General features: G+C 44.0%; 1 protein-coding gene across 3 annotated transcripts; it reads right to left on the bottom strand.

The window, feature by feature from the left end:
- Positions 1–59,756: 59,756 nt before the first annotated feature.
- FAM120B (family with sequence similarity 120 member B) lies at positions 59,757–138,214 on the bottom strand. 3 transcript variants are annotated; one of them, XM_066596146.1, is made up of 12 exons: positions 138,096–138,213; positions 132,100–133,141; positions 128,980–129,160; positions 126,302–126,403; positions 124,770–124,942; positions 122,010–122,102; positions 90,794–91,000; positions 75,792–75,900; positions 69,013–69,129; positions 64,241–64,324; positions 63,335–63,418; positions 59,757–60,031 (listed from the first exon to the last, which is right to left on the bottom strand). In XM_066596146.1, the coding sequence occupies exons 1-12, from the start codon at positions 138,137–138,139 to the stop codon at positions 59,976–59,978; spliced, it is 2,292 nt and encodes a 763-aa protein (XP_066452243.1). In that variant the 5' UTR covers positions 138,140–138,213; the 3' UTR covers positions 59,757–59,975. The 3 variants fall into 3 exon arrangements, with proteins under 3 accessions (XP_066452243.1, XP_066452242.1, XP_066452244.1); XM_066596145.1 differs by having other exon boundaries at positions 75,792–75,903; positions 138,096–138,211; XM_066596147.1 differs by lacking the exon at positions 64,241–64,324 and having other exon boundaries at positions 75,792–75,903; positions 138,096–138,214.
- Positions 138,215–144,179: the final 5,965 nt, after the last annotated feature.

Below are 144,179 nucleotides of genomic sequence, written 5' to 3'. Positions count from 1 at the left end.
GGTTCTGCTGACAGAAATGCAGTAACAGTATCCTCCAAAGAGAGATTGAAGAAAGGAGGGAGGGGGTTGTTAATGATGTGCACACGTGACTTGTATACGCCATTGCATGTGATACATATGGTTTGATGCCTGTTTTACTAAATGTCTGACAGTCTGCAGTTCACAACAGACATTGTAACAAAGATTTGATGTCAATAAGTAATTGAAGTGTCCGAAGATTATTGAAAATGCCACAAATAAACCACCAAAACCAAATCCCTCTCGTGATCTCTGCTGTACAACATTGTTCACAACATATCCAAATACCAATGTTTGCAACTATGTCACTTGTGATATGTAGTAAACCTATAGTGATAAGCTTGTAATATAGCGTATATACATGATGTGGAATGAGCGTTGCAGCAGCATCTTTGTAAGCATTCTTTGTCTATAGTGTATAGTGCATGCAGCAGTGGAAATCTAATCTAAGTGCTATATTATCCTAGTCTGGGACTATTATCCGGGTGTGACTATTATCATAGTGTGGGAGCAGAGTACCCTTCTGTTAGTAGCACATTAAATATATGATGGAGAATATCACCTCAGGGCTCCCAATTACAATTTAAATACTCGGCTCATGCAGGTTGCACAAGCCCTGGAACAAGGACACGCTCTTGACAGATGTGTAAACGAGTAGCAGGTTGAGGGGAAGAGCTATTGTTTTGTGAAAGGGGCCCTCAAACAGTTTGATACACACTTTACAATTCAGTGCTGAGAGAAGACTCAATAATCAGCGCAGCCCTCCCCAGTCGCCTTTCATCTTAGTTTACCTCCCTCTACATCAAATTCAGCGTGACTCACTTCTTTCCCCACGTTGCAGTAGCAGGTCCTCAGTTTCACAATACTCATAATCTGCAACCTGTCCCTTTAAATAGATCCAATTCAATCGAAACATACGTTTCCGATGATTGTTACAGCAAAGCATTGAAAATACATGTAGTTTTTGTTTCTTAAGCTATTCTGTTATGTATTATTGCACTACGATATGGACAACTTCTATTGTTCTCTGTTTTTTATGCACATAACGGTATTTACAAATACAATGACTCTACGCTGATACATTCATATGTGGAGCTACAAGTATGTGATACAAATTAGACACCATATGCAGCTTCATCCATAGTAAATCCCTCTTGGTCTGCAGAGTGAAGAGGCTGATTAGGGTGTATGATCCATGCTCGTCTATTACTTAAAGTAGTACAGAATAAAAACAGACATATTATAAAAAGGGCATCAACAATGATTTCACAGTGGAAGCTATGCAATAATAGTACTGCCCGGCGCACACACTTGCATGCACTAGGCGGACTGTTATGAGAAACTGTGAACAAGACATCTTGATATATGAGAAGCAGTTATCCTGGGAACTCCTGTTTCTCTATGCAGAAGCTATAATAAATAGTTGCCATATGCTGTGCACAGATGCTGCCTTGAAAAGCGGGTCCTGTGCAGCGGCCCAGGGTTTCTCAGAGTCAGGTCCTTTATTAAATGATTGGCTCACTGCAATCTGAGCCACAGCCTCGGGTTAGGTAGACTGCTGTCACTCTTCTGAAAAGGACCTCACAATACTGAATGCATTTGAAAGAATGGGCTTACTATTTACTTTGTTTCTCCTTCTTTCTAGTAGTAGTATTTTTTTCCTGTGTGTTTGAAATGGTAAACCACATCATGTGCTCGGGTACAGTTATATAAAATGTCATGCGAAATGGTGTTTTTGAAGTTGAAAACTTCACAATGTTAACGAGAAGCAAAATGCACAAAATTACATTTTCTAGGCACTCTGTATTTCTTATATATGAAATAAACACCACAAACAACCACAAGGCATTACAGCAGGCAGGGTGCAGTATGGAGGCCGTAGGAGGCCACATTACAGTAATTCTAAAGTTATAAAAAGTTGTAGTTAATATATTGAATTACACGGTCTTGGGTTAGATGCACAGAACAATGATGCCCATATGCCACTGTGTCCAACTCTGTGATTTTAGATGGATTATATCAGCTATAGATGTTACAACCAAACCATGAACTCTTTGACATAAACAAGTTTAGTTCTTAGATTTTCATTCCATGATGACTTATTTTTCCATCTTACGTTAGGTGGAACTGTTTAATTCTTGTTTTTTAACTTACCAAAGCTCTTGTATTACTCATACATGATTTCAGCAGATGGCCTTCCCTTGAAGATATAAGGAATAAGTGTTATCGGACTACTGAAAGGTAAGACACCATGGTCCAACAAAGTTAGGTAAAATGACTTCAAGGTATCCTCTATTCACACGACTCACGGACAATAGGAAATTGAAAAACATGCAATGACCCCTGCCTGAAGCTAAGGGCCTTCTTATTTCTTATGGGAAAGTTCAAGATGTACGCACCCACAACTGAGGCCTGCCAGCATATTGACAAGGAAGCACATTAATCTTAATAAGCTTTTCAGTAGTCTTCCACGCCATTGTATAGATTCTAAAGTCAGTTGCACCTAACAGCTGTGGATAGCTGTTTCAGAAATACCTTAAGAGCAGATACTTGGAAATTCACTTGCCAAAATCAATCCAATTCATTAAGGGTGGTTTCACACATCACAAATTTTTTGTTTTGTTTTTTGAGCTGTAGTTTTTGCTGTCATTTTTTAAGTCTAAGGCAAAAGTAGGTTAAAAAGGAATGGGGAGTATTAAGGAAGGCCGTTTGCTGCTTCTTCCTGCTGGATCCACTTCTGCCTTTGGCTCAAAACACTGTGTGAAATCACCCTTGTTGTTTAAGTTATTCTACATTGAAGATCACTGCATTAGGGCTCATTCACACAGGCGTCGTTTTCACGCAAAATAGACAAGTGAAAGAATCGCAGGTAACTGCATGAAAAATCGCGTGAATGGGCGATTTCCAGCTATCAAGTCCCAAGCTTAATTAGTTGTGAAATTGCGGGAACTGCGTGATGCGTGTTATCCAGCTCCCATAGGAGTCTATGGAAACTCCTGCACATCACGCACCAAATATAGGTCAGGTCCTATCTTTTCACGCAGAACGGACCTTAGATGCGGGCATTGCACACGTATGTACAATCTTTTTAAGGTGCAACTGTTTTGTGCATCTAAAATTCCTTCATCTGAATGTTTCTATAGCAAACCATTGGTTTTACTAGACACAATTTTTCACATGTCTCTTCTGCGTGAAAACGTCACCCGTGTGAATGAGAGGTCTTAGGAACACTCACTCAATAATGGATTGATCCACCTTTTTGGGCAAACACAGCTTTCAGTCGTTGGCGAACAGATTCCATAAGGCGGTGAAAATCCTCTATACTCATCTCAAACCATAATTGCTGCAGCAGCTCCGAAATTTGGCAGATAAGTGGGAGCAGATCTCACAGCCCTTTCTAGCATAGACCAAACATGTTCAATGGAGTTACAGTTTGATGAGTTTAGGGGCCGGTCGTGTGGAGAATTTATTGCTGTGTTCCTCCAAGCACTACCTAGTGATCTGAGTTCACTGACATTGAGTGTTGTCCTATTGAAAGTCAGCCCCGTGTTTGGGGAAGACTTCCTGAAGATATGGGTTCAGATGGTCAGATAACAGGTCTCTGTAACATTCACCATTCTAGGATTGTGGTATCATGACCAACAGTCATAGGCCATGTCAGGAAAATGCTTATCAGACCACGACACTACAATCACTTGGTCTGCTGAACCCTAAGGGCTTTTACCCACTAGCGTTTTTTTAACGCTGCGATATCGCTGTGTTTTTTTTACTGCACATGTCAATGGGACATTCTAATGTTAAAATCGCTTTGCACCGATATCGCAGCATTAAAAAAAACGCTAGTGGGTAAAAGCCCTAAAGGTGGCTTCATGCTGTTTGCGCCAGATGTGGACCCAGCTATCTTTATGGTTCGTCATTCCAGCTGATTTTCCGCCATGTATCCTAAGTTTATTAACAACTTTCCTGGGCCCTTGTGAGACATTTTTGAAGACGACATGGGATAATTGGGGCACCCTTGTCAGTCTTCAGCTATTGAACCGCAGTTGACAAAAAGGTACACTGCATGGTCATTATGGAAATTTGTTTAACGCTGTTCTACTGCTGAGTCAGTTGGTCCACTGTGGCATGGCACTGCTGAAATATCAGACGTACCACCCAATGCTTGCCTCTAGGATCAACCACACGTGGCATGCAGCTGTGGGATCTTCTGTTGGATATCTGCCCATGGTTCAACCGGTCTTGGTACACTCTTGATATCATGGTTCAGGAGCAGCCAACAAGTACAACTGTTTCAAAAATACTTGCCCTACATCACCAGACATCAACAGTCTGCCCACCATCAAAGTTACTCAAGACACCACATTTACCCATGACTGCCAAATGTTGCATTCTGCTGCGCAGAGGAAAGGTCAGCAGATTATCTGCCCTTAGACATGTAAATTTTGGTGCAAATTTCCTCTGTGGCAGATTCAGTTGTGTTTAGTGATGCATCTTGCGGTAAATTCCCATGTGAGAGCACATGCGTTCCGAGGAACACGAAAAGATAGGATATGCAGGGATAGAAAGCACCATATGTGAGAAAAGAAGACCACAGAGTATAGCTTGTATCTTTGTGAGCTGTTCTTTTGGCTCAACGTAATTGAATTCCCCAAACCTCACTGCTAGCTGTGTAAGGTCTGCTGATAATTCAGAGTGGCCAGACTGCGGAATGACATCTGAACCCACAAACAGAGAACGGTAATATTCCTCACACCAAAGTGTAGTTTGTCTGTCTGATTTGCTGCTATATACGTTGACAGCAGCAGAAATATACAGACCATTCGTACAGGCATATAAATGTGATGCAGCAGCTTTCTCTATTCCCTCCAATGGAGCCCCGTTTAAGTTTCCTGCTTTTATACAAGGTTTCACACTAGCAATATCCTCTGTCTCTAACAACAGACCACGTGTTAAATAGGCATATAAATGTAATGTGGCGTCTTTCTCTGGTTCCTACAATATAACCCCAGTATACAAGTCTTCACGCGAGCAGCAATATATCCTTTGTAGAATATCTGTCCCTAACAACAGACCACGTGTTATACAGGCACATAAACATGATGCAGCTTTTCTGTCCTGTGCTCAACTGTAAAATAACTGCTGGTTACACTGTGCCTAAATTATATATGGCTAGATTATGTGATTCAGGCATCCAATGAAACTGCTACCCATATGCAAGATGTAGGACACATTTGGTGACATCATCAAAGCACTCTGACTCCTGATTGGCTGCTTGCAATCCTCTGTAGCAGGTATTATGGGAAAATAAATTTTCAAGCAATTTTTGCCAAAAATCGGTTTGGAGTTAACCATTTCAATTTTGCTAAAATTGGAATGATTTTATCGCCTGGCCAATCAAGGCAGGCCTGTACTGGAGTCCCGGATCCTGCTGCACTGAACTAGCAAGGTCGTCTACAAACATCAGAGCCGGGTTCCACATGCGGAGTCCCGCAGCTGAATCCGGCCCTGGTAGCGGCGTCTGTGAGTACCTCACTCTTGTCTTCTTCTTTTGTACTGCGGATGGTCTGCATGGCTCGCCGTCGGATATACACAGTACAGATTTTTTTTTTAACTTCTACGTACCCCTGTGCTGCCGCTGGGCGATGACCAGTAATTCTCAACCTGTCCGCAATGTTAATTGCAGATAGGCTGCAGGTTGGGCGGCTTCCACTGACTTTAGCGGAAGCCGTCCATGCAGAGCCCGCACAAAAATAGAGCATGCTGCAATTTTTCCTCTGCTCGCGGAAACTGCAATTGGTTTCTGCAAGTGTGCGGGAAAAAGCATTTTCCCATAGCATGCTATGGACAGTATCTGCTGCGGATCTGCGGTGCCCATCACAGGCTTCATCTGTATGGCAGCCCATGTTTGGCTAAGTGCCCACAGGCTCACATTTTAATATAATATAGTGGAAAATTGCCTCGGATAATATTGTATGCAGCATCTTCTGTGTGCGCATTCTACCTTCCCCACTAGATTCTGTTGCATCTCAATGTGAAGCATGAAAGTCTAAAGGTGACATATGTCTAGCTGGCTGAAAGGTAATATTGGCAGAGGCGCATCGCAGAGCGCTCTTCTCTTGTGAGGCCAGGGAGTGCAGCTGCTGGAGTGTTAAATCAGATAACAGCTGGGCTATTACCGGCCTCCGCCCGTAGCGCCGCCGCTGCTGCTGCTGTTCTGCTGCTATCACTGCTGTTGGGACTCACAATGCATTTCAATGCTCTCTGGTCATTGGCACTGCTATTGTGCATCCATGAAGCGTGCTCAGGGCTGACACATCAAAGACAGCTCAAGCCTCTGTGGAGGGTAGGCAGATCAGATGGCAGGATTACTTTAAATGCACCCTCTGTTTTTCTGGGGGGGTGTAGGGTGAATGTTAACCTCTGAACTGCCATATCAATTACAGTAGCTGGGAACATTCATGTAAACAATGACTTGATGCGTTTTCATAGAACTGCAGTTTGAGACTCTTGTTTGTACAAAAAATATATTATATTATAATATTCGTTTGTCCCGGTGTAGCAATATAATGTAACTTTATACAGTGCTTAGTCATTTCATAGCATCATGCTGCTGATAAATATGTTTCAATGTATGAGAGTGTGGGTGGTCAATACTTGCTACATTCTCAGTCAGGTCTCATATACAGCACATAGCAGATATGGAGCCGTATTATATTCGTGCGCATGACCCCTTGGATTAAAACATTAGTTTACAGATAAAAAATACTTCAAATCAATGTACGAGGTGAATCTAAAAGGATCTCCTCCATGTTTGTAACTTTATCTATTCGAGTGACTGTGAATGGCTATAAAGGATGTTATATAAGTGTCCTTACTCTACTAATGTGTGCTTTTCGCCTTCAGAATGAGTGATTAGATCCATGGATCTGAGGCTAAAACAAAGAACTGTCATTGAATTTCGTGCATAAGAGTTGTGTGCACCAAAGGATCAGCTGGAGAATGTTTATGGGGACGTGTGCAGGGCATCCTGGATGTGTTGCATCTGTTGCCGCGGATCAACTCATCAGCACATTGTCGGTTCTCATTGATGACTGATGTTGATAGATAGTTACTCCTCGGCTTATTTGGAATTTCGGTTTCCTCTGTTTGAAACTTCTTCACCTAATGCTGCACATTGCTAATGTATATTGCAGTGTCCCCATAAACATTCTTCAGCCGATGATGGACATCCTTAAGCGCACACCCATCTTTTGCAAGAAATTCAACGACAGCTCTTTGTTTTAGCCTCAGATCCACGGTTTTAGCGTTCTTGTACGCGAGATGATTGTCGAGCACCTAAGCGCCTGATAGTCCTCCCAACAGTTATCTCTCTTGTGCTTTCAGACATGCACTCAGTGTATGGAGACGGAGCGGGCCGGAGATCACTTCCACCTACCCACCTCAATTCACAGTACTTTCCTAATTCTGAAGCCAGAACCAGAAGATCACTGCAGACACTGAACCTTTAGGCTGGGTTCACACGGGGATTGCCGTGGATTTTCTGCAGAATTTCTGTGCAGCAAAACATCTGCAGCAAAACCGCTGACAAGTGTAGTTTGTTATTGTGTTTATTGTTGCGTATTATGTGTTTTTTCTGCACGGATTTTATGTAGGTTTTGAAATCCTCAGCGCTTTTACAGTATTTCCAGCGTCTTCAGCCATGGTTTTTGCTACTTACTTTGAGGCCTATGGACTAAAAAACGCAGCAGAAGTGTCCAAAGAATTGACATTCTGCGTCTTCAAAAACCGTGCCGCAACAACATTTCCGCACTGTGACAGAGTGGAAAAATTCTGCACTGTGAGAATAGCTTTTTGCCAAAACACATTGACTTTGGATTGCACTGTGAACGCAGTGGTTTGTCCGTCCTGTGGACTTGCAATGGCAAAACGCGTCAAATCCGGGGCAATTTCGTCCCGTGTGAACCCAGTCTTAGGCCTCATGTCCACTTGAAAAATACAATCTGCGCAGAATCTGCCGCGGATTTCCACTGTGGATTCCACGCGGATTTGCTTTAAGTGGTATTTTTTTTGCATGCAGATATCCGCACACATTGCTATCAATGTGATAGCAATGTTGCCGATCCGCAGTGAATCCGCGACATAATGGAGCATGCCACGTTTTTTCTCCCACACGTGAAAACCGCAATTCTTTTAAAATGCCATCCGCAGATGCAAAAATCAATTTAATGGACCGCGGTTGGCCAATGAATCCCTATGGGCAAAATCCGCTGCGGATTCCGCAATTCCATTTAGCTAGTGGACATGAGGCCTTAGATTCCTGTGGACCTTCCCAACATGTTACCCGGCCATTTGTTTAGGTCAGATCTCATTAGACAACCCATCTGTGTTTATCCTTTCCTCAAAGTACCATGATGGTGAAGGCTCCGGGGAATCCATGATGCCATCACACAGGATGTGTATGCATAAGGGCCAGGGGCATAACTATAGCGGATGCAGAGGATGCGGTTGCACCCGGGCCCAGGAGTCTTAGAGGCGCATATGGCCTCTCTTCTCCATATAGGGAGTCTACTACTATGAATAAAGCATTATAATTGGGGGCCCTGTTACAGATTTTGCATCAGGGCCCAGGAGCTTCAAGTTACGCCTCTGATAAGGGCTTAAACAGACAAGTGTGTTTCTGCTTGTTTTTGTGTGCGTGAAAATCCCGCGAGCATAACGCAAAGAATAGAACCCATTGATTTCAATGGGGTCCTTCTCACATCATTTTTTTTTCGCACAAAAAAATAGTACCTGCTCTATTATGTGCCCTTTCTTACACCAAAGAGCTCCACAGAGTTCTATGGGAGGTGCGCAAACACACACATCTGCCCGCGTGGGTATGTGCTAAACGCTGTGCATTCCTGGGATCACCGACACCACATTAGGCTAATTAGCCATTTAAATCAGGGCGGTGTAATTCCCTTGCCCTTGTGAACGAGTGGTGCCTGCGCAAATACCCTCAGTATTTCCACAGGCACGAGCACAAAATACACTCGTTCACTGCCCAAAAAAATTGCGCATGAGAGCATATTTCATAACACGCTCATCTGTCGAAGCCTTAACACATAGTACACCATTTCTCCTACACCATGCCTCCTAGCATGTATGAATTCCAACTTCCAGTTTTACACAGCATTAACCAGAGACCTTCAGTCTGTGAACAACATCAATCTAATCTGACTTGAACTACAAGCTTCTCATATTAAGGACTTATTCACACGAGCGCATATACAGCGCGTTTTTACATCCGACCGTATATATACGACTATCTGAGGCATTGGTTTCCAATGTATTCGTTCACAGGGCAATTATATGATGCGTAAAAATGGCGTCGTGCTGAGAATAGAACATACATGACTGAAATACGCGCCGACGCATATACGGTGGCCAAAAAGAGAGTTCTGAAAGTATGTACAGGCGAGAATACGCTAACTAGCTATGGCCGTGATCGCAGGAAAACGTCCTTCCTGGCGATTATATGCTGCGGATGTACAAACGTAAATACTCCTTCGCTCGTGTAAATCCAGCCTAATAATGTATTTCGTAAATGATCTTGTGCAGCGTACACTTAGGCCGGTTTCACATGGGCAATAATATCGTGCGAGATTTGTGCATTGCGAGACGCACAAATCTCACACAAATATGAACTCCATTCATTTAAATGGGTTCATACACATGAGCGATGTTTCCTGAATGGAATCGGAATACGAGAAGCACTCGCAGGATATTCTATCTTCCTGCGATGTTGCCCATTGCTGTCAATGGGGTCGGCGCTGCTGCCACCCCATTGAAAGCAATGGGATTAAGGGATTCCCCGCTGTGATGCGAGGCTGTATTCACATGAAAACGCCTCGCATCCACAGGGCCTTCACATGGTGGAAAGTGCAATATTCGGCTGTGAATCACGACCCAATATTCCCCTCACCCATGTGAAACTAGCCTTATAGCGTGCCTACTCTGTCCAACAAGGTTTCTTCAGTGGGTTTCTAGCATTTCTAGGGTTCTGTGCATTAATACATGATTCCCAATTCCAGATACATAGCTTAATAGATGAAAATAATGAATATTAGTTTTTCATCATGAAGAATGTGTAGTCACTAGGAAGAGCGCCTTCTGCTCCTAAGACTCTTTTCTAGTCTTTAAACCTATTGCAGTGCCCCTCCTGCAATACGTATGCTAAAGGGATTTCCATGACACTATAGGTGGCCATGCAGGGAAGAACCAGCTTTAAGCTAGATCGATATTACTAAGTGACAGCTGGAAAATTATCTCTAACAATGCTCCCCAATCCCAAATTCAAAGGCAATGTCTGCTCCCCTTTGTGTCTTCTAAACCTTTCACCTTTTAAGCACTGCCAAAGCAAGCCACACTAAAATAAAAGAGAATCCGACCAGAAGCAGCTTTACCAATCTGCTTGTTCAAGCATTTGGTTAAAATGGCTACAGTCATGTGTTCTACATATATGTCCAATGCAAGCGTGTGCGACGGCAAACATGTAGAAGGATGATGTGGAAAGCCCCAGTGAGAGGGGCTCAGACTCTCAGCGTTTGCTCAGATATGGCAGAAATACTGCAGATTTTCCATAATGGTATTAGCTGCCAGAAATCTGCAGCATTTTATAGCAATACGGATGAGGCTGCAGGGAATGTCGTCCACATGTTACAGGAATAATCTACAGCGTAATTGAACTGCGCTGCGGATTGTAAATCTGGAGAATGGCAACTTGTGCTGCAGCTTCTCGCATCAGATCTCACCCCTTCATAAGAGCGGGTAAAGTCCACGGCAAATCTGCATCATTTGGTGCGTATTCTGCGGCTGCAGATATTCCAAAGTGGATCAGAAACATCTGAACACATCCTAACACTTACCAACTTTTCCAACACACAAACTTCATGAAACGACTGATTACTTACTCTAGTTATATTCCTCCACTTCACAGCTGCCATTGTAGGAACATAAAATGGTATTCATGTAACCAGTCATTGGTTTTAAAGTTATGGTTGATCGGTGTATTTCTATTTAGGGTCCATTCCTGATTTGGGCTACAAAATTTCTTGAGCTAAAAAGCTCAACAAGAAAATGAGTCATAATTGTTAACACCCTAAGAAACAGGGTGCTGTGTCATAAAAGACCAGATACTTTTTAGGGATTTTACCCATGTGGTGGTTTTACTGCCTTATTGTATTTTTGCAGCGTTATTTTTTTTGTGTGTGTGACATATCAGACTATTTTTAAATATATTTTTTCACTGACTTTTTGCCCCGTTTTTAGTTATGGGTAAAAAGTAGAGATGAGCGAACACCAAAATGTTCGGGTGCTCGTTATTCGGAACGAACTTCCCGCGATGCTCGAGGGTTCGTTTCGAACAACGAACCCCATTGAAGTCAATGGGCGACCAGAACATTTTTGTATTTCGCCGATGCTCGCTAAGGTTTTCATGTGTGAAAATCTGGGCAATTCAAGAAAGTGATGGGAACAACACAGCAACGGATAGGGCAGGCAAGGGGCTACATGTTGGGCTGCATCTCAAGTTCACAGGTCCCACTATTAAGCCACAATAGCGGCAAGAGTGGGCCCCCCCCCCTCCCAACAACTTTTACTTCTGAAAAGCCCTCATTAGCATGGCATACCTTTGCTAAGCACCACACTAGCTACAACAAAGCACAATCACTGCCTGGATGACACTCCACTGCCACTTCTCCTGGGTTACATGCTGCCCAACCGCCCCCCCTCCCCCCCACAGCGCACACCAAAGTGTCCCTGCGCAGCCTTCAGCTGCCCTCATGCCACGCCACACTCATGTCTATTTAGAAGTGCGTCTGCCATGAGGAGGAACCGCAGGCACACACTGCAGAGGGTTGGCACGGCTAGGCAGCGACCCTCTTTAATAGGGGCGGGGCGATAGCCCACAATGCTGTACAGAAGCAATGAGAAATAGAATCCTGTGCCACCGCCATCAGGAGCTGCACACGTGGGCATAGCAATGGGGAAGCTATGTGCCACACACTATTCATTCTGTCAAGGTGTCTGCATGCCCCAGTCAGACTGGTAATATGCACCTTAACAGTAACCGCGTTGGTGGTAATGTGGTGGTGACTGCGGACCTAGTAGCACGGTTGAATTTTGTTGGTTTTCGGAATGCGGCCAGGATTAAGTGGGCCGTGGCGGGGGGATGGTGTGGGGGCTCTCTTGTTGTGTCGGTAAAGGTGAAATTCTTGGACTGCCACCAGACGAACCAATGCAAAGGCATTTGCCAAGAATGTTTTCCCTGTTGGAGGAGGAGGGGGATGTTTTTGAGGCACTACGTGTCCTCTCCACGTGTCCGTGGTTATATGCACCTTAACAGTAACCGCGTTGGTGGTAATGCGGTGGTGACTGCGGACCTAGTAGCACGGTTGTATTTTGTTGGTTTTCGGAATGTGGCCAGGATTAAGTGGGCCGTGGCGGGGGGATGGTGTGGGGGCTCTCTTGTTGTGTCGGTAAAGGTGAAATTCTTGGACTGCCACCAGACGAACCAATGCAAAGGCATTTGCCAACAATGTTTTCCCTGTTGGAGGAGGAGGGGGATGTTTTTGAGGCACTACGTGTCCTCTCCACGTGTCCGTGGTTATATGCACCTTAACAGTAACCGCGTTGGTGGTAATGTGGTGGTGACTGCGGACCTAGTAGCACGGTTGTATTTTGTTGGTTTTCGGAATGTGGCCAGGATTAAGTGGGCCGTGGCGGGGGGATGGTGTGGGGGCTCTCTTGTTGTGTCGGTAAAGGTGAAATTCTTGGACTGCCACCAGACGAACCAATGCAAAGGCATTTGCCAAGAATGTTTTCCCTGTTGGAGGAGGAGGGGGATGTTTTTGAGGCACTACGTGTCCTCTCCACGTGTCCGTGGTTATATGCACCTTAACAGTAACCGCGTTGGTGGTAATGTGGTGGTGACTGCGGACCTAGTAGCACGGTTGTATTTTGTTGGTTTTCGGAATGTGGCCAGGATTAAGTGGGCCGTGGCGGGGGGATGGTGTGGGGGCTCTCTTGTTGTGTCGGTAAAGGTGAAATTCTTGGACTGCCACCAGACGAACCAATGCAAAGGCATTTGCCAAGAATGTTTTCCCTGTTGGAGGAGGAGGGGGATGTTTTTGAGGCACTACGTGTCCTCTCCACGTGTCCGTTCCATGTCAGCAATAGTAGCACTCAAGACAGGCCCCAGTAACAATTCTGAAGCAGCAGTATAGCGGGAGCGCAGTCTTCGTTCCATGTAAGCAATAGTAGCACTCAGGACAGGCCCCATTAACAATTCTGAAGCAGCAGTATAGCGGGAGCGCAGTCTTCGTTCCATGTCAGCAATAGTAGCACTCAAGACAGGCCCCAGTAACAATTCCGAAGCAGCAGTATAGCGGGAGCACAGTCTTCGTTCCATGTCAGCAATAGTAGCACTCAAGACAGGCCCCAGTAACAATTCTGAAGCAGCAGTATAGTGGGAGCGCAGTCTTAGTTCCATTTCAGTAGCCTTAGTATAGCCAAGGCACAAGTTACATTTATGTAGCTAAACTGTAGGCCAACCCCACACACCTTTCTGTACCATGAGTGCAGGCAAAGAACATAGAAATTACTATGATTACACTGTAGGTGAGGGCCCCAAAAAATTGGTGTACCAACAGTACTAATGTACCTCAGTAAAAATTGGCCATGCCCAACCAAGATGGCAGGTGAATCGCTTTGGTTAATGTGGCTTAAGTGGTAACTAGGCCTGGAGGCAGCCCAGTGTAACGAAAAATTGGTTCAAGTTAAAGTTCCAACGCTTTTAAGCGCATTGAAACTTATAAAAATTGTTCAGAAAAATTATTTGAGTGAGCCTTGTGGCCCTAAGAAAAATTGCCCGTTCAGCGTGATTACGTGAGGTTTCAGGAGGAGGAGCAGGAGGAGGAGGAGGAATATTAGACACAGATTGATGAAGCAGAAATGTCCCCGTTTTGGATGGTGAGAGAGAACGTAGCTTCCATCCGCGGGTGCAGCCTACGTATTGCTTACGTATCGCTGCTGTCCGCTGGTGGAGAACAGAAGTCTGGGGAAATCCAGGCTTTGTTCATCTTGATGAGTGTTAGCCTGTCGGCACTGTCGGTTGACAAGCGGCTACGCTTATCTGTGATGATTCCCCCAGCCGCACTAAACACCCTCTCCGACAAGACGCTAGCCGCAGGACAAGCAAGCACCTCCAGGGCATACAGCGCTAGTTCAGGCCACGTGTCCAGCTTCGACACCCAGTAGTTGTAGGGGGCAGAGGCGTCACCAAGGATGGTCGTGCGATCCGCTACGTACTCCCTCACCATCCTTTTACAGTGCTCCCGCCGACTCAGCCGTGACTGGGGAGCGGTGACACAGTCTTGCTGGGGAGCCATAAAGCTGGCCAGGCCCTTAAAGACTGTTGCACTGCCTGGGATGTACATGCTGCTCGATCTACGCACATCCCCTGCTACCTTGCCCTCGGTACTGCGCCTTCTGCCACTAGCGCTGTCGGCTGGGAATTTTACCATCAGCTTGTCCGCAAGGGTCCTGTGGTATAGCAACACTCTCGAATCCCTTTCCTCTTCGGGAATGAGAGTGGGCAGGTTCTCCTTATAGCGTGGGTCGAGCAGTGTGTACACCCAGTAATCCGTCGTGGCCAGAATGCGTGCAAAGCGAGGGTCACGAGAAAGGCATCCTAACATGAAGTCAGCCATGTGTGCCAGGGTACCAGTACGCAACACATGGCTGTCCTCACTAGGAAGATCACTTTCAGGATCCTCCTCCTCCTCCTCAGGCCATACACGCTGAAAGGATGACAGGCAATCAGCCGGTGTACCGTCAGCAGCGGGCCAAGCTGTCTCTTCCCCCTCCTCCTCATCCTCTTCATGCTCCTCCTCCTCCTCCTGTACGCGCTGAGAAATAGACAGGAGGGTGCCCTGACTATCCAGCGGCATACTGTCTTCCCCCGCCCCCGTTTCCGAGCGCAAAGCAGCTACCTTTATGGTTTGCAGGGAATTTCTCAAGATGCATAGCAGAGGAATGGTGACGCTAATGATTGTAGCATCGCCGCTCACCACCTGGGTAGACTCCTCAAAATTACCAAGGACATGGCAGATGTCTGCCAACCAGGCCCACTCTTCTGAAAGGAATTGAGGAGGCTGACTCCCACTGCGCCGCCCATGTTGGAGTTGGTATTCGACTATAGCTCTCCGTTGTTCATAGAGCCTGGCCAACATGTGGAGCGTAGAGTTCCACCGTGTGGGCACGTCGCACAGCAGTCGGTGCACTGGCAGCTTAAAGTGATGTTGCAGGGTGCGCAGGGTGGCAGCGTCCGTGTGGGACTTGCGGAAATGTGCGCAGAGCCGGCGCGCCTTTACGAGCAGGTCTGACAAGCGTGGGTAGCTTTTCAGAAAGCGCTGAACCACCAAATTAAAGACGTGGGCCAGGCATGGCACGTGCGTGAGGCTGCCGAGCTGCAGAGCCGCCACCAGGTTACGGCCGTTGTCACACACGACCATGCCCGGTTGGAGGCTCAGCGGCGCAAGCCAGCGGTCGGTCTGCTGTGTCAGACCCTGCAGCAGTTCGTGGGCCGTGTGCCTCTTATCGCCTAAGCTGAGTAGTTTCAGCACGGCCTGCTGACGCTTGCCCACCGCTGTGCTGCCACACCGCGCGACACCGACTGCTGGCGACATGCTGCTGCTAACACATCTTGATTGCGAGACAGAGGAGGAGGAGGAGGAGGAGGGTGCTTTAGTGGAGGAAGCATACACCTCCGCAGATACCACCACCGAGCTGGGGCCCGCAATTCTGGGGGTGGGTAGGACGTGAGCGGTCCCAGGCTCTGACTCTGTCCCAGCCTCCACTAAATTCACCCAATGTGCCGTCAGGGAGATGTAGTGGCCCTGCCCGCCTGTGCTTGTCCACGTGTCCGTAGTTAAGTGGACCGTGGCAGTAACCGCGTTGGTGAGGGCGCGTACAATGTTGCGGGAGACGTGGTCGTGCAGGGCTGGGACGGCACATCGGGAAAAGTAGTGGCGACTGGGAACTGAGTAGCGCGGGGCCGCCGCCTCCATGATACTTTTAAAGGACTCCGTTTCCACAACCCTATACGGCAGCATCTCAAGGCTGATGAATTTTGCGATGCGGACGGTTAACGTTTGAGCGTGCGGGTGCGTGGCGGCGTACTTGCGCTTGCGCTCGAACACTTGCGCAAGCGACGGCTGGACGGTGCGCTGAACTACACTGCTGGATGGGGCCGAGGACAGCGGAGATGAGGGTGTGGGTGCAGGCCATGAGGCGGTAGTGCCTGTGTCCTGAGAGGGGGGTTGCATCTCAGTGGCAGGTTGGGGCACAGGGGGAGAGGCAGGGGTGCAAACCGGAGGCGCTGAACGGCCTTCGTCCCACCTTGTGGGGTGCTTGGCCATCATATGCCTGCGCATGGTGGTGGTGGTAAGGCTGTTGGTGTTGGCTCCCCGGCTGAGCTTTGCGCAACAAAGGTTGCACACCACTGTTCGTCGGTCGTCAGGCGTCTCTGTGAAAAACTGCCAGACCTTAGAGCACCTCGGCCTCTGCAGGGTGGCATGGCGCGAGGGGGCGCTTTGGGAAACACTTGGTGGATTATTCGGTCTGGCCCTGCCTCTACCCCTGGCCACCGCACTGCCTCTTGCAACCTGCCCTGCTGATGCCCTTGACTCCCCCTCTGAAGACCTGTCCTCCTGAGTAAGCGTTGCACACCAGGTGGGGTCAGTCACCTCATCGTCCTGCTGCTCTTCCTCCGAATCCTCTGTGCGCTGCTCCCTCGGACTTACTGCCCTTACTACTACCTCACTGCAAGACAACTGTGTCTGATCGTCATCGTCCTCCTCACCCACAGAAAGTTCTTGAGACAGTTGGCGGAAGTCCCCAGCCTCATCCCCCGGACCCCGGGAACTTTCGAATGGTTGGGCATCAGTGACGATAAACTCCTCTGGTGGGAGAGGAACCGCTGCTGCCCAATCTGAGCAGGGGCCCGAGAACAGTTCCTGGGAGTCTTCCCGCTCCTGAGCAGGTGTCATTGTAGTGGAGTGAGGAGGCTGGGAGGAAGGAGGAGCAGCAGACAGAGGATTCGGATTTGCAGCAGTGGACGGCGCAGAACTGCGTGTTGACGATAGGTTGCTCGAAGCACTTTCTGCCATCCAGGACAGGACCTGCTCACACTGCTCATTTTCTAATAACCGTCTCCCGCGTGGACCCATTAATTGGGCGATGAATGTGGGGACGCCAGAAACGTGCCTCTCTCCTAATCGCGCAGCAGTCGGCTGCGACACACCGGGATCAGGAGCTCGGCCTGTGCCCACACCCTGACTTGGCCCTCCGCGTCCTCGGCCGCGTCCACGTCCTCTAGGCCTACCCCTACCCCTCAGCATGCTGTATTACCAGTGATTTGATTTCACAGGCAGGAAATAAATTGGCGCAAGACTGCAGGCCAAATATAATTTTTGCCCTTTTTGGAAAACGAAAGGCCCCACTGCCTCTAGTGAATGAATTATCTAAGTTTAATAACTGTGCTGTGTCCCTGCTTATGTGTCACAGAACGTGAGGGTAGCAGAGTTATTATAACTCTGGCAGAGCAGGTATTTTTTTCCCAATTAAGGAAAGCAAATGGCGAAGCCAGCAGTAAAGCGTAGCTGGGTGCGTCTGATTTAGCAATGTTGTTCACGCAGCTCACACGTGTCCACAGCCCTTAGGACGGACAGAGGCTGGACAAATAGATTTGTTTTCAGTTTTTTTCCACCAAAAGGCAGCACTGCGTATATTCAATGAACATGAGAAGTTTAATAACTGTGCTGTGTCCCTGCTTATGTGTCACAGAACGTGAGGGTAGCAGAGTTATTATAACTCTGGCAGAGCAGGTATTTTTTTCCCAATTAAGGAAAGCAAATGGCGAAGCCAGCAGTAAAGCGTAGCTGGGTGCGTCTGATTTAGCAATGTTGTTCACGCAGCTCACACGTGTCCACAGCCCTTAGGACGGACAGAGGCTGGACAAATAGATTTGTTTTCAGTTTTTTTCCACCAAAAGGCAGCACTGCGTATATTCAATGAACATGAGAAGTTTAATAACTGTGCTGTGTCCCTGCTTATGTGTCACAGAACGTGAGGGTAGCAGAGTTATTATAACTCTGGCAGAGCAGGTATTTTTTTCCCAATTAAGGAAAGCAAATGGCGAAGCCAGCAGTAAAGCGTAGCTGGGTGCGTCTGATTTTTACAGGTTGCAGACGCAGCTCACACGTGTCCACCGGCGTTAGGCCGGACAGAGGCAGGACAAATTTAATTATTTTCCGTTTTTTGGCACCAAAAGGCAGCACTGCGTATATTCAATGAATAACAACTGTGTTGTCGCCCTGCCTATACAATTCTTTCCCTGCAGTATCAATGGAGGGTGCAATGGTTTGCAGAGGCGATTTTGAGAAGCAAAAAAAAATGCAGCACAGCTAACAGCAGCCTGGACAGTACTGCACACGGATAAATATGGCCCTAGAAAGGACCGTTGAGGTTCTTGAAGGCTACACTCACTCCTAACACTCTCCCTGCCTATGCAGCACTTCTGTCCCTAATGCCGGGTGCAATGCTCTGCACTGCCGATTTTGAGAAAAAAAAAATTTGCCACTGCTAACAGCAGCCAACACACAGCTATCAGTGGCCCTAATAAGGACCTTTGGGGGGTCTTGAAGCCTACACTAACTACCAATTCTTTCCCTACAGCAGCTCTGGTACAAACAGCACTGTCCCTCATCTAACTCACCAGGCATCTGAGGCGAGCCGCGGGAGGGGCCGACTTTTATGTTCGGGTGACACCTGATCTTCCCAGCCACTCACAGCAGGGGGGTGGTATAGGGCTTGAACGTCACAGGGGGAAGTTGTAATGCCTTCCCTGTCTTTCAATTGGCCAGAAAAGCGCGCAAACGTCTCAGGGAAGTAAGTGAAAGTAACCAGAACACCGCATGGTGTTCGTTACGAATAACGAACATCCCGAACACCCTAATATTCGCACGAATATCAAGCTCGGACGAACGCGTTCGCTCATCTCTAGTAAAAAGCTAAAAAAAAGTTTTTTTTAAATTTATAATAAAAAAAAAAAATTGTATATTTATGCTAAAATAAAGTATGGAAATGAGTTCCTCTTTTTGTTTCGGATGATTTGATATATAATTTGTATAGTTTGGGATTACAGGGTGCATATAGCAATGGTTTTGGTTGGCGTCAGCTTTGGGTCATTTTCGTTTTTAGGGTTTATTCAGATGGGGCGGAGCTAAGTCCCAGAACTTAGCTCCGCCCCATCCTGCCCCCTCTCATTGCAAATAGTGCAGAGAAGCAGAAAGGAGGTGGAGAGGAGGCGGAAAGAGGGCGGGAGCTCAGTGCACTGCTCCCGACTCTTCCTGCCTCCTCCCCCTGCAGAGAGGGGCACTGTATAGCGGCCCGGCATGAATAAGTCTGAATAAGCCCTTATGTATATATTTTTATTTTATTCTGTAATTTTTTTAACTTATCTTTGTATTTTTTTTACCATCTATGTCCCTAATGATGTCATATAAGCCCACCTCTGGGGAACATTCACAGTGTATTTTTTTTTAATTTCACACTTTTCCACTGTAACTAGGGAATCCATAAGAGCAGCGTCCATAGGATCCCCAGTTACAACAGTCACTAACAGAGCTGATCTGGGTCTGCTAAGACTCTGCAGCTCTGTTGTGGCAGGGGGCACCCGACAGTCATGTTATAAACTGCTTCTCCTTTCTCCCCTGGGTTCTCAGCTGTGTCTGACAGCTGAGGACCGGACCTGCTCCTGCTTGATTGCAGGAGAAGAGGTTTTAATCCTGTGCTGTACATCTGCTGTCGGCTAGGACTAAAGCCCAGGACCAAGCGCTGTATATTCACAAAAAAAATATGGCACTACTTTGGTGATGCTCGGAGAGGGTCCCAACTCTTACAAAAGCAGAAGGAATTAAAGTAAGATTGCAGGAATATGACTTTTGTATCTAACATAAAAAAATATTTTTGTATACTTTGACAGATTTGACAGATGAAGGTCCTGAATTGAGTGAAGTGTCAAATCAATTTTTAATGTGGGTTAGAAGTATGAAACAAACATGCAAATAATATTTCTGCAATATTGATGAGCGCTGGATTTTAATTCGTTTGATAATTGTAAGACCAAAAGTACACGGCAAAGGAAGGATGAGGACGGATGTTCTCAGCAGTGATTCTCATGGACCTTTCACATAGGCCAGAATTAGGACGCAGTACACACTACGAGACGCTCTAAATTCTGCCCCAAAATCTGCAGGCTACTTGGGGATTCTGATGTGGAATTGAAAAATAACTTAAAACCTGCAACTGCAGATTCGGGTGCATCATGCATCCTAGTTATGTCCTGTAGGAAAGGTCCCTAAGGCTGGTTTCACACGGGCGAGCGTGACATCAGACTCGGGAATGTATGTTTTACCCGTGGATGCAAGACATTTTCAGGCAATAACGACCTCACATCACTTCTGTAAAAATCTGATCTTCTTGCGCGACTTTCACGCACGATAGAGGATCAGAAGTGTTTTCATTAACTTCAATGGGAAATATCGTATCGCACTCACATGCACAACGCACGGCATGCGAGAGCCATGGGATGTATTTAAGGAGCCATTGAAATCATTGGGCGATACGTTTTGAGGAACACTAAAAAATAAGACCTGCCGTGATTTTTTTTTCTTCGCAGCATCGCTATGAGGGAAAACATTGCTTATATGTATCAGAAAAATGGAATTCGTATTCCAAACTCCAGTGCAATATCCAAAGTACAGAGAGACCGAGGGAGGATACTTATTTCTTCCTAGCGGCAGCACAGATGCATGCTGGGCCTTTACGCCATTTTCACATGACTATATTTCATTAGTATTGGAGCTACATAGAAAATATATTACCAGAAAGATTTGCAGCTTTTCTGTTTTCTGAAGCCTCTCTTGGTTTTGGATTACAAACACTGAAGCCACATACTGGAGTGTGAAAGTGGCCTAATAGAGCTGCCGATGAAGCCAACGGCCTCCAATACAGCAACGCCTTGAGAAAAGGAGAGTAAAATGAGTTGACATTGAAATGTACATTCATAAGATTACAGGGCGCTGGAGCTCATTAACACTGCAGGAAAACAAACATGAACTCTGCCTTTTCTACCTCGTTTTCTTCTTATTTGAATAGACGATGAGAATCACAAGTCAGCAAGGCAAATATTAATAATTAGAAAGCCTGATTCTGCCATGCTGTGTGAGAGGCATCCCATCTGCTGGGCCACAAGCCGAAAGCATCAGTTGTCAGTGGCAACAGTGTAATGAGTACCCAAATTATTAGAATTTAATTAGCTAATGGAGAGTTCTATCAGCCTAACACCTGCAAGTCTCCATTGAATGGCAATGGGAAAAAGTGCCCATCTAATTAATTTCTTCTGAGCAAGAGACATAAAAGATAAGATTGATCTCACACTTTCGGATCCCTCTTGCCACGTGGTCCGGCCGCCATTTCACTAATCAGCAGATGTTCAGTTTATTTAATAATTTTCACAACAATCTGCTAGAAGTATTGTTTTATTCCGAGACATATGTTGTTTATTTCTAAGCCTTAGCTTGACTTGGCTGATTGTTGTGATAGCCGCGCGCAGTACAGCAGGCAGCCATTAAGACATTAGCTCTCTTAATAAACGGTGGAATAAGTAATGCAGCTCCCATGCAAATTAGACATCCGTGGTGTTTATTAAAATGTAAATCAGAAAAACGCTGACATTTATATACAGTATATATATTGGTCCTGATGCATAATGAAGCTGCAGCATGTATCAGCATACCACCCCACCTCCTATAATACAAGGCCCCTGCATGCAGCCGTACTCTTGTTTCTATGAAGAAGATTTGCAAAATAAAATTAGTGTAACCAATCTGGAACAATTTGTTGTTATTTTTATGGTCGACTGTAATCTCACACCATGAGATGAATATTTGATGCTAAATCATCCGTCAAGTCTTTTACTAATCCAATTTCCACACATTCTCAATAGAAGTCACTAATGGTCTCCATTGACAGCAGAAGTAACAATTAAGAGAATGTTCTTTTGTAGACATTTTCCCTAAAGATGAAGTAAATATTTCCTCAATAGTGTTTTAATTCCTTATACTTCTCTATGAAAATTGACATGAAATTGTCCTTGCAAGGGGCCTTGTGAGGCACAGAGTGTTAAGGCAGCAGTGTGCAGCCCTAAGCTCTTGCTCATGACCTTAGGGTTGCAAGTTTGATCCCCACTTGGTCCAAGTAGCCAACGCAAGGTTGACTCAGCCTTCCCTCCCTCTGAGGTAAGTAAGAGTATCTAGCTTGCTGGGGGGTAATAAACTTTAAAAAAATTACCTGAAAGCACTGCAGAATAAGGCCTGCCTAGTGCAGCATGTCAAATTCATTTTCACCAAGGATCATATAAGCCTTATAGTTGCCTTCAAAGGGCCGATTGTAATTGTAAGAGTATATAGTAACCCCCATAGTGTTTGCAGTACTAAGTGTCCCCTATATTGGACTCCGTAGAAATATATAGGGATTACTAGTGACCCCATAGTAATAGGATCCCCCTAGTGGTTTCAGTAGTAATAGTGCAAATATAGCAACCCCAGTAGTGCAGGATGTCAAACTCCTTTTCACCAAGGACCATATTAGCCTTATGGTTGTCTTCAAAGGGCCAATTGTAATTGTAAGACTATATAGTAACCCCCATAGTGGTCGCAGTAGTAAGTGTCCCCTATATTGAACACCGTAGTAATATACGGGGATCACTAGTGACCCCATAGTAATAGGGTCCCCCTAGTGGCTTCAGTAGTAATAGTAATCCCAGTAGTAATAGTGCACATATAGTGACCCCAGTAATAATAGTAACTCCCATTGTGGGTCCAGTAGTAATAGTGCCCCCTATATTTGCCCCAGTAGTAACAGTGTCCCCCATAGTGTCCACAGTAGTAATAAAGACTCCCATAGTAGCTATAATGGGAGATTTTATTACTACTGGAACCACTATGGGGGTCACTGTGTTCCCCATAGTGGCCCCAGTAGTAATAAAATCTCCTATTGTAGCCCCAGTAGTAGTAGTGACCCCTAATAGTAATAGAGTCCCCCATAGTGGTTCCAGTAATAATAATGACCCTGCCATAGTGACCTCAGTGGTAATAATGACCCCCATTGTGGCCCCATTAGTAATAAGTGACCCCTATAGTGGCCCCAGTAGTAATAGTAATCCCTATAGTGGCTTCAGTAGTAAGTGTCCCATATATCAGTGGCCCCAATACAAACAGTGCCTCCCATAGTGGCCACAGTAGTAATAGTGACCCTCATTGTGGTCCCAGTAGTAATAGTGACCCCCCTATTGGCCTCTGATTGGGCAGCATCCCTACAGACATTTTACTCACCAAGCATGCTTGGCACATCTGGCAGGTCACATAAAGTGAGGTGGCTGGCCTTATCTTTGATATGTGTGACCTAGAGAATATGCTCAAATGGCCCCTCCAGCATCCAATCACTTTAGTATGTGATTTTGCATATTGGGAAGACATCTGCTAATGTGATATCGATAATGGCAGCAATGTCCCCCTATATTACGTCTTTGCGGGTGTCAATTGTTTGTGGCTTATTAATGTATACGCTGCTTTTCAATAAGCTTCACAAGAAGAAATCGGGGCGTCAGATCTGGTGATCTTGGTGGCTATAGATTGTTTGCAATTAATCGGTCACTGAAGTAACTTTCAATGTTTTAATTGTTTAAATGAACCCGTTTGCCAGGATTCACGAACATTAAACAAACGCTGTTTGAGTACATATTTGGGACACAGTAAAATGCCTGCTTGGCCACTGCATTTCGAAGTCACGGCTGAAGGCCATTTTGTTAATAGGTGTGATGGTTTGATTTTCAGAATTTCAATTGTCATAGGGAACCCTACAAGAATTAAAAAGTTATGGAGGAATTTTCTGGTTTCCTAGTGAGAGAATCACCCTGTGGAAGAAATAAAGAGTAATAGGCAGCTTCACTCCCATTGATTTCAATGAGAGCAAACCCTGCTATTAGGCTTCCTGCTACAACCCCGATGACAATGTCTGGCCCTGCTGCACTGACAGCGGACTGGGCAATCAGCTGTTTGCCAGGGATCCTGAGTGATGGATTCCTGGTTATCAACTATTGAGGACAGGATAGATCATCCATAGTATTTGCTTTGCTCATGGATGAGAAAGAAGAGGTCACTACACTTTGACTTGTACTTGGATTCTCAGTAAAATGGAACAAATGTTTATTTTATTTACATCCTTTGGAGAGACAGGACACTTTGTCATGTTATTTGCTGCACTCAGGTGTTTACTGTGGGTAAACTCGGCACTGCTGGCTTTCTAAACTGTTTTTGTAATTGTGTGCTATGAATACATCTTAAATTATGTGCCGATCTCAATATTTTATTATATAAATATCTGGCATAACATTAAAGTTCTGTTCATTTCAATTGATTTGAGATTTTACACACAAAGTTTAATAACTAATAAACCACCATTTAATGTTAAGTATGTTTAATGCATTTCTATGTGAATAAAATTCATATGCCCAGAGTGATGAACGAGCACGGAGACATCTAGTGGGTCTTTTGCAAACAGCAAGAACTAGCAAAATTTTCTATTGTGCATTTGGCCTTTTACAGTTGTGTAAAATACACTCATTGACACAAAAAGTAATACACCAAAAAGTTGTTGGAATGTAATGAAACGTTCTATGTGTGAATGTAATGATGATACGTAACATAGTATGTTAGGCCGAATGAAGACAATGTCCATCTAGTTCAGCCTGTTTCAACCTGCTTGGTAATCCAGAGGAAGGCAAAAAACCCCAAGAGGCAGACGCCAATAAGCGCTTTCGGGGAAAACATTCCTTCCCGACTCCCTAATGGCAATCAGACTGTTCCCTGGATCAACCCCTAATAGTTCCTACCTGTCTGTAAGACCCGGATAAAAACCCGCTGGTCACCTAAAATATATATCCGGTAACACCCTTCCACTCTAGAAAGACATCTAGTCCCCTCTTAAACTCCTCTATGGATTTTGCCACCACCACGTCCTCAAGCTGAGAGTTCCACTGTCTCACTGCTGTTACAGTAAAGGTGATGAAACCTGTTTTCTTCTAGACTTAGTGGATGCCCTCTTGCAGTCCTCAGTATAAACAGATAATGGGAGAGATCCTTGTATTGTCCCCTAATGGATTTATACATAGTTATTTGGTCGCCCCTTAACCGCCTTTTTTTCAGGGTAAATAATCCCAATTTTGATAGCCTCTCTGGGTACTCCAGTCCTCTCATTCCATGTATTAATTTAGTTGCCCTTCTTTGAACTCCCTCAAGCACTGCAACATCTTTCCTGAGCAGCGGTGTCCAGAACTGTACGCAGTATTCCATGTGGGGCCTGACAAGTGCCTTATATAGTGGGAGGATAATGTTCTCGTCCCTCGCCTCTATACCTCTTTTAATGCACCCCAAGACTTTATTTGCTTTTGCAGCAGCTGACTGCCATTGGTTACTCCAGTTAAATCTACAATTCACTAGTACCCCAGGTCTTTTTCCATATCACCTTTCCCTAGGAGTACTCCATTTAGTGTATATTGGTGGCATCCATTTCTCCTGCCCATGTGCATAACCTTACATTTATCAACATTGAACTTCATTTGCCATTTTTCTGCCCAAAACCCCAGCTTATCTAGGTCCATTTGTAGTTGTAGATTGTCCTCAGATGCATTCATTATCTTCTATAATTTTGTGTCATCTGCAAATATTGATATTTTACTGTGCAGCCCCTCTATCAGATCGTTGATGAATATATTGAACAGAACCGGGCTCAATACTGAACCCTGTGGCACCCCACTAGTGACCGTGACCCAATCAGAGTATGAACCGTTTATTACCACCCTCTGCTTTCTATCTCTGAGCCAATTCTTTACCCAGATACACACGTTTTCAACCAATCCGAGCTGCCTCATTTTGTATATCAACCTATTATATCGCAAGAGTCCGCTCTTTTCTCGCCACAGACACGCTAAAAACGCTTACTGTTGCCCTCATCCACCACCGGCTCGATTATTGCAACTCGTTGCTGATCGGCCTCCCCTGCACCAGACTCTACCCTCTCCAATCCATCCTGAATGCGTCAGCCAGGCTCATCTTCCTGTCCAGCCGCTACTCGGACGCCTCTGCCCTGTGCCGGTCACTGCACTGGCTGCCCGTTAAATACAGAATTCAATTTAAACTCACTTCCTTCATCCACAAAGCCCTCCACAGCGCAGCACCCCCCTACATTGCCTCCCTCATCTCTATCCATCACTGAGCCCAGGCTTTCCGCTCTGCTAACGAAACTAGACTGCGCGCCCCTCTAATTCGAACTTCTCATTCCCACCTGCAAGACTTCTTCAGAGCAGCAAAACTCCTCTGGAATGCACAACCAGGACTCACAGAACTTCAGGCGTGCTCTAAAAACGCACCTCTTCAGGGAGGCATACCGCATTCCCTAAACAAACCCCTCTGTACTCCGCCTGATAACATGCTCTCTGTCCTAGTGACTGCAATCCCTGCTAGCCACCATCAACTGCCCCTGCAGTCATACCGATTCTGCCGTCACACGGCTAAATGTCTGACCATTGTCTATGTGGATAGCATCCCTCAGTCTCCACCTCGCAATACCGTGCACATCTCCAGCCCTTTACCTTCTGTATCACCCCATTACTTGTAGTATGTAAGCTTGTTGGAGCAGGACCCTCACCCCTATTGTTTTCATCAATTCTGTAATTTTTGTACTTTTGTCTTTCTGTATTCCCCCTGTCTATGTAAGCACTGTAGAACATGTTGACGCTATACAAATAAAGATTATTAATATTATATTATGCAGTAGAGTGTCAAATGATTTAGAGAAGTTCAGATATACGAGATCAATAGACTCTCCCAGGTCCAGCCTAGAACTTACTTCATTGTAGAAGCTGATCAGATTGGTCTGACATGATCGACCCTTCATGAACCCATGCTGGTGAGGAGTTATTCCATTGTTCTCCTTGAGGTATTGTGTGATTGTTTCTCTCAAAATCCCCTTGAATATTTTTCCAGTTACTGAAGTGAGATATACCGATCTGTAGTTACCAGGCTCTCTTTTGGTCCCCTTTCTGTATATTGGAACTACACTGGCAATGCGCCAATCCAGTGGTACAACCCTGGTCTTGATAGTGTCCATAAATATTAGAAATAGCAGCCTAGGTATCGCATCATTTAGTTCCCTTAGAACCCTTGAGTGTATTCCATCCGGGCCTGGTGATTTATCCATTTTAATCCTCTTTAACCGGTTCCGCACTTCCTCCTGTGTTAGGTATGTAATAGTTTGCGAGGGGTTCATTTTATTCCCCTGCATCTCATGTGACATTTCTAGTGTAAGTGATTACAATATCAGAGCAAAAGGATCATTTATTGTGGAAAGCTGTACAAATCAGAGGAGGCTCTAGTAAGCTGTTGTACCGCCTCTAGCTTGGATACGTGATGGGATATGGTCGAACATGGAAGCTCTAGTACCCTGTTGGGCTGCCTCTAGCCTGGATATGTGATGAGATAGAGTCAGGCATGAAGGCTCTAATACTCTGTTGTACCGCCTCTAGCCTTGATACATGATGAGATATGGTCGAGCATGGAGGCTCTAGTACCCTGTTATATCACCTCTAGCATGGATACTTGATGAGTTACAATTGGACATGGAGGCTCTAGTACCCTGTTGTGCCGCCTCTAGCTTGGATACGTGATGACATAGAGTCGGGCATGAAGGCTCTAGTACCCTGTTGGGACACCTCTAGCCTGGATGCATGATGAGATACGCTCGGATATGGAGGTTCTAGTACCCTGTTGGGTCACCTCTAGCCTGGATACATTATGAGATACGGTCGGGCATGGAGGATCTAGTATCCTGTTGGGATGTCTCTAGGCTGGATACATGATGAGATATAGCCAGGCATGGAGGCTCTAGTGCCCTGTTGGGACGCCTCTAGCCTGGATACGTGATGACATATTGTCGGGCATGGAGGCATATAGGTTCCGTATGTTATCCTACAGCACATTTGCCTACAGATGTTGTAACTGAGCCTCTAGATTGTGTGCAGTTGTAGACTGTCCAAGCTTAATCAGTCGAGGCTTAATCAGTGATAAAACTGTAGACTGGGTAGGCCAAGGAAGTGGGACAACATGGAGAATCCATTCCTAGAAAACCCTTGCTGTGAGCAGTATTCTGCTGAAAAAATGCCTCTTGGATGCCCTGCCGTGAGAGGCTGCAGGAATTCTGCCAGGTATCACTGAGCTGTTAGTATTTCTCGAATGCTACTAGGGGTGACCGACTGTCGTAGGCACCCTAGATCATTACACTAGCAGTTTGGGGATTCTGTTGCTCCACAGCAAAGGCAGGATTAAAGCTCTCACCATGAGGCCTCCATGACCCGGAGTCATTGCTAAACACAATACAGTTCTAGTTCATGTTTCTCATTCATGACCACTGCACAAGAAGGCAACTACATTTGGGTGTTAATGGCAGGAAATGTAATTGGGGCTGTGATACCAATTTTTCTTCTGCTAATCATCTGGAAATGGTTTGGGCAGAAGCAGGGTCTCTAATTAAAGTGCAACTTCTGTCCCGATGGTGGACAACAAAACTGTTGAATATGCTTATGCTTGTTGGTGGACAAACAATCTTCTCTACTGAGGGTCTGTCTATGCTGAAACATATAGCTGACTCAACATTGCCATATAAAATATGGTATCCAGATTATATTATATGAAGTAGCAGACATGGTTCTTATACAGTCCACTATGAAATTGACAAGTATCACTGATGTAATGAGGACCTGCCACTGTGCTAAAAGGGTAGAACTGAATACTAAAGTGTCTACAAAATACTGTCTGGAAAAAAATGGAGATGTAATATAGTTAGGAACAGTCCTGTTCATCTCCTCTTTACGCCCGCTGGATGACTTTTCAACCTGGTAGTTATGGACAGATCCAAATCAGCTATTTAGCTTGCATTCCAATCAGCTGAACCACACCCTCCAGCAACTAAACAGTTAACTCCCATGTGATTCTAATATATAGAACTCACAGATGATTGTCTATATTAAAAGCAATTATATCCGTTTCTCAGCTGGAATCACAACAAGGTTTGCATAGTTTTCAATTGTTGCACTAGTAGAAGTAACTCCCATGTAATGGCTTCACAAGCCTTCAGAAGCACCCAGCCTACAAGTCATTCCTGATTGGAGGATGGGGTACCATATTGTGCGTGAAAACACCGCCACAGACCATCCTTCTAGCCGCCTCTCCCAGATCCTCTTACAAGCTGGATTCTTGCTATATTTGCAGAATTATCAGAAGAAGCTGCCTGAGCTAATTTTGGGCTCAGTTCACATGATTATTGGGACTTATCGCTCAGTTTAGCATTGGCAGCATACATGAAAGAGAAGTGAAAATAACGCAATATAATTATGCAAACAGAGGATCTTCCAAACAGAAGATTCATTTGCAAGAGTCAGGCCGGCTGTCCATGCGATATACCGCTTTGTCACCGACATTTTCCATGCTGAACCTATTATTATGATAGGTTCCTCGCAGAAAATCACACCATGCCACGATTTTTATACGCGAGCGGAAAATCGCCACGATTTTCTGCTTGTGTACATCGGGCTCTGCTTTCTATAGTTATCCTATGGAAAGCGTTCATTGCATTACTCACATGTGGATTATTGCCGTGGGTAGCGCAGTGAAATATCGGCCCGTGGACAGGAGGCTCTAGGGCAGCTTTACAAGGGTCGACTGTAAGATGCACAAGCATCTGACAGTCGTCCCAAGACTTAGGCCTCCTGCACATGGGCAGATTTGCATTGCGAATTCTGTATCAAATCCACCCCATTGCATGCTATGAGAAAACGCGATTTCCTGCCCATAAGCAAAAATCGATTGCGATTTTCTGCTGGCGGCGAGAAATCACAGCATGCTGCGATTTTGTGTGGGCTACGCACGGGCAGCTTCCATTGAAGTCAATAGAAGCCGTCCATCCCGCGACCATTCTGCGATCATCATTGAGAATGGCAACAGGAGCCGTGTCATCACCATAGCAATGGCGCGGCATCCTCTCAACCGCACATGTGCCGGACGGCGGCCTGGCCGGCACATTTGCAGCAGAGGAAGCCGCGTCATCACCATAGCAACGATGCGGCATCCTCTGTACTGCCCATGTGCAGGCCGGCACATTCACAGCAGAGAAGAAGATGGCGGAGAGGTACACTGGGGGCACCAACTGAGCACCGGGTTGAACGTGTGCAGATGGCCTTATTCCTCATATGCTTTTATACAAGAGCGATAGTCAACCAGTGAATGTAGGCGGAGCACGAGGGCCATCTCTTATGGCAATCATTCAAAGATGAACCACAGTTTGTTTACACTGAATGAGAACTTACTGTTTAGGCCTCCTGTCCACGGGCAATATTTCACTGTGTTACCTGCGTCGATAATCTGTACGCGGGTAACGCAACAAACTCTTTCCCTAGGATAACTATGGAAAGCACAGCCCTATGTACACAAGAGAAAAACCACTGCGATTTCCCGCCCTCGGATAACAAACGCGGCATGCCGGAATTTACCTATCATAATGATAGGTTCATCGCAAAAAATCACGTTGAGATAATGCCACCTTGCGTCGGCTCACACAGTGGAAATCCACGGCGGTATATCGCAATGCCCGTGGACAGTCGGCCTTAGTCACTTCACTTCAGTGAGATGAAACAAAATAACTACTGAGCGATTTTTTTGCTCAGTACTCGGTCAGGTTCCAGGTTTACACAAGGCAACTAGCGCTGAAAATTGCTTCTTTGAGCGATTTTTCGACCAATAGTTGTCCTGTGTAAAGCCACCCTTACGGTAGCTAAGAGCCTTGTAAACAAGCACAAACAGTGAGTGTGGGAGTTTGTGTGTTTGCTGTGATCTAAAATATGTTATATCTTAAAGGGGTTGTCTCGAGGAAGCAGTAAAAATTTTTTTTTACCCAGTCCCCCTAATTAAGCAAACATTACTAAGCCCCCCTGTAAATGACTTTTCTAGCTGGTTTGTACTTACAGTTCCAGCGTTTCAGCAACTTATAAAAAGTTTCCCCAAGATGGCCGCTGGCTCTTTTCCCATCGCTTGCTGTAGCCCGACGTGCGCGCTCCCGAGACGCTACCAGCTGTGTCTCCCTGACAACCAGACGCCCCGCAGCTGCCGACCGGACCCCGGGATTGAACGCGGCCGACCAGTCAACCACCGCCAGGCAGCAGGTAACCGGCGCTAGCCCCCGGCTCCCCGCGCTAGCCCCCGGCTTCCCCGCGCTAGCCCCCGGCTCCCCAGCGGTAGGCCCCGGCTCCCCAGTGGTAGGCCCCGGCGGCCCAGCGGTAGGCCCCGGCGGCCCAGCGGTAAGCCCTGGCGGCCCAGCAGTAGGCTCCGGGGCCCAGCGGTAAGCCCCGGGGTCCAGTGGTAGGCTCCGGGGCCCAGCGGTAGGCTCCGGGGCCACAGCGGCAGTCAGTCACGCGTCACCCCCGTCAGTCCGTCACCCGTCACTTACCTGGGCGGCTGGGCTGGGCGGCTCTGCTGGGCTGGGCTGGGCTTCTCGGCTGGGCGGCTCCAGTTTCTGCACCTTCCTCTAACAGAGGATGGTAGCAGAATGGCCGCTCCCGAGAAGATACAGCTCGTCTGCGCATGCGCAGAAGAGCTGTAGCGGCGAGCACACTGAAGCGGCTCGTGCTCAGAGCAGAAGACCGGACTGCGCAAGCGTGTCTAAAAAAGCAAGCCGCCAGCGAATTTAGACGGAACCATGGAGACGAGGACGCTAGCAACAGAGCAGGTAAGTGAATAACTTCTGTATGGCTCATAATTAATGCACGATGTATATTACAAAGTGCATTAATATGGCCATACAGAAGTGTATAACCCCACTTGATTTCGCGAGACAACCCCTTTAAGTGTGTGTTTTAAGATTTAGTGGCTTTAGATTCAGGAACTTTAGAAGGGAATCAGTTATATTTATACTGTTTATCTCTGTTATTTTTCACTTGCAAAAAACACTTAGATTTGTATCTGTATTATCCCCATTATTTAAAAAGTGCCCCATGATAAAAATGTTATTCAGTGTACATCTTGTATGCAGTCCTTTAACGCATACTGCTGTATGAGATGTGTGCTCAATTGGAAGCCTAGATCCTGAATGTAAAAGAGCAGCTTGCAACACTGAGATCCATTGACAACATGGAAAGTAGTGTGCTGCTCACTGAGCAGATACTAGCAGGGCAGATGTGGGGGTAGATGGGAGCATGGATGTGTAGGATGATGAGGTAGCTAGCTGGGTGAGTTAGAAGGATGTAAGGAGAAGAGTGTCAGGGAGGCTAGTCCTGATCTAGCATGCCCCAACAAGTTTGCAATGTTGGCAGATGAGGGGAATGCCATTACAGGATTAGCACTGCTGCAGCACGACATGCCCTCTGACCGCCAGGGGGGTGTCTGCTCCAGTAAGGCCTCATGTCCACAGGGAAAATCAGGCCCGCTACGGATTCTTCATGTAGAGTCCGTAGCGGGTCCCTCCTGCCCCGCGGACATGAGGCCTAAAAATCAGAATAAACTCACCTGCTACGGACGATGCGGATCTTCCTTCCTTCGCGGCCAGATCTTCTTTCTTCAGCCCGGTGGATGTGCTTGGCACACCGGCAGCGTGCCGCGCGCATGCGCCGGGCACATCCGTCGGGCCGAAGAAAGAAGATCCGGTCGCGAAGAAGGGAAGAACCGCATCGTCCGGAGCAGGTGAGTTTAATTCTTGTACGGGTCCTTGAGACCCGCACGAAAATGGAGCATGTCCATTTTTTTCCCGCATGCGGATCCGCGCCTGGCGGGAAAAATGACATCCATAGGTATTTAACTACCTGCGGGTGTCCAATGCATCCCTATGGGGTGCAGATCCGCGTGCGGGAGAAACGCTGTGGATTTAAAGCCGTGGACATGAGGCCTAAGAAGGGTAAAGGGAGAACAGGGCAGGCTAGACAGGTCCTGGTATTGTTGGACTCTATTATCAGGAGGAAATACATGGCAATATGTCACAAATGCAGGGATCATCAAACAGTGTGTTGTCTTCTAAAATTGTTTTGTGAATCGGGTTGACATATTACTAGAAGGGCTGTTGAGGACCCAGTGGTTGTGGTACACACTGGCAGCAATAACAAAGTTAGAGGTAAGTGGAATGTGAAAAATGATTTCAGGGAACTAGGATGTAAGCTTAGGGCAAGGACCTCCAAAGTACAGGGTGGAGCGCGGTAATTTGCTAATTTGGGAGTGAAATAAAAAAATAATGAACTTGTAAAAACTTTATTTTATATTTTATTTACATTGAACAGTAGTGGAATTTACAAATTATTTGGTTTTAAATATTGTATCTGGCAAATGTTGACCTTCGCTATCCACACACTGCTGCATACGTTTTCTGAAGTTCTCATGCACTCTTTCAAGCATGTCGACTGGTATTCTGGCAATCTCAGCGTCAATATTGTTCCTTAGGTCTTCCAGGGTGTTGGGACGGTTGCAATACAGATGTTCGTCGTGTAACATAATCCCGTGCTGACAATTGTTGGACCACGCACATTTTATACGGGTGAAAATTCAGTTCACTATGAAGAATCCGGTGGAGAGAACGTCTTGAAATGCCAAGAGCAAGTGCTTGCTTCCGAGCAGAGCGTTTCGGAGATTGCAATACTGCTGCTCTAACTCGTTCGATGTTCGTAGCGAAGGTCAACATTTGCCAGATACAATATTTAAAACCAAATAATTTGTAAATTCCACTACTGTTCAATGTAAATAAAATATAAAATAAAGTTTTTACAAGTTCATTATTTTTTTATTTCACTCCCAAATTAGCAAATTACCGCGCTCCACCCTGTAGTATCTAATGAAATACTACCTGTACCACGTGCCACACCAGAAAGGCAGCGAGAGAATAGGGAGGGCAGCGAGAGAATAGGGAGGTAAACAAGTGGCTCCAGAGTTGATGGAGGGGTTTGGGTTCCCATAGAACTGGGCTGACTTTGTTGTTGGCTACAAGCTCTACAATAGGGATGGGCTGCATCTCAATGGGGAAGGGGTAGATGTGCTGGGGGAGAAGAAACTTTCACTTGTGTGGGTCTCTGGGAGTTGTAGTCTTAGTAGACACCAAGTGTCTTTTCAGAACACTGATATAAACTACAACTCCCAGAGACCCCCACAATTGCAAGATCCAGTCAATCAGCGGCATTATAGAATACAGCAGGTTAGGTTGTTCTTTAGGTTATCCAGTGTGATTGATCTGTAGTGAAGTCACGGAGTTATAAAAGTCATACATCATTATATGATAGAGCGACATAAGCAGTGCATTCTTGAAGCATACTTTATAAAAATGGCTGAGAAGAAATTCCATCAATATTCAAATAAATACTTGAAATACGGATTCATTCCTTCTCCTAAAAAACGGACAGCTTCCCTTGTGCCTGATTTGTGAACAGGCATTTTCGAAAGAAGCTATGATGCCTTCGAGACTGAGTGATCACCTTGCAAAAATGCATTCAGACAAAGTTGGTAAGCCTATTTAATTTTTCCAAGGTTTAAAGTCAAAGTTTGAAAAACCGCAGCACAGTAGGCAAGCTATTTGGAAAATCTGAGCTCAATGCTGACAAAGGCCTCCTTGCTTCCTATAAAGTCTCTTTATTAATAGCACAATATGGCAAATTACATACTATTGGGGAAACACTTGTGTTACCTGCAGTTAAAGAGATTGTCAGTACTATGTTGGGGCCTGGCATGTGCACCATGGTGAAATCGGTTCCTTTAAATAATGACACTGTTTCAAGAAGAATTGACAAAATGGCGGCTGATATGGAAGAAATGCTTTTGGGCGTGTTAAAGAACACAGAATTTGTAATTTGTAATGCAAATTGACTAGCTTACATTCGTTTCATTAATCGTAATGAAGAGGTAGTGGAGGAACTGTTGTTTACCGAAAATCTAACCACCAACACAAAAGGCTCCTGTATATACAAAAGAGTGGAAGAATTTTTCCAAGAAAAAACATCCCTTTAACAAATGTACTTGTTCTGGAACCGACAGAGCTGCATCCATGATTGGTAGATATCATGGATTTATAGCCCATTGAAAATCTGCTATGCCTGGCATAATCGCAGTCCACTGTGTGATCCATCGGGAACACCTTGTTGCTAAACAATTATGTGAGAGATTGCATAATTTTCAGTGCTATGTAATTAATGCTGTTAACAAGATAAAAGCGCACTCTTTGAATGAATATCTTTTCCACAACCTTTGTCAAGAGCATGATGAAGAATTTGAACGTCTAGTCCTACACACCAAAGTGTGGTGGCTGTCAAGAGGAAAGTGCTTATGATGCTTCTACAAACTTTTTGACATAGTAGTCGAGTTTCTTCGGCCGATTGAACCAAGCTTTTGTAATGCAATCAAACTATGACATCTTGACACTGCCTATTTTGCAGACATATTTGACAAACTCAACGAGGTCAACACAAAGCTGCAAGAAGACAAAATGAATTTCATTAAGGCTAAAAGTGTAATCTTTTCCATCTTTGCCAAACTGGACCTTTATACCAATAACCTGAGTTGATGCGAGCTCTGCCAGTTTCTGAGTCTTCAAGAAATTGCACGCGAAGACGGAGACAAACTTCAAGATGCAGACTTAGCCGCTTTTTACTCACACCTCAAACAAGCCAAAGAAGACATGCAAACTAGGTTTCATGATCTATGTACCCTTGAAATACCAACGTGGGTACTCAATCCATTCTCAGCAGACGCAGGAGAATTTCATCCCAGATTACAAGAGCAGTTGATTGACTTGAAACACGATAGCGAAGCCCAAGAACTTTTCAAACAATGTGGCTATGAATGTTTTTGGGTGAAGAATTCCTATCTTATCCTGTGGCAGGAAGTTAAGTTTCTCGTGTTAGCTTTCCCATCTATATATTTATTGGAGAGGGGCTTCAGTGCGGTTCAGCATCTCCTGACAAAAGCGAGAAACAAACTTCAGATATGTGTAAGGGGCAACTTGAGACTGCGGTTGACAAAGATAGAACAAGATATTGTGAAATTGGCGTCCGACATCAGGCCCAAGGCAGCCATTAATGACATTAAGGTGTAGCTTGCATTTTCTTAATACATTGTACGTTTCTATCGAATAACAATTAAAGATGGTATTATTGCTTGCTTCCCCCCAAAAAATATCTTCTGCAATAAAACCTATTTATGATTGTATCCACAATTAACCTGTTTTTAAATATTTAGCTGACTAAAATACTTTGGTAATTTTTAGAGACATGTCTTCACAATTAATGCTAATCTGTTAAACACTATCAAACTTTCCAAAAAAAAGTATTCAGTATTTTAATTTGTACTTTTAACTTTGTAAACAAGGTAATCTTTGACTGGGTTTAAACTAGTAAGGCTTGGGGGGGTGCTGGCGATGATCCCAAAACCTAAAGGAGGCGCTGTGCTGAAAAAGGCTGACAACCACTGGTGTAGATGGAGACCTGGGACTAAGTAATGGAAATGGGAGTGGAGCGGTTTGGAAGAGTTAGTACAGTTGGGACAGTTAATAGGGACATAAATGAAAAATAACCAAAAACCTCTAAACTGTATGTTGACTAATGATAGAAGACTAACCAATGAAGTTGACAACCTGAAAGTAATATGAAAAAATGCTCAGATCAAAACTGTGACTGGGGGGATTAAAGGGGATTTCTGGCCAGCGCTCACTGTCACTGCGGGGATACACCAGAGTCAAAGCAGAAGTCGCTGCTCCAACCCCTGTTTAGCGACCAGAGCTTGTAATTCCTGGCGCAGCTTGTATTCATTTCAATGAGACCCCAACCTGCAATTGCAAGCATCAGTCACTATATAGGGGCAGTGGCTTCCACTCCAACCCAGGCATATCCCTGCACTGACGGCAGGCATTGTCTGGCAAACCCCTTTAACTTACAGCATACATAGGGCTAAGCATCCTGCCTATACGACACAGGTATCCATCAGTATACATATAGTGCCCTATGAGATGGCAGGACATACCATGCGCACACAGCATGCGGTCCTTACCTGCACAGGAGTGCAGCTGCAACAAGGAGGCTTACACCACCCATGGCTGTCGTTTGCATTTATCGTGGCAGCGGTGGCTGCTGCAGTCCATGCTGTCTGTCTGCCTTTGCTCACTGTACTGAATGGGGCTGTCTCCAGCTGTGACGCAGCACGCAGGCTTTATATGGTTCCTTGTTGCACGCCAAAACTATTCCTGCACTCTGGGGAGGGGGTGGAGGCCTAACCCGCACTATTTCCTACATGGGACTATTCTTCTTTACAGCACCAATGTGCTTCATCAGGGAAGGCAGAGTCTTCTCTCTTCAGCCTCAGAGACCTCATATCAAAATGGCGGTGCCCGGCGCACCTTGTTAACTTCCCCGGCCATGGCTCTGGCTGAGCAGGTGACACAGTACGATAGCACTGACAGATCGGTCAATTCTAACAGTAGCATTTAAATGCCCTAATCGAAGTTTGGGGGTCCTGATGAGTTCATGGGGTGCCATTCAGTTGCCATGGCAACCTGCACTTTATGAAAGCCCCCAGGCCTGCCACTGCAGATTGCCTATGAAGCCATGTCTGTGGCATTGTTTAATAGACTGCTTGTCAGATTGCAGTATGGTGTTATGCTGTACTGCATTGGCTGCAGTACCTTGTGACGTCCTATACAGGCTGACTGCAGCTTGCAAACAGACTGGGCGCAGAGGACAGAGTGGCGTCTCGGGAGAGGTGAATATATGACTTTTTATTATTTTAGAGCATGTGGGACTTGTTTTTAATAAAACAATTTATCTCGGACCTCATAGTAGTTATCCGGGGACATAGTTCTGTTCAAAAACTTCTTCAGCTTGCAGTAGTGAAATAGCAGAATTCATACTCACCTTCCACCCTTCTCTGCTGCTGCCATCTTGCTGGTCGCCACTTCCCAATGCAGGGAGGTGATGATGATGTTCCCTGACAAAATGGCCATGTGAACGCTGCAGCCAGTCACCAGCTTCCTTCAGCCGAGGCACTCATGTGAGCCAGTGTTGGGTCCTCATCACTCTCCTCCTGGAAGTGAAGTTCAGTGGGGACTGGAGAGCTGCGAGGCAGCAGTGGCGGGTGAGTATGAATTCTGTTTTACTATTGCAGGCTGAAGAAGTTTTGAACAGAACTATGTCCCCAGGTAACTCCTTAAGGCGACTTCCACACGGGATTAAATTACTCCCCATGGTCATTTCTGCGTTACAATGTTATCCTTGTGGGGCTTAAATTCCACACCAGTTAAAATCTGCATGTCTTTAATTCAAAACCGCAAGATGCAATTCCACAGCGGAAAGGCTGTATGCTGTAGAATTAAGGACATCTTGAATTTTTCCATGCAAATTTCTAGCATCCAGGTAATTCTGCATGTAAAGTCTGTGGAAAAGAATGCAAGAAATACCGCAAGTGGTTCAGCAGATACACATCCTGCAGTTAAAAACGCAACAAAATCTGCATCTGCACTGCATCCTATTCCACTCCGTGTGAAAGCACCCTTAAGGAATGTATGGCACAGATCTTGAACTCAGAACAATCAAACTTTTACAACCCATATCTATAAACTGCTCCAACTAGGACTGCTCCTCCATTCCTCATATTGATCATTTCTTTTGCTTTATGTATAAATATGAGACTTCGTATTTTGTGTTACCTGCCTGATGAAGACACCTAAATAGTCCCATCATCATCATCTTTTCACTTAGCTACTAAAAAGGGATCAATGACTGAGGGATTTCACTTTCTATGTGTTTTATAGAGTGATGGACAACTTTTCTAGCCCTCTGTGAATGATCTAAAGGTTACATATAATGCCAATATTTATGTGTGCAGGTCAGTTGGTATACACAGAGCGTTTCACCATTCCTTAACATGAAGACTGGAGTAACTTGAGCAGAACATGTTTACGGTGGCACCACCGGTCGGCGGTGTCCTGGTTACAGGACCTCTTCATCAGCTCAGCGAACAGATGGTCAGTGAGCAACAGGCAGCATATGTTCCAATAAGCACTGACATCAGCACAGATGGAGGGTGGGCAGTGGGCTGCTCCCGAAACATAACCTGACATTTCCTTCTCTTCTGGTGCTTCATTGTTCCAGCTTACATAGGGAAGATTAGCAAAAAAAGTGAATGGGAGGCATTAGTGAGCTGCTCAGGACTGATTACTAACACTTCCCTCTTCCAGTTTACTTCTTCTCTCTTCCTCTTCTTTCTTTTACCTTAAACAGCCGGCAACAATTGTTTACAACTTTGCGCATCACAAAGAGAAGTGTGGACCTTCTGTCTCGTCCTGGTCAAGGACTGAGGAGACCTCGCCAGGACGTTCATCATAGAAGATCCTTAACAATCGCAAAACACAAGACCGCTTCCTTTCAGGGAATACTTGGGCAACCCCAACAATCACCTGGTTACTTGCCTGATGTCTGGCGAGCATCATCTGAACATGTTACTGCAGAAGAGACCCCCACATATTATTTTATTATTGTATAGAGCCGATATAAACTCTCATGGTGCCAATAACAAAGGGGTTTCAATATGACCCAGGCGCTGCTCCGATGCGGCCTATGTTCTCCGCAGAGTGGATATGCTTCAAGACATATCCAACACGTGAATACAAATACATTACATATATGACGCCCATCTATACATGCTGTGCTAGTAACCAAAATCTAGCATACAGTCCTCTAACTTGCTACTACTTTATGTTAAGCTCTGGTTGTAGCTATAGAGTCATGGCCCCCCTCTATATCATGATAGAACAACACTGCTATATCGTGACTAAATAATTCTGCCATACTGTGACTGTCTATCAACTACATACCGTTACTAATCAATACCACCATACCTGGACTAGATAACATCACCAACTGTGACCGGATAACACTATCACACTGTGACTAAATAATACCGCCATATAGTTGCTGAATTAAGCCAGCATACTGAGATTAATAGTATAATATTAAAGTGATTTTTTTTTTTAGATTGATGCTCTCCATGCCTGCAATTTACAATATACCCTGTACTCACCTCTCCCGACTCCCGGCATATCAGTGCCGGTGGCTCTGGTCTCCTCTACGACACGGTTATGTACAGGTTTCAGTCAGCAGTCACTGGGTGCTGCAGCCGATCGCAGACATCAGCGTTGTAATACTGAACTACACAATATGGACAAAAATATATGGACACTGCTTGCTTTTCAGAAAAAGTGCTTTATTCTTCTATTTAGTAACGTGTCGGCCCTCCTTTTGCTTGTATTGCAGTGGTAACACGTCGAGGCACACTTTCCACAAGTTCTCTGTAAGTCTGGGCAGGAATAGCTCGCCATTCCTCGTGCAAAGCTGTGAGAAGAGATTGTTGTGAGGATGTGTGTGGGTGGCGGTGTCGTACCCGTTGCTGCAGTTCGTCCCACAAATGCTCGATCGGATGAATGGTTATTACAAAATGAGCAGCTTTTTATTTTAACCATGCCCTTCCCAGCATACCGTTTGGCAAACGCAGTATTTGCATAATTGCTGATTTTCTGTCATGTCTAAATACTTTTGTCCATGTAGTGTATGTGATTGGCTGTAGTAGCCTGTGATATCTCATATAAAGCACCGTTACTGTGATGTCACTGCTGGGATCAGAGTGGAGTATACTTTATTGCCTTCAGATATAAAGTGCATCACATCAAATTAAAAAATTATATCTCAGACAATCCCTTTGAAAGGTAAGTACAGATTACAGATTTTACAAACACCCAATCAAAATTTGAACTGTTTAGCAAGCATTTTGATGAGGTTTTTGGTGCGGATCCACAGCAAATTTCAACTTTTTCAATTGAGGGGATGAATTCTGCTGCGAATCCAAACCAAAATCTGCGTAAATTTTCTGCATCAATTCCAGTATGTCCCTATGTACCCTAATACTGAGTTTCTCCCAAAATAAGGCACTCTCTTACATTAATTTTTGCCCCAAAAGAGGCACAGTGTCTTATTTTTGCAGGGTGTCTTATAATACTTACCTCACGCTGGTCTCCGTAGCTGCTGCAGGCTTCCGTGTCCTCCTGCATGCCGACAGAGCTGTTCTTCCTGGTAGAGGGGCTTGAATACCCCGCCTCCAGCAAGCTAAACCTCTGATTGGTTAATTGAGCGCCGCGTCAGCCAATGAAAATCAGGGTAGGGCTTATTATCGGGGAACCGTGGTAGTAATAAGAGTTCCCCCAATGCAGCCCCTTGAGTAACAGTGTCCCTAAACGTGGCCCCTTACCACAGTGGTTCCTCTGACCACCCAGCGTAGCTGTGAACGCAAGCATCATGTAACCATGCTCAGTCACCCAACACAGAAGTATCAGAGTCCGACTCCTCGCCTCTGTGTGAGTGCTGGAGTTGGGCTTTGATGCTCCTGGGTTAGATGACTGAGCAGCAGTGACCGGAACTCAAAACTTCTCTAAACGCTACTCAGTCATCAAAGCCCGACTTCTCCTCTGATCCTACTGCAGACACAGACGAACAGTCAGACTGCCATTCAGCATCCTGAGGCTGGGCTCACACGAGCGTATTTGATTTGCGTATTTCGTGCACATTGTATGCGCGTATAATATACGGTACATTGTGCTAATTCAAATACATTGATTTTGGCTGTCCCACTCACATTTGCGTTTCTTCATTGCGTATAATACGTGCAGTAAAAAGATTGCAGCATGTTCTATTTTACCGCGTATTACGTGTGATAGAGTCCTATTGTTCTCTATGGGCGCTACAAAATGCTGCACATACGCAATGTTGCTAAGAGACAGTGGGAAAATGAAAACAATTGGAGCCAGGAAGACTGTGCATGACCGTGTGCGTGAGATACATGTGTGAGATACGCTGTCACTGCAGTCAAAAATCGCTGCCATATGCGGCGATGCACCGACTCACAAAGTGGCAATTACGTTGCGTGAGCACAGCCTTAAGATTACGTCCGGGCTGCTAGCAACACTGGGTGGGCAGAAGGGGGCAAACTCCCAACATATTAATGTGGCAAAGGGGCCCATGGGCTCTCTTGACTTAAGGCGGGGTCACAATTGCAACCCCTATAGCTACGCCAGTGTTTAAACTGTTATCTTATATGTGAAGAAAATTGGGGATGATTGCATGTCAGAAATGGAAACTCCACGGTCAATGCTGTATCTAACATTTATTAACCACTCTTCATAAATCTCTCATGTACAATTCAATAAACATCATTTCTTAATGCAAAAAAGATTGGTCTGCCTCTGTATTTTCTCATTCACTGACAGCAAGCAGAGAATTTAAAGAGGTATTCTCATCTTTGCCAAGATGAGAACACCGCTGTATAAATCAAGGCCAGAAATATGGAAACAGCCGAATAGGCCGAGCTGTGATGCCTCTGTATCTCCCACAGAAGTAAATGGGAGTTACAGCAACAACTTAATACCGCAAGCCATACAGTTTCTGTAACTGAGGTTGTAGGAAAAGCATTGCTCGCTGCACTACACTGTTTCTATAATTCCCATTAACTTCTGTGGGAGTTATGAAGAAAGCAGAAGATTGTTTCTGTACTCCTGATCTACCCAGTCACCGCATAGAGTCGGGACAGGTTTGAGAGAAGTCACGTCTCAATAAAGGTGTCGCAGAGGTGAGACCTGTATATATCCTGTGGATATGCCATTAAGATTCGAGATAGAAATAACCCTTTAAGAATAGTGCAGCATGAAACACAGTAAGAATTTATAAAGAGAACTGAAAAACAGCAAGGGCAAATTTATTAAGATGGACATTTTAAACTCCGGTCTTAATATGATTTTCCCCGGTGTACACCTCTTCATATATTAGGCGCATCTTGGCACCTCCGTGCGCCTACACTGAAATGTACGCCAGGTCCGAGCTGATATACATTTCTGGAATCATTTACTCCAGTTTCTGACATTAACGATACATGTGTCTGTCTGGGCAGACAACATCCCCTCCCAACAAGCCTCGCAACTTTTTACAAAATTGGCAAGGGCGGGTAAAAAGCCGCAAATCTCCAACTTTTTTACGCCAGAAGCTGGCGTAACCACTTTTTAAGAAAATATGCCCAATAAACTTGCACTTCCAAAAGAAAAGATTGCATAACAAATAAAGTGTAGGTTACATTCCCTTGTGAGGAGAGGGGACAATTACAAGACCTACAGTTCAGCGGGAACGACTATTTCTTGTCACTTTTGATCACAAAGGTAAATCAAATTCCTGTCAGTTCAATAAGAATTGCTGTGGGTAGCCTATATTATCTGCTGTCTGGTGTGGTGGGTGCTGTAGTGAGGTGAAAGGGTAGTTTCGGTGGTGTATGGTGGTAAATAGGGGCAATATGTTAATGTTAAGTGGAGGAAGCAGTACAAAAGTTACTTAATATTCAAATGAAAGGCAGTTGGGATCCCCTAGAGGCCACCAACAAGGTTAGCCAGGGGGTTACTTGGAATCTAGTGGGAAAGGTAGGTAGGTTACATTGTGTCCAATAGGGTGAGGTTGGTAAGTTACCTAAACAGTGGCTTTTGACCCAGATCTCTCCAAGGGCCCTCAGGTACCGAATCCCAACTGATCAGTGTAGGAAGAGATTATTATATTCAAGGTTCATTCTGAGGAACTATATAAGTGCTCGTATTCAGTTATGTAGAGGCTCACAAACACCGGCTTCACTTCCAGAACTCCTCGAACGGCCATCATAAAATATTAAATAAGCTCTAAGGACAAATGTGGTTTTACAAATGGTAATATTGGAAATGTTTCAGATCTCTCTAACAAAGACCACAGCTGCAAAGATTTTCTTCCCAGAAGCCTTTATATCAATTTGTTGCGCTCCAATCGATCATTATGGTAGGAAATGAAGCTTAAAGAAAGATTAAAGAAACACGTCTTCTAATCCTCAGGTTGCGTCTGCACACAGCAGGAACCAATCAGATTGCATGCATAGTGCATCTAGTTACCCCTGCTATGCGCAGATAATTCCCACTGCAAGCTTTACATACTGTTAAAGTGATCAATATTAAGCTGAAAAATACTTTAGCAGAAACTTAAGCAGAAGGCTTTTATCACTAAAAGAACAATCAGGTCCGGGCCTTAGTGAGCCGGCGAGCTGGTGAGATCTTGTGTACTTACCTTAGTAAGCTCTAGCTTTTCTTAACATTTTGTGAAGTCTCATAACAGAAAATACATACAAAACAATTGCCATGTGTTTCACCTGAATCAGAGCTCAAGCCCAGTAAAATCCTATATCAGCATGTGATGAGTTTGTAGCACTGACATGAATACTTGGTTACCGCAATATCCATGCCTGTAAGCGCTGCGGAATAAGTTGGCGCTATACAAATAAAGATTATTATTATTATTATTTCCTGCTAGTCATGAGCCCTTGTACAGGTTGATTCTTTCGTTAGAAAAGACAAACATGCCTAAATAACTTTTTCATTGTTGTATGTTGCAAAACAAGTTCTTCCTAGAGCGCCTGCAGAAATGGCGCGTCCAGCATTTATCTGAGTAAGGATACTATGGAAGACATCTGCTAATGTGACATCGGTAACGGTAGCAGTATCATGCCTTTTAGGGTATCAATTGTTCGAAACTTAAGAAAATATCAGGTGGTGTCAGGTCTGGTAATTATGGCAGATGCAAATTTTTGAAAATTAATCAGTCACCGACATAATTTTCAGTTTCCCTCGCGCCTGCATTAGATGTGTGGCACAACGCCCCATCTTGTTGGAAGTAACCTTCAGTTAACGTGTCTAGTTTTACCACCTCGTGAATTCAGGATTAGGTCAGTACTCTTTTTTTTCTCCATCCGTATCCTAAAACACCCTTTGTTTACATGAGCCCATTGGCCAGTATTCATGAACAATAAACACGTCTGACAGGCATCTCAATGTCAGTGCACTCCGCTGAGAGTTGTGATGGTACCATATACATAGGGGAGATTTATGAAACTATCTAAAACAAAAACGGTCTTTGTTGCCTGTAGTAAAAAATCAGAACGTAAATTTCATGCCTCAAAGAGCTCTTGAAAAATGAAAGCTGCACCGCGATTGGTTGCTATGGGCAACAAAGACAGTTTTTGTTTTTCATAAGTCTGCTCCATAATCTTCATCCAGGTCAATCCATTTAAATGCGCCCTATGGAACTCCCAATCTGCATGTAACAAACTCCCAACTATCCATGACCTTTTCACCAGTAAACGCTTGAACTTGCTCGCCCTCACGGAAACCTGGATACAGCAGTCCGATTCTACCTCCCCCGCTGCATTGTCCTATGATGGCCTGCAGTTCTCACACACCCATAGATCGGATGACAGACGCGGCGGAGGAGTAGGCATCATCCTCTCCCCGAACTGTACCTTCCAGGTCATTCCCTCAGCTCCCTTGCTTATCTTCCACTCCTTCGAAGTCCACACCCTGCGAATCTTCCGCCCACTGCCTCTGCATGTTGCAGTTATTTACCGCCCCCCAGGTCCCACCCGCCTGTTCCTAGACCACTTTGCTGCCTGGCTCCCCCACTTCCTATCCTGTGAAATCCCAACCCTCATCCTTGGCGATTTCAACATCCCTACTAACGACTCTAGCTCCTCATCTGCCTCTCGGCTTTTAACACTTACCTCCTCCCTTGGCTTATCGCTAATCTCTGACTCCCCCACTCATAGAGATGGTAACACTCTCGATTTAGTTTTCCTCCGTCTCTGCTCTGCTTCTCACTTTACTAACTCCCCACTTCCACTCTCAGATCACAACCTTCTCTCTTTCTCCATCAGGCACCCTAGCATCTCTCCTGACCCTCCTATCCATCGCATCTCTGGGAACCTCCAGTCTGTCCGCACTAAACAGTTTGCCGAAACTATTCAGTCCTCCCTATCGCCTATCTCTCGCCTCCCCTGCCCTAACCTGGCAGCCGAATACTACCACACCACCCTCAGCCGTGCCCTGGATGAAGCGGCACCGCCCGTGACGCGAGCTGTCAAACGCAGACCACGGCAACCCTGGCTCACGTCCCAAACGCGCTTTATCCGGCGGTGCTCTAGGTGTGCCGAGCGGCTCTGGAGAAAGTCAAAGCTGCCAGCAGACTTCCTCCACTTCAAATTTATGCTTAAAACCTATAACCTAGCCCTTCACGACGCCAAACAAGTTTATTTCACCTCCCTATCTCCTCACTATCACACAACCCCAAACAACTCTTTGAGACCTTTCACTCCCTCCTCAGCCCCAAAGAACAGGCCCCTGTAACAGACCTGACTGCTGGAAAACTAGCTGCCTACTTTAAAGAAAAAATCGACAACATTCGAAAAGAAATCTCTGAAAATTGCATGGTTAGCCCCGATACCAGTTTCATCAGCACTGCACCCAGCACCTACTCACTATCTACGCTAGAACCAACGACAGATGAAGAAGTCTCCAGGCTCCTTTCCGCTGCCCGCCCCACCACCTGCGCTAGCGACCCTCTCCCCTCTCACCTCCTTACTCACCTCACTACAATCTGCAACCTCTCCCTAACCTCTGGCACTTTCCCCTCCTCATTCAAACACTCCATTATATCCCCTCTGCTTAAAAAACCAACCCTGGACCCAACTGATGCTGCCAACTACCGACCAGTCTCAAACCTGCCCTTCATCTCCAAATTACTGGAATGCCTGGCCTACTCCCGCCTTACCCGCTTTCTCTCTGACAACTCACTCCTTGACCCCCTCCAGTCTGGTTTCCGCTCTCTGCACTCGACTGAAACTGCCCTTACAAAAGTAACAAATGACCTGATGACTGCAAAGTCGAGAGGTGATTACTCCCTACTAATCCTCCTTGACCTGTCTGCTGCATTTGACACTGTCGACCATACCCTCCTTCTCACTATGCTCCGCTCTTTTGGTCTAAAGGATACTGCTCTCTCCTGGTTCTCTTCCTACCTCTCTGACCGCTCTTTCAGTGTTTCCTTTGCTGGTTCTATCTCTGCTCCACTTCCTCTCGCTGTTGGGGTACCCCAGGGCTTGGTCCTTGGTCCCCTTCTCTTCTCTATCTATACTGCCCCAATTGGACGAACCATCCACAAATTTGGCCTCCAATACCATCTCTATTCTGACGATACCCAATTATACACCTCCTCTCGTGAGATCTCTGGACCATTCCTCCAAAATATCACCGACTGTCTGTCCGCTGTCTCTAACACTATGTCCTCCCTTTTTCTCAAAATAAACCTCTCTAAAACTGACCTCCTTGTCTTTCCACCTTCTAACCGACCTCCCCTCAACATCTCCATTCCAGTGTCCATTGGCTGCCCATCCACTGCAGAACTAAATTTAAACTCCTCTACCTCACTCACAAAGCTCTGCATGGCGCTGCGCCACCATACAACACCTCCCTACTGTCAGTACACCACCCAGCCCGCTCACTCCGATCGGCTAACACACTCAGACTAAACACCCCTGTAATACGAACCTCACATGCTCGCCTACAGGACTTCACCAGAGCAGCACCCATCCTCTGGAATGCACTACCCCAAGGCATCCGGACAATTCCCGATGCACAAAATTTCAGACGTGCCTTAAAAACGCACCTCTTCAGGGAAGCATACCAAATCTCCTGACCTAGTCCCTCGCTCCTTCCTATGGTGCCCCACCCTGTTTGCCTTCTAATAAATGATCTGTACATGAAATTTCCTATTGCCTGTGTTTCCCACCCCTTGCCCCTCCTGTACCACCCTCAACCCATTTGTGTCTAACCCAATTTACCTCATATTGTAATTGTTGTACTGTTTTGCATTTATCCATGCCTGAAAGCGCTGCGGAATAAGTTGGCGCTATACAAATAAAGATTATTAAAAGATTATTAATTTTCATAGGGAACCGTGGAAAAATGAAACAGTTATTGAGGAATGGTTTGGTTTTCTAATGAGAAAATTACCCCATAAGTCAGAGCTCTAGACAACTATATGTCCTTATATCAGGGGCGTGCCATATTCTTCCCCGATCCTACAAAATACAGCATGTAATAGAATAATGGAACATGCTACTAGTTTTGACTTTCTTACAAGCTCAGGACTAAAAATTTCTCTGGGTACGTTTGTTGGTATGTCGTAGACTAGGGGTATCAACTTTTTTCAAAGCATGCCTATATTCAAAACTAGTATTTAGGTTAGGGTATGCATGCAATGTTCTAGGGAAGGGCTATTCACAATCATATGATGACACTTGACTGTACCCAGCATCTTCCACTAAGGCATCAGTCTATGCATACACCTTACCCAGTATGTATAGAAATGAAGGTGACCTTGCTTGAACAATATCCCTAATATATGTGTTAGAGTATTGTTAGTCTTATGCATCTACATCTAAAAAATAATGTATCTGGTTTGAAACATTCAATCCATTCATGGCCCACATACACATACCAGTATGTCTGCAAAGTATGCAAACATAAAATTTCCTTCAATTCAGTGAAAATCTTTTAAACTTCTTCACTGATTAAACAATTGTATTTCAGAATATGAACAGTTTTTGTTTGTTTGGATAATTTGTGCTGCGATCCTAATTGGGTTTAATCCTGAGCATAAAACTTCCTTGTGCCATGATCCGGGGCGACCTCAGTGACAGCTCTCCCAGACCCTGGAAGATCAAGGCTCTCACCATGGACTATCAGTATTGCCATCAGAGTGGCTAATGCCCTTAATGGGCCAAATCTCTCTTCTCTCAACAGCTGCACTGCTATTTACTTTAGGACAGCGCTACTTTACTTCTAGCAGGAAAGCAATTATAGGCTTCTTTCACATTGTTTAGATTTCATTTACAGTAGTCTCACAGCGCTGACTCGTGGGTTACCCACACATTGTTTTATTACATTGTCTGAGGACCCCAAGGAAGCACAATGTTTGGGAGGAAGAGAAAGGCAAGAGAATAGAATGACCCCAACTTTTAAATGTCAAACCAAGAAAGAATTAGTCAAGTCTAAGAGTCCATTCATACCTGTTTAGGGCTTCCTTAAGACTTTCCATCTCTCTGTTCTGTTTTTTGGAAATGGAATTAAAACAGAAATAAACATTTCTGTTTTTCCTCCATTGATTTCAATGTGTTTTCAAAAACAGGGAAGCAAATGGAAAGCTCTCAGTTTATTTCTGTTCGTTACTTTTTAACTGAGCAAACAATACTGCAGGCGGCATTAATGGTTCAATTAAAACATGGAAACCAAGCGGAACGGAACTAAACTGAAAGATTTCCATTCACGTCAAAACATAGTATTGCAGACTGAAAAAGGACGTATGTTCATCCAGTTCAGCCTATTACCCCCCAATGTTGATCCAGAGGGAGGCAAAAAGTCCCAATGAGGTAGAAGCCAATTTTCCCCATTTAAGGGAACAGAAATTCCTTCCCAGCTCCAATCCGGCAAACAGAATAATCCCCGGATCACCAACCCTCCTGTGTAATCAGTGATATAACATAATATTGTATCGCTGAAGAAAGGCGTCCAGGCCCTTATATTCTTTTATCGAATTCACGATCACCACGTTCTCACTGCTCTTACATTAAAGAACCGCCTTCTACGTTGCAGAGAAACCTTCTGTCTAGAGATGAGCGAGCATACTCGTCCGAGCTTGATACTCGTTCGAGTATTAGGGTGTTCGAGATGCTCGTTACTCGTAACGAGTACCACGTGATGTTCGAGTTACTTTCAATTTCTTCCCTGAGAAATTTGCGCGCTTTTCTGGCCAACAGAAAGACAGGGAAGGCATTACAACTTCCCCCTGCAACGTTCAAGCCCTATACCACCCCCCTGCAGTGAGTGGCTGGCGAGATTAGGTGTCACCCGAGTATTGAAATCTGCCCCTCCCGCGGGTCGCCACAGATGCATTCTGACATTAGTTCAGGGAAAGTGCTATCGTGTTGGAGCTGCTATAGGGAGAGTGTTAGGAGTATTTTAGGTTTCAAGAACCCCAACGGGTCCATCTTAAGGCCATAAATCTTCTCTATATGCGCTCAATGGGGCCGGCGGCAGCAGCGCCGACCCCATTGAGAACATATAGAAGACAAATCCTTCTTCTCTGCCACAGCTGTAACAGCTGTGGCAGAGAAGAACGATGTTTGCCCATTGAATTCAATGGAGCCAGCAATACAGCAGGTTCCACTGAAAGCAATGGGCTGCCGGTGATCGCAGGATGAATTGTCGGGAAGGGGTTAAATATATAACCCCTTCCCTGCAATTCATCCAGAGATGTGTTACAATAAAAATATATACCGGCGTATAAGGCGACCGGGCGTATAAGACGACCCCCCAACTGTCACCTTATACGCCGGCAATACAGTGGAGCAAAGAATAAAAATCATTACTTACTTCTTCTGACGTTCTGCGGCGCTCCAGCAGGCTGTCACTCCCTCCTGGTGTTCTGCGGTGCTCCTGCAGGCTGTTGCTCCCTCCTGGTTCCGGGCAGAGCATTGATTTCTCTAAGAAGGGCTTTAAATCCCCGCCTCCAGAAACACACGTGCCTTCAGCCAATCACAGCCAATGACAATGATGTCATTGAATGGCTGTGATTGGCTGTGTTTCTGGAGGCGGGGATTTCAAGCCAGGCGTCCAGAAAGCAATATCCTGCCGTGGACCAGGAGGGAGCAACAGCCTGCAGGAGCGCCGAAGAACGTCAGAAGAAGTAAGTAATGATTTTTATTCTTTGCTCCACTGTATTGCCGGCGTATAAGGTGACAGTTGGGGGGTCGTCTTATACGCCCCGTCGCCTTATACGCAGGTATATATTTTTATTGTAACACATTTCTGGATGAATTGCAGGGAAGGGGTTATATATTTAAGCCCTTCCCGACAATTCATCCTGCGATCGCCGGCAGCCCCTAGCTTTCAGTGGAACCTGCTGTATTGCCGGCTCCATTGAATTCAATGGGCTAACATCGTTCTTCTCTGCCACAGCTGTTACAGCTATGGCAGAGGAGAACGATCTTTACGCTGACAGTGCGGGGGGGGGGGGGGGGGGCACTCTTGCCGCTATTGTGGCTTAATAGTGGGACCTGGGAACTTGAGATGCAGCCCACCATGTAGCCCCTCGCCTGCCCTATCCGTTGCTGTGTCGTTCCCATCACTTTGTAGAATTGCCCAGATTTTCACAAACGAAAACCTTAGCGAGCATCGGCAATATACAAAAATGCTCGGGTCGCCCATTGACTTCAATGGGGTTCGTTACTCGAAACGAACCCTCGAGCATTGCGAAAATTTCGTCCCGAGTAACGAGCACCCGAGCATTTTGGTGCTCGCTCATCTCTACTTCTGTCCTCTAGATGTAGAGAGAGTCCTCTTGTTACAGTCACAGCCCTGGGTATAATAGATGATGGGAGAGATCTGTATTGTCTCCTGATATATCTATGCATAGTTATTAGAGCTCCCCCTTGTTACAGTCCTGTGTAGAAATAGATGATGGAAGAGATTTCTGTACTGTCTCCTGATATATCTATACATTGTTTTAAGAGCGCCACCTTGTTGCAGTCCTGGGTATAAACAGATGATGGGAGAGATCTTTGTACTGACTCCTGATATATTATACAGAGTTATTAGGTCAGCCATCTTTTTTCTAAACTAAATAATCCCAAACTTGATAATCTCTCTGCGTATTGTAGTCCACCCATTCCATTTACTACTTCAGTTGCCCGCCTTTGTACCCGCTTAAGCTCTGATATGTCCTTCTTGAATACCAGTGCCGAAAACTGTCCACAATTTTCCATTTATGTTCTGACGAGTGACTTGTAAAGAGGAAAAACAATGTTCTTGTCATGTGCCCCTAGACCTCTTCTCATGCACCCCATGATCCTATCTGACTTGGCAGCAGCTGCCTGACACTGGTTGCTGCATTTAAGCTTACAGTTAACTAAAATCCCCAAGTCCTTTTCCATGTCAGTGTTTCCCAGTGGTTTCCCATTTAGTCTGCAATGGTGACATGCATTTCCTGCCCATGTATAGAATGTTTTAAAATCAGTGTGGAAAAAATGGTAACATTTATTTCCATTTTAATTCAGTTTCTCTGCACCAAAAACAGAACAGAGAAAAGAAATACAGTAAAGCAGGTGTAACTGGGCCCAAGGATGCATTTGTTTTGTGCTCATAAGGTAATACATAACCAGCATATATTTTGCCATTCAGCAATGAGGTAAAAGCACTAAAGCAATTGTGCTATATTAAATCTACTCAATGGGGTTTAACCCTTTCCAATCCAAATTGTATCCTGGTTTTCCTAGGGGGCTTACTCTCTTTCTGCCATTATACAACGACGTTATCTGCTGGCTAAAGCCAGTACTGCATGAGGTGACACGTTGGATAGGCTCTGACAGCAGAGAGGCTGGCAATATACAGTAAGAGAACCCCAACGGATGTCTTCCAACATCGGAACTGTACAGCCTTAAATCATAATGTCTTCAGACATCAGACAGTGGATTGGAAAGGGTTAAGATTAGAAGATAAAAGTCTGATCGTTGGGGGTCTCATTAGTGAGACCACCATCGATCCTGAGGACGGAAGTCCAGTGTCCATCTCTTCTCCTCTCTGCACGTTCACTGCATCCCCCGCGCTGAGGAGAGATTGAATACAGCAACAGTTGCGCATGCGCCGCTCAATTCATTTTTATTGGGACCGCCAGAGATAGCTGGATGCTTGTACTTGACTATTTTATCAGCCCCACTGAAATGAATGGAGTGCCACGGTGCATTCATAACAGCCCCTCCATTCTAGTACCCTGTTGTACCACCTATAGTTTGGATACATAATGTAAAATGGGGGGAGGGGGATGGGCATGGAGGCATACAGGTTCCTTATGGTGTCCTGCGACATTTGCTGCAACTGAGTGACTAGATTGTGTAAACTCGTAGTCTGTCAAAGTTGGCATCCCACATGGTCCCAAACATCTCCTACTGGTGATAAATCTGGTGACTGGGCAGGCCACGGAAGTGTAACAATATTGTGGAGGCTTCCTATGACGCCTTCTGAAAGTGCCTATCAAGCTATCCTTGTGGGGTGGCTTGATAGACTGCCTGCCTCATCGCAGCATGATGTAATGCTATGGAATTACATCATACTGTAGGAGCGATCAAAGCAGCGCAAGTTGTTATCCCCTAGGGAGGCTAAAAAAAAAGTAAAAATCAGAAGCGTCATGCGGGACGTATGACGCCGGATCCGGAGGTAAGTATTGGGGTCTCTGGGGGGGGCGCCGTGACGGGCACCGCCGCGGAATTCCGCAGCGGAGCCCGTCACGGCCGTGTGAAGCCAGCCTTACTAATTAATAAACAAAAAAAGTAAAAGTAAAAAAAATATCTTTTTGCCATATTTAAAATAAAAGAATCTAAATAATACAACAAAAATACATATTTGGTATTGTTGCGCACGTAAAAGTCCGATCTATAAAAGTAATGCATTATTTACCCTGTATGGTGAATGTTGTCTAAAAAAAATATAAAGAACACCAGAAATACACTTTTTTGGTCACCTTGTCTCCAAGAAAAAATGCAATGAAAAGCGATTAAAAAGTCGTATGTATTCCGAAATGGAACCAAACTACAGGACATCCCGCAAAAAAATTAGCTCTCGCATAAGCATGTCGATGGAAAAACTGAAACGTTACTGCGCGTAGAAGATGGTGGTAAAAAAAAATTTTTTTTAATTAAATGTCTTTGAAAAAAAATAAAAGTACAGTAAAAAAAAACAATACAAGTTTGATATCGTAGTAATCATGCTGACCTGTAAAATAAAGTCATGTCACTTTTGCAGTTTGACGCAAAAAAAGAGGGAGGAATGTCTTTTTTTTTCATTTTACTCCACTTAGAATTTTTTAAAAGTTTTTCAGTACATTATATGGTACATTAAATAGTACCATTGAAAAATACAACTGGTCCTGTAAAAAACATCTCGCGTGCAGTGTATGCACATGTTACACGGTAATTCGCAGGCAATCAAATATATTGCCTTATGCTGGTTCATGCACATTTGCGTATAAGAACTGTTTAATACGCAAGCGCAAAAAAGAACGCAGTATGTTCTATTTTGCTGTGTATTACGCGAGAGAGAAGCCACTGTTCTCTATGGGCACGGAATCACGCACAGCACAATATGACTGCAAAATGCGGCGTTAGGTTGGCTTACCGCCGGATTCACAGCGGTAAAACCCTGTTTGACTCACGCAAGGTTTTACGCATATGGCCGTGAGAACTCGGCCTTTTACTGAACAGGGAAGGATGCTTCCGCATAGAGGACGTGTCCCTGAGCTCAGCAATGCAGCAGCTTACAGCGCCATTTCCAATCAGCAGAATGAAGGCAACCTATAATTCACACAGTCTGTACATTGCATGCACCCTGTATATAATAGATCTACGTCTTCAGAAACGTGCACAGCTGTCAGTAAGGCAAATGCTTTATAACAGTATAGTATTTTCACCAGTACCTCTTTAAGTATGCCAACATCATGCCCTTCTGGCACTATTCTCTGCAGTGCACTCTTGGCCACGTGTTGTACCACCCAGCTGGGACAGCGCGGCTAGAACCTCGCCACTACAACCGGCACACTACTTGCTGCTGGCTTCAAAATATTTTGAAGCCCAGTAGACAAATGAGTAGGAGCAGATTTTCACCCCTCTCCAGCTAAATGTTTGTGCTAGACACCCTGACATATGGTAAAAACGAATGCAGATGTGTAGGTGAAAGTACATGAAACGTATTCCATTATTTACTCTGCACAGTTGTTCTGTGGTGTTAGAGCCTAAAATACTTCACTTTCAGTATGTGGCCTGTCAGTACGTTCCCTTTCTCCTTGACTCATGGTTTATTACAGATAGATGCAAGGAGGTCCCTGGGACTGAGCATAACTAACGTAGTAACAGAGTGTAAGGCTGAAAAAAGACTATGTCCATACAGTTCAGTCTATTAACCCCCAATGTTGATCCAGAGGAAGGCAAAAAAACAAAAAACAATGAGGCAGAAGCCAATTTTCTTTAGGCCTCATGTCCACGGGCAAAAGAACAATTAAAATCCGCAGCGGATTTTAACTCTTCTCCTGCCCGCGGATCCGCACCCCATAGGGATGCATTGACCACCCGCAGGTAGATAAATACCCGCGGATGGTCAATAAAAGTGATTTTAAAAAAAATGGAGCATGAAAAAATCTGGACCATGCTCCATTTTCGTGCGGGTCTCCCGCGGGGACGGCTCCTGCGGGCTTCTATTGAAGCCTATGGAAGCCGTCCGGATCCGCGGGAGACCAAAGTCGGAATTTACTCACCTGCTCCGGATCTTCCCTTCGCCGCGGCTTCATCTACTCTCCGTCGCGGCCGGATCTTTTATTTTCGGGCCGGCATATGCGCGGGGCACGCAACCGTCGTGCCCTGCGCATCCGCCGAGCTGAAGAAAGAAGATCCGGCCGCGACGGGGAGAAGATGAAGCCGCGGCGAAGGGAAGATCCGGAGCGGGCGAGAGGTGAGTTAATTCTTATTTTTATGCCTCATGTCCGCGGGGCAGGAGGCCTGATTTTCCCCGTGGACATGAGGCCTGAAGGGGAAAAATTTCCTTCCCATTTCCAATATGATAATTGGAAAAATCCCCGTATCACCGACCCTTCTGATTAATCAGTGATATAACATGTAATATTCTAACGCTCAAGAAAGTAGTCAAGGCCGCCATCACCGCGTCCTCAGGCAAATAATTCCACAGTCTTACTGACCTTACAGTAAAGAACCCCCTTCTACTGTGTTTCCCCGAAAATAAGACACTGTCTTATATTATTTTTTGCCCCAAAAAGGGCACAGTGTCTTATTTTCGGGGGGGGGGGGGGCCTTATACTCATCTGGTCCTGATGGTGTCCAGCGGCAGATTCCGCAGCAAATACCACCCATAACATGCTATTGAAAAATACTTTTTCCTGCACACGAGCAGAAATCAATCGCGATTTTTCGCTCGTGGAGAAAAATCGAACGTTTTATTTTTAAGCAGATTCCATGTAGAGCTTCCATTGAAGTCAATGGAAGCTGTCCGACTAGCAGCCCTGAAAGGGCGCAAATGCTGTGTCATTGCTAGGCAATGACATGGGAAAAACGGGGTTTTAGAAAAAAAAAACTGAATGCTTATGTCCGACATCAAGACGTGCGGACCATCCACAGTACAGAAAAGAAGAAGAAATGACTGGTATGCACAGATGCCGGCTGGGCACAGGGTCGGATTCCGCTGAGGGCTCCCACATGGGGAATCAGACCCAGTCGTGTGCAGCAGGCCTATACATGGATATTATAGCACCCCCTTGCTACAGTCCTGGGTATAAATAGATGATGGGAGAATCTCTGTAGTGCCCCCTGATATATTTATACATAGTTATTAGATCGCCCCCTTGTTACAGTCCTGGGTATATATAGATGGTGGGAGAGATCTCTATACTGTCTCCGAATATATTATACATAGTTATTAGATCGCCCCCTTGTTACAGTCCTGGGTATATATAGATGGTGGGAGAGATCTCTATACTGTCTACGAATATATTATACATAGTTATTAGAGCACCCCTTGTTACATTACTTGGTATAAATAGATGATGGGAGAGGGATCTTTTTTGTCCTCCAATATCCAAATACTAATGATGACCTGGCTGTGATAGACTGTATCAGTTAAATGCTCCGCCCTTGATCACATGATGGTGACATTATCAAAGGTCCTCAAACATTAAACATGTAGGAGCCTGACATCAGCCATGTGCTTACAGGGCCTGTGATTATGTCACTGTCATGTGATCAGTCACCTGGGCTCTTTGTACGTATGTGAGTTACATGCTCCGCCCCTGATCACATGATGGTGATGTCATCACCAGCCCCAGTGCAGATTACATCCCCTACAAACCCCTGTAGCCTGAAAGGCTATGGAATACTAACAGCCACCTGTGTGTAGGTGGGTGACACTGTGAGTTACATGTGAAATTGCCACCATCATGTGATCATGCTGACCTCCGCCCCTGATCACATGATGGTTACGTCATCACAGGTCTTTCACTTCACTAAAAACCAGCAGAGCCAAACAGCAGCTGTGTGCTTACTGCACATCTGTGATGATGTCACAGTCATGTGATCTGTCACCTGTATGGGAGGAGTCTGAGGTTACATGACCAGGGGGTGATCAGCGTGTGCAGGACTCTGCTGTGCTGGTTGCGATCCCTGTTGTTTGGGATGACAAATGTAAGTAGCAGAGCTACTGTGATGTACATGTAGCAGAGTAGTGTGTGTGTGTGTGTGTGTGTGTGACGTGCATGTAGCAGTGCTGTGTTTGTGACATGCATGTAGCAATGCAGTTTGTGTGTACGTGCATGTAGCAGAGCTCTGCATCTGTGACGTGCATGTAGCAGAGCTGTATGTATGCATTATGCATATACCAGAGCTGTATGGTGACATGTATTTCCCTGCCCAACTTTACATTTATCAGTGTTAAACCTCATTTGCCACTTTTCTGTGCAACCCCCAATGTATCCAGATCCTCTTGTAACTGTATTCTGTACTCTCTTGTGCTAATTACTTTACATAGTTTTATATCATTTGCAAACATTACTCTAACCCTGTACATTAACTGCCAAGTCACAGGTTTCGTCCAAGCAGGTCTCAGTTATTCCCACTATGTTATATTTTCCTTAGACATTATAACTTTCAGTTCATCAACCTTATTGGTCAGACGTCTAGTATTAGTCTCCTTATTGGGCAGAATCTAGCAGTAGTTCCCATACAGATTAGAAGGTTTTGGTTATTTTTTATATTATGTCTATCCCTTCTAACTGTTCTGTCATGTCTAACTGTACTAACCCCTCCCACAGCTCCACCCCCATTTACATTACTTACTTCTAGATCACTGTCTATACTTTCTTACCCCCTATCTCTCTGGTTGCCTTCCCCCCAGTCCCTAGTTTAAACACTCTTCCAACCTTCTAGCCATCTTCTTCCCCAGCACAGCTGCACCCTCCCCACTGAGATGCAGCCCATCCCTACAGTAGAGCCTGTAGCCGACAGCAAAGTCAGGCCAGTTCTCCAGGAACCAAAACGCCTCCTTCCTACACCAACTCATGTGCATATTTCAGCAAATACTACTTTGGAGGTCCTTGCCCTAAGCTTACATCCTAGTTCCCATAACTTGTTTTTAAGGACCTTTCACTTACCTCTAACTCTGTTATTGGTGCCAGTGTGTACCATGACTGCTAGATCCTCACCTGCCCCTCCAAGTAATCTATCAACCCACGATGTGTTGAACTTGAGCACAGAAACCTAACCTGTGCCATCCGGCTGCAACAGTGGAAATCGGTGAAAACACTGATCTCCGCTCTTAGCCCCTTACATGCAGTGATCAATGTGGCTTGCAGCATGTAAAAGTTCATATACGGAGGGCGCTCTTTCTGTGATGTCGTCGGCCCTATGACATGTAATCGCAGAGGGTCAATGGGTTGCCATGGCAATTGGACACCAGTCAATGATGTCTGGATCTGCTATGGCATCTGATCACCGTCATAAGTAATAATACACTGTAGAACAGAAGTACTGCAGTGTTTATCAAGACGATCATAGCATAAAGAATGTGAAAAAAATAGTAGACAAAAAAAATTAAAAAAGCATCTGCAATGACGAGTGTAATAAACTAAATAAACTGTTTATCCTGCATGGCAAACGCTGTAATTTTTTTTTTTTTAATGCAGCCGGAATGATTCTTTTGTTCATTTACCTCAGAACCATAAAAGTGAACAGAAAAACGATATGTATCCCAAATATTACCAATAAAGACTACTGCTCATCACGCAAAAAACAAGCCCTCACTGAGCTCCGTTGATAAAAAAATTATGGGACTTTGAATGCAGCAATGAAAAAAAAAGGATTTAATTGTGCAACAGAGGAAAAACCTAAAAAAAAAAAGGGGTTAAAGGGGCTGCAATTAAATTAAGACAAAATATAAATTCAGAGGACATTTAGGGTTCATTAAATGAACTTTATTATTATCCAATAGTATAAAAATTTAACCTAACAATTATTTCTATTCTACAGCTTGGTAGTCACAGAAAAAAGGGAACAGATTACGCCTCCATAATATGAACCTATGTCCTATCACTTCAGGGGCCACAAATGATGTCATGAGCACAGCACAATGTTCATAGATGCTCTGTACCTATCATTTATTATCAGTCATGATAGTTTTACGGTTGTCTGCCTCCTGGACTGTCTGCTGTTGCTTACCGGGGTCAGAAACGCTATATTTTCTCTTTAAGGAGAGCACCTAGACGGTGAGTGAGGAGACTCAAATGGCCATGCATGCTCCTCTGTGTAATATGCAAATAAGGGAGATGGAATAAAACCTCTACAGTACCACCTATTGGAAGGCAGCATTCCTTCAAGCCAAAGTCAGACTTTGTAACAAGGCTTGTATAAAAAGTCTGGCTTTGGCTTGAAGGAATGCTGCCTTCCAATAGGCACTGTAGAGGTTTTATTCCATCTCCCTTATTTGCATATTACCCAGAGGAGCGTGCATGGCCATTTGAGTCTCCTCACTCACCTTCTAGTGATTAGTATCCCTCCCGAGTAATGTTTTTACAGACATCTGACCACGTCCAGTAATGTGTGCAAGCAACAAGCAATGAGCACATACATACATGCACATACTAACACTATTCCTTTAAATACCTCTGTTAGATTTGTAACTAAACAAATTAACAATTACATGTCAGAAAAATTGTGTCCTCTTCTGTGGCCTCTGTGCCGCCATCTTTGTCCTAGTAAAAAGGTAACAGAAAAGAATCAATGAACTAGTATGGATTTTACACAAACTTACCCACCTAGCGGTCGTATTTACATAGGGAGAACCATCCTAAAATTGTGGCATTTTGCAGACCAGGATTAAGGGGGTGTTCTCAACAGAGACCCCCCCCTTTAAAGTAAGTTCACTAACTTCTTTATTTTGATAGAAGTATTACCTGGAGAATTGGGTTTTAAGTTTTATACTTCACGTGACGAGACACACATCGGGATCCTGTTGACGCTCTCTACCTGTGCATGTTTCTATGACAAGGGAATTCCGTGGCCACCTAGCATCTGATAAGCCACCAGGGGCCCTTGTCTGGGAAGTCCGCTCACATCAGGTAAGTCACGCCTGTTATGTTTTCACACTTTCATTTCTCTACCCTCTTACCTTCAGAGTGCTGCCCTTGTTTATAACTATGATAAAAGACAGGGATAGACTTATTGGGAAAGCATGCAGACAAGAGAGATGGTCCGGTCGCCTTGCATAATTTACATGCAACGTGGGAACATTTTAAACGGTGACTCTTCAAGTAGGGGTTTCTAAAGAGCCATGAAAAAAATAGGTTTTCTGAACAGATGTAGGTGATAATCCCATTGCTGGGCTTGGTTTACTATGGTGAAAATGGATGACAGCTTCCCCTTTAAATGTTTTTTATCAAGGCAAAGTAACATAATCCATCCAATAGAAGATTTAATTCACACAAACATATGTTCACAATGCCTCTGTCCAACAGAGACCAAAAGATTGACCTTGACTCTGTCAAGCACATATAAGTTGGTATACCTTTTTTTTAAAGGTTAACTGTGCTTCTCTATGCAGAGGCATTGCACAAAAAAGTGTAAGTTCTACAGTATACTTTATTAACATGGGAGGTGCTGCATGCCACTGGGTGTCTATAAAGTGGAAGGATGGGAGTCTCCATTAGAGGTATATGGGAAAAACTCTCGATACTCTATATTAACCCATTAAGGACAAAGCGCGGTAAATATACGGCGCTTGGTCCTGGGCTTAAAGCCCCGATGATAGTAAAATTATGGCGGGGCTTTAAGCCTCCTGTAGTAACAGCTGATAACCCAGAGGAGAAGGCAGGAGGGTTTTATAACCCCTTCTGCCTTTTCCTTCCCCGAGTACACAGCGCTCAATGAGCACTGTGTACTAGAAAGTGGAAGTGTAACTTTAACTACGGGAGTCGGGGGATCATGTGACCCCTGGATTCCCTGCTATAGCAGAGCTGCAGGGTCGTACTAGACCCTGATCAGCTCTGCCAGTAACTAATGTCACTACAGGGGATGTTTTTTCCTGTAACTGGGGCTCCTATGGATACATACATAAGTAAAACAAAATTACAGAATAAAACAACAACATATACATAAGAAAATAACCCAAAACCAACGCCAACCAAAACCGTCGCTATAAGCTCCCTGCAATCCAAAACTGTACATACTATATATCAAAACGTCCGAAATATATAGAGGAACCCGTTCCCATGCTTTATTTTAGCATAAATATACTAATTTAACAAAAAACTGCAAGTGTTAAAAAAAATTTTTTTACCCCCAATAAAACTAAAAAACAGAAAAAAAGTCAGTGAAAAAGATATTTAAAAATCGCCCTATATATCATGGGAAAAAAATGTAGCAAAAATAATTTTGGTAGCTAAAAGGAAAAAAGATAGGGCAGTCAAACTATATATATATATATATATATATATATATATATATATATATATATATATATATATATATATCAGCGCCTCTTTACCAAACAATGAAGTTCTTGACAAGCGATCTGTAGTGAGTATTTGTAAGTACTCACCTGGTGCTCAGTGGAATTCTCAAGATGGAGAATCCACTGGCACCTGTTGTCCTCGAAGGCTTATTTACCTCTCAGGGTTCACAATCCAGATAACCGGAGAGACGTCCACGGGATGCAGCTCTCTTGCGAGCCATAAGATCCAGAAGTGGTGTGCAAACAAATAAAAATCCCCGCGCTCCGGAACCCAAAGAGATTAAAAATAGACTCTATCGTCCATATTATATTCTTTTATTCTTGCGACGCGTTTCGGCAATAAAATCTTTGCCTTTCTCAAGCATATAACATATATACACATTACAAATACATCTACATTTATAAAGGAGATTAAAAATGTTCACTTACGCTTATAAGTGAACATTTTTAGTCTCCTATATAAATGTAGATGTATTTGTAATGTGTATGTATGTTATATGCTTGAGAAAGGCAAAGATTTTATTGCCGAAACGCGTCGCAAGAATAAAAGAATATAATATGGACGATATAGTCTATTTTTAATCTCTTTGGGTTCCAGAGCGCGGGGATTTTTATTTGTTTGCACACCACTTCAGGGCAGTAAAACTACCACATGGGTAAAATCCCTAAAAACTGTCTGGTCCTTAAGGTACAAAACAGCCTGGTCCTTAAGAGGTTAAACTAGGTTTGCAATTTTCTTCAGACCAAAGTAATAATAATTTATGTGTAGGATAATCATCTGATATTTTGCATAGATGTGAGCAGCTTTACTAGTATGAAAACCTCTGTCCATAAATAACAGTATGGCAAGCATCCAGTTACTGGGGAGACCATCCTCTTGTGGCTCTGTCCACACTATTGTCATATTTACCAGCCTAAATGGAGCCATGACAAATACATTTTCAGACTTCACGGCCTAAAATTGGGTCATTCGGTTTCTCTTGGCGTTCCAGTGCATTTGAAGGCAGAACAGACTCCAGTTCTAGAAATTAGAACTTATAGTAAAGTAGCTACATGCCCCTTTTGTAATGGGCCGGGTAGGTTACACTGACCAAGCAACATGTCCATGACGTTGTGTTCTTCCTCGGGGCTCTCGGTTTTCTTCCCACAGTTCCTAGCATATTTGCAAACATTATAGTGGTGAATTTCAAAAGAGGGGGAGAACTGTCGTTCGTTGGAATAGGAGATGGCCTGATGGAAGCTGCGCCATGTGTGCTGGGGCTGCAGGTATTTCTAAGTAGTTCAGGGTGTTTCATGGCTGCTCTTACTTGTTTCACATGTAACTTGTCACTTTTCTTTTTTTCTGAGATATAAGAGCAGATTGTATGCCACAAAACACAGCAGAGCTCGTCGGCTGCCACCTGGACATATCATATTGAAGAGTACAGCTGTTGGTCGGCGATCAGCGGAGCTCCGTCTGTGTTTTGTGTGTATCGGCACTCTGTATCAACACAACAATATTAACTCATTTGTGGCAAACTATAAATAAATGCAGTTGTTATCTTACCTGGATTGTATCTGCCACATTCCGGACTCCTGCGGTGCATATGTTCTCCGCTATCGTACTCCGAGGAAGAGGCTGACCACTGCGCTATAAGAAATACATTCACAGATGCTGGTTTATATAATGAAGGCTGTTTTAGTTAGAAATACATTTCTCAGGGTATATGCACAATTACCACAACCGTATAATGTGAAGATAACCCTAGGCCACTGATATTTTTTAGTACTCTCCCCTAATAAAAAGTAGCAGCTAGATATTAGTTTAAAGTCTACAATGAAATGTGAGAATGGCTACATACACGGCACGCTGTTCATTGTAGTGTTTTTACAGCCAGTGATGTAACGAAACACAGTATTCTAGGTGTTTTAATGGCATGTTTGCTTCTCAAAAAAGCCAAGAATAAACCACGCAGAAAAAAAATCTTCACTAAAAATGTATTTTAAAAAAATCCGATCAGGGATACTAGAAGTATGGTGTTATTTGTACACGTGTTTCAAATAAAAAAATGTGTGCAATGTGAGCCTTCGGTTGCATAACATGGGCACATGCTGGCAGGTCAACTGCATTCTAGAACACCATAGCTTGGTTCAGATGACCATCAGAAAGGTCTGGGTATTACAGTCATAACAGGGACACCAGAAGGTCAAAACCGCACCATGAAGACAGCATGCATCTTTGCCTTGGTTTTCAATGCAGTTGCGGTTTTTACCATGACTGCATCGGAAACCATTAAGAATTGTGGCAAAGACAGGCATTGGTTTTTCCAGTGTGGTTTTTGGTGTAATTTTGACCACACCTTAGCCACACTGTGTCAATACAACCTTATTGAGAGCGCCCTGACAAACATTTTTTAATTCCTCTTGTACACAGTTGCACAGCTGTATACAATTTGCAGGACTAATTAATTACCTGGATGACTTGCTTGCTGATTTGGAACATTTTGCCTAGACATATTTTCGCCCCTTTGTTGATTAAAAGGATGCCATTGCCTTCCTGATAAACAGAACATGTTAAAACCCCAGTATTGAGTAACGTTCCATTCTGTTAGCACACACATATTCTGTTACAAAGCAGAAAACTCTATATTCCTCCACTAGTAAAGAGAGATTTTATTATATTATCTAAGGTGTAACTGAACCTAAAAAAAACTTGTAACATGTCAGAAGTGCTGACCAGTGGGGTCCGGGGGCTGAGACCCCTGCTGATTACTAAAGCAAACAAACACGTGTGCAGCAGAGTGCTCAAACTGGTTGGCTGTTAGCAGCGTACATTGACTTTTTATGGAGCTTCTATATCGTTCTGAGTAGGGATGGAAATAGCCAATCAGGCGCAGTCCTCAGCATTTTGGTTCATCTCCGCACCCGGACCCCCCAGCGATCAATGCTTCCAACATCTCACTATGACATGTCAGAATTTGTTTTTAAAGTTGTTATGCTTTGGGGAAAAGCTATTGGTTGCATGTCTGGCTACATTATCACAAAACATTCTGCTTTAACAACATATACTGCTTGAATAATAAATATGTGAAACTTTGCCTTCAGGGACGTTTACAGGCTCTGTCCACCTGTTAGCATTATTTACAGCCTATATGTGAATATACTTTATATAAAAAGTGGAGCAGCCTTGTAAATACATTGCATCATCCTGACTTGGAGTTACAGCCCATTCACATCTATCATAGCGTTTGTAATGCGGAGGGTCAGTTCATTTTCTAGACTGGATTACCACACAGGGGCTAGTAGAAAAACAATACTTCCAGAATGCAAGAAAAGTGAACAGATTTCAGCCGACACGTGCAGAAATGCGATGGGGTGCTGGACTTAATATAGGGTGTAATTCAAGATCAGAACCACATAAGTGATACAATGTATTTATGGAGTCACTTGACTGTTAATGGAAAATGCTACAGTATTTAAAGGTAGACAACTTTTAATGATTCTGCTAAAGGGCCTTTTACATGGCGCGATAATCAGGCAAGAATGTTTCTAGGAATGTTCATTTGCACAATCATCGGGCTGTGTCAAGGGGCCGTCAATAACCCAACAAATAAGCACAGGCTTATGGCATCCTTCATGTGGCAGCTAAGATGCTGGTTGTTGGCAGTACATCTCCTTGTGTAACAGAGGGATGTGCTGCTGCTAACAATGAAACAATGTGGGTAAAAAACACTCATGAATGCTCATTCATCCCCGATAGAGTCTGAATCAGCCTGTATAAAAGCCAAACAGGCAAGTACTAATCTCCTTGATCGGCTCTTGTATCATGGAGGAGAAACAGGACATACTAATGCAGATGAATGTGCTGCCTACCGGTAAGTGGCACCGCACACGGACAATTGTCGAAGTGCTATCTGATGCAAGCTGCACCCGAGCCTTCAGGCACAACTTGCACACACGGGAAGTACACTAGAGGCCTACATGTCATTTCCAGCTGGTCAGCTACAGTATCAAGACACAAACTCTAGTTCTGGACCCTGTACTGAAAGAGCATTACCTTGATTAACCCTTTAAGGGGGTTGTCTGGTAACTGGACAACCCATTTTCAATAGGATCCACGTGTCTGAAAATAATAAACGAAGATATACTTACCCCTCCACGGCCACTCGGATTCAGCATTGCAGCCCGCTACCACAGGAAATCAGTTGACGGCTGCAGCCAATGAGAAACTGTAGTATCACCGCTCGTCCTTCTGGCATTGGCACTCACATCCTGAGCGCCATGATGCAAGGAGTTCAAGAATAAGACGCTGCAGCAGCCACATAGTTTCCTGTGACATCATCTGTCACAACAAACCCCGCTCAATCTAAGCGGCCGCAGAGGGGTAAGTACGGTATATATCTCTTTATTATTTTCACACATGGGGTCCTGATGGGGTCAGGTTGTCTGATAGTGGCGATTATTTAAAGGCTAAAGACCTCTTTGAGTAATTTCTTTTTTTGATTTGCTTGTATTTTGTGCTATCAAACATTCTTCTAAGGTTTAATTAAATGTTGATTGGTTTGGCTTCAGCAGCCTGCATATATTCCAACTCCAGCCCGCTCCCTTATCGATTCTGTGTGCTTCTTGATCTGATCTAATTAAATAGTGGGCCCTCCGTGGACTGGTTGTTTTTCCAGCACATACCACAGATGCTTGACCGAATTAACGCTAAATTCACACGGGCGAGAGCGATATAGGGGGGAGACACTCGGCCCAATATCACGCTTAACAATGTGCGTTTTTCATTCAAAAATCCCTCGCATGATTGTGACCCTCAGGCGTGTTTCACGCGTGTTAGAGGATTACAAGTCTTTTCCATTGATTTTAATGTGCAACAACACATCGCACTTGAATGGACATCGCTAGTGCAGTGAGATGTCTTTTAAGGTCCCATTTAAAACAATGGGTGAGGTGATCCGGGGGAACGTCCAAAGATTATTCTGTGATTTTTATCCTCACAACACACAAAACTCGCACAAGATTCTCACCCATTTGAATAAGCCCTAAGAGTTGGGAAATCTGGGTGCTAAATGAAAACCATGAACACTTTGTGGGGTATCTCGAACCATTCCTGGGGCAATTTTTGCTGTGTATCATGGGGCTTCATGAAAGAGACCACTGCTAAGAAGGGGAGTTCTTGTGTAGTTAGGTAGCATATGTCAAAGTAATATACACATGAAAGACGGAACTCAAAATTTGCCCCACACCACATTGCCGAGGGCATCACACTGCCTCCGCTGGCTCGCCTTCTTCCCATGGGCCTGCTGGTGTAATTTCTTCCCCAGATAAGCAACAAAAGCCGGTCCAGCCATAAGATGATGTAAAAGAAAACATGAATCATCAGACCAGGTCACCTTTTCCCATGGCTCCATGGTCTAGTGCTGTATCTTATGTGTAGGCACTTTCATCAGTTGAATTACTTTCAATAACATTAAGTGGTCCAAGTTTCCGAATACGCTAACGAAGTGCTGTCGTTTTTTATATGTATCCTGCATGCTGTCTCCATGCATATATATTGTTTTCTCACCATATATTTGTATGGTTCTGATTTATGTTTATACATGTATGCTTTTATGCAGTTTGACAAATAGTGTTAGCCCGAAATATTGCAACTGCAGACTAAGTGTGACCATCTGGACTGTTTCAATAAATTTTATGTGCATTTAATAAAAACCCTCAGTGTGTGCCGTCCGACCGTTTACTTCTAACACCGATATAATCTAGGACACTGCACCACGTCTGACCTGCATGAGGGAGAGCTACCAAACGCAGTTCTCCTTGTTAGGAGGTGTTGGGGCCAGTGGATGTGTGAGGGCACAGAAGATGAGCGGCCTCAGTTCGCCCTCGATAGATCACCAGTACAGAGGATCGTCTGACAAGCACGAGAAGCTCCAACTGTTTTGTTGTCTGCCATCCAGCGACAGGTGGGACCATCGTTACACTCCAGTGTCTGTTGGAAGCATTTCCAGGTGCTTGGCTGCAGGAGATTTGGTCTTGCGGCCCCCATTACGTGTTCTGCCTTTGTTACCCAGAGTCACCTCAGTTTGCAGTGATGTTGTGAATGATAATACTGGACTGCTACGGGGTGAAATCGGATTGTCTTCAGCAATAAATCCAGGGTTAGTTTGGGCACTGACAATGGCCGTGTTCGTGTCTGTAGACCTCGTGGTGAAAGCTCTAATACTGCCTGTACTGTGGACTGTGGAGCGGCACACTGCCACCTCTGCTGGTCTGATGGTCGCATACCTCAGTCAGTCACCCCTAGTAGTGGTATGAGGGACAATGACAGCTCAGCGATATGTTCAGGATATCCTAAAGTACGAACAGCTGTGCCAATGTCTGAGGCACTGACAATAATTACATTACATGAGGATTTACTGAGGAAATCCTGAAAACATGTCCTGTTGGGGGTCCCTGAGGACTGGAGTTGAGAGACACTGATCTAGAGGCTAAGTTCCAGCGGATGTAGATCGATATGCTGCAGAATACCATACAGAACCTGTAAGCCTCCATGCCCCCCATATCACATCTTGTATCCAAGCTAGAGGTGGTACAACAGGGTACTATAGCGTCCACGCTCACCCATATCACATCTTGCATTTAAGCTCGAGGCGGCCCAACAGGGTACTAGAGCCTCCACGCCCACATATGCCACATCTTGTATCCAAGCTCGAGGCAGCCCAACAGGATACTAAAGCCTCCATTCTCAACCGTATCACATCTTGTATCCAAGCTTGAGGTGGTACAATTGGGTAGTAGAGCCTCCAAGTCTGCCTGTATCACATCTTGTATCTAAGCTAGAGGCGGTACAATGAGGTTCTAGAGCCGCCATGCCCCCCATACCACATCTTGTATCCAAGCTAGAGGTGGCCCAACAGGGTACTAGAGCCACCATGCCAGCCTGTATCAAATCTTGTATGCAAGTTAGAGGCGGTATAATGAAGTACTAGAGCCTCAATGCCTGTATCACATCTTGTATCCAAGCTAGAGGCAGTACAACAGGGTACTAGAGCCTCCATGATTGCCTTATCACATCTTGTATCTAAGCTAAAGGGGGTACAATGGGTACTAGAGCCCCCATGACCCCCGTATCACATCTTGCATCCAAGCTAGAGGTGGTACAACAGGGTATATATATATTTACAGGTATATGTATGTTTATTTATATAGCAACTTGGAAGATGGAAATGTTCACAGACATACCTCGGTTAGGTGCTTGCTGGACAGGAACATTATGCCACTCACTTCTTTCACTACTCTGGTCATAGTGAGGATGAGAAGAAGACGGGTCCTGCCTGGTAAATGAATAACTGGACTCCTCTGCAATCAATAAATAAGAATATTTTAATTAAAGTAGACTAAATCACAGCAAATCCACAGCAATGGTGCTTTCTATTTTATCGTGCTGTGGCCAATGAAGAGGAGCCGTCGGCTCACCTCACATGTCTGCTTTCAAAAATGTATATATATTTTTTAACAGGTGAGAAGAAGGCATGAGGCTGCAGCAGCCTGTTGCATCTCTGCATCCTGTCAAAGACATATCTGGTTGAACGAGATACGGCTGTGTATGCATCCTGTCGTCTCCTTATTCTTGGGAGATTTTTCTTGAAAAAAATTTAAAACAATTGAAAAGTAACATGTACATAGGGGATCGCAAAACCGGCGAATGTAGATGAGCTTAGCTGCTGTGGCCAATCTACATACAAGGACTTGGCATTTACAATTGTGGTTGTTCCCAAAATCAAGAAAAAGGCACATTCTGGTTCCCATCTGAGGACTCGTTCGCATCGGTGGTTTGAATGCCTTTTAGAAATGATCAGTTTTATTTTTTTATAGAACAGACAGCAAAACGGAATTCAAATAGAAACCCCAGTTGGTTGGTAGACGGATGTGTTAAACCAAAACGGAAGGCTTCTATCAGCGTGCTTCCATTTTAATTGACCCGTTTTGTATTCTTGCGTCTTTCCAACCTCCTGCGTGCACTCCTGTAAAAACTGATCCCTTAAGTGGACATTAAAAGCGGAACCAAACAGAAGCTGCTCCGTTCAGTTTCGTCATCTGCTCACTAGCATGTAAAAAAAGATCAAACACAGAGGCGACCTTTCCGTGGGATTTCTTTATTTCACAGAAACAACAACATAGTGGTCCGCACTATTATTTCTGTTTAGAGGGTCTGTTCACATGTAGAGGAAATGCTGCCGATGTTCTACTGCTGAAAACTCAGCGGCAAAACCTGCAGCATTTCCACATTAAAAACAGAGTCGGATATTACTTTGAAATCAGCTGTGGCCTGCCGCTCTGCTCACCTGCGGTCACCAGTCAGGTGATGTCGAAGTGGCTAATCATTTGACTGGTAGTCACAGCTTTTAGTAGCGGTTATTGGGTGAGGGATGTGAGGTATTGAAGGGGCTACTGATAGCGAGGTGATAGGAGCAACAACCCAGACTCAACTGTGGATCCGTACCTAATTTTGGGTCAAAATCTGCCCCAATGGTACAGATTTTGGCTCGGTTTTTGATGTGGAAATGATGCAGATTTTGCCACAAGCAGCTGAATTGAAGCACTGCATTGAGATCAATTGGAAGTTAAAAGGGACCATTGTTTCCTCGGACAGAACAACTAAAAGGAAAATAAAAGCCCAGATGTGAATGAGCCCTAAACGAGATCTATTATGTGTGCACCAATGCTGGAAAAACTACTTCAGTCATTGCTTTGATTGCATCCGCGCTTTCCAGAAGGGCTGCTACCAATACATCTTCTCTACCGTCAGTGCAAAGGTCGGTCTTAAACTTTACCTAGAGGTGCTTTTATATGGATTTCTTTTGGATCCCTGCGATCCAGCGAGAATGTGAACGATTATCATTCAGTGTAAATACTGCACCGAGTGAATGACGAATGAGAAGTTGTTCATTTCTCTAGGTCGTTCAATTTGTGCATGCAGAAAACTGAGCGACGTATTGTTCCATGAACACAAGTAGTATCACTTATGAATGATGGCCCGCCTCCTGTGGATGGAGGCGGCCCGAACGATCCCCGACTCACTTCACCTCCATTGATTGAGCAATGATCATTCCTGTGTAAAAGCACCAGAATGAGACGATCTGTAGAGCATCTGTTGCCAAATAGGCCGTCCGGCTTACAAGGGCCCTAAGAATAAGGTCTGCTCAGCAAAAGTGTATCATGTAAGAACAACAAAACAATTCTGATAAAGAAAAGATAAACTTACAACAAAGTAGTGAGTATCTTGCAGAATTCCCAGGGTGTAAGCCCCTTTGTACAAATACAGTCTAATCACAGACACAATAAGTTCAGAAATCACAGAACCGAAGGTGTTATTAGATTGGGGACAAGTTATGTGTTCTTATATGATACAGCCTGCCCAACTAGTGAACCATCATTGCAGTGAACTTCATGTGCAAGTATATATCAATCTCTGACCCTGTATGGCAGCACAGAGTCCTATTGCAGTGCCACCTTCTAGTGCCTTCATGGGGCGCTGTATTCTCTACTAAGGATTGGAAGAAAAAGGACCCGTATAATACAACATGCCATGAGCTTCTTCCTCACAGACTTCATATTAATCAGTGAAAAGAAAACCTCTGTGTGCATCCGTATAAAACCAGAAGCACACGGAGGTACAACGGAAATTGCATGGAGCAGAGTAACAATATGGTGAGTTAGACGAGTCCTAAGGTTTACTTGTCCTTATAGTGAGTCCCTATCTCCTGTAAAATATGAGAGGAACTGATTGTCACGGTCCGTGGTCTATAACGGGGTCGTGGCACAGTGGTCTTTACACTTAGATGGACTGGCTGCGCTGTTCCAATCTGTCCAGCAGGTTAATGTTTAGGTTTTTGTGGTTTGTTATTTCTCTTGGTGTTACTTGGGTCATTTGTCTGTATTCCCCCAGTGTTTCTCCTGTCACTGATTTTGTTCTCTTGTTTAGTACGTGGATTTTACCCTGGGGTATGTGGAACGCTGTCTATCCAATTACATTGCCTTGATCATAATTTAAGTCAGCTTTTGGGTCTGGTTGTTGCCGATTTTCTCAGTCTGTGTGGAGAGAGGACGTGTTCGTGGTGGTAGGAGTTCTGCTGTAAAGCTAAGTGGTGCTTTTGTTGTCCTTACGTTTTCCTTCTTTTGGCTGCTAGAGTTAGTGGCCGAGACACGTAATGGGGGGCTGCCATTATCAAGGCGATAACCTCGCTTTTAGGAATAGTGGATCTTGTCCTAGTAGTCACTTTTTGTTTTGATTATATGATATTTTACTCCATTCCACAGTCTGCCCCCTGTATGAACAAAACCTTACATTGTCTTGGGCGTGCTGCGTCTTAACCCCTTAGTGACCACACCATAGTGTTTTTACGTCCTGCTTTAGTGGGCTTTAATCCCCAGGGCCATAAAAACACACTTTCTCTGGAGATTAAAGCCCTACAGGCTGTGGATGTGACAGCTTCATGCTGTTGGTTACCAGAGGCAGCTGACAACCTGGAGCTGTCATGGGGGGGCCGGGATATCTGACTCATGGTAATACGATCGGCGCTATCCAATGGATAACGCCGATCGCATGAATGTAAATACAAACTTTTAAAAAGTTAGATTTTCAACTCCCCTCCTAGATTGGATCCATGAGGGCAGCTGAAAATACTCACCCCCATCCTCCGCGATGTCCCACAGCAATCTGGTTCTTCAGGACCTGATGTCGGTCTTCTGCGCATGCGCACCAGACGTCATTACGTCAGCCGCATGCTCAGAAGGCTGGGAGGCCTGGGAAATTTGAAATCTCCTAGCTGGAGATATCACCGGGGACCACGGTGGCCGGTCCCTGGGCCCGTGATTGCCGCTATCCAATGGATAATGGTGATCATGGAAAAGTGAAAAAAAAAAGGCAAAAAAAGTTAACGTTTCTCCTCCCCTCATGGATTGGATCCATGAGGACAGCTGAAAATACTCACCACCATCCTCTGTGCTGTCCCGCGGCGATCTGGACCTGCTGCGTGTCTTTTGCGCATGCACCAATGTGACATGCATGTGCAAAAGGCCGGAGAGCCCAGCAAATTTAAAATCTCCCTGCACCCAGCTGTCAGAGATAGCCGGGAGGGAGATGTCACCGGGGACTGCTGTATGTGGTTTCCGGTCACGTGATCGCCGTTATCCACTGGATAACAGTGATCATGTAAAGTTAAAGAGTTTAAAAGTTCAAGTTTCATCACCCCTTATGGATCATATCCGAGAGGGGAGATGAAATGACATACCTAAGGTCCCCAGATTTGTCCTCTGATCAGATTTTAATCCGCGGACCTTTCTCAGCTTTGGCACATGCGCCCTTCAGCAAAAAGGCAAACGCATGCGCAAAAGTCAAGAATTGTTTGGTAAATTTAAAATCTCCCTTTTCCTGGCTACCGAAGGTAGCCAAGAGCCTGGAGACTTCAGGGGGTGCCACGGTGTGCGGTTCCTGGTCACGTGATCGTTATCCAATGGAAAATGGCGATCACGTAAAAGTAAAAAAACAAAGTTGAAGATTCATCTCCCTCATTGATGTGATTGTTGATAGGAGATAAAACTTCTTACCAAAGGCTTCCGTATTTGAACCCCGACGCAATCCTCCTCCACGGACCTTCCCCTGCTTGCCAAAAGTCATGAAGGGAAGTGTCCTGAATATGCTGATAGATCACAGCAAACCCATAAAAATGACTGAAGTCTTCACTCACATAGGTGCGCTACTGATGTCATTGTATCTTCATAGAGTCAATTAGTGGCTCACCAACTTTCTATACATGACATCTCAACAAATAGCATTAGAAAATCAAAGACTACTTTTGATTTCTATATGACATGAGCCCTAAAGACCAAGTGAAATTTCATATTACTTAAATGGAAAACTAGTGATTGTCATAGTTGAACACTACTATGCTGCCCACTGTGATGTTGAAGAAAGTGCACGTTCATTATCAGTAGTGGGAAGGTAAAATGAAAATGAAAATCTTCTGATTGTATAAGTACTATTTCATGTGATATGTAAATAAGAGAGATGGAATAAATCCTCCACAGCGCCACCTATTGGAAAGTAGTATTCCTTCAAGCCAAAGTTAGACTCTTTATACAAGCCTTGTAACAATGACTGGAAATTGAAAGCAAAGTCAGACTCCATGCACAGACAGCTTTTAGGGTATTTGCCCTTCATCAGTGTACAGTAGGAGTCTGGCTTTGCTAGTGAGAGGCCTGGGACGGGGGTCAGAAACCCTATCTTTTCTCCTTAGGGAGAACACCTAGACAGTGAGTGAGGAGACTCAAAAGGCCATTCATACTCCTCTGGGTAATATGCAAATAAAGGAGATGGAATAATACAGTGCCACCAGCAAAGCCAGACTCCTACTGCACACTGATGAAGGGCAAATACCCTCAAACAGCTGTCTGAGCATTGAGTCTGGCTTTGCTTTCAATTGCCAGTCATTGCTATAAGGCTTGTATAAAGAATATAATTTTAGCTTGAAGGAATGCTGCCTTCCAATAGGTGGCACTGTGGAGGTGTTATTCAAATTTGCATATTACCGAGAGGATCAAGAATGGCCATTTGAGTCTCCTCCATCACCGTCCATGTGCTCTCCCTAAGGAGAAAAGATAGCACTTCTGATTTCATGTGATGTCTCATTTGCAGACAGCTAACTATACTAGTATTGTGGCAACTGTTCACAAATCCTTAGTATAAGCATATAGATGAATTTTTGCGCAATGCCCAGTCAAGATAAATATAGTCTTACATTAAAGGTGATCTGTCCCCAGATAAACTTCACTGTATTAGAGCACTTAGAAGATCCCTTAAAGAAGTTTTCCGGGCAAATACTATAAATGACCTACGCTTGGGATAGGTCATGAATAATTGATCGGTTGGGGTATGCTGTTCCGGATCCCAGGCACCAGCTATCAGCACCACAACACATGGTACAGCACTGAAGTAGACAGCTTCAACACATGTAGTGGCCAGCGCCACTAATTGCTGACGCAACTCTGATTGATTTCAACAGCTGATTGGCCGGAATCCTGAGCGACAAAACCCAACTGATCAACTATCACGAAAATAGGTCATCAACAGTATTTGCTAGGAAATCTGGGAAAAAAGTTTAATATACAGTTATTGACAATAAAAATAATGCACCCAGATAGAAATGTTGGATTGCTGCAAAACTCAGCATGTAACTATGTCTCAGGTAGCTATGTAAATGATTAGAGTTGTAGAAACCCCATTGACATGCATGAGAAGATGATAACTGTAGACTCTGATGCAGATTTTGGCAAAAGTCTGTGTCAAATCTGACAAGTGAGAACACAGCTTGTCTGGTGATATTACTAACTCTCCGGAGTCACTGGGGGCAGAACAGGGTATAACGGATTGTCATAGAGCTCCTCTAACATGGAAGCACAGAACCAATGTTGGAAACAACGCTGAGTGCTCTAAAAGAAGAATATATGTCCATGTGCCTTAATGAGTTCTTATAAGCACAATGCATGAAATGACAGTAAAATAGCTGTCATTGGTTGCAAAATAATTGGTTTACAGTCTGTATAACTGAAGAAAATGAACAACAGACGTTCTACAGAAGGACTTCCACCGTGTTGTTTCAAAGCTAGAAAACGCTGTTTGTCAAGTGCCGTCTAATAGAGACAATGTCCCAACACAGCAGAGAGCCGCAGGCACCGTGTACAAACATTTCTGATTATTTTTCTCTTTATTGCACACACCGGCATGTGTCCAATGTACAAACACATTATATATCACTGGTTTGGAGAAATTCCATTGCCATACTCAAGGGGTGAGAAGCTCCCTTGGAGCCCAGGCCATTGGGTATCGGAATGTGTCCCACCACCCTCAATGCTTAACAGCTGTCAGATGGACAATCATTTTATGGCACTCCTCCCCATGGTGTCCCAGGTAGCCACCCACTTTACCTACCCTTCGTTTTGGCACTTCCCTGGCTGCTCACCTGGTGAAGGTCTACTGGTTCTTTCTGGAGCAGGGTGCAAGGTCCTATTTTGTGCTGCACACGCTTCAATGATCAGTGCCCTCAATTTCCCAAACTCAGTCACTAAAGACTGCTGCAATCAAAAGAATTATAATTATTCTCATTGCCCCAACAAGATATCATTCAATGAATTATACAGTTTGTAGGATTTGCAAGCACCACCGGTGGATTCTACATTATACGCATTGTCTGCCAGGTGATTTTTATGGCATTGCAGAATGTAAATTGTGAGATTTGGGAAAAAAATCTTTGACTACTTCTGAAGGGGTTTTGACACTTTATAAAGCCCTTTCATTTTTGAGTTCAGACCACCACCAAAACCAATCTGCTACGTTACTGTAAGGGTATGTTCACACATCCATACCAAAATACTCTTACAATATGCGTCCCATTGTTTTGTAATGGGAAACAGTGTCCCTGTCGTGATGACGCGTTTTTTCCCAACTCGTATGTAAAACACTTTTTTCATTTTCTGCACTGGATTTTCGCTTTGCGATCATTGAGACTTCAAAATACACGTTGCCAGGTTTGAATGCGTATTTTGACGTGTACCCACACACAAAACCTGGGAGTTCACAGGGGCACAATTTGCCGCAGATTTTTCCTGCCTTGTTAAATCTGCCTTGTGAACATAGCCTTATGGGAAGTGGATTTCTCTTTTAAGCATTAATATTTCTTTTCACTTCAACAATCCAGAAATCTGCAGTAAATACATTACAACGGCACAGTTAAAATATGGACATTTTCTTGGCGGACTGAAGTTTAACCCTGTCATAACCAGTGAAGACTTGCCAGCACATGAATACGCTCGCTTGAATCCACCAAACTATTTTGAAGCAAACACATAAGTTAATTACCGCTGACTGAACAGATTATTTTATTCTACTGTTCTATATTATAAATAGAGAGGAGAAGAAGTGACAGCTGTTCTCGCTTGGATAGAAGCCTCCTATCCCTCCGCCTTTCCTTCTGTACGGTCCTTCTGAACGTAGCACTTACCTGGCAGAAGCATCTACAGTAGCTTCAGCATTTCAGCCTAAAGATTTTAGCACATTTAAATGGGTTATCCCAATAACCGAAAAAACTCTAGGCGCTTCCAGAAATCAGAGGTACCTCCAAAAGGAACTACTCATGTTCTGCTTCTCCTCCAACAAGTGGGGACCCATAGGGACGACAAAGGGGCGGCTGCACTGTCAGGTGCTCTCGAAGGTTTTGGACCAGGTTTCAGCTCTTTAGGACCTGCCATTCTTGACATATTTGTAAAACAAAAACCAAAAAACCAGAATCCAAAAGCAAATATGAGCTGAAACCAAGCCTAAAACCTTCTGGAGTGCCCGATATACCCATGTTGGCTTCATATCAGTAGCAAAGTTTTTAACCCCACTCACAAACAGACCCGAATGAAGCCACGTAATTCTGCTATATACATTGCACTTCTGCGCTTATATGGGAGTAAAAGAGTCATCAACAACAGTTGTAAAAAGGGGTTCCCATTCCTATTATTCTCAGAATGCTGTAAAATGTCTCTACATGCTCAAGGAGTTCAGGAAGCAACAGGTACCAAGTGGAGAAGAATATACACGGATGGGAAAGCTTTGTGCAAATGTAGAGAGACAAGGATATAGAAAATGAGATGGATGAGAATGGGAAGTAGTATAGTCAGGGAGGAAGAAAAGACTCGATAACAGGGATAATGTGCCAATCTGCTGTGCTCCTTTTTTAATTGTATATTTATTAAGGTTTTTTATACATGACAACATGCGTAGACATGACACACTATATCATGTATATGAAAGAGAGGCATGAGATCACAAACAATATATGAAGGCAATATGTAAATCCAAACTTGTAGTTAAAGAACAACAACATGAAACATAAAATGTAACACAGGCAGCGTCAGCAGTAGTTAAAGACGTACTCAAGCTGAAGACACACCCGTTTAATGATGACAGGTTTCCTGAGGTCTGGCCATAGAATGAACACACTAAGGGCGCCTTCCCGCTGCCGATAATATCGTGTGAGATTTGTGCACTGCGAGATGCACAAGTATGATACCCATTCTTTTGAATGGGTTCATTCACATTTGCAATGTTTCCCTGCATGGCACTGCATTGCGATGAAATGAGGGGAAACAAATCACAGCTTGTCCAATGTTTTAGCAATATCGCCCATTGTTTTCACTGTGATGAGGAGGGACTCCCCGCGGGGATGAAGAAATCACCTGCCGCAGCTGTCACAGCAGTGGCAGAGGATTCTTCCAGCGATCTTCTCCCATTTATTTAAATGGGGTTGGCTATGCTGCCACCAGCTCCATTGAAATCAATGGGAGAAAATCGCTATCCTCTTGACTGTTCATTCGACTGTGACAGCCGCGGCAGGAGATTCCTTTAGCCCTACTGTGACGCGAGGCTGTTTACTTGTGAAATGCCTCACATCCAGAGCTTTTTAGGATTGTAATATCGGGCTGTGAATCACGGACTAATATCACTCTCACCAGTGTGCAAGAGCCCTAATAGTGGGAATTAAACCTTCCAGGAGAATCCTCTCTCCAAGTCTTTTGGGGGGTAGTGGAAGGCAGCTCAGGAGATTGTTAGACATATAAGATGAAAGCATACTATAGATCAGCAGAACAAACAACATTTAAAGTGTCTTAGAAACCAAAAAATACTCAGAACATTAAGATCTTAGTCTGCAGCGTTGGAGTCCAAAAGTGGATGTCTTATTTGCAAAGCGACCTGGCTGACAGGAGACAAGTGCCTAGCTCCTGAGACTCCAAGGTAAAGGCCCCTTTACATGCAAAGATATTGCTCAAAGTGCCGAAAGATTGAAAGATTTAGCAATGGTTTTGCATAAAATGATGTACACCCACAGATCACTCCATTTCCCTCATTAGCTAAAGGCCCATTTAGACAGGCCGAATATCAGGCAAACGATGCCTGACACTCGTCCCCGCACATACTCGCTCTCATGCTGCTGCACGGGAGTTAGTATTGCTCGCCCACAGCAGGGAGGCTGCAAGAGATATCTCTCCTCTTGCTCCCCTGACGCTCTTCATTGATTTAACATAACAGCCGTTCAGTGCTGAACGGCTGCTATTTACACTGCTATGCTGCATAAACGATGGACGATGAGCTCAACGCTAATCGTTCACTGCAAATAGCAGCCGTTCAGTATTGAATGGCCGCTATGTTAAGTCAATGGAGAGGGGTGGGGGAACGCTAGGTGGGAAATCTCCTACAGCCGTCTGCGCCCTCCTGCTGGACGCTCAGTGAGCGAGCCAGCGATACTAGCTCCTGCACGAGAGCAAGTGTATGCGGGGATGAGTGTCGGCCATCGTTTGCCTGACATTCGTCCCATCTAAATGGGCCCTAAGTAAACTCAGTAGCAGCCCAGGTATGTGTTTACTGGGAGGGATTCTCTGCCCAGCGGGATGCCATTGTTCTCACCTGCCATCTGTTTGCCTTACATAATGAATGAACTCACTGTGTATGCAAGGTAAACAAATCCATTGTGGAGTCTTTGGAAAAACCAAGTGAAATGTGTTTAAATGAATGCATTAGCATAGTCCATCAGTGGCTTCAATGATGGATTTTGTGTGGACTGAAATCCATCATTAAAAGAAAAGTACAGAGCTGCCCGCGTTTACATGTAAAGATTATTGCTTATTTTTGGCTGTTTGAACGACTTTTGAGCGATAACCATTGCATGTAAAAGGGCCTTAAGTCGAGGAGGTAAGGCCTTCCACAAGGGCATTTCAAGCAGACAATGCAGAGAAGCAATGTCCTGGGGATTTTCACCTGTTTATATTATAATTTGGTCACTAAAGGCTTAAGAGCAGATCAAGAGATATACAGACATGAATCCTATTGAATTCAACAACTTCAGAAGACCTAGCAGCAGTTAGCATGTAATCCAACGTTTTTATTGGGCTGTAGCTTTCAAATAATGACACAAGGTCTCTCATTGAGCACATTTCCGAGTCTAGGTATGCAGAAAGCATCCTCAATGATGATCCCTTCAGTATAAAGAAGGTGTCTGAGTGGCTGTTTATTAGTACCTGTGCAATTGCTCCTCCATTTAGCAGTCTGGCTTGTCTGCATGTTTCGGATGTGGTGTCTATACCTGCCCTCTTGTATCAGTATGTATATGGCCATTCTTTGCGATTTTTTTTTTGTCTGTTTATATTTCCCTTTTCTGTAATGTTGACTTATAATATGGAACCCAATTCTAGTCTTCTTTCCCTGCCAAATAAATGTACAAACTTGTTTCTAAGGGTGCGCTTATCCATAGGTCCCAAATAAAAGGGCAAGACGTTAAATAAGTACAATAGTTATGGAAAGACTATCATTTTGATAAGGTCTGCCCAACCAATAAAAGACAAGAGTAAACTTGCCCTATGCTATCAAGTCTTTCCCAAAGGACCTGGTAAAGAGCTGCAGATTGGTCCTATATAGATTAGAAGGAGATCTTGTGATTTGAATCCCAATGTATGTGAGAGAGTGAGATTGCCAATGTAAGGGGACATTTGGTATCCACGTGGGTCGAGATGGTCCCGTCAAAAGCAATGCCTCCAATTTATTTATATGGATCCTAAAACCCAACAATGTTCCTTTTTCCTCTACTTTACCAAATAACATACCCAAGGTATCCCGACGTCCAGAGACAAAAAAATAATAGCTCATCGGTAAAGCCCACAGTCTTCAATCCATGTCTTCCAAACTGGATACCCTGGAAAGGTCACCAGCTCTGTAAATATCAATTAGGGCTCCTACACACTGGTGAGAGCGATATCAGGATGCGAATGATGCCCCGATATTGCTCTCGCAATCCTTCTGAAGCCCTGGATGCGAAGTGTTGTCGCAGGGAAACAGACTCACATCCCAGCAGGGCCAAAGGAATCTCCTGCTGTGTTGTGACAGCCACAGCAGGAGATAATGGAGCCGCTGGCAGCAGTGGCAGGGCACTCCCCATGGAGAGGATGTAAAAAAAAAAAATGTATATATATATATATATATTTTTTTTTTAATGCATCACCTTGGAAGCGCAGTCAACTCTGGCGCGTCTTCTAGCAGGTCCCCGATGCTCTTTTTCTGCTTCTCTTCTGGCCAGGGATTTAAAAATCCCTGCCTCTTGAAAGCGCTGCCTCTGATTGGATGAGTGCTGTGACCAATCAGAGGAGGGGCCAGCTGTCATTGAATAATTTTTTTAAAATTTTACTCTTAGAATTTTTTAAAAGCTTTTCAGTTCATTATATGGTACAATAAATAGCACCATAGAAAAATACAACTCATCCCTCAAAAAACAAGCCCTCATCCAGCTACGTCGATGGATAAATAAAAGGAGTTACGATTTTTTGAAAGGGGGGCCAAAAAAACGAAAATGGGAAAAAAAAGGGCTGCGTCCTTAAGAGGTTTACAGATCAACTCAGCTGGAGGTAACATGCGGCTGCAGCATTTTATTTAATGCATATTTTGAAATATTTCTTGCTTGTCACAAAATTACGTGAAGATGGACCCTGCTGTCAACCACCAGTCAGCACAACTGCAACTGCAGGTTGTCTGCCTTCAGAAAATATATAGGGTTTAGGGATGCACTTCCTTTTTAACGTGAGTAATTCCTATATTTTATAGGTTATTACTTTTTTAATTTCCAGCTTAAAAGCATACTTTCGGCCCTTCTTTTTCTGGTGATTTTATGAACATATGTGTTTAGGCCTAAAGGCCCATTTAGACACAATTATTATCGCTTAAAATTTGCTCAAAAGCCATCTTTTGAGCGATAATTGTTGTGTGTAACTGCACTTACATCGTGCAGTTTTCATTACCCCGTCGCTCATCGTCGTCTTTCAGCATACTGAAAGACGACAATAAGCCTTATCAGGGATTCACAGCGGGATACAGCTGATACTATTGTTTCCCTGATAACAGGCTGGGTATGAAGAACAGAGCGGTCCAGGTTTGTTCTCCATACCTGGCACGGAGCCCTCGGCTGTATAAAAGCTGGGCCCTCCGTGCAGAAAACAGCTGGATGCAGAAGGCAAGTGGGACACCCCGCTTGTCTTCTGCATCCTCAGCTCCGAACGCTTGGCTGTATGACAGCCGGGCAACTCGGAGCGGGGAACAGCTGGATGCAGAAGACAAGTGGGGGCACCCTGCTCGTCTTCTGCATCCTCCCCTCCGAGCGCGGGAACAGCTGGATGCAGAAGACAAACGGGGACACCCCGCTTGTCTTCTGCAGCCTCCGCTGGCAGCGCAAGGTGATCGCTCATCTTGAGCAATCATCTTGCGCTGTAAATGACACGATGATCGCTCAAAAGTCGCCTGAGCGCCATCTTTTGAGCGATTATCGCTGTGTGTAAATGGGCCTTTAGTGTTATACATGAACTCTGCACATATTAAAATTCTATTTTTATGAGGTATTGTGCATCTACTCTTCTACTTTGGTCACGCTTCTAGCCACTAATATTAATTTTTAAGCATTTTTATTAGAAAATACACTTTGATGCAAAAGATGCTAGTATGTTTAAAGAGCTGATTGGATTTTGACAATGGCAGGTGTTTACTTTCAGAAAATAACCATGTAGATATAGCGGTTTAATGTGATTTTTTATTTTAATTTAGACTTTATTTGTACATGTCAAAAGCGTGCTATTAGGCTGGATACTATAATTAGCGATACTTGAATTTTGGTTGTGCACATCTGAGAGGAAACATTGCCTCAAGTTTGTGGGATGACTAGTAATGTATAAGAAAGTACTATGGAATATTCAGTGGGTTTTTGTAGTATTGAATATCTGCATACCCACATAAAGCAGTAAAAACTGCCAATTACCAGTAGTCCTGCTCTAATATGTAACACAGCTTGCACTACATTATTCTCAAAAATATACCTTGTTGATACGAACCTACAGGGTGTTTAATGTGCAAACATCCAGGCCGGGGGTGCTCTCATTAGCTTATATGACTTGTTTTTGCTTCGCAGTGTTCTTGTTTAGAATGTTTGTTACTTAAGATATTAAAGTTAAATATTCGCCACTATGAATTCAATCGTAAAGAACAGACCGGGCTACTATAAAAGAAAAATGAACTGTGATCAGCTCCTGCCTAACAGGAATGAATTTGGTTAGAAATAGGAGAAAACCAATGTGGCTCAATAAAAATGTAAAGGGGGCAATAAACAGCAAAAAGAAAGCATTTAAAACAAGAATGCAGCGAAGAAGTACTAAAAACCTATAATGAAAAAAATAAAAATGTGAAAATCAGATAAAAGCAGCAAAGATGGAGACAGAGAGACTTATTGCCGAAGAGCATAAAACTAACCCTAAACTGTTCTTCAACTATATAAATAGTAAAAAGATTAATGCTAAAAGTATTGGCTCTTTAATAAATAATATGAAAATTGTAGAGGGTAATGAGGAGAAAGCAAATCTATTACATAGGTTTTTCTCCTGTGTATTCAGAGAGGAAAATGAAATGTCAGATGAGATGCAGAGAGATAATGTAAACTCTCCACTAAATGTCACCAGTTTAACCCAGGAAGAAGTGCAGAGCCATCTTAGAAAGATTACAGCAGACAAATTGACGGGTCCCGATGGCAAACACCCCCGGGTTTTAAGGGAATTAAGTAAGGCCGCCTGCAGATGGCCAGGTTGGATTCCGCTGTGAGAATTCTCCTCTCTGTGATGTGCCGGCTGCCACCCAAACGGCGCATGCTCAGAGCGGAGCCGGCTTGTCGGGAGTAACATTTCTGTGCGGGCCTCTGCGAGACCCGCACAGAAATAGAGCATGTCGTGACTTGTTTTCCGCGTGTGTTTTCACGCGGACAAATCGCGTCCGTCTGCATAGGATTGCGTTTTGCGTTGCGCTTTGAAATTCAATGCTATGCAGGCGGGCAAGGGCGGAAATTCTGCGGGAAATCCCGCAGCGGAATTTCCACACGTGTGCAGGGGGCCTAATGTGATACACAGACCCTTGTTTTTTATATTTAATGACTCTATAGTGACAGGGTCTGTTCCACTGGATTGGCACATAGCCAATGTGGTGCAGATATTCAAAAAGGGGTCAAAAAGTGAACCTAGAAACTACAGACCGGTAAGTCTTACTTCTATTGTGGGTAAAATGTTTGAAGGGTTTCTAAGAGATGCTATCCTGAAGTACCTCAAGAAAAATAGCTGTATAAGGGTGACTACCCACTACCGTTTTTTTTTTCCCACTGCAAATTCGCAGCGTTTTTTTCTTCCAACTATCAATGGGACTTGCTAATGTTAAAATCGCAATTTAGCAGTGAATTGCGATTTTTGTGCGTTGCGATTTTAACATTAGAAAGTCACATTGATAGTTGGAAGAAAAAAACGCTGCAAATTCCCAGCGGAAAAAAAACGCTAGTGGGCAGTCACCCTAAGGCCTTAGTCAGACGGGCGTTTTTTTGCGCGATTTGCGCATGCGTCCGGCGATTTTTTAAAACCATTGCTTTGCAATGGTATCGGACATGAGCGCTTTTTATGCGCTCGTCCGATAAATTATAGAACAGAAATCGCAGATCGCACCTATCTGCGATCTGCGATTCCTGTTCTCTTCTCTATATGCGCTCAATGGGGCCGGCGGCAGCAGGGCCGACCCCATTGAGAACATATAGAAGACAAATCATTCTTCTCTGCCACAGCTGTAACAGCTGTGGCAGAGAAGAACGATGTTTGCCCATTGAATTCAATGGAGCCGGCAATACAGCGGCTCCATTGAAAGCAATGCGCTGCGGGCGAGTGTGGGATGAATTGTCGGGAAGGGCTTAAATATATAAGCCCTTCCCTGCAATTCATCCAGAAAAGTGTTAAAATAAAAAAATATACATACTCACCTGCTCCCGGCAGCCGGAGTTCCACGCGGCCGGCCTGCAGTGGGTGTGAAGGGGGTGTGAGTCAGACCTGCCCCCTGATTGGCTCAGCGCTGAGGTCATTGGGTCATCATAGTGGGGTACCGTAGGAGGCAGTACTGGAGGGGTACCCTAAATAGTGGGGTACCACAGGGGTTAGTTCCTTTTAATAAATTTATTAATGACCTGATAGAAGGATTGTGCAGTAGAATATCAATATTTGCAGATGATACAAAACTATGTAAAGGGGCTCCGGCGCATCTTTTTTTCCCATGCCGGGGCTGCTCTAAAAATCCCAACCTCCAGAAAGTGCTCAGCCAATTACTGAATTTAACAGCGGCTTAAGGTGATGTATATGTATTTTTTACACCAGCTAGGGATTATTTTCAGGGAAGGGCTTATATTTCAAGCCCTTTCCTGAAAATCACTGTGGGGGTTGCCTGCATCACATTGCTTTTAATGGGGACACCTGCAGTAGCACCGGCTCTATTGAAAGCAATCGGCATGGTGCTTCGGTCACATGCATCTTTTACATGCGTGGAGCAGGTCTGACTGAGCCCTCAATGGGAAATCGTTGGGTAACACTAACATGGAAAAGGACTTGGTGATTTCAGTTAACTGTAAGCTTACCTGGAGCAACCAGTGTCAGGCAGTTGGGGGTCGTCTTATACACCGGAAAATACGTTATGTATAGATATATCAGAGATCAATACAGAGATCTCTTCCATCATGTGTTTCTACCCAGGACTGTAACAAGGTGGCGCTCTAATAACCATGTATAAATATATCGGGGGTCAGTACAGAGATGTCTCCCATCATCTATTATACCCAGGCCTGTAACAAGGGGGCGCTCTAATAACTATGTACAGATATATCAGAGGTCGTGAACACTTTTGAGCGATACAATATTTATATGTTATAATCACTAATAACTTCAGAAGTGTCATTGATTTAGGGATTATTCTGATTGCCCGATCGGAGTTGGGAAGGAATTTTTTACCTTAAATGGGGAAAATTGTCTTCTACCTCATAGTTTTTTTTATCTTCACCTTAACATTGGAGGGTAATAGGCAGAACTTGATGGACATGGGTCTTTTTCGGCCTTATATACTGTGTTACATACATACTATGTTAACCCTTTCCAATCCAATTTGTAGTCTGCTTTCCTATGGGCTTACTCTTTTTCTGCCGCTATACAACGGCGCTATTTGCTGGTTAAAGCCAGTACTGCATGAGGTGACACGTTGGATAGGCTCCAACAGCAGAGAGGCTGGCAAAATACAGTAAGAGAACCCCGACAGACGTCTTCCAACATCGTAGCTGTACAGCCTTAAATCATAATGTCTTCAGAGGTCAGACAGTGGATTGGAAAGGGTTAATAGGCACTTTCAACGTTTTAAAGAAACCAGAGTATTACTGATATAGCCTAAATACCTGTGTGTTTTTTAAGCATAAGTCTAAGTTTGTATGACTAAGATACAAATGTTCTATGATTGAGCCATCTGATGAACAGAAACCACTTGTCCCTCCGCTACAGGTCTTTTCCCTTTGCATGAACAACCATTATTTTACAATTTCCTGTTCCTGTATATTTTCATTTATGGTCTTAAGCAAAGAATACGTACAACTACTTTGTCCAAATGACACCCACATCCAAAGTAATTTCCACTTCTGAGATATCTTGTGTATTTCTTTAACCCATTGAAAACCAACCACTGAAAATATACAGTGCTTGGTCCTGGGATTTAATTGAGGCTGATAGTATATATATGGTGCAGAAGTAAAGCTCCTGCAATCTAGCATAAGTAGGTCAGGTTCTCGGCAGCTGAAGACCTGGAGAAGACAGAAGCCGTTTTTAACAGCTTCTGCCTTCTCTTTTATCGCTATGGAACTACGGTTATGCTGGGGCTCATATGGATACTGCAGCTACAGTGGAAAAGTGTGAGTTTAAACAAATACAGTGTACATGTCCCCCGAGGTTTAGTTAAAAATCTTTCAGAATAAAATTAAAAATATGTGAGAAAAAATGACCCAGTACCGATGCCAGCATAAACCATCGCCATAGGCGCCATGTAATCGGAGTTTATACAAATCATACATCAATCGTCTGAAACAAAATAAGGAACCCACTCCTGTACGTTATTTTAACGTAAATATAATAATTTAACTAGATATAGAACTATAAATTGGAAAAAAACATTTTTTTGCTGTTTGTACACATTACTCCAAAGAAAATAAAAAAATGGAAAGAAAATCTATGAAAAAGGTATTAAAATATGGTTCTACAAGTAACAGAAAAAAAAACCACAGCAACAATAATTTTGGCAGGTCCAAAAAAAAATTTGTGCCATAAAACCACCCCATGGGTAAAATCTCTAAAAAGTATCTGGTCCTTTAGGACTGAAACATTCTGGTCTTTAAGGGGTTAAAGAGAATATGTCATCTATAGTTTTTTACTATTTAAACCACATAGAGAAACACTTTTTTTATTTTCTAATCTGCTTTTATTTTCTGATTAAATAATTCTTTATTCTGTTGTCTGTACATGACTATGGGGGCAGCCATCTTGTCTGCACATGTCTATGGAAGTGGCCATCTTTCCGGAGCTACATTTAACAGTGTTGGGAGAAATGCTTTACAGCAGGTTAATGGAAGACTGGTCTAGACATGCTCTGTGACCTGTACAGAGGTAATTTTGCAGGGAGGGGAGTAGATAGTCCCAGCTGATCACCTCTTGTGAATGGTGGATCCTGTTCTATATATATATATATATATATATATATATATAATATATATATATATATATATATATATATATGTCACCTGTCTGATACCAATGAGATGACTACAGCAGAGTTTTCTCTACAGATCATGAAGTATCAACCTATTAGAATTACTAGCCGTTGTGCAGGGAGGAGGAGGTGAGCTGTGACATCACATATTGGTGATAGTGGTGGATCCTGTGTTATTTATATATAAGTTTCACCTCTCTGTGCAATCCTGCCTGTGATGTTCCTGAGATGACTGCTGCAAAGTTTCCGTCTACAAATCAGGAAGTGTCAATTTATTAGGCTCTGTGGTGAGTGTGAAAAATTTTAGTATTTTCTTAAAATATAGAGTGTGACTGAAAATGTCAAAAAAACAAAAATCACCAAAATTCTTTAAAAAATATGCTTAACACAAAATGTGACACTTTCCCTTTAAGGATAGCTTGGTGTTTGAAAATAAAGAAATACAAAGTATGGAATTCTATAAGTGAGTAGACCGTCATAATAGCGCCCTCAGGACACAAGCTTTGTTTTTAGTTGCAACACTAAACAAATCTTCTGTACATTTACCTTAAGTTTAAACTGTACTCATCTTACAAGAAGAGTTCTGAGGATTAAAGGCCCCTCCTATGAACGCTCCTGATAAAACAGGTTTTGAGCGGAACTACTACTCCGGGGTAAATAGTGACTATATTACAGTCAACTGAGGAACAAACCCAGATAGCCACTCTAAAGTATACCTACTTCTGATTGCAGGAGCTTTGAACGGGTGACCGAGTCGGGCGATTTTGTAGCGTTGCTACAATGCTACAAATTGCATGTATGTGAAGCCCATAATTTCCTATGGGTTATTTCACACATGCGATATTTTGTAGCATGCGACAACCCGACACAAAAACCTTGCGGGTCCCACGATATACACACGACTTTTGAGGTTTTGTAGCCCATGTTTCCATATGGAGCCTTCCTCTCTGTTGCATCGCATGAAAACGCAGTTTTCATGTGGTGTGACGCAGCTTTGATAGTAGGAAATCCTACTGTCAAAGCTATAATCTAAGCCATTGCTGCAGAAAAAAAACAAAAAAAACAACACATACATCACCTTACAAGCACTCTTTCACGTGGCAGCAGATTCTTTCGGGTGCCAGCATTGTTTCTCTTCATCTCTTCTGGCAGGGGATTGAAAAATCCCTACCTCCTGGAAGCGTTTGCTGTGATTGGCTGACGCTTGGCCAATCACAACCAGCGCTCGATGAATGGCTGTGATTGAACAAATCACAGTCATTCATCGAGTACTGGCTGTGATTGGCTAAGCATCAGCCAAACACAGACAGTGCTTCCAGGAGGCGGGGATTTTTCAATTCCCGTCCAGAAGAGAAGAAGTTGATCAGTGCCGGGAACCAGGGAGAAGATGCGGTGGAGCCCGGGACAGCATGAGAGAGGTAATTTTTTTTTCTTCAGCTTTGGCTGCTTTTTCGGGGTAGGACTTTTCTATTTCAAGACCCCTCCACCACTCCCCCCCGAAAATCCTTGCATATGGTGCTACAAAGTCGCGTGACTTTGTAGTGCTACAAAATCATAGTATTGCCGCGAGAAGACGCAGCGATATCGCATGGACCAGCGATGCAATATAGCTGTGATTTTCTTGCGGTGATACCGTGTCACCTGTGTGAACGAGGCCTTAATCCCACATCGCACTTTAGCTATCGGCCAGGACCAAGTGCCGTTTATTTACTGTGCTTAAGGGGTTAAAGGATACATACTGTCCTGCATCTTTGTCGAGTTTTCCAGGAAAGTTAACAAGGCACTTTGCAGAAACATCTGCATCCAAAAACATTACATGATATTTAGCAATCAATTTCTTCTTTATGAATAGCAGAGTTTTCATCTGATGTTGGGATAACTTCCGAGATCTGGTGTTCTGACAGTACAGAGGTGAACGCATCTCCAACTTTCTTGGAAAAGTCAGCAAAGATATGGGGCAGCATGTAGGCTTTTTTTTTAATTGGACCCAATTAGTTAAAATTTTATTGGGGGCAGGGGGTGCTAGTGAGTTTTAAAATGAAAATCATAGGTAGCCTAAGATAATAGGGTCTCCAGAAGTGGGGTTCTCATGGTGATAAGTGAATAGCTGGGCCTGGCTCTCCATTCTGGCTTATAGGCATATCTGTAATCCCAAAGGGTTGGACAAACCCTGGTTGATGGATTGCCACGTGACTAGCAAATCGGCACTGGTTACCAGATATTGTAACCTGTATTGTATACATTCATCTCATCCAGTATAGAGCTAATGTCATAGACAGAATCCAGCTCTATGTTCTGGCAGAACTGGGCAAAGAGATCACAAAACGCCCGTTCTATAATGACAATGCGGTGCGCCAGTCCTGGATCAGTCGCTGTCAGTACAGGCCAATGCAGGTAGCAGGAAGCTATATACAACATTGCTCAGAATGGGCTATAAAGTGATAATCTACTGCAGTGGCTACTGGCTCAGGGGCTATATGTGGCTCACAATAGGCGCCCTAAATTATCACCATATGCTCTGGGAATTGAGAATACTGCAGACAAAGTCTAATAATCAAACAGTGCCAATATGGATAGCACAATAGTAAATGTCACACTGAACATGTCAGCAGCAAGTGTGTGATTTCCTATTTCTCCATTATTAGTACCTTTTTCTACGTTTTAGCTGAATGTAACTCCTGACAATCACTCACAGTTTAATGTGGCTCACAAGTCCCACATGCGCAGAAGACCTGTGCGGCGCGAGCACGCTGGAGCGGCCCCATTCAACAGAACAGAAGACCAGACAGCGCAAGCGCATCTAATCGAGGGAGAAGGCAGCGTTAGTCGTCGCCATGGAGACGGGGACGACAGCACCGGAGGGGTAAGTGTATAACTTCTGTATGGCCAATATTTAGTGCACGATGTATATTACAAAGTGCATTAATATGGCCATACAGAAGTGCTTTACCCCAATTGCTTTCACGGGACAACCCATTTAACTGAGAAACAGCGGTACTAGCGGCTATAGCCATAATCAGTAAAGTGCGCAAGCGAAGGCCAGATGGAGCGCAGCTCATAATTATTAAGTCAGATTCGCCGGTCCACGGGAAAGTATTCTCTTCTATTTGTGAAAAGTGAATCTCAAACCTGGCATATGTATTCACCCAATACAAACTAACAGCTGGAGAATGACCAGTAATCTCTAGTCAACACAACGTGACCAGACAGAGGCCCCTCGATATTAACACCCGGCATCAACACAATATTTAGGGGTGCATTTTTTATGTTGCAATTCCAGCAGAAATTCACACATTTCCTCACCTTTTTCTCTAAGATGACCTCCACGGGTCGGCGTTCATGACACAACAGATACTTCTGATGGAAAAGCTTCCCATCAAATGTGTTCCATGGCATCAAATCCATCATGTTAAAGGGGTAGCCACACGCACTGCTACAAGCCATCAATGTGACCAGTCCACGGAGGAAGAGAAAAGCAAGGTGAACGGCTCTGGAATCCACGTGAGGAAGCTAGAAACAGGTGGAAAAATATATTAGCACTTTATCTGTATTATTTTTGTTTGTCAAAGGCTGAAAATTCATTTATCATAGTGTGACCTGCCGATGTAAGTATACGATAAATGTGATTTCTGCTTAGAATATGTTCCAATACAGAAGCTCTGGCATTGGCATCAACTTCTTTCATCCATTTCTTTTGCACATCTCACACTTTTTACAGAAGAACAGGTGTTTTTGCTCCCAGTCATTGTACAAAAACCACAAGTGCCAACATACAGGACTTACCATAAATACATAGCAATGAATTTCTTGTAGAAATGGATTACTGTGAAATTTTATATCTTTCGGCTTTACTTTGTATAACAGGTTTAACACTATATAGCACAGGTGTCAAACATAAGGCGCGTGGGCCAAATCCAGCCCACCACCTCATTTTCTGTGGCCCGCCAGCTGTGCAGTAAATTCCCTCATCCTCCGTGCTGTTGTCAGTATGCGATCTTCTATCAGCTTGTTCTGTCTAGCGCAGACAGTAATAGAGGAGGGCTGATAGCACACTGACAATGGCCGCGGAGGAGGGAAGAAGACTGCAGAGAACATGATCTCTGGTGCTAGAAGAAGGGACGCTGAGGAGGAGCAGCTGTAGGGTGAGAGCTTGGTCAGCGCTGACCTCCTCACCGGCCCTCCCTCTGTTCATGGCTGCAGGCCTGGGAGACATCAGGGGCCCAAGAGGACTGAGAGCAGCAGGTATACCTGCCAGTGGGACCATATTGGATGCAGGTAAGTATAAATATGTGTATAAAAATGCAGAAGTGTCCTTGTGTGCATATGTATGTATGTGTATATGCGTGTGTCTATATAATATATGTATGTGCACCTGTGTGTGTGTGTGTATATATATATATGTATATATATATCTGTACGTATATATGTATATTAGTGTGTGTCTGTGCTATATGTGTAGAATAGTGTGCATAAATGTGCAGAATGGTGTGCGTCTGTGCGTATATGTGTAGAATGGTGTGCGTCTGTGCGTATATATGCATAATGGTGTGCGTCTGTGCGTATATATGTGCATAATGGTGTGCGTCTGTGCGTATATGTGCAGAATAGTGTGCGTTTGTGTATATATGTATAATTGTGTGCGCCTGCGTATATGCGTAGAATAGTGTGCGTCTATGCGTGTATGTGTAGAATAGTGTGCGTCTGTGCGTATATGTGTAGAATGGTGTGCGTCTGTGTGTATATATGTAGAATAATGTGCGTCTGTGCGTATATGTGTATTATAGTGTGCGTATATGTGTAGAATAGTGTGTGTCTGTGCGTATATGTGTAGAATAGTGTGCGTCTGTGCGTATATGTGTAGAATGGTGTGTGTCTGTGTGTATATATGTATAATAGTGTGCGTCTGTGTGTATATATGTAGAATAGTGTGCGTCTGTGCGTATACGTGTAGAACAGTGTGCGTCTGTGCGTATATGTGTAGAACAGTGTGCGTCTGTGCATATATATTTAGGATTGTGTGCGACTGTGTATACACACACATATATATATGTATGTATAATAATAGTGTGCACCTGTGTGTATATATATGTATAATAGTGTGCGCCACTGGCCATTATGGGGGACCTTATTACCAATCGGGCAACTATGGGGTTCACTTTACCTATACTGTCTTACAATTAGAAGTGGCCCTTTGAAGGCAGCCATAAGGCGGATGTGGCCCTCGGTGAAAATGAGTTTGACACCCCTACTTTATAGTATCACTGGCAGTATATAGATTACTTGTGGATCCGCATTCACTACCTCCACAATATAGTATCATGGGCAGTATATAAATGATTACTTGTGAATCCGAATACACTACCTCCACAATATAGTAATACTGGCAGTATATTGATGATTACTTGTGGATCCCCATACACTACCTCCACAATATAGTATCATGGGCAGCATATAGATGATTACTTGTGGATCCCCATACACTACCTCCACAATATAGTATCATGGTCAGTACATAGATGATTACTTGTGGATCTGCATACACTACTTACACAATATAGTAATACTGGCAGTATATAGATGATTACTTGTGGATCTGCATTCACTACCTACACAATATAGTATCATGCTCAGTATATGGATGATTACTTGTGGATCCCCATACACTAACTTCACAATATAGTATCATGGGCAGCATATAGATGATTACTTGTGGATCCCCATACACTAACTTCACAATATAGTATCATGGGCAGCATATAGATGATTACTTGTGGATCCCCATACACTACCTCCACAATATAGTAATACGGGCAGTATATAGATGATTACTTGTGGATCCACATAAACTACCTACACAATATAGTATCATGGACAGTATATAGATGATGACTTGTGGATCTGCATACACTACTTCCACAATATAGTAATACTGGCAGTATATAGATGATTACTTGTGGATCTGCATTCACTACCTACACAATATAGTATCATGCTCAGTATATGGATGATTACTTGTGGATCCCCATACACTAACTTCACAATATAGTATCATGGGCAGCATATAGATGATTACTTGTGGATCCCCATACACTACCTACACAATATAGTAATACGGGCAGTATATAGATGATTACTTGTGGATCCCCATACACTACCTACACAATATAGTAATACGGGCAGTATATAGATGATTACTTGTGGATCCACATAAACTACCTCCACAGTATAGTAACATTGTCAGTATATAGATGGATACATGTGGATCAACATAAACTACCTCCACAATATAGAATCACAGACAATATATAGATAATTATTAGAGATGAGCGAGCCTATTCGATAAGGCAGTTACTCGAGCGAGCATCGCTCTTCTCGAGTAACTGCTTAGTGATCCGAGCAGGCTCAGGTGGGCTGAAGGGGTGATCTCTCTCACTCTTCCTCCCGCTCTGCTCCGCTCCCCCCCGCCGCCCACCCGAGCCTGCTCGGATCACTAAGCAGTTACTCGAGAAGAGCGATGCTCGCTCGAGTAACTGCCTTACCGAGTAGGCTCGCTCATCTCTAATAATTACATGTGGATCTATATTCACTACCTCCACTATATAGTAATCCAGGCAGTATATAGATGATTACTTATGGATCCACATACACTATCTCCACAATACGAGTATAATATTACGGGCAGTATATAGATGATTACTTATGGATCCATATAAACTACTTCCACAGCATAGTAACACAGGCAGTATATATGATGCTTCCAGCTATGTAAACTGTAATTCTGTATTGTTAGTATCCCATCATCATGCATCTCAGTGGTTTAAATTATTTCACCCTCCGCTTCCTACAGCAGGTGACAGCTTTATCGGCCCTCACTCAGCACCCCACTCAACAAGATGAGCGATACACACTTTCCTAATGGTGCGTTTGCCTCTGTGCCAGCCACTATTTCCAAAACACGCTTTCGAAACATCTCTTTCCTGCTTATATACAGCTGGGAGGCCACCATGGTATCCAAGAGCACAGGAAACCAGAAAAACCTGTTTCTTTTCCTTTTTTAAAGCTTCTGAAGCAGCACGGTAAATATTTAGCCATAAACAGCCGCCTGTTGTGTTGTACACAGTCCTGCAGAATTTTATAGCCCCTGTGTGTAAAGCGATGTCTCTCAACAAGATGGAAAACTGTTTAGGTGAACTTTGTGCAATTTCACAAAGTGCTGACAGATATTGTTCTATTTTGCTTCATTGCTCTATTTGCATTGTTATGAAAATAAACAGAATTGGGGCGCAGGCAGAATCCAAGACAAGCGGACAGCTGAAAAGCCGCTCTTCTACAGGTGGAAATTGTGTCCTGAGTGATACTTATCCTCAAATGCCAAACACAGAGAAAGGGAATCTGTCAGCTCCAGTGAGCCCCGTAAACTAAAGTTATGAGATCATAGGAGCTGAAGCGCTGAGTCCGGGGATGTGATTATCCTACTGCCTTCCTCAGCATTCGCCCGTTGTCAACTTGCAAAGCTGGCGCTCCACACATCATAAATGCAGACTCATAAAACTAACAGTCCTCTCATTATGTGGTACGCACAAGTAGTCCGCGAGATGCATGTACGGCTTTGCAAGTGATCAGTTGGGGAACTGCAAAGAAGGTGAGTATGATAATCATATCCCCAGGCTTCAGCTCCTATGAGCCATAACTTTAATTTAAGGGGTCCTAGGGGTGGACAAATTTTCTTTAATGTAAGTCAATTCTAACATTTTAGCAATACTTTAGTTTTGGATGCATGTCTATGGCGTAAGGGATTGCATCATTACCTCCTACTTACCCGGAGTCAGACCCCCACCAATCAGCAAGTTATCTCCTAACCTATGGTTAAGGAATAATTGGCTCCCATGGGACAACCCCTCTAAAAGCAGAAACATTTCTTCTTGGTTACACAGAGAATACAAGAAGGACTTTTCTCGATTTTGGCTCACAAGGTCTTTATGGCCCAGTTCAAGGAAAGCATTGAAGGGCAGTGTCATGTTTTTTAGTAATTTATTCTTTTTTTTAAATGCAGTTTTTGAGCCAACACCAGAAGTGGATCCGGCAGGAAAGAAAAGTCCTTTCTTTAAAATTTTCATATCTTTTTGAATCTGCATTTGGCTCAAAAAACTGTGTTAAAGATTAAAAAAAAACTAATACAAAACTGTAGCATTGATAAAAAAAACACTATGTAAATGCACCCAAATGCAGTTTTGTACTTTTTTTCAAAATGGAGAATGAATGAATCCGATAAAGATTAGTAGAGCCCTGACATTCACACTTCTCCCTGTAACCTCCAACCCTGAGGCTTTTCTCTTTGTACACACTGCTATTAAAAGTATATTAGACTGCACTTTGGGATCCCAACATATCAAGAGCAAGCATCTGCGTCTGACAGATCTTCCCATGTAAAAAGGCCCTAAGCATCTGTGACCACCTCGGAACAATTACTGAAGTGGAAAAAATAGAAACAGCAGGTGGCGCCATTCTAACATTAGTCATGGAATATCTGGGGGTATAAACATTTTTTAGTAAGGCCACTCTCACACTGGACGCTGTTTACGATGATTAGCGCAGCATCCCGAGCATCGCACTAATTGCGGTAAAACGCTCCCATTAATTTCAATAGGGCCTCACAGACCTGCGTTCGAATGCGGCTCTCTAATGCCTTAATTTTCGAGAGTTCTCTGTTCTATTTTTCAGTTTTTTTGTGTTTAACGCTCCTCATCACCCATCACAATGATGGGTTGTGTTAAAAAGCGCTGTAAAACTCTGTACCATGCGTTCAAAAACACAGCTCGGAATCAGTGTAAAACAGCGCTGTTTGGAGCGGTGTTTATGTGAACGCATGTGTAAGAGTGACCTAAATGTAAATAAAACCATCTTTACACTATATAGTAAGGTATCAGAGGTTGTCCAGTGCAAAAGGGCCTTGAGGGAAAATAAAACTATACTGTAGAGACTGGCGGTCTCAGAAAGCGCGTGTTTATTTCAAGACAGGTGATAATGTAGAACATGAAAAAGTTGTAAGCCAATAATCTTGTACAGAGCTGCCTTGACCAGTTTAACAGGCAAAGTCGGGTCCTACACTCCACTTTTGGAATGCGGAAAATGTGAGCAAGTAAATAATTACATTTTCAAGCCCGGAAGTATATGTTTCGACAAAGGAAAAGCTTTGGCGGTAGAATTAGTAAATGCCCTCTAACCCGTCATTGTGTAGAGCGGGAAATATTGTACACGATGTAAACAACGGAATGACTCGAATGAGAGAACAATTCTGACAATGAACCGTGTGGAGGTCTTCCGACCATGAACCGTGTGGAGGTCTTCCGACCATGAACCGTGTGGAGGTCTTCCGACCATGAACCGTGTGGAGGGCTTTTGACAATGAACCACGTAGAGGGCTTTTGACAATGAACCATGTAGAGGTCTTCTAACAATGCCCTTCTTTGCAGAATACAGTTAAGAGTTGAGCGAACATACTCTGCTGAGCTTGATGCTCGTTCGAGTATTAGCGTACTCGATGGTGCTCGTTACTCAAACGCGCATCAAGCCGTGTTCGACCCCGCCCCAGCTTTTGGCTCCTCCCCGCTGTGACGTGCCTGTTTTATCCCCTCCCCGCTGCAGCGCGCGTCATTGGCAAATCTTTTGAGGGAGAGAGAGAGAGACCCACATACAATAATGCTCGAGTCTCCCATTGTAGTCAATGGGGTTCGTTACTCGAGTAGAGCTCTCGAATTTTACAAAAAGCTCGACTCGAATAACGCGGACCCGAGCATTTGGGTGAACACTCATCTCTAAATACAGTAGATTTCCTATAACTCAATAAGTAATTGACTAATTTCATTAGGTCCAAAGCAGAAAATGCTACACATGAACATCATTTATGTTGAGATTTTTCATAGCAGAAATGAATATAGCTTCAATGTTGTCATTTGATCACGATAGTAAATGCCGCAAAGATTTTGTTTTGAAATGATCAGTTTAAAAAACATACATTGCATTAATAAAAACCACCTAAACAGGTTTGAAAGCTCACTAAAGCATCATGTCTTTTTGTTAGAAATTAAAAGGTATCAGATCTACAAGATTACTTGGTTTCTCTTGCTGGGAACAATCAAATTTTGACAGCATAAGGGCTCCTGCACACTGGTGAGAGTGATAACGGGCCGTGAGTCACAGACCGATATCACCCTTGCAATCCATGGGAAACCCCTGGATGCAAGGTGTTTTTATGTGAAAACAGCCTTGCATCACTGCGTAGAATCCCTTCATCCCATCGCCTTCAATGCGGCAGCAGCGGCGCCGGCCCTATTGATAGCAACAGGATAACATTGCAATCCTCTGCTGTAGCTGTGACAGCAGCTGCAGGGGATTCCTTCATCCCCACAGGGAGCTCCCTCATCTCTGAACACCCTGCTGCTGTCACCGTGTTCAGTGATGAGTGGACTCCCCGCGGGGAAGAAGAATTCCCTGCAGCTGCTGTCACAGCAGCGGCAGAGGATCGCGAAGTTCTCCCTTTGTTTTTTGAAAACAAAGTGAAACCTCTAGTTTGACTGAAGGAATCCCCTGCTGCAACTGTCACAGCCACAGCAAGGGATCAGGATATCCTCCCATTGCTTTCAATGTGGCCGGCATGTACAATGTAGAACATGGATACCTACAATCGGCCGTGTGTAATACTTCACAAGCCTTGAAAGTGATCACTCATAAATGCTGGAGGACCTATTAATTAAAAAGAGGCATCACTCCAGCTCCAGGTGGACCTTAGACGTATGCGGCTGCCAACTAACATCTGTTTAAAGAAAGGTCATTAACATTTATCTGCTCTCACACCTGCATTAGGGCTGAAAAATAACTCTGCAAGCTGCGCTATTTTCCAGTCCAAAAAAAGGAAACCGAATGAAAACAGACTGAAGCCTTTCCATTTAAAAAAAAACAAAAAACACTGAAATCAATGGAGAAGAAAAAAATCCACAGATCTGTTTATTTTCCGTTATATTTGAGTTTCTCTCCTTCAAAAACAAAGCAGAGAGACGGAAACCCTGAACTGACCCCAATGCCGGTGTGAAAGCGCAATAGAAGCAGCAAAACAAGAAACAGCTTTACAGTGAAAAGGTAAAAGGACATATGGAAAGAATATCTGATAGCTGATTTTTCATTTTTGACTGGAATTTTCCTTTAAGCAGCACAGTTTCATTAATAGCTTATTTCCACTATTGCATGTAATCATCCGTGCCGCTGTTCCTCTAATTACTAAAATGAGTAAGGTGTGCTTCGTAGATAACATAATCGGCGAGATCAGTGACATCAGCGAAGAGCTGAAATAAAGCCATGCTGAATAAGCAAACGTTTGACTTGTTCAGGTGACATAATTGCAATGCGGCTGCCGCCCAAGCCATTCTGGCACAAGCGTCAGTTCGACGGACTTCGCTAGTGCACTTTGTATGACGCCAACCTCTGACCCCCTTTCCTGAGAAAAGGAGCCACCCTGCCTTAATTCATTACAACGACATCTAGCCCTTCCTGGCTTCCTCAGGGAGCGATGCCAAGCTGCCAAGCTTCCTGTGCGGCATCACTTTCCACTGTTCGAGGTATTTCCTTACATGACTTAACTCCCTACTTGCTCAGACACAATTATAAGTGGCATTGTTTGTCACTTGTTACAGCTCCATGCTGATAAAACTGAGCCGTCAAAGCAAAACCTTGCAATAACAGAATAATATTCCCACAGCTAGACTGGAGCCAAGCAGCGAGGGAGATAAGTGTTACAATGTGACTTTATGGCTAATGGAGGGATGCTACAAATTGCACCACCTTTTTTTGCGAACTACTATTCTTTCAATGTATTCTTAGTGTGTGCTGTATTCATATCATTCATGACAGTCCGATTAACTGCCAGGTCTGGGCTAGTAGATCACAATGACCATAACTTTTTCTTTTAGGGCCTCACGGACCATTGGAAAAAGCAAAAGAAAATCAAAAGAATATCTACATGTGCTTCATCGACTACATTAAGGCCTTTAACTGTGTCGGCCATGACAAGCTACAAATGTTGAAGAACATGGAGTCCAACAGCACACACAGGCAAATCCTTATTCAGGCGAGGTGGATACAATTCAACACCATGACAAGCTATGGCCGGTCCTACAAGAGCTCGGCGTATTGGCACATGTAGTCAAACTGATAAAATCACTTTACACCAAATCACGATGCCGCTGTGAGAACGCAGTATGGGGACACAGACTGGTTTGGTATCAGCAAAGGCGTCTGACAGGGCTATATCCTCTCACCCTTCTTGTTTAATCCATATGCGGAAGTGATCATGTGTAAAAAGGACCAGGACGAATAGGAAACCAGGGTGAAAATAGGTGGCAGGAACATCAAAAATCACCATTACACGAATAACACAACTCTGGCTGCAGAAACAGAAGCGATATCGCATAGCAAGTAAATGCAGAATAGCGCAAACCATTGTTTTCCCCATAGCCATGTATGGATATGAAAGCTGAACTGCGAGTGAAGCTGTTAAAGAGAAGATTGATGCGTTGGAGCTGCAATGCTGACTTAAGCTGCTGCTTATACCCTGGACAGCAAGCGTAAAAGAGAAGTCCTCAATCGTATAAGACCCGATATATAACTGGAGGCCAAGCTAACCGGGCTAAGGCTCACGGTGGACAAGATGATCAGGCTCAGGCTCATGAAAGGACAAGATGATCGGGCTCAGGCTCATGAAAAAACAAGATAACCGGGCTTAGGCTCACAAGGAACAAGATGACTGGGCCCAGGCTCATGGAGGACAAGATGAACAGGTTCACAGAGGACAGGATGACCAGGCTCAGGTTCACAGAGGACAGGATGACAGGGCTCAGGTTCACTGCAAGACAAGATGACTGGGCTCAGGCTCATGGAGGACAAGATGAACAGGTTCACAGAGGACAGGATGACTGGGCTCAGGCTCACAGAGGACAGGATGGCAGGGCTCAGGTTCAATGCAGGGCAAGATGACTGGGCTCAGGCTCATGGAGGACAAGATGAACAGGTTCACAGAGGACAGGATGCCTGGGCTCAGGCTCACACAGGACAGGATGGCAGGGCTCAGGTTCAATGCAGGGCAAGATGACTGGGCTCAGGCTCACGGAGGACAAAATGATCGGGTTAAGGCTCATGGATGTTGGCCACGTAACGCGAGCAGAGTCACAAAAGAAATCTATAATGCTTGTACAGTTTAGCATCAAAAGACGACCTGGTGCCAAAGAACAAGATGGCTGATACTGTTAGACCTGATACTGGCATGGAGATCAAACACATCGCTGACCTCTGCTGTGAGGAGTCCAGTGCAAAGCCGAAAATTATGGAGAGAGTTCACCTTTAGGGTCGCTGAGGGTCTTGAGTGACTAAACAGTTAACAAATAGCAATAATAGTAGTAGCGCCTTGAGAAAGCTTTTCCAGGCCAGATTGGAACCAAATGTGGCAACGTTACAAAAGGTTATTATTTAAGATTTTTGAGTTGTCCTAATGCAGATATCCAATGGTCCTAATTGTAAAGATGGCCTTGGAATAAATGGCAGCCATACCTTACACTAGAAAGATGATTAGCAATATTACATGTCAGCACCATTATGGAGCATCTTTAGCTAACACATTGTCATGAGGAGTATGGGAGGCTAGAGCAGTTGCATTGGAGTATCTGTGGTTGGGAGACCTAGGAGTGTCATATGGGACTTGGGCAATGGTAAGAAGACGTTTGTGAACAGTGTTATAAGGGTACTTGTGACCAGGATTCCTTCATGAAAGGCACCAGTGGTAAGTAGAGTTATGTAGAATGTGTTTTTCAAAATCACTGGAGATACTATTTTAACAGACGTTATTAAAAATAAAATATATAAAAAATTCTAGATCATGTTTTGTGCAGATCTCTGGAGACCCTCATTAATCTAGACCACTATTCCAACAAACCTTTAGCAAAGTAAGCACCTAAAGACTGGCTACAAGTAATAGAAAGTGTACTAAGAGTGTTGGAGGGGAACACTTGTTACTTACACAGTTATGATATGTATTGAAGGTTAAAGAAGCACTTTTTTTTTTTGAGAAATCCATCACAGTATCACTGACCTCCACTGTGAAGAGTCGAGATCTGTAGCTCATCCCCACAGGCTGGGTATTCTGCACTTTCCTTCTGGCCTCTAGGTCACATGATCAGCACTCTGACTCTGCTCTGTGTCCTGCAGTTAATGAGCATCTATATGACAGCTGTCAAATAAAAATGGTCTTTCTTTCCCATAACAACCAATTGCAGCACAGCTTTCATTTTGTATTCTGTTTTTGAAAATAAAAGCTGCTCTGTGATTGGTTGCTATGGGAAAGAAAGACAATCTTTCTTTATGACATTACTCATAAATCTGCCCCATTGATATTTTCAGGAAACAGAAAGTTGTCAAAGTGCTGCTCATGTGACCTGGAGGCTGGAAGAAAACTCCAGAGGTCAGCGATATGGTGATGAATTTCTCAAAGGAATTAAACAAAGGAGGAAATTTACTAAGCTCAGCATTTCCTGTGCTGGGCTTAGTAGGAGTTTCCCTGGCACACGGCACACTGAATGCATGAAGAGGCGCACGCTTCTTTATGTATTCAATGCATTCCTGGCAACTCTGCACACCTTCACAGACATGTACACTGGCTCCCAACCAGGTGTACATTCTGGCATAATTTATGCTAGTTTCTTGCATAAGTTATACATAAGTTATACATAAATCTTTCACTGGCCACACTCCCTATGACAAGCCACGCCTACTTTTAAAAAAAAGGGAGTAGCTAGGTCATTGTGGGGCCGATGCAGGAGGAAGAAAAGTTGCAAAATTTTTGCACTAGCGCAAAAATGTACGACTTCTCTGCCCCAGTATTCTGGCTTAGAAAAACATAGTAATTATCCCCCAAAGCGCTTCCTCAAAAAACTGCCATTAGGAAGATATTTAAGCTTCACTATCAAAGATAAACATTTTGGATTTATTTTGCCTGAGCAACTATGTGTCATTTTTCCAGTCAAGCCTTAGAATTGTTCTTGTTCTTTGTCACAGGAAATTGTCCATGCAGTCCAAAGGTGGCGGTCTACTAACTTACATTTACATGGTTTCCTTAATTTAGCTTGTAAGGAGTATTTACGGAAGGCTTTTTGCCATATGAGGTCTATTAATGCTGTTTTATCTTTCTAGCCTTCTACATATTCTAGCTCAATTGTTGAGCTCTTTCATATCAAGTTCCATACAAAGTTTGCCCAAAATAACCAATATAGTCAACATAATCTTGTATGATAGTATAAAAAGATGGATATCAAAATACTTGTTATCTATCTACATACAGTATTTCTCTGATTATAAGAAGCAGCTTTCAGCAAGATTTTAAAAGCATCTACGCCTTATTGTCCAGAGGCAGGGGGGTCTGGTAGATCCAGAGACCCCTGATGTCTGCGTTAATGATCCAGCAATGCGCTCATCAATCATCTGTAGAACTCTACAGCCATACATACAGCGGCTACACATTCCTTTCTCTCCCAGTCCCACTAGTGCAGGTAACTCTGGAGATCACTTATATATCTCCCTGGGGTGCAGGTGCTCCTCTGTATGCACAGGGACAGAAAAGAGCAACGATCAAAGGTCTTTCAGTAGCAGCAGGACCGTAGATGAGGTCATAGCCATGTGACCAGGAACAGCTACAGGGGGTCATGGATTACTACACTTATATGTGAGGATTTAGTGGTAATAAAATCAGTGTTTAACATGCCAGCTGCAGGTGTGTGTCTGCGGAGCTGTATGAGCTGTGTGTAAGTTTATGTAGCGGAGCTGTATGAACTGTGTGTGTGTGTGCATGCAGCAGGGCCGTGTGTGCATGTAACAGAGTTGTACACTCTGTGTGTGTGAAGAAGAGCTGTGTATGTGTGAATGTATGTAGCAAAGCTGTATATATGTGAATACTGCAGAGCTGCGTATGTATGATGCAGAGCTGTGTTTGTTAGGTGTATGTACAATGTGTATGCAGCAGTCCTGTGTATAATGCGCACTTATGTGCTTGCACCGTTGTTTGAATGTGCACACTGGGTTTAATAGGAGCCGACTGTTCACAGTTAACCCTCTTTTCTATACTAGAACACCAAAGTTACTGACAGGAGGCCCCAGAGATGTTTAAATATGTATAAAATATTTTTTCCTCTTTTCTGTTGTCTAAACCTGGGGGGTCTTATAGTCTGAAAAACATGGTAAATGCTAGTCAGATATTCCTAGTCATAAGGTCATGTCATATTGGTGAAAAACAATTTTAGGGGGAAAAAACATTAAACGGAGGGAAATAAAAGAATGTGTCCCTCCCTGGGCTCTCCTGCATTGCCATCTGGCCACACGAGTGAAAGCTCAGGCAGATGTTAGGCCTGCATTCCAGTCTATGAGTTAACAATAGCCTTGCTGACAGGTGCAGCCGGCCAGGAGCAGATGACAGGCAGGTGCGCGTGCCGTTGCTTACTTTGTGCAGTCTATGTTTGCCCTTTGGGCATCACCTGCCGCTTGTGGACACAAGTCAGCTACAAAACATTGTAAACTCTAACTGCACCCAGTATGGCCTGAGTGCATGGTACTTACCTCTTACCTGCTACCCAGGAAACTCAACAATCACTTCAGTCAAACACACAGGGAGGGAGAACTGAGATTTAACGAGGCAAAGGCTGGTTTGTAGCAGTTCTACAGACGATTGTCTGCCCCATGCACATTCCACACTACAAGTACGGAGATCACCGACTATGTGCAAGGATTCATCTATGGCTCCCTTATTACGCAATATATGTCAATTAGGCATAAATTAACATGTGTGACTGCTGCTCCGTTTAATCTACACATTACTGCCGATTGGCGGAGCAAGTACGCAGTGATGAGGAGAGGGGGGCATAAGATCCCATTCTCCGGATTGTTGGGAATCTCATCAGTGAGATCACCCCCCCCCCCCCAATCAAACTTTTATCACCTAACCTATGGATAGGTAACTCTAAAGGATTCACTTACTTTAGAGTAATGGGTAGAAGTTTATTTTGGGATAATGCTTTTAAAGGGTTGTCAGAGTTCATTTTTTTCTTTAGTAATTAGTGACCCCTATGCCAAAACATAGCCGTCGGACATGCGCAGTACAGATTTTTTTTAAAACTTCTGCTAGGTGAAGGCACGGAATTGCTGAGCTTTCCACAATGTCAATTCCGGAAGGGCCGCGAATCCAGGTAATTCTAAACGGGTTCATTTAGTTTTTCATGCAACCGTACCTAAACCGTTCATACATTTTGGACTGGCATGTGCAATTTCCTAAAATATACACCTGACCAGAATCACTCCCATCACATTCTAATAAGAGAGCAGAGAATTTTCAGACTACAGACTGATATAAGCAGAACTTTGCCCAAGAATTTTCAAGGCAACAGACCAGAATCTGAATTATCTGCAGCCCTGGAAAGTTCATCATCTGATTTCTCTGACACTGAATAAAGTTTATGCAGCTCTTTATATAAAGCTAGATTCATCAAGGGTCAAATACAATTTTTCACTAATGGCCTATCCCTAGGACATGGCATCAATGTATGATCCTAGGACTCCCGCCGATCAGGAGAATGAACGGAGAATGGCGCTCCAGAGAAACTCCTACACTGCAGTACTCAGCATAGTAAAGAGTGTGGCTGTACCTGGTACTGCAGCTCAGACCACTCAGCCACATTCACGTGAATAGACTGGGCTGCAGGATCCTTGTATGGACATTACTCTGCAGGTCCAGTGGTCAGGCTCTTAACAATCATGCATTCATCAATTGAAATTATACTTAGAGGGAATGTAACACCTATATACCGAATTTTTCGTTTTATAAGACGCACTTTTCCCCCTCCAAAGCGGGGGGGAAAAGTTGCTGCGTCTTATAAAGCGAATATGCCAAAAAATTTGTTCCGATCGCCATTTTTAGCGCGATCGTGAATTTAACGCGCGAACGTGATTTAGTTAGCGCGATTGCGTGTTAAACTCGCGATCGCACGAACAAATGTGCAACCAGTCTCCTCCCCACTGCCGCCTATACATACCTTTGATTGGTCGTGAGCGCCGGCGGGTACTACTGCTGCTCCCCGCCTCCACCAAACGGCTTCCTTCCTTCCTCCTGCTTCATAGACGCGCCGCTGTGATATGGAGCGCCAGTTTTTCTGACCTCTGCTGCTCCCTCTGCTCCGTCATCCGGCACTATCCCTGCGCTGTCCCTGGGTGAGTTCAAATTTTTTTCCCCCTATTTTCCCGCTCTAAAACGGGGGTGCGTCCTATAGACCGGTGCGTCTTATAAAGCGAAAAATACGGTATATTTTTTTTCCTAGTTAAAACCAGATAGTGAGACATTTTCCATTTTCTAATCTGTTTTTATTTTCCAATTGTAGTTCCGATAATTTTATTTAGTTTCCAATTGTAGATTTTAATTTATTTTACTAATTTATATAGAGCATACCTATTCCGCAGTGCTGTACATTATAGGTTTTGTCTCCATTGAGGCTCACAATCTAAATTCACCTATTAGTATGTTTTTTGGCATGTGGGAGGAAACCAGAGTACCTGGAGGAAAGCCACACAAACACGGGGAGAACATACAAACTCCATACAGATATTGTCCTTGGTCCGACTTGAACCTGGGACCCCAGCGCTGCAAGGCAACAGTGCTAACCATTGTGTGACTGTGCTGCCCAGATTTTTTTATTCTATTGTCTATACATGACCATGGGGGCTGACATATTACCTTTACTGTAGAGCTTTGCTTTACAGCAGCCTCCTGGGCACAAGTGATAGGAGATAACCAACTGACTTCTACTGAAGACTGTCCTAGTCATGCTTTGTGACCTGTGCAGAGGTCAGAACATGAAGTGCCAGACTATTATTATGCCGAGTGGTCAGCATACAGGGAGGGGAGGAGGTGAGCTGTGACTTGTGAATGGTGGATCCTGTGTTATCCATATAAAGGTGTCACCTCTGTGTAATCCTGCCTGTGATGATAATAAGATGACAGCTGAGAAGGTTTCTCTACAGAACAAGAAGTGTCAGACTACTATTAGGCTTGGTAGTCAGTGTGCAAGGAGGGGAGCTGTGACTTGTGAATGGTGGATCCTGTGTTATCTACATATAAGTGTCACCTCTCTGTGTAATCCTGCCTGTGATGATAATGAGGTGACAGCTGAAAAGTTTTCTCTACAGAACAAGGAGTATCAGCCTATTATTAGGCTTAAGAGCCTTTTCCAATGCATGAATATCGTTCAGATTATATCACTGGACTGCGGGAATATGACTGATAATCATTTAGAGTAAATGCACAGTTTGCAGGCTTAGATTGTGAAGGTATAAAATTCAAATGACGATTGCTCCGTGTAAGCATCTATGAATGACTGCCTATTTACTGTGAATCCCCATCCCACTCCGCCTCCATTCACTGAGCGATGATCACTCCTGTGTAAAATCACTGAAGCAATTATCAGCACTTCTGCGCTTAACAGTTGTCCTGTGTAAAAGGGCGCTAAGTTCCACTAGAGCATGCCGCTGAAGCCGCTCTGACACTGTCCATGCTGATAAGGCAGAGGCACTCAGGGTTCCTTTGACTCTTGGTGGTGCAGATCCCCGTTATCACTGCATTCATTGTCATAATTCACATCAAACTCAGCAAGTAACGGCACCGATTGTGGGGGAAAAGGGGCAGGTATCGAAACAAAAGCTGATTTACAATTATGAGACAAGAAGTAATAAAGGTAATGTGTTACTTTTTAGTGACATAATTTTTCCTCTGACGGTTCTATGTCAGTTGAATCTTTTAGTATTTTCAGGCAATTAAACATTTAAAGTATATTAGTTTTTACCCTTTTGTTTGATTATTATGGAAGGTTGGTAAAATAAGTACCACCTTGCGATTACCTTGCGCTGCGAGCGGAGGTTGCAAAAGACAAGCGGGGTGTCCCCGCTTGCCTTCTGCATCCAGCTGTTTTCTGCACGGAGCGCCTGGCTGTTATACAGCTGAGCGTTCCGTGCCGGGTATGGAGAACAGAGCTGGACCGCTCTGTTCTTCATCCCCCGCCTGTCATCAGGGAGCGGGATACAGCTGAAACAATCGTATCAGATGTATCCCGCTGTGAATCCCTGATAAGGCTCATCGTCGAAAGACAATGATGAGCAACGGCATAACGAAAACTGCACGATGGCAGTGCAGTTAGACACAACGATTATCGCTCAAAAGACGGCTTTTGAGCGAATTTTGAGCGATAATCTTTGCGTCTAAATGGGCCTTAAGAAGTCTGTAAATTTCTGGAAAAAACACAGCACATTAGAGCCCTGTACCAACATATAAGTAGTTTGTATTAAAAAAAACGACCCCAGCAAAAAATAAATAATTTTGCCTATGTAGTGCTGCATGGGTTACTATTAAAGGGGTTTTCCGAGCAAATTTGCCACTTTTGATCCCTGGCGTTGAGCTGATCACTAGGCAGTGGGTCAGGCGTATGTCATAGGGGCTCGAGCGGAAGTGCCCTGGCTTCACTAGCAATGAAATCAATGGAAGCTGAAGTGTCTGTTACACTTCCAATCCCGTGGGAGGGACACGGAAGTATAACAGCTGCTTCAATTCTCACTGATCAGCTCATCGCCAAGGATCCCGAGCAGCAGGTCCCTGACAACTGATGACCTATTCTGAGGATAGATCATTAATAGGTTTTGCCTGGAAAACCCCTTTAAATAATAATGTAGAGGCTCTTACGTCTATTTTGTGTGCACCTGTTTTAGTTGATGAACCATTTATGGATTGTCTACCATCTTGGTTCCTTTTTCCACTCTGATATTTTTCCTCTAAAGCAGCCTACATTTCCCATCATGCCTCTGGCTCTTCATCTACAGAGCGGGCAGAGTCTCATCACATTGCATCTGCTTGGGGTCCTATCCAAGGGCAGCAATGCTGTCCCCCAACTCCCAATACAGTCTCTATGTGATGCAGCTTCGGCCTGTATCCAGCTCTGTGCCAGGAGGCAGGAAAGAGCTGTGTGAAGCTTCATCTCATAGAAATACATTGGAAGGTCTGCACACAACACTTCTATACATATAGCAGAGATAGTGGGAATCAGGGTGTTTTGTGACTGTATCTCATGATTGGATGGACTCACCTACTATATGGACGGGTTCACATCTGTATCTCGCAGCGTGCAGAATGCGAGATATACACACAACATGCAATCAGTACACAACAACATTGCGTACTGGCTGCGTGCCGCCCATCACCATGTACTACCTTGGTGTGTATGTGTGCATAATACGCGCCAAGATAGAACATGCTGCGATTTTTCTTACGCACGTATTGTGCGCAATTTGTATGAGCGGTAACATATAATAACAAAAACGCCCAATATTTACTTTAGGAGAATAAAAGTTTTGTATGCCCATATATCATTATCTCCCAGTCGTAGACTTACTAGGTTGTACTAGATCATACAGATCCAAGCTCTACCATGGGTTATGGCAGCCATACTTCATGTTTCTCTGCAAGTAAATACCATATGGACAAAGGCATAACTTGAAGCTCCTGGGCCCCAATTCAAAATCTGTAATAGGGCCCCCAACTCTAATGTTTTACTCATGGTACTGGGCTCCCTATATGTAGCAGAGAGGCTTTATGGGCCCCCTAAGGCTCCTGGGCCCAGATGCAACCTCACCCTCTACATCCCCTATAGTTACGCCCCCACATGGAGTCTTGAATATTAGCTGGCACACAACAAAATACAGTAGAATGGAAACTGAACACATAATAGTCAGACTGGGAGCACGGAAAAAGTGTGGACAATATTAATCATAAAACCAGCATTGACTGGTGCGCTATGAGAAAGATAAATAATGAATACAGACAACACCAGAAATTAATCAAAGTCTGGAAAAAGTGTAATTGACAGCCCCTAAGGCTGCAAACCTAAAACATAGTGGTGCCCACTCGTCTACCACTGTACTATGCGTCACCACACCATTGCTATGGTTTTGCCATTACACATACCAGGAGTAGGGTATACAAGCACAACCGTTCACAGTTCTCTTCTCGAAAAACCACTGGTACGCAATGTGACAGGCAGAGCTTTATGCTGATACTCTATATCATAACCATATAAAGCAAAAATAACCCTTCTAAAGCAAGTAAACTATGAAAACTACAAGAAATTTCTTACCACATCCAAATACATGGGAATATAATAATCTCGGTGCCTGTAAACAATCTCGGATGGGGTAAAAGCATAGACATGATGCTAGAACAATGATACGTCAGGACCTCCTGGTAACTGCGGTTCAAGTGTCAATATTAACTTCTTATCAGACCTCGGGAATTTCCCTATGCCCCAGACCCCGAAGAGCGGATCAGAAGTTTTATTTCCCTTTTATACCTATGTGCATGCTGACATAAACAATTATATATGTTTAAAAAATGGCAAAGAATAGCACTGATCTTATCACCAGCTCAAGTTATCTTGTAACCGAATCAGTTCATAGCCGGGCTGATGTCTGGTTAGTAGAAAGCTAAATGCTTTTCATAAACATGCTATAAAATTCTGTATATATTGAATTAGAGATATGATCCCCTACACATGTCAATGGAATACACCAACCGTAAGCTGATCTGTGCAAGGGAAACAAACATGCTAACAATAAGCAGTAAGTCCGGACCCTACAGAACAGTCACAACTACCGCACAAGACGACAGGGCATGACTGGCTGAAGGATGCTTGCATGATGGTGCAGATGTGACGGCTGGTGTCCATCTCCCCTCAGGCTAGGCTCTATGCCAAAACCACACAAGATTAATGAAATGGAGAGTGGATGAAGATGCACCAAGCAAATCTAAATTCACAGCGTATGTTCTGCATCAGCTTCAGCCGCTATATGACTGAAAAGGGATAAAGGACAGTAATGGGGTTTGAGTCTACTGCTGATTATTTCCGTAGTAAATGCTTTTCTAAATCATTGATGCTAATATTAGTTCTGTTTAAATTGTTATATAGAATGGGGCAGATTTAGAAGCAAAAAAAAAGCCGTGCAATCGGTGCAAATTTTGGCGCAAGCCATGCTTGTGCAAAAATGTTGTGACTTTTTGCCATCTACACCATCCCATACCACTTTTTAGATAAATGGGCTTGTCAGGAGGGACCATGGCCACCCTGCCAGTTTTATGTACAGTTTATGCCAGAACATAGTATAACATACAAGAAATCTACGCCAGCTCATAGCTTTCTTTGTAGGCGCATGGGCAGCCCGGGATGTATCTAATGTAGGAAGAGGCAAGCACCTCTACATATATTAAGCACATTGTGCGCTGGAGAGGAATATATGAAGACCGGTGTTCGAAACAAATCTGTCCAAGTTCTTGTTAATGATTTACCTATTTAGAAAATGTGATACAATGGATGCAAGGAAAACTGCTCAGCTGTCTCTTTTTGTGGACGTATTAATTATACAATATCACATTCTTGTTAGAACATGCATCATTCAGGATAGAGATTTACAGAACACTTAGAGTGCTACAGTAAGCGCAATTATGAAGCAATAGTGTTGGAATTTGCTAATGACTTTTTTCATAGTGGCCTCATACTGACGACAAATGCAACTTCTTTAATTGATATATGTGTTTATACATATATACACATTATATACTCATATATATATATATATATATATACACACACACACACACACACACACACACACACACACACACATACATATATACACACACTCGCTGTAAAAAAAATAAAAATCAAGCAGTTGTGAAATGGAAGAAAACTTTCTTTGTGTGACTGTAAAGATGATACGTAACTGATTACAATATCAGAGCAAAAGGATCATTTATTGTGGAAAACAGAACACTTGTCAGCGCCAAAACGAAACCTTGATTTGCTGCTGAGACAACCTGGTTCCACTCTGTAGCTGTCCAGTCTTGTCATTCACAACACCACTACAAATGGAGGTGATGGTGGCTGACAAAAGCAGTACATGTAATGGGGTCCGTGAGATCAAATGGCCTTAAGCCAAGTGCCTGGAAATGGTTCTGACAGACACAGGGGTGTAACAATGACGCTCCCTGCCTCTGGATGGCGGACAATGAAACAGTTGGAGCTGCTGGTGCTTGTCAGACGATCAAATGATCCTCTCTATTGGTGGTCTGTCAGGGTCATCCTGAGTCCAGTCAGCTTGTATGCCCTCATGCATCCACTGGTCCAAACACATCCTAACAATCTGGTCAAAACAGCCAGATGAGGGACAATACGACCATCCAGCTTCTCTAGTGGTCAACAAGCTCTACACAAGCTGAAGAAGAGGTCCCTACACATAAGGAGCCTCTGAGAGCCTTTTTATAGGCCATGGGGGGAACCACTTTTAGGGCCTCAGGTGGCAAGACCGTTCATCTAATCACACCACAACTCTTAATAATTTGCATATATGTAACTGCATGACGAGTTTTGCAGCATAATGACAATTTCTTCTAGTCACTGGATTTTTTTGACAAGGTGAAAATATATAGTTTATAGAGATAAGCGAGTATACTCGCTAAGGCACATTACTTGAGTGAGTAGTGCCTTAGCCGAGTAGCTCCCCGCTCGTCTCTAAAGATTCGGGGGCCGGCGCGGATGACAGGTGAGTTGCGGGGGGGAGGGAGAGAGAGATCTCCCCTCCATTCCTCCCCACTCTCCCCCGCCCGCCGCTGGCCCCCCCTTTAGAGACGAGCGGGGAGATACTCGGCTAAGGCACTACTCACTCAAGTAATGTGCCTTAGCGAGTATACTCGCTCATCTCTAATAGTTTAGCATTAAAAGGGATATGCTAAATTATCCCTTTTAATGAAATGCTGTGCGAAACCCCTAGGATCTCTGCAAAGTCATCTTACAACAGAACCATGCGGCTACTGTTTGATGGGTGGATATTCTTTTCAGGCAGATACAAGTGAATCCTGATAGACTCCACTGACTGGATTATGGTGTCCTCCAGGTCTCTGTCATTCTTCTGCTATTTTTGAAGGCTAGAACAGTGCTGCAGACTATACTCTTCAGAGAAAGCTTCTAAAATGTATGGCAACATTTAGAATCCATTGATTTCCAAGTAAGAATAACAGACATCAGCTAAACCGAGCTCTGGAAAAAGTCTGTTTGTGTCTTTGGGCTGTTGTTTAGTTTTCTACTTTTAATGCGTCTTAGAATCTTCGGGAGAGCCCAGCCAGTATGACCAGCGCTGCAATATGCACATTCCCATGATTCAGTATCTGACACTGGACTATATTCAGCGATATCAACCAAGCTTCCACATAGAAAGCTCGTTCATGCCTAATCATTATTCTTAGGAAGGAAACATTAACTTCTGCAAGTTCTTAAGTTTGTTTGCAGATGCCTTTTCCAGAACAATAACATCAAACGTAACCAAAACTAAAAATAAATAAAAAGAAGAATGTGGAAGAAAGGCCAATGTGACCCTCTGTGGGTTAACAATCTAGCTGCTACCCAGTCTCCACTTCTTTACAGGAAAAGGATTTCCCACGGAAACTATCTTACTGCAGCAACTTCAACATTTCAGCAAGCTCACAGAGAGTGAAAAGCTGCATTTTGCTTCTTTCCTGTTAGTACTTTATTGCTAGACCAAAGGCATATATAATGGATGGGGATTGCTCGATGTAAATGAGTAGGCATGTACAGTAGATCTAAACAGTCTACGCACCCCTGTTAAAATGTAGAGATGAGCGAACGTGCTCGGCCCCGCCCCTTTTTCGCCCGAATACCGCGATTTTCGAGTACTTCACTACTCGGGTGAAAAGTACTCGGGTGCGCCGGGGGGCGGGGAGAGGCGTGGCGGCGTGGGGGGTAGCAGCGGGGAACAGGGGGGAGCCCTCTCTCTCTCCCTCTCCCCCCCACTCCCCGCTGCAACCCCCCGCGCCGCCATGGCGACCCCCGAATTTTTTCGCCCGAGTACAGAAGTACTCGAAAATCGCGGTATTCGGGCGAAAAAGGGGCGTGGCCGAGCACGTTCGCTCATCTCTATTAAAATGTCATGCTTTTGTCATGTTAAAAAATCTGACCAAGATGAATCATTTCAGATATATTACCCCCTTCCATGTGCCCCGTTATCTGTACAATTCCATTGGAAAAAAAACAGAAATCTTTTAGGGTGGAAAATTAACTAAAGAAAAGCTAAAATAATGTGGTTGCATAAATATACACACCCAAGAAGTAATACTTTGTTGATGTACCCTTTGACATTATGACCGCATTCAGTTTTTTTGGTTAGGTGTCTATCAGTATCTTGACTTGGCAATCTTTTCCCACCAAATCGGGCAGATCGTGAGGGTATCTTGTGTAGCACTTTATTCAGGTCAACCCCACAGATCTTCAATTGGATTCAGGTCTGGGCTTTGGCTGGGCCATTCCAAAACTTTGATCTTCTTCTGGTGAAGCCATTCTGTTGCTGATTTGGAGGTGTGCTTTGGTTCGTTGCAGTGCTGAAAGGTGAAATTCCTCTTTATCTTCAGCTTTTTAGCAAAGACCTGAAGGTTTTGTGCCAAAATGGACTGATATTCGAAAATGTTCATAATTCCCTCCCCATTGACTAAAGCCCCAGTTCTAGAAGCAGAACAGGCCCCCACATAATGCTGAAGCCACCATCTTCACTGCCAGTCTGGTGGTCTTCTGGTGATGGAAGTGTTGGCTTTGAACCAAAGTTATCTTTTGAAATTTTGGCCGAAAAGTTCGCCCTCTGTCTCATCAGACATAACACATTCTCCACAGACTTCTGGCAGACTTGATGTAAAATTTGGCAAAACATAGCCAGGCTTGGATGTTTTTTGTTAGAAAAGGCTTCTGTCATGCCCCCTCTACCCCCACACACACAGCCCAAACATATGAGGAATACAAGAGACGATTGTCACATGCACTACACCACCAATACTTGCCAGAAGTTCCTGCACCCTACAATTTGCTACCCAGTTTCTCCTTCATACAGAAATACCCCATATGCAGACCTCAACAGCTGTTTGGCCTCAGAAGAGAAGGAGGGCTATTTGGTTTTCGTTAGTTTACTTTAGCTCGTTTGCTGACACCATATTAACATGACAGATGTTGTGAAGTGCCAAAACAGTGTTGTTGTTAGCCATTTAGTCGTTCACGACCTTCAGTGACCATAAAGGCAAGCTCACTCCATGTTTTTCGGTTTTGCACTGATTCTTTCAGTTGTGGGATATCCATCCCAGTATCAGCTCTGACCGTATCAGCCATTGTGTCCTTTGGTGGCTGGGTCTTCTCCTGCCACTGATCTGTCCAAGCATTATAAATTTTTCTAACAACTCTGCTCGTATTACATGGACAAAATGCGCAAGTCTGAGTCTGGTCATCTTGCCCTCCAGAGATATATCGGGTCTTATACGATTCAGGACTTCTCTGTTCTTTGTTTGTTACTCTCGCCGTCCAGGGTATATCCAACAGCTTTCACCAGCACCACAGCTCAAATGCATCAATCCTCCTTCTATCAGCTTTTTTCGCAGTCCAGCTTTCACATCCATACATGGCTATGGGCAAAACGGTGGTTTGAACTATCCTGTGTTTAGTTGCTATACAGACATCACTACTTTTCCAGATTTTGTCCATGTTTAGCATTGTGCTTCTCCCCAATGCTATCCTACATTTTAACTCTGGCATAGATTCCCCAGCCTGGTCAATTTTTGAGCCAAGGAAAATGAAGTCTCGAACGCATTCTATGACCTCATCGTCAATTTCAATTTTTTGCATTTGTCATGATTTTTATCTTTAAATTCAGGTAGAGGCCTATTTTTTTACTTTCAGTTTTAATCTTCCATATCAGCTGCTTCAGACTTGCTTCTGTTTCTGCAAGCAGAGTTGTGTTATCCACATAATGGAGATTGTTGATGTTTCTTCCACCTATTTTCACCCCGATTTCCAATTCGTCTAGGTCCATTTTACACATGATCACTTCTGCATATAGGTTAAATAAGAAGGGTGAGAGGATGCATCCCTGTTGGATGCCTTTGCCAATCCCAAACCAATCTGTGTCCCATACTGTGTTCTCACAGTAGCTTCTTGATTGATATAAAGTGATTTTATTAGCTTGACTAGATGTGCCGATGCGCCCAGCTCTTGTAGGGCATGCCATAGCTTGTCATGGTCGACGCAGTCAAAGGCCTTGATGTAGTTGATGAAGCACATGTAGATATTCTTTTGGTATTCTCAAGCTTTTTCCATGGTCCACTGCAGGTTTGCAATATGGTTGTGGGTGCAGCGTCCTCTCTGGAATCCTGCCTGCGCATTGGGGACTGCCGCTTCAACTGTTGATCTCAGTCTTTCCTGTATAATTTTGAGAAGCATCTTGTTTGCATGCAGAATGAGGGCTATTGTTCAGTAGTTGGAGCAATTCTTGGAGTCGGCTTTGTTAATATCCTTAAAAAAGGACTCTTTGACAAATTAAAACCCATATTACCCGCCCTGCAATTTATTTTTAGCTATTTAATGAATTTGTAATTGCAAATATATGACAAAATCAAATGTACACTGCAATTGCAATATCCTTTGTCCTGGAGGATAGGGGCTACAACTTAGTCCAGGCTGAGATGGGCGCTGTGAGTAGCAGTGTCTGGAGTCTTTCCTAATGCCGTGTTTAGCACAAATTCTGCACATTTTTTTGAGGATTTTAACCTTTTGTTTAGGAAAGAGTATGTCAGGAAAATGTCTGTCATGCAGCCCACTGACAGACTCTGACCTTAAGCTCACAGGGATATTGCTGGGTTTATAAAGAAGAGCTGCAATTACATCTTCTTTTTGGAACTTCAGAAATTGAGCTTGGTTTCCAAAATTTTTATAAACTGAAGAGGTGTCATGACATTTTTCCCAATGGTGGGTGCTTAAGGAATTGGTCTCATTAGCCATTGTGACAAAGTCTCAGTTTGTGTGTATTCCCGGTCCTGATGCTCATTTGATTATTGACCATTCTGACTTCAGTACTTCCTGACCTTAGCTCTGGACTATTCTGGACTCTGGTATTGCCTGCACTGACCTACAGCCTGGACCTTATTTACACACCTATGTTGCCAGCTTGAGTCAAGCCTGAGAACTTTAAATACCACACCTCAGAACAGTGCAGCATCAGCAGCCACATTACCGGAACTATCTGTTTAAGGGCTTGGGGTCCCCGCAGCAAAAATGATATCCCACTTAGAGGAGTCGAGTGTGAAAAACGTGGTTTCCCAGGTGCTGCCACGTCAGATAACCAGTGTGTGGCAAGGTGGGTCCACATCTGCCTGCTTGACAATAGGCATTTTACACTGCTAGTAATAAGAGGTACAGGAACACTTTTTCGTATCAGTACTTTGATTTCTACAAGGCCAAATATGGCCACTGGGACTGCTGCATCAGTGTCAATGGTGCCAAACAGGAAGATATTTCTTGTCTCTGCATTTTACCTCCAGCAATTCTGAACTACGGAGACATGAAGACTCTCCCCATTTTGGTCTTTTATTGACAAGAGACTGTGAGAAGCCCTTCTGATTATATCTCGCTGTTCCACAACAAACTGTGCCCATCACAATATTCCAGACAAGTCCGGCTTCTAAAAGAATCTCCTTTATTTCATAAATAGAACTTTAAAATCACATAAGAGTTGTCTGGCTTTACATAATCCGTGCCCACAAAGTTTTATCCAATCAGCTCACGTGTGTTGGCATTAGAGGACTTTCAATGTGCTGTGGAACAAGAATTAAAGTCGCTACATTCTAAAGTATCAGACCCAGAACAGATGTGGAAATCTATGGGCCATTTTACTAAAATGCAATTTAGAGAACTCAAGCTATTGAAAAATAATAAGAATTTAGACATCGAAAATGCTGATAACGGAGGGGCTGTCGTGCAATTAGACACTGCTCTATGCTGTACATTAGTTTATACTGTGTTATTTTAGAGGGTGAGTCAAAATTATCTACACTTTGACTGTAGAATTTATTTTAATCAACTTTTAATAATAAAAGACAAAAATTAATTTTCAACATAATCTGTCTGCTTTTCAATGTACTTTGTCCATCTGTCAACGAGCTTTCATATTCCCCAATTAAAAATGTTTTAGGCTGAGCTGGGAGCCATGAATGCACCGCTGTCTTCATCAGATGTGAATCTTCATCCTCTTAGGGCTTCTTTTATGGGACCAAACAGGAATGGGGAAAGATCAGGACTGTAGGGGGAATGCTTTAACACCTCAATACAGAGTATGGGCAGCGGTGTGTGGTCATGCTACGACACAACACTCATGGATAGCAGTTCTCTGTGTTTTGTCTGAATATGAGGATTTGGCTCTTTAGTAAGTATCTGACTGTAACGAGCACTGTTGATTGTTGAACCCATTTCTTGATAATGTTCCAGCTCCTTCTTTGTAGCTGACACTTATGCTACTTGAACTTCTCTATCCATTCATACACACCTCTTCCTGGCAAAACACTTCTCCATAAGGTGTACAAAGTCTTCGATAAATATCGGCACCAGACACACCCTCAGACAAGAAACAAATCACTGCACGCTGCTCTTCTTTTGTGCAAATCAATTAACTGATGCACAGCAGCGACTTGGAGACAGTGACCTACAACAGAAAGCGTTGATAAGCCAGTGCAGCCAACAGAAGTTTTAATATAACTGGAGTGCGGATACTTTTTAACTCATCCTTGTAAATGATATTCGCACCTACTGAAAGTGAATGGTAGATACTACTTTGCAATATCAAGGACAATTGAAATGTTTATTGCAAGATGGAAACAGTATAGGAGTTTTGACTGTAAAACAGATGACCTATTTATTAGCAGAATACCCAATTTTACCATTTTTTTTACAGACTTCTAAAAATGCACAAAAAGGTCTTTTCGCCACCACTCTAGCAAGTATTGGGTCTCGTAATGAGAGGCTCAGTGCTTGGGTGGAGTAAGCTTTGCTGCAAGGCATCCCAGGATATGTGAAGGACTCCAAGGTTATTATTAGACAGTTTGATAACTTTTTGTGGCAAGAAAGATCTCAATGGCTGACTCAATGCAGAGGGATGTTATTCGCATACAAAATATCACTTGGCAATGGTAGCTATTATGTATCACCTTTGTAATATAGTAACTATGACAACTACTTGCAGAAATAATAATAATAATCTTTATTTGTATAGCGCCAACTTATTCCGCAGCGCTTGAAATGTATCATTATGGGTGTGGACTTTCTGCTAAAATGTAATATGCTCGGATTTAACCAACAATTGTTTCTGCAGATAAGTGGAGCCCCTGTGGGGTCTTGCTTCTCACCATTACTTGCCAATTTTGTGATGGCGCGGTGGAAGAAGCAAGTGATTTTCACATCTTTGAATCCATATAAAGATCAAATTCTGTGCTATGGAAGCTACATTTATGACCTCTTGTTACTCTGGGGTCGCGGTGTATAGAATAAATAGGAAACAAGTTGTTTTTATGTTGTTTAAAAAGTTTGTTTTTATTAAAAGTATCTTATTAGACCGCCAATGTCAAATTTGATATAAGCATGTACAGTAAATACATATTAAAGGGACTATGGGCAGACTACATCCCCCCACAACCCCCCGTGGCCTCAGTCGCTATGGATGCAGCAGTACTCAGTCTGCCAGTTTGTTGCTGGACACCTGTGTGGTGACTCCAATAAATGACACCTCAGAAAAGCTGGCGGTGCATATTGACCAATAACATTGAAGTATAGTCCTTCCCTACTATCTTCACATCTCCTGAACGACCTATCATGTATTTTAAGTGCTGATTCCACCAACACCAGTCCAGCCTTCATCTAATCGTCAACCGTTGTCCAGTGTTGAAACAAAGAGGGTTCAAAGCTGCCGTGAAGCTAATGTAGCTTACATGACACAGCGACCAGCCACGATTTCATCTCAGCCACCAGTTGAAGTTTGTAAATTTTGTGCAGCATTTTTGCGAAAGCTATAGGGCGACAGGTCTCCTCAGTGAGCAGCTGAAGTTTGTAAATAATATGCCAAAGCAACGTTGCAAATAAACCAGTTCTAGCAACAGTTTTATATTAAATCTTTGTTTCCAGTTCCTTGGTCCTGATCTAGTTCCTGCCTCTCTGTCCTGCCCGCCTTCCACCCTGCTGCTAATTAGGATCCCCTTTAGAGCCTGGTCCTTCCAGCCACTCCTTGCATGATTATTCTGCTCCCCAACATTTATTGATCAGCTCCACTACTGCCTACTCCTTGGCTATTGAGACTAGACCTCCTGATACAGATTTCTGGCTTTTATCTGACTACGTTAACAATTTCTTTCATTTGTACTGCAAACCGAGACCTCTCATTGCTGACCTCTGGCTTTCCATCTGACTACGTTACCCGCTTTATCCATTTGTACTGCAAACCGAGACCTTCCTGTTGCTGACTCCTGTCTCATCCCTAATTACCTTCCAGACCTGCGGCTACTACACCTGAGGCTGCAACTCGGGTCTAAAACTAAAATACCCTTCACAGATTAGACTAATTGAAATACTCTTTATTTCTTAATACATATAAAAACACAAATAGGGTAACTAGGACGAACACATAAACACACTTTGTAATTATTTGGATATATCTCAAAAAGTATATAATGAAAAGTATATATAAATGTGTGCCCATCGTGCACTTACCGTGCACTCTTCATCCATCGCTGAGTTCAGCATAAAATCCATTGTTCCTGAGAAGAGGGACGGCATGCTGTGTTCTCCGCGAGCAGCGCTGATAGCATTGTATACAGCCTGCTGAGAGCGGCAGAACAAAAGTGATGTATTTAGAGAACAGACCACCCACTGTTCTCTAAATACATGCAAATGAATCCAGTTAGCTACTAATGAGCTGATTAGCCCATTAGTACCTAATGCTAAATGATTGTTCAAAACTGTCCGTTCTGATGAATTTTGAGCGATCATCTTTGCGTGTAAATGGACCATAACTTGTGGTGCTGTTAGGCGAGGTGACAGGGGGCCAGGTGAGGTGTTTTTATACTTATCCGCCCCCTGGTTCCTGCGGTGCCATCTGCTGAAGTCTGCGTGCACAGAAATGTCATCTTTTAAGAATGCCACGCGTATGTAGGAAAAACACAGCACCCAACTCCGTCACCTCACTTTACAGTACCGTAAGTTAGTTAGTGGTATTTTAGGAAGGTGACAGCTTCCCTTTAAACTTTAACATTCGTATTATTTAATCAAAACAGTTGAACGTTAACAGGTTGTGGATATGGACACATAGAGCCGTGTCTGTCTGGCTGTTACACCCTAAGAGTGGGTGGCTCGGGGTCAGGTATGTTAGTCCTGCATCTAAAGGCTTGCTAGTGATTTGTACACAGTAGCTCTAAGCTGTACTCCCTATTTACATCTCAATAATGTGTAAACTAAATGTATATAATGTCCCTGCAAAAGGGCAGACAAGACAATGAGTTCTCCATCCATCTGATGACCTTTTATTGTCACAATAAACCTGCATTATGATGGCCTTTTGTATTTAGATACTCAAAAGAAACCCTCACAATATTATTTTGTATCTTCAAAAACACATTACTTGAGTATTTGTCTACAATGACAATTCACTGCTATGATGCCAGACCCCTTTATTTGGTCTTTGAGCACAGGCTCCATACAAATGTTCCTCTAGGCTGTGTTTTCCCCCATGCAAAGGATTGCTTTCACCCCTTTTCTAAATTAAGTGACAATTTTGATATGGTTGTCAGAATTGTTCTTGTTAGTGATATGTATTGTCCAGCTTCTACAGACTCTTATAACTATACCAGCTTAGGTTTAGTGTCTTTATAGAACACATACAGTCTTACTGTAGTGCAACCTTTAATAGGTTGTATTGCGAGGGGATGTAATACAGAAGAATAGAGTAGAACTTAAATAAAGGTACTGGTAGCAAGTTGACATTATACATCATGCAAACTCATTCTTATATTAAGTATAAAGAGGGTCAATCCCATAAATAGAATGCAATGATGTAATTTATCACTTCACTCTACGTGTGTAACTCCAACCAGAAGCTGAAAATTAGACTTGATTTTCTTCTTGCCAGTATTTTATAAATGGCCCCATAAAGAGGAGGATCTCCTGGCCGGCTATAACGGTGCCGTCATTGTCCTCCGCATGGATATCTAGTAGAGGAAACTACTTGTTGAGTAGAAGACAGAGGACATCATGGCACCTTTCTAGGAAGGGTATGAGGGCATCGTTATAAGAATTTAGAAGAACATTCCCATATGTCAAGAAAATTGTAATGACCTAGTACAGGCACCGTATCCATGATGTATTGATGGAAGTAAATGTGTGCGAGTCTCTAGTCTACCCTCTATAGTACAACCTACAAATAAACTATAAAGGCCATGATGCTGAAAAGTTAATCTCAATACTTTATAGTGTTTTTGCTGTGTCTGTACCTGCAAGCTTCTTAACTGTGTTCCAGATCTCCCTGCAAGGCATAAGGCTTGGGCTAGAAATGCTTCGACATCTGTCAGTGTCAGAGACTGGACCTGATGATGAGAAGAGACAAAAAACCTGCTGTGAGCCAAAGTGGAGGACAACACAATAGTTTTGTTTGCCCATGGCAGCAGACAGAAGTCCTGTGCAGCACCCTACAGTCATGGCTTCAGGGGAAGCACTTGAGATAGCATTACATTTTAGCTTTAGAGATTCAGATAAAGCTAAAACCCGTGGCTGGGGGCTCTTACCTCAACTGTCCACACCCAAGTGCACCTTAATTGTCTATTTCAATGAACTAAAAGGCATTCAGCGAAATTTACACATGGAAAGCGTCTGCGATTCTCTGAATTTGAAAGGGTGTCCTTGTCTGCATGTTGCATCTTGTCTGTAGTGTTGCATACAGCTCCTGCACATGGTTCCCTGCTTCATATTCAGCCAAGTGCAGACGACTACTGTCCGAGGCCCGTAAAGGGATTGCCCCAGTTATTTATTTTATAACATTTTGGGCCCTCAGTGCCACAAACTATACAAAATAAACTCACTGCGATGCTGGACAGCACATCCGGCGCCACAACATCTGATAAGTGACATCACAAGGCAAGAAGACTTGGTGACGTCTCGTAAACATGTCAGGTGGGCTTGAAATGTAGAAACCCCTGGCAGGTTTATGGGATGTCATCCGTGACATCTCTGTTGGGCCTTCTATTGGCTGCAGCTGTCACGTGGGTAAACAACCATGTGACCGCGACAGTGCTTGTAAACAGAAGACCAGAATGTAGTAAGCGCCAGCAGGGGATAAATATAGTGTTTTTTTATATATATACTGCATTCCCTACTGCCACCAATAATCCGGAAAACCCCCTTAAGTTCAGCTTTGACCCTGCTTAAGCCTCAATGGCCACTTTCATAGTGTTTTGGTCAGTATATGTACGGCAAAACAAGGAGTTGAAGATATACAAAGAACGTATCATGGCAGGCCATGCACCTCTTCCATGTTGGACCCAATCCTGGTTTTGGCTTACAAATACTGACCCAACTACCACAGTGTGAAGGTGGCCTAAGAGCATACGGAGAACATGGTCGCTAGAAACACAATTGCTTCTAAAGAGATGGTCAGAATCAGTCCTGCCCTCAGAGCCACAAGAACTGAGAGGGAGCAGAGGTCCCATCTCCTTCCTTGTCCTACGACCTACCTAACCCTGAATAGTATGGTGAGAGCTCAATGTACGCTCATACTATAGCACCGTATTTACAGGCACCTAGTGTTTCATGTGTAAAAATACACTGCTTTTCTGACAAGCAAGAAATATACAAATATATGTTTTAAATAGTCTATACAGTTGCATACAAAGCTGCACCAAACACCCCAAAGTGGGCCAACTTCTGGGAGTAAGGCAGTAGAGATATTCAGAGAGTAGGCAAAATACACGTGTGGAATTTCCGATGCGATTTGCATTTCAGAAGGGACAGTGAATGGGGGACAATAAAAGATAGCTCTCAGACAACCCTTTTAAAAGGGAACCTGTTAGCTCCAAACTGCAGGCATCATGATATAGAGCAGGAGTGATATATAGTTTTATGGAAAACGATTCAGTAGAACTTGTATTTTATTCACTTCTGCCCCTGCTCAGTCTGAGCTGAACAGTCCAATGGGCAGCCCTATCAGTGATTGATAGCTACCTCTGTATAAACAGTACAGTGGGCAGCCCTATCAGTGATTGATAGCTACCCCTGTATAAACAGTCCAGTGGGCGGTCCTATAAGTGACTGATAGCTACCCCTGTATAAACAATCCAGTGGGCGGTCCTATAAGTGACTGATAGCTACCCCTGTATAAACAATCCAGTGGGCGGTCCTATCAGTGATTGACAGCTACCCCTGTTTGAACAGTCCAGTGGGTGGTCCTATCAGTGACTGCAAGCTCTGTATGACTATGCATACATAAATAGCTGTCAATCATGTAACAAACCATGCATTCCATGTTCTAGCGTGATAGGAGTCAGCTTGATGACCTCCCAATTACTATACCATTGTGGCATGATCTATGGTCCATGAATACTTTCGTCTATGGGAGCTGAAGAGTACTGGAATTGTAATATTTCCATAGGTGTTTTATTTCATGTATATAATAAAGGTTATGTTTTACTTCTGTGGGGTCATAACCGACAGGCTTTTGGTTGTCCTGTGACACCTTTGTCTGTTAGCCTGGAGTGACCCTGGGCAATTCTTGAATTATTTGTTTTGCTGATAAAACAGCTGTATTACTGCAGTGCATGCACTAATTGGCCTATTAGCAGTATCTCTACAGCAATGCTCAGTACTATATGTTCTATACTACATGTTCTCTACTGCTCTTTACCTGTGCCAGGATGAGCGGCTCCGGTGGACACTAGATGAGGGCAGCTATGTGTTATTTTTCTGGTACAATGTATACTGTACAAGGTCCTGAAGAAGCTCCTGTCCTCAAAATAGAAAGTGATTTACATCTTCCAGCAGCTTTTTCTGACTTTTATACGTAAGGATTTGCTTTATCTATATTAGTTATTTGCTTAATTTTCTTTCATCGTAATTTAGTATTACTTTTATTTGACATTTTTCTACCTTCGAAGCAAATTACTAGTTTTCCATAAAGTTTTACTTTCAACGTACAATGGTCATACCGATACCAATTAATATTATATGTTGAAGGACCACTTCCATAAGAACGTTGAGATTACCTGAACTGTCAGATATATCAGTAGGCAGCATGTTGCAGCAAGCCGGCTGTCCAAGCTTCTAAGTTCTTCGGTCCACCTCTCCACATGGAAGCATGCCATACACGTATAGAACCTCTGCCTCTGAATGTCAGGGTCTTTAGAAAGCCAGAGCTCCCTAGCAGTTGGTGTTCCACCTACACACAGAAGAAATGCTGTTTGTCACTACTCAAGCTTCTACAACGTAAACCAAATATATTGGCTTTAGTAGAATCAATATAATTAAGACAAATTAAAAATGCTGCCTGCTCAATCACTGTCAATCCACAAAGTACATGATCATGAATAAGCTTGTTTATCAGTTTGTAAAGGGCATCTGTCACCTACTTGTAGCCCTATGAGCTAAGCTTATGGGCTGAAAGTAGATGACCCACTGAGTCCTGGGATGGAAGAGTTATACTTAACGCTCCGTCGTTCCCCCGATATCACCTCTGGAATTCTAATGCATCAGTTCAGATGGCCGATTTTTGGGTGCGTAAAAATGGTCGGCCGGAAAGGATGGCGCACATTCTGGTTGGCCGTTTTTTCCGCACGACGGAAAAGATAGTTCTGGAAATATCTTCCTGCCAGAGCATGGTGGCCGGTCCCATAGACTCCTATGGGAGCTGCCGAAAAAAGGAAGGTGGGAGGGAGTTTATCAGAAGCACTGCTAAACTCCCTCCCCCTCTCTACCCCTTGCCGGCTTTTGGCAAAGGGAGGGGGCGGGACAGAGCAGGAGATTAGCACACTAGCTCTCGTCCTGTCCTGCCCCTTCCCTTTGCCAACAGCTGGCAAGGGGCGGAAATTTAGCAGAGCTAAACTCTCTTGCCCCACTCAACGATATCCCGGGCTTGGCATATACTTGCCGCACTCAGGCCGTCTGAACGGGCGTATAAACAGGCCGATCGAAAATCACAGCGCCCATGTGAATGAGCCCTAAGAGCGCAACGGTCAGCTGATTAGCAGGAGTCTCATTGATGGTCCATTCTAGGGATAGAATGGATTTTTTACAACCCCTTTAATTTTCAATTACCCATTTTAAATCTCAAATACCTGTTATTTAGGGCTCCTGCAGATGAGCATAAGCGTAAATACGCTTGCGACAGCGTGACGTTATTGCACTCTGAAGGGAGCACTATGGTGGACTATCGTGCATGTATTGGCACATTTTACTGTACTTTACTGTGCAGCCTAATTAGCCCATGGTGTTATCGATTTCCCAGTGAAACTGCGCAGTTCAGAGAGCGATTTCATATGGATCAGGTGTGCATTTGTGCACCACCATCGCTCCTATGGTGGCTCTGGTGTGCAGATACGCACAAAAATCGAGCATGTCGCATATATTTTTGCATGCGTGAATTTTGTGTGCAAAAACGCATAATGAAATCAATGGGTTCTGATCTCTGCGATTGGCACAAGCAAAAATATGTGCAAAAATGTTGGTCTGCAGAAGCCCTTATGAAAAGGGAAGGGCTCTATTATTTTGTTATAGTTCTATTTCCTCCTGATCATCTAACCTGAGATGGAGAGTGGGACTGCTGGAACAAGCTCTGGGTTCTTCAGCATGTTGCCGTGGTATACATACGACTCACGGACCACGGGACACGGATCTGGAGGACCTAACAATGCAGAGAAACGATGACTGGTAAAACAAAGCAAACTCTACTTAGTAATTATATATGTGCTTAAAGTGTCAGTTAAACTTTAGTGACCCTAAACAGCTTCATAGTCTGGTGATGTTCCTCCAATCGGCCCACTAGTACCCAGTAAACTTCCCTCTTCAGGTCAGAGAACTCATGGATGGCCCCGGGCTGTAGCTGGACACAAGTGACAAGTTACATGCGTGACACTATAAAAACAGCACATGTTTGGTGAAAAAGAAACTAAGTATCAAGACAAGTATCAGGCTTCCTCGAAGAAAAGTGGTATTGTTAGTTAGGTAAAGCCATATAATGCGCCATGTTCTATCGGGTGAGATCGCCTGCGCAAAACTTGCAACGAATATTGAGCTACGGGGCAGATTGTAATTCTGCAGCATTTCAATTTATGCTGCAGATTTCACCCCTTCAAATGAGGGATTAAAATCCATAGCAAATCCGCATCAAAGTCTGAGGCAAATCTGTACGTAATGCATGTGGAAGTTACAGCGAATTTTCTGCAGATCTACAGATAAGGGCGATTTCAGATTAATGTGTTTTTTCCCCTTATACGGCTTTGATCATCACGGTTGCATAACGGGACAAAACGAGACCAGGGATTTCAATGGATTCCGGTGGTATAGTTTCCACCAGCTCTCTTCTCGGCCGTTAATACTACGTGAGAAAAATAACTGGCGCGGTGTTTAAACAGCCAGCGAACGGGAAGAAATTCTTCTCGTTCATGCACAACTATGGTTTGTACCAGAGAGCGTACTTGCACATAAGCTCGTCGGTTTTCGCCGTACGTGTGCGGACACCCTAAGGGCTCATGTCTATGGGCGGGTCGTATTCCGCAGCCGAGAACCGTGCATACCTCTCCGGGTCTTCACTGCGAATGTGTACGGAAGCGCCGGCTGACGTGCTGCTGTACATGCGCAGTAGAGTTTTCTTTTTAAACTCCTGCTTTCCCGTGGAATCCGCGGCCCGCCCGCAATGTCAATTGACTTCAATGGAAGCCATCCGTGCGGGAGCCACACTGAAATGGAGCATGCTGCGGACCAAAAGTTCCACAAAACAAATCCGCATGCTTTAATTCTGCTGCGGACGCCTAGGTTTCTCTATGGCGGCTTGAACTCTATGGGGCACCTGGCCGGATTCCGCAATTCAAGTCTGCCCTTGGATATTGTGCCTAATAGTAACTGCAGTTTAGAAGTTACTAAGGCGGTTATTGTAATGGTGGAAGGCCGCTCATATCAGTCCTGTCTCGCCATCACCGTTTCAGACTTTTTAACTTTAGCCCTAAAAAAAAAAGCATCTCGTCTATCTCCGTTTATCTGACCATTACTACAGCTTCTCCATCCACACAGACAAACCTTAGCATTTCCACAGCCCTGTCAACAATAATTGTACATTTCAGTAGAGTTGACAACAATTGCTGGAAACGTGCCTGCGCTCAGGGCAGGGTTCACACGAGCTTATCTGAATTGCGTCTTACATGCGCAATGTTTTTTAATTGCGTATAATACGCTGCGTAAAAAAGAACATGTTCTATTCTACCACTTACTAGAGAGAGATCTCACTCACTCTCCCCCCCGAGCCTGCTCGGACGAGAATTCAGTTACTCGAGAAGAGCAATGCTCGCTCAAGTAACTGCCTTATCCGAGCGTGCTCGCTCATCTCTAGTATATACGTTTGCGATAGCAGCCTAATTAGTCCTCTGTGTTATCAATGAACACAGCAAAATCCCACAGTTCAGTGTGCAATTTTGTGCGGATAGGGTGCACCCCATTTGTACACCCCCATAGACTCCTAAGGTGCCTTGGGTGCACAAATAGAGTATGCTGCTTATATTTTCGTGCACGCAGAAAATGAGCGCAAAAATGCAAAATGTGAGGGAGCTCATTGAAATCAATGGGTCCTATTCTCTGCGTGTGAGAGCGTGCCAAATCGCCCGTCTGCTGAAGTTCTTATGACAGAACAGAAAAACTAAATTCACAAAGCAGTAAAATGCCCCTATTGATTTTGATGGGGCTTCTCAGACTAGCGTTTGAACGCTGCATTTTTCGCGCGCTGTTGTTTCATTTTCGGGGAGAGTTTTCAACGCTGTCAAAAAGGTGGTAGAATGCTGTGCACAGCGTTTTATGCCATCAAGACGGAAAGTGAAAGTGGTGACGTCATCGGCTTGCTTTGTGTGCGTTGTTACTGTGCTAAAGGCTCACACTAAACAATGCACAAAGCAGCTCTGCCCTAGAAAGAACACAGTGTTTTTCTATCGCCTTTGTGAGAGCGGCCTAAGAAGAGGCCCAGAATTGTTATTTTACGGGGAACACAAGTATTGACTAACGCAGAGCACTACACTTGCCGAACACGTCTAATCACCGGCCTCACCGTAATCTAAGGAACGTGGCGCACTTAACTACTTCTAGCAAAATCCCAAACTAAATGGATCCAATATTACATGGAGTAACTGAACGTTCGCCATTTTTCCATCTCAAGGATCGGGAGGCAGAACAGCAAGGAGCACAGAAATCTGACAGCTAAGTGACTGGCACACTTACCATTACCAGTGCCAAGCAAAATGGCATAAATATGTTGGCGTATAGGCCTGTAGACGAGGGCCTGACTCGGGATGTCGCGGTCGCTTTCATCTTCTAATGTATTGCTGCAGTCACTTTCTCCAAGACACAGAACATTGCAGATCATGACGTTGTCTCCTTTGTAGTGTTCCTCTAATGCCATCTGTAACCAACAAGATAGATTAGTCCAGTGCAGAGTCGGGTTGTAGGACGACTACCGGGGACTGAAGCGCCAACAATTATTGCTCTCGAACTTTCACAGGACTTTTATCTTGTATTAGGTAGGGCTTGTCTATCCAGGTGATTGAAGTTACAAGGACAGGACTAATTAATCAGAGTGGGATTTATCTACATCCCACGACTCAGTAGATCTGTTACAATGAATGAAGAGTTTTTTGACTGAATAACGCGCTGCTCTTCTTAAGACCCAAAGTATTTAGGCCAATAGCAGCAGAAGAGGTCATAGTAACACTCCTGCCTGAACCTAAAGTGTTGCACTGACAACAAAAACACTGCAGTAGGAAAGTATTTTGGTGTATTATATAAGCACTAGCATGGAGCAGTCCCCTAGTCAGAAAAAAATATTTGAAAAGATTTATAAAAGAAAAACAAACAAAAATATTGTTGCTCATTAAAAGATGTGGTATTATGTAAAAAAGCTAAAAAGCGCACAGAATTTTTATCACTGCAACTATCAACCTGTACTTTATCCTAGCAACATAAAGCAGTGAGACATGCTGATCTCAGCGATCTGTCACTTATGGCATCATATGCAGTGGTTTTTAGGAACTACCAGCAGCTCCCAGCAAGAGAGGAGTTCAGCTTATTCATGCTGCTGGCCAAGCAGGTCAGTGCAGTCAGCACTACAGTCACTTTCAATGGGACTGCAGAAATATCAGAGTGGCAACCGCTTTAGTATTTCCATCACTCCCATTGAAATTAATTAGGTGCTGACCACACATGCTTGGGGTGGGGTTCCCCAGCGGTGAGACCCCCACTGATCAGAAAGTTATCCCCTCTTCTGTGGATAGGAGAGCGCTTGTTGTTCTGGTAAAACCCCTTTAAGTTTCTAAAAGTTGAGCAATCTATACACGTACTTTGTGCCTTAGGACCTACACCAGAATAATGGGAATATTGATTCATTTCTTTTTATGTGGGGCTTGATCCATCTTTAATTTCTGGCACCTGCTAATCTCCCAATCTGTCATACAAGCAAAGACATAAGGAACATTTCCAGCAAAGGAGAACTTTACAACTTGTCAAACATAACAAAGCAGTGAAGGCATCTACTTCATAGCGGGCAGGGCAGACATGGTGGCTGTTTAACCTGGTCAACTATGGCAACATTATGTAGAAGAGATGTTGGAAATGAGTAGCATAGGGAGGGTTCATCACATATCTTCAAGCGTGAAGTCAGGGATCTAAGTTGGGATATCATATTGGGGTCGGACTCTAAGACTACTTGTCCTTAGTTACAGTCAAGCTTTTATATTTTACTTCTGGCTATGTAGTTACAATCTAGTACAAGAGTGTACTCTGGAGCATGAGAGGCAGCGGATGTCTAGAAGTTTGTAACCAGCACCGGCTGCGGCATTGGTCTAGCTTGTACTACAGGACCCCATTATAGGGACAGGGACTGTTCGTTTCCATCATAGGACAGGCGCATCCCCTCCCTGAGGTTCTCACCTAATTCACACATCTAAAAGTTCAATTATTGTTATGGTTAAATAGTGAGGGTCGATTTATCAAGCTCATAACAACCAGATTCCAACTTTTATCTCGTAGAAGACCATTGGCTGATGTGGGTAACTCTGACCCACTGACTTATCTAGGTAGTAAGTTTGGAATGTGGTGCTAATAACGAGAAACTTTGGTCACCGAATGGGGCAGGTTCTGCAGTGTATAAAGAGCTGTCATTCTAACTTTTGGCAAAGTTTGCAGCTTTTTTTGGTGTAGAAAGTGGAGCAATGATAAATGTGTACGTGGATCGAAGGGGCAAAAAGTACAGTTGTGTCTCACGGCTGTATAGCTCAATCTGGTTAGAGCAGTGTTTCCTAACTCCATTCATCAGGGCACCCCAACAGGTCACACTCCCTGGACATCCCAAGTTGTATCATTTGACAGCAAATAAATAAATGTAACTATAAAACCCCTTGGTGACATCTGCCGTATGTAAAGACAAGTGCTAGAAGCACAATACACGAATCCTTAAATGTCTGAACTCGTAAAATCTTATCTATTCCGTATAGTGAATGCCAGAATTGCTATTTTCTTGGTCACCTTGCCTCCTAAAAAGAATAGAACAAAAAGTGACCAAAGAGGCATATGTACTCCAAAATAGTACCAATGTGACCCCTCTGTCGAAGAAAAAATTAAAAAGCTATGGGTAGCATAATATGGCAACACAAAGTGAATTAAAAAAGAGGCTTTAACTAGTTAAACATTAACAAAAACTAGACTGATGTGGCATCGCTTTAATTGTACGGGCCCGCAGAAAAAAAAAGTTAACATGAAATTTTTATTGCACCGTGAACGCCATAAAAAGGGTACCCATGAAGAAGGTGCAGGAGATGCATTTTTCCCCTCATTTCTCAATTAATTTTATGGTACGTTGAATAGTATCATTACAAAATACAACTCACTCTATAGAAAACATGCCCTCTTGTTGATGGAAAAACATCAGAGAGAGTTGTGGCTCTTGGAAGGCAAAAACTAAAAAAAAAGATTTAAAAAACTTAACAAAAAATAGAATTGTCTGCTCAAGGGATGAAAGGGGATGGGTCATTGTAACGACCCCTGTACATATGAGGACATACATACATCATAGAGAGGGATCCACAGGTCAGGATACTTCTGTATCAGCAGAATGCCACCACAAATAGCAATGGATGACCTTGTCGGTGATACATGTAATGCTATATCATATGGTACATTTGGACAACTGTAGTTTTCGTCAAACCCACAGCAGTCTTCTAACTGTTGGACTGGCTTCAGGATAAAATGGGGTCGTCCTAATGAGACTTGCCATTTACTACTTAGAAAGATTAGTGTTATAGTGGTTTTACAATACAACTGCCAAATCTAGTGCAAACCATAGGTTACCTGTACAATCTCCTGATCCGGACACGCGCTGCTTGTTGGCTTGCAGTCGGTTAAGGACTGTGCAGAAGGAGAAAGCCAAGGAGAACTTTGTTGTGGTAGAACATACGACTGTATTCCTTTCTCCAATAAAGTCATATCAAACCCTGGAGGCAACATCTTCTCTACCTCCGTAAGACCACGTGGCAGAAGCTGTATTGTAGAGATAAAAGTAGCCACAGCCCGGATGACATTGTCCCTCATCCTGCGCTCACGCCATTGGGAGTGATATGTGCCAACACATTGCCTGTGGAACTGCTCCACCATATTTTCTGGAATGAAGTCATTGCCAAGAAGACAGGCAAGAAGTGGCAGATCTGCCAGACGAAGGCCGAGTTCCCAACAGAAGCCTTCCCTGGAATACATCAGAGTGACAAGCTTGTCCAAGGAAAGTTTATTAATGGAAAAATAAGGAACTGTGTTAAAGATGAGATAGTCACTATCTTCCCCTAAAATCCCAAGACAGTTGTGTTTTAGTGCATAAGCAGCTACCTCATAATCACCTTCAACTTGTGAGCAAATGATTTCCTGACCAAGAGTCTTCAAGGCAAATCGTGTAAATGTAGATATTCCCGATGGGATGAAGAACATGTTGCGACCGGGCTGCTGCCTACTGGACTTTAGAAAATTAAAAATTTTAGTCACCTCTGCGCTGTCACGCATTCGCCGTTTGACCCACTCCACTCGTTTCTTTTGTTCAATAACACCATCGAAAACGAACACTAATCGAATTCCTGCATTCTTAAACGCTGCGATAAAGTCCTGTATGCTGGTGAGGTATTCCTTCCACTGTCCTCCGTGGATCCAGGCATCCGGTGTGTACCAAGTGCGCAGACAGCCCATTGCATCAACTACAATGGTGGGAACACAGTCCGGATAGGAAGACTTGTGCCTTGAGGCCATAGTCTTTAGACTGACCGTGCTGCAAACGCCCTGGCATGAATTCTGTACAAAGCTCTGCAGTCCTTTGATGCCCATTGCTGGAATAACAATCGGAGAACTAGATCTATCAAGTGAAAAATAATAGAGTTAATATTTGGAAATATCTATTGTGTTTAAATCGGTCGCATGAGACATTTACTATTAATGACCCATTTTCAGCAGGGGCTGCCACTTGGGATCTCCACTGATCAGCTGACTGACGGACCCGCTGTTACTGCAGACAGCGCTGCAAGCAGAGAGTGCAGAGAGACGAATGACCGATGCACTGAGAAAAAGTCAAGTTTTGGCACGCACTAAGTTTGCAGAGGACACCTGGTGAGCATGAAACCCAGCTCCCCAGAGTCCCCGTCACCTCAACTATAAGTACAAAAGCTCAGTTTTGTTGCTTATACTGTGTTTCCCCCAAAATAAGATCCTGCCATTTTAATCTGTGCCCCAAAAGAGCTGCTAGGTCTTATTATACTTTCCTAGCAGGCTCGGTCTAGGTCCCTCCTGCTGCTCTCTGGTTAAGCCTGCTGCTCCTAGCTGAGCCGTGTCATTGATTGGCCAATTCATAAATCCCACCATCACAACACGATGGCGTGATTGGTTCTTCGACTGCTTCTCAGCAAATCAATGCAGCACTTGATGAACCAATCACAGCCATCGCATTGGGTCATCGAGCACTGCATTGATTGGCTGAGCAGCGCTTGAGAACCAATCAGAGGCATCACTTCCTGGAGGCAGGATTTATGAATCCCGTAACCAGGAAGTGATCTTCTGTAGGCAGCCAAGGACTGCAAGAAGGCCATCGGAGCTCCAGAAAGCAGTGGGAGGGACCTGAACCTGGCTAGGTCATGTATTCCTTTTTTCTCTAATGTAATGCAGCTGGGGCTTATTTTCAGGGAAACAGGGTAGTTGCTGACAGGTTCCCTTTACTTCAATGAGCGATGTGCCTGCAGTACCAAAGTGGGCTGCTGCAATATGGGTAATACTATCTACTTTCTGTGCTGTCTGTACTGATTGCTGGCCCACTAATCAACGGTGATTCCAAGTAGTGGACCCCTAACGATGACCTATCCTGACATACAAGTAATGGCAGCTGCTAGTTATAACGGTTACCTGGTTAAAGTATCTTTACACGGGACGACTATTGCCTGAATACGTGCTGGAAACAGTGAGTTCAGGCACTAATCGTTCCACATACATGCGGCCACCAAATTAATTAACTTGTCAGAGTGGTTTGGTTTTTAACAGAACTACAAGGCCAGCGACTATCGGTCATGTAAATAGGAGCTGCTCAATGTTTAACCCCTTATTGACAAGCCTCTTCTCATTAAAATAACTTTTATTGTTTACTCATTAAAGTTCTAATACCAAAACTTGCTGTCTCTTTTATTTAGCCGTCGGGCTCTAAAGTGGCGTCTAGTTGTAACCGCACAGATCAGCTTCCTGTTTGTCAGACTGACGTATTTCATCTTGATTCAAACCAAACATCTTTCATATTCATTTCTGATGATTTATTGGTATATTCCTGTGGCGTACCGCCCTGCGTACTCCTGAAACAATTATATACCTATTGGACCCAACGTGTTTCCACCATCAGTATAGTCTCCTCAGAGGTCCGTCAGTCATTTCATGCAGCATCCAGTGTAAAGATAGATACATTTATTTTATTGTACTTACATATTTTGTACAGATTTATTGGGAAGCCATTATTGTACAAGATGTCAAACTTGGAGTCTATTTAATGTTTCCAAGGTTCACAGCTCGGTACAATAAGATGCGATTTGCTGTGATTTATAGAGCCGATGAATACGCACACTGCATAGAGTAGCGCTACCTTTCGTTGGGCCTGTAAAATCCGTGTCAGTGCCGCCGGAATGAAATAGGGGCAATACCAACTAAATACTAGGATCACCCTATTATATTTCCCCATCCTCCACACAGACAAATGTTTGATGCACCCCAAGTTGTAGATGTTTAGGAGTGCCACAATAGCCCAGTAAAGTGTCTCACCACTTGTCAGCAAGGGCTCAATTTGGCCCTATATAGTGACCCCCAGCACTGCAAGAACATCGACGGCTCTCCTATAACTCGTAGACATAGAGAACATTAGTCTGGAGAAAGAACTTAAAGGAGTTTTCAGGGTTCACGTTAATACTTCATGAACAGGAGAGATGTATCTTTGGGACATTTAGTAGACTGCAGAACGTCTCGTAAAACGTCTCATTGTCACATTTCCACATATTAGACCGCTCGCAGCAAAAGGAGAGTGACTTCAGCCTGCCCACCGGAGCGGTCTCCATTATGTAAATGCAGGAAGTTTATAATATCGCTTTCTACAGGTATGCTTTAAGAAGCAATGACGCACTAAGTGTATACAACAGGTGGACGTCACGATTCTGCTGCTGGTTTAAATGCTGACATGTGATGACAGGTTCTCTTTAGGGCCGCCTGCACCCACAGCGCAATCGCTGCAGGCATCCGCAACGGAAAACTTGCAGTAAAACCGCAGTGGCCAAATAACCGTCCCTACATAGTGTGGATTTGGTTGCGGTTTTATAAGCGGATGTGCTTGGGAATTTAACCCTTGTAGTTCAAGGATTGAATCGGCAGCATAAGTAGATGTGTCGTGGATTTAGAACCCGCAGCGTGTTTTGTTTTTTTTTTAATGTTGCAAATTCGTTGTGGAAAATTTTCATTTAAATTTTTAAGATCCCCTCCACATGACTTCTACGGAAGATCTCTTTCACTCCCCCCCCGCATTTGCTCAGACGAGTATACTCAAGAAGAGCGATGCCTTTACCGAGTGTGCTCGCACATCTCTACTCGTAATGCATTGCCCATTGTTTTCAATGGGACAGTAAAACACATCACACGGCATATGGGAAACACTTGTTGATCCTCCAGCGCGGCGGATCGCTACCTTATTGAAGTGATGCGATTCTGCCAGAAAATCGCCTCGCTTCAGTGTGAAAACGCAATTACGCTCACCGCTTCTAGGCATAGTTGCGCAAAAACTTGGTTTTTTTTCCAGCCATTCACACTCTGTGCCATAGCGCAGAGGTTTTAAAAAAAAAAAAAAGCGTGACGTCAAGGTGCTTTTAAGGTGGAAGTCATTTATTTCAATGCGGAATTCTGCAGCAAAAATGCGGCCGTGTATTTTTTGCAGATTTCCTCCATGATGTAAGCTCTTCCCCCGTGGAGGACGGCAGCGCACTCACGTGTCGTAGTCTCACTATGCTGATGTCAGCAGCAGTAACTTCCCTGCCTCCTCATGGGGCGCACACAGGCGGATGTCGCTTCCGTATTATTCACGCAATACATAGTGCTAAAGGCTGTGCGTTAGGCAATGGGCGTTGCATGATTGCGCATGCCTGTGCGAGTTTTAGGACGTATTCTCACGAGCGTATTTACGCAAGTATTTCAGTGCGTAAAAAAACACACCTAAAACGCGACCATGTGAAACTTCATTTGTTTGCATAAAATATACGTGTGTGAAAAAACATCGGCCGTTTTCGGTTGCCGGTTTTATACGCCGTTTGAAAAAAATAAGTCTTGCCCTATCTTTTGTCGTGATACACAAGCTCCCATAGACTTCTATGGAAGCTGGAAAAAGGGAGGAGGAGGGAGTTACCCTGCGTACAACAAAGGGAGAAGAACACAGCCGACCCTAATTAGGCATTAATTGTTATTCCGAGGATTTCTGTTGATCATCGCTTGCCATTGTTTCTACGTATTTTTAACATTGGCGCTGCAGCACCCCGTGTGAATGGCTTTAAATACGCTCATTAAGGTCAAGACTCGATCGTGTTACAAAGTCATTTATGCGTATACACGCTCCGTATGGGCGAACGTAAAAATGCATACAGTCGCGCGAAGGAGGCCTCACTGTATTATTTGCGCGCACAAAAATAGCACGTTCCCATTGATTGCAGTGAGCAATTAGTATAAGGCTGATATGAGCGTATTATTGCCGCGTATTACGCTTGCGCTGTATACATGTGTGATACGTGGTAATGCGGAGGCAATCAAATACATTGCCATATGCAGTTCCGCTCACATTAGCGTGTAGGTATTGCGTAATTCGTGAGCGCAAATAAGAATGCAGGATGTTCTAACTTGCGACATATTACACTTGAGAAGCCGTTGTTCTCTATGGGCGCGTAATCAACGCCGCCCATACGCAATTACATTGCATAGGGGTGGCGTATATTGTTAAGTGGCAGTGTGGGAAATTTTTTTAAAAATTTTAAACTGGTGGACTGCGCATGAAAATGCCTCCCATCCATGGGGAATATACATGGTGGGGAGCGCAATATGGCCGCCTCCACACGGGTGAGTCGGATCCCTGCATGTGGGATTCCCACAGCGGAGTTCCTCCCGATGCCAGGCCGGTGACTCCAGCTTACCTCTCCTCTGCTGCTGACGCGCCAGCGCGCACGCACAGTACAGAAGACGCTGTGCTGTCACTATGGTGATGCTGCAGCTGCCTTGGCTATTCTACAATGATGATTGCAAAATGGCCGCGGGACGGCAGGCTTCCATTGACGTCAACGGAAGCCGGCTGTGCGTAGCCCGCACAAAACTGCAGCATGCAGCAATTTCTCCCCTGTGAGTGGGAAAAGAAAAAAAAATTGCAATCAATTTCCGCTCGTGGGCAGGAAATCGTGTTTTCCCATAGCATGCTACAGGCTGGATTTGCAGCAGAAGCCGGAGGCGGAATCCCACTCCAGATTTTGCAATGCAAATCCAGCCATGTGCAGGAGGCCTAAATACGCAGTGCATTTACGTGACACGCCATGTGAAGAAGCCCAAAATACACTGACGACCGCGGCTGTACCTGCGCAAATACATTGGTGTGGATACGCCCTTAATCACATACACAGCACATATGCATATCTGCCCGTGTAGCACTACTGGCGGCTGCGGCCCTGTGTGTACACAGCCCGGGGCAGACTTCAGCCTCTTCACCCTTCAGTAACGGCGCTGCGCCGGGAGGTGACCATGGCAACAGCGGGGAGCCGCACACTTACGTTCCGGTTACGAACTGTGAGTTCTTGTGAGCTTCCAGAAGCATGCGGTCACGTGATGAATAAGCGCCACGTGACTCGGGTAGCTGGCGGGCCGCTGGCGCTGTGCGAGGGAGCTGGAGCGGCCGCCATGTTGTCCGGCGGGGGATGCTGTGTGATAGCGGGAGAAGGTGCGGGGCAGCACATAGTAGCACCACCGGAGCTGCCGTCCGCTAATCCCTCCGCACCAGCTTACATGGGAGTGGGCGAAGAAAAAAATCATGCGCTTTTTACCGTGAATACCGCGGCGTTTGGCCTCCCGGCAGTGGCGGTATAACGCTCCGGTGATTTCACGGGGCCTCCCGCTTACCTGCACTGTCTGCTCTATCTTTCGGCATTTAGCGCAGCTCACCCCCCATCACAGTATCTGGGTGCGCTAACACCCGCTGCCGGCACAGGGCGCTGCGGCCGAAAACTAAGGTAGAGTTGCGGCAAAGCGCTACAATCGAAACTATGGCGGTATCTCACACAGGTGTTTTTTTTTCCAGCGTGTAACGCTGTTTTTTTTAGCTCTGAAGGCTGACGAACGCCGCCATTGATGTTATTGGGCTTCCCAGCCGTGCGCGGTCATGCTGTGGTTTTGCCGCAGTGTTCGTCTGCCTGTTGTATTTTCACGTGTTTGTGTTCTGTAACGGACGCTTTGCCCATTGAATGAATAGATTGTGTTTTCAGCGCTGCTGAGACCGCCGTAGAATGTGGTTACTGCGTTTTTCCAGTTTTGGCGTTATCCGCTTGCTCGGCTGCGTTTATAAGCCCGCTCTCACACATGGGCCAGGCAAAACTCCACGATTTTAATTATGGCGGTTTGCCAGAATTTCACTTTAGTTTTCTTTGTCGCTGCGGCCAACAGCGGGGTTAGTCGCAGCCTATCATTGTGATGGGTGAGGAGGTGCGCTAAACACGGAAAAATAGAGCAGATAGCGCTCGTAAATCGTGACTTTAGAAAACGCTGTGTTGGAGCGCATGTCTGCGAGGCCCCAATGAAGGCAATGGGAGCATTTTACTGCGATTACCGCGCCATTCAAAACACTGCGGTAAAAGCCGCTTGTGTGAGAGCAGCCGCACTGCTGGAAACACCGTCAGCGCAGTAGACGATACATTAAAGAACGCAGCGCTTTTACAAGCGCCTGTGTGGGAGTGGCCCCTGAACGGCTCATGGGGTGCGGCATACCGCTGCGTGTGTAACCGTTTACCGCAGTGCGAGCCGGCGCATGATAGCATATCTCACGCACGTATCTCACACATATCTCGCATGTGAGGTCTGACTTTCACGTGAGCGTATTTCTTCATGTGATTTGTGATTATGTTAAATACTGTACGCCCCAGCCTATCTTGAAGCCCATTGAAATCCGTGAGTGTGCTTGAGGGCTTATTCCAACGACCATATTTGCGCAGGTATTCCCTCATGTTTAAAAGTCGAACATAAAACGTGACCAAGCGAAGATTTGGGTTTCAGTGACTTCATTCAGACAAATGTGTTTTTTCTGCGTGAGAAAAAAACGGACCTACTCAATGTTTCTCGGCCACCTTTTGGCGCGTGAATAGATGGGTCTCGCCCTATCCATCGCCATGATACGCAGCGAGCTCCCATAGACTTCTATAGCAGGTGGAAAAAAGGGGGGGAGGGGGAAGTGTCCTGCGTACAACGCTGGGAAAGGAAGATAGCTGGCCCTAATTAGACATTTTATTGCCATTCCGAAGATTTCTTCTGATTGTTGGTTGCCATCACTTCTGCGTGTTTTTTGACACACAGCAGCACCTGTGAGAACGGCTTTAAAAACACAGATTACAATCGGGAGTCAATTGTGGCATGACGTGTCTTTTATGGTCCCATTGAAACAACGGGCAGGACATTCTAGGGGAACAACCAAAAGATAGAACATGCTGCGGTGTTCATCCTCGGAGCATCACTAATTCCTTTGAAAAGAATGGATTTCATATTCATGCGAGTTTTTTGCGTCTTGTAACGTACAAAAGTCACGTGAGATACACGCTGGTGTGCATGTAGCCTAACTGAACGTCTTTAAGGGGTTTATGTCATATCCACAGGCTGTGCCATGTATGTCGTGTTTGTCCTGGAGGTGGGACCTAGAACTGGCCCCCATGCTGTGCCTGGATGGAGGTGACAGATGAGCTAGCTGTGCTCCACAACCCCCACAGATGGGTGAGATCTAGGAAACAGGCCGGATCACACGTGTATTCCAGTCAGCAACGCACAAAACTCGTAAGAGATTCTCGCCCGTGTGAATAAGCCCTAAAAATGACACTTTTCCACATTGTGCTGCTGCCCAGTATGTGCGTCTTATCTACCGGCAGAATGTAGGAGCCCTTTACGCCTTTTGGTGGACTTTCATGCCGCAGCTAATTTTAGGGCAGTGAGCTGCATTTGCCAATGTGCTGGCAGCGCCAACGTGCTGGAATCAGCCAGAGATTACAATGTCACAGGGATACCCCAACAGCTTTAGGGGTTCACTGTACATCTAGCACCAAATTATGGGAGGGGAACCTGCCATCAGAAGGCTCGGTATTAAGGGCTCATCCACACCAGCGTTTATGCTCCCTTTTTGGCTTTCCGTCCTCACGGGATGGATACGCTGCAGAAGCTGATAAACTGTCCTGAAATCCGCAAGACATGCTGTTTGGACTTTGTGGCATTTTTCTCAGCTACTGGTGTGTTTTTGGTGCTGATTTTGGTGCAATTTTTGATTTCCATCCATGTGGATTTTCCTCTATATTTCCTCTGTTAAATTCTGCTATGGACACGCGCAGAAAAAGCTGCTTTTATGCTGTCTTTCTGCAGAATTAAAATCTGCTCCACAAGCACCTCTACGCAGCGGATAGATGAAAAAATCATTTATTTAGCTATTTAGACCCCCTGTCCACGGGTGTGATTTCGCTGGTGGTAAATCGCTGGCGAATCGCTCTGCCTGAAGCTTTCCATAGTTTTGCTATGGAAAGCGCCGGCCCAGTGTCCACGAGCAGAGAATCAGTGCGATTCTCCGCTCGTGGACGGCAATTTGCAGCATGCCGACGCTATTCACAGTAACGTTACAGCGTATATCCTGCCTTTTCTGTGTTGTTTGCAGAAAATACAAACTATATATAAAATCCCGTAAAAGTTTTAATTAAAAAAATAATAATTCAACAGATTGTTCAACGCAGAGAGATTTCCTTTTGCTTCCATTCTTTGAAGACAGATAATAGCGCAGCATAATGCGATATTTGTTCTGGTAAATACAAGATAACAGAACGAAAGTTACGGAATTTAATCTTTCCCTTATTTCAAAATATAATCATATAAAAATAGTTCCACTTTTATTTCCATCTCTGCTCGAAAAAGCACACAAAGAAACAAGGCCTGCAGACAAATTTTTAAGCATCACCAAAAAGTAATTGAAAAAAACAGAAAAACAATCCTCACATAAATCTTATATGCGACCTGTGGGGCAGAGGCCCAGTATCCACAGACAACGATGGGTTGGTGGTCTCTACACGCAGTCCTACACCGTCTGCCTACAACTTCCTGTTTCTTTTTTAACTTCTTTCTCATGTATAAAAAATGACACAAATACATAAAGTAATTGCCTATGCACTGCACTTGGAACTCACCCATTGAAAATAATAGGGCTCTTACACGCGTGATATGTGGAAAAATACGTGAGTAAGTGAAACCAAGTAATCCTTGTAGATATGATACCTTTTAATGGCTAACAAAAATACATGATGTTACAGCAAGCTTTCGGATCCTCTCAAAATCCTTCCTCAGGCATTGTTCTCTTAGGCCCCCTGTCCACGGCTGAAGCAGAATATCGCTAGCAGTATTCCGCCAGGGGGGAACTCTGACAGGTCTCCGAGATAAGCCTATCTAATAAATAGGCTCACTGCAGAGAATAGCAGCATGCCGCAATTTAAATCCCGCAAGCGGGCAATTGCTATGATTCTCCGCTCGTGGACGCCGGCGCTGCGCTTTCTATAGCAACCCATGATCTGCAGGCGATTTGAGACACTACACCTGTGCTGCCACGTAAGCTGTGCCAACCAATCAGAGAGCATGTACTGTCTTAGATTACTGATGTATACCAATACTCAGGTAGTCAAAGAAGCAGTTGAGCTATCTTTGTTTGTCCAGGACCAGAGGGTCATTTTAACCTAAAATATGGCTATTAGCCTAAATGCCATTTTCTAGTACCACAGGGCTAGGATAGGGACTAATGTGTTTGTTTGAATTGACGAATCCTTTGGTATGGGGTTAATACATTGTATGGGAGACACTGGTGTTGTAGGACAGACACTGGTGAATATGTAGCAGCTAATGTGCTGCATCTGAACTGTCCGGAGGTAATGTGCTGTATTTAAGAATGATTGTTTGCAAGAGGATAGACTAAAGGCACATTTAGACACAGCGATTATCGCTCAAAAGCAATCTGTGAGCGATAATCGTGTGCATTTACACGGCAAGATGATCGCTCAAAATGCACTCAAACGACAGTTTGAGTGACCGTTTTGAGCGTTCACTTTGCATAAGCTTTTAAGTAGTTAATTAGCTAAAGAGCTTATTAGTGTGGAAATGAAGACTCCCGATGTATACAGAAGACAGCGGGAGCGCTGTCTTCTGTATACAGCTGCTGTGTTCTCGGAGCACTCATCTGGCAAACAGCTGAGAGCTCTGAGTGGGGTATGCAGAAGACAGTTGAAGCGCTGTCTTCTGCATACTTCTGCTGTGTTCTTAGAGCGCTCAGCGGGTATACAGCAATCAAGTAGCATGCTTGTTGGAGAACTAATAACTCCCAGCAATTACCATTGTTCAGCTGATCTTGGAGGTCTAGTTTTACATGTTACAAGCTTCTGTAGCAGGAGCTAACTAGACATTACAATTAAGATCCCAGATCTGGTGCTGTATATGTGTATAGAGCTTGGTTTTGGTGCAGTATTTATAGTATGAGCTTGATTCTTTTGCTATATTCAGGCTATTGGTTCTATTGCTTTATACTATATTAATGTTATGAGCTTGAATCTAGTGCTGAATTTGTCAGTTAGCTCATGTGGATCAACTTTGCCACACATTGAATTGACTTTGGACTATATGTGGAGACAGCACAAGAGATATCAAGTTATTCGCCATCTACAAATCCAATTGCAATTTGTTGTTCGCTGCAGGGTCCGCAGGACATTACTCGTAGAAGTTGCTATGTTGCTGCTGGTGATGGTAACTGAGGCATATAGAGCCTCAGCCAAGGCCAGAGTAGGCAGCATAAACTTCATTATGGCAGAACTAGTGCAATATCATAAACAGCCCAAGTCAGGGCAGGCAGCTTGCAAAGAGAGTAGTCCAATTAATGTAGCCGAGGTCAGGGATGGAGCAGAATAGAAAACCAGGAGAACAAACAAACGGCTTACACAACAGTTGGAACAAAATTGTTTAGGTTTTTCTCCCTAATGTATCTTTACACTGATTATTGCCCGGTTAATTGCTAGAAACAGGGAATTCAAGCGACAGTCGTCCCCTGTGCAAGTGGCCACCAACAGGGCACTGAGTGATAACATAGTCACTGAGCTAAACAAAAAAAACAAGCAACTATCAGCCCATGTAGACAGAAATTTGTTCATCTATGAACGACTGTCTGTTTACAATGATTAGAGGTGGGCAGCCGGAAGCAATCTGCAGCCAACTCTCCTCCATTCGTAGAATGACTATTACTGCTGTGTAAAGCACAGGAGTGCTAAGCGTTGGAACAGCGGTCAGGCGCTTCTGCACCCGACAACCCTCCTGTGTAAACCCAGCTGTAGGGAGAAGATGTCTAGTATAGCCAGGGCTGACAAGTGATAGGTTATGGATAATTTGACAGAGTGCACACTAGCCCTTTGGACAGCAGTGAGAGACTGAGCATACCGCCAGACACCGATCGGTAAGACAAGATGTTCTTTTTGGTTGCAAATCGTAACAGAACCCCACTTCCCGACACACCAAATCCCCCCCCCCCCCCCCCCCCTCAGTACATCTCTGCCAAGAGGGCTCAGCAAGTCCAGGCACTAGAGGTTGGCAGACTT

The sequence above is a fragment of the Eleutherodactylus coqui genome, chromosome 3 (assembly GCF_035609145.1).
Source record: "Eleutherodactylus coqui strain aEleCoq1 chromosome 3, aEleCoq1.hap1, whole genome shotgun sequence".
NCBI lineage: Eukaryota > Metazoa > Chordata > Amphibia > Anura > Eleutherodactylidae > Eleutherodactylus > Eleutherodactylus coqui.
Note: the sequence above shows the minus strand (reverse complement) of the source record. Positions and strands in the feature narration are given on the sequence as shown.

What these genes read in the sequence shown, in the direction of transcription:
- FAM120B (XM_066596145.1), bottom strand. Translation starts at nt 138,139, where the DNA reads ATGCTTCTGGAAGCTCACAAGAACTCACAGTTCGTAACCGGAAC. An exon ending in AGGTCATCTTAGAGAAAAAG is followed by an intron (nt 75,904 to 90,793) that starts GTGAGGAAATGT and finishes TTTTGATTGCAG; the next exon opens with CAGTCTTTAGTGACTGAGTT. An exon ending in ATGTGGCAGATACAATCCAG is followed by an intron (nt 60,032 to 63,334) that starts GTAAGATAACAA and finishes CCTTTTTACTAG; the next exon opens with GACAAAGATGGCGGCACAGA.